Here is a 105,051-nt window from a genome sequence, read left to right on the forward strand (position 1 = left end):
GAACTTTTGTGATATACGACATGACCGTGATTTTCAGCTCCCAGAATTGGGCTCTTTGGGATTGGAGGCCTCACCTGCCGTCTTGTTGTCAAAGCAACTGCTGCTGAGTTCGCCCAGGGACAGGGAGGATCTGCGAGTGGACCGGACATCTTCCGATGATGTGGGCAGGTGCCCTGACAGCGCACACAGACGTGCGTCTCTGGGATTCTACGTGCGGTCTGGAGCAGTGCCTTGGGCAGGCACCCTGCTCTTCCAACACCCCCACGATGGGGGCCGAATCTCCCTCTCTTTGGGACCACAGTCTGCTTATGAAGTTGCTCTGAGAAACCCAGACAGCTCCGCCTTTAATTCTCACGGAGCTCTAAAGCACACCTGCGGGCTAGCCACCTTCGCCGGCTGTCTCACCCCAGCGGGACCACGGGCTACTCTGCCTCCTAATGAGAAGAGCAAGGCTCGGGTGTTCAGACCCCAAAGAACGGGCTCCACTCCATAAAAGCTGAAAAATACAGAAAACCCAGTTCACACAGCGATGGTTGTCATTTTATATTTTTCTAAGAACCCCGTGGAGAAATCCTTTCGAGAAGGGTTGACATAAAATTTTTAAAATGAAATAAAAGAATGGAATAGGAAACATATTGACAAATAGCGATTCGAGTTATCATGGCAATGCTGTCGTATTTTGTATAGATTTTATATTAACATTGAAGTATATGGTTCTGGGAATCGTCTAATAAAACTAAGGAATAAAGAGAAAATGGGGATAATCTTGTGTTCGCTATTCAGATTTTCACCGATGAGCCAGATGGAGGACACTGGTACCTGATAAGTTCATTTTGCTTCTTTTAAGGAATGTTTTGCACTTATCCCATGGGTGGATGTTACGGATCTGAAGCATAAACACTATGAAAATCATTCCCCCCAGCACCACGGCGGTGGCGATGGCAATAAGCGTGTGTCCTGGAAACGGCAGTGGCACTTCGTCGACGTAAATCTGCAACAGAAAAAGCAACATCTTTAAGCTTTCTGAATCCAGTAATTCAAAAACGCTGAACTTGACACAGTTCCCACACGGTGGGGACGCTGCTCATCATTGAGCAAAACTCTGCCCAGACTTACTCAGCACCCACAAAGCTCGGAAACAGTCTCTCGATGATGTGTGAAGTAATAATTTTCACGCAACAGACAGGGAGTAGGGATCCTCCTGACGCCCCTCTCTGCCTTGACTGTGTCTCTCAGTGGCAGAAGGAGGCAGATGGGACAGTCAGGAAGCCGTCCTGCAGTCACTGGCGGAGGGCCGGCCGGGGCAGTGGAAGGGGCCAGAGAACGCCTCGCTCCCTGCCTTGGAGGGAGTCAGGGGAGGCGCTTCCCGAGCAGGATGCTGAAAAGTAAGTGGGTTCACACAAGAGCAGGGGAAGCAGGACGGCCAGGGAGAGGGCGTCAGCGTGTGCTTTCCCAAGCTGCCGACTCTTTAGAAAATCCTCTCATCAAGTGCTGACGTAGGAAAATTTTCCTATATTCAGAATGGACTCTCTGCCTGAATGGGGACTGTGTTTTGCCATGTATAATGTGCTCTTTTTGGCCTACAATGGTGAGGCAAAAATAAGGATGCACATTATACACGGTAGTACTGATTTTGTATCTATAGAAACGTTTTTAATTCTTTTACTTATGCTTATGCATTAAAAGGGTCACTCTAGAAAGCAGTAATGATCATTGGTTTTGTTTCTAAATAGAAATAAAAAAATTGAATTAAAAAATTAAAATGAAAGATTTTCCTGAAAGTTAGGGCCAAAATGTGGGTGCATATTATACACAGCAAAATACCGGTGGATTAGGAGAACAAGTTTCCGTAACAGAGACAGGCCTACTGACCGAGAGGCACAGAGGGGTCTTTTTCTCGGAGAGTTTGGTTCAGGATGGGTGCCGTTCATGCGGAATGTACAAGCAGGGGCATATGGAGATGCAGGTGATTCAAGTGCAGTGGCTGGTGTTTCCTCGGTGAAGTGGGAGGCAAGATCATCTTTTGGGGCAGAAGAAGGTGGAGTTGGATGGAAACAGAATAGTGGGGCATGTGGGCAAATGCCAGCTTGTAAGGAAAAGGACTGATAAGGGTGTAACTCAAATTTAATGTGCCGCCGTCCTCCCTGTGCCCCAAGGAGCTGTCTGTTTTCTCAGAAACGGCCCCCCGTGTGCTATCCATTCCCCCACGACTCCCCGCAGATTCAGGATTTCCATTCCACTTTCAATACTGCCGCTGCGAGCCTCGTTGCCTCACTTGGTATCAGTAAGCTACTTTACACTCTTTTTAAAAAATTATTTAATGATTCTTTGCCTTTATTAACGGTGCAATGACTTCCTTTTTACTTTTATTCATGTTTGTAGTTTTCCCTTCATTCCTGAAAATTCATTTTCCTCTGTTGACACTTGTTTTTAGCCTGAAGAACTTCCTTAAGCATTTTTTTAAAAGAGAAATTTTGTCAACAGTGGCTTTTCTTAGTTCCCTTTATCTGAGAATACCTTTATATTTCTCACCTTCCTGAAGGATATTTTCACTAGATACAGAATCCTGGATTGACAGTCCATTCTCCTCCCTCCCCGCCCCCCAACCCCAGTGCATTAAAGATGTTACACAACTTTCTTTTAGCCTCTTTAGTTTCTGATGAGAAATCAGCCATCACTCAAATTGGTGTTCCTTTATATGTTCTTCCCTTATTTTTCTTTGGATGATTTTGAGATATTTTTCTTTTTTTTAAATAACTCTTTTTTAAGATTTTATTTTTTTTATTATTTTTTTATTTTTTCTTTTTTAAAGATTTTATTTATTTATTTTTTAGAGAGGGAAGGGAGGGAGAAAGAGAGAGACAGAGCAACATCAATGTGCGGTTGCTGGGGGCCGTGGCCTGCAACCCAGGCATGTGCCCTGACTGGGAATTGAACCTGGGACACTTTAGTTCGCAGCCCCCGCTCAATCCACTGAGCTACACCAGCCAGGGCAAGATATTTTCCTTTATCTTTGATTTTTAGTAGTTTGACTATGATGTGTTTAAACATGATTTCTTTGACTTTACCTTGTTTGGGATTCATTAAGCTTCTTGAATATGTAAATATATGTCTTCACCAAATGTTCAGCCTTTATTTCTTCAAATATATATTTTTTTCTGCACCCGTCTCTTTTTCCTCTCCCTCATGGACTCTGGCAACATAAATATTAGAGCTTTTGATATTGTTAAAGAGGTTCCTGAGGCCGTTCTTCTAAAAATCTTTTTCTTCAGGTTAGATTTCTACTGATTTACCTTCAAGCACAATTATTATTTTTGCCATACCCATGCTGCTATTGAGTCCATCCAGTGACTTAAAAATTCTTAAACATTGTATTATCAGTTCTAAATTTTCCATTTGATTATTTTTTATAGACCTTCCATTCTCTGCTTCAAATGCCTCCTTTTCCATTTACTTGAAAATGGCACATGGATGAAATATCTGTCTGAGAAATCCACGTGTTGTCATTTGCTTGTTGTCTTTTCTCTTCAGAATTGAGTCTATTTTCTTAGATCTCGGTATGTTGAGTCATTTTGGATTGCCATCTGGACATTGAAGAATTATGTTATGAGACTCAGGTTTCTGTCAGGAACTCTCTGGCAAATGTTGATGATCTGTTTGTCTCAGCAGCCGCCGACGCTGGCTGATCTGAGGTCACAAGGTAGGCTTCACCATCCGTGGGTGGCGGCTCCAAGGTCGGCTCCAGGTTCAAAGCCTCTGCTATGCTATTGCATCCTCTGGGTTCCTGCGCCACTCAGGGGTGATTCTGCAACTTAGGTGGTGTTGATGTGATAGTTTTATTTTGAAGCCTTTGCTATGCTTCTTTAGGTGTGTTCTGATTGTGTGCTGCTTGGTACCCGTGCTAGCTCATACACAGAGTTAGGGATCTCCTTCTCCAGCTCTCTTCTCTTAGTGATTCCCCCTCCTCCCACTTTCTGCCCCCAGAAGCCCTTTCCCAAGTCCTCTGGAAGAATGCTGAGAGTCCCTGTCCTATTGTGTTGTTCCCTGGAACTGGGCTGTTTGGGCAACACAGAGGTGAGGAAAGGGAGAGGAAAACAATGGGGATTTCCTGTGACGCTCTTCGTATGTCAGGTGCCCCTTTTCCTCATTCCTCTATCTAGCCGGGTGGGTGTTCGCGCAGGGTCTTAGGTGCCTGCTCTGCTGCCACGGCCTCGCAGCCCCACGGTTATGAGATCCATTCTGGGGCTGGCCTTGCGGGCCAGGCCAGGAGAGCAAAAGGAACCGAGGCAGGGGGAGGTTGATTTTGTTATTGATAAGGTAGTATCGGTATGTGACAATGAATGAGTCATCAATCAATTTAAGGAAATCCTCTTTCCTCCCCATTTCCCATAGGTAGCAGATGTCATTATATAAATTTGTAAAGCCGAGTCACTGCACGTCATCGGGTGATTTGTTGAGACTTGTTTTGGTTCCACATTCTTTAGATCTTGTTAGCTTTTGTCGTATTTTAGACTTCACTATTCTAACGCGCCTAACCAAAGTAGGGTACCACCAGAAACAACGATGTTATAGACGCACGTGTCTGGGGGAAGGTGAGAGGGAGAGGAAGGGCAAGTCAGGAAACAGAGCTAAACGTGGAAGGTGGAGAGTGAACAAAAATAAATACAGGTCCTGCCACCGGTCATGCGCCCTAATGCATCACCGCTGACGTCACCACCATTCTTCAGGATCCCCTGCCTCCAGGCCCTGTCCATCATGCAAGGTCGGCCATTTTTAAAGCCTCAGTGTCTTTTGGACTGATGCTCGTCATGTTATCTCGCCAGCCCTCACCCCGGGGGATACCTGTGCATTCACCGTACCTGAAATTCTTCCACTAGCTCACAAAAAGTGACTCCCGGAACAACGGACACTCTGAAGTGAAAGAGCTCAGAGCCCTGTGGAAAAAGACACACCTGGTCCTTAGCAGCACAGACCTGTGCGTTGCTTAGAGTAAAAATGTACACTGGAGCCCCCTTCCCCACAGACGTGGCATTGACATTCCAATCGTCCGGAGGCTCTGGGCATACACTCTATTCTTCAAAGTGAAAATGGAAGGAGAAGGACAAGAGTTTGAAATGCAGGGATTCGACAGCTGATACTGCACTTTGTGTTCAAAATGGAAAAACAGAAATTTGCAACATGGCCTCGATGCTTACATTGGGCTAGTCCTCATACTCATGGTTCTGATATGGCCCCTCACTTGCATCGGCTTTCTCAGTGAGTACCTAGATGATATCAACTCCATGTGTTCTTATGGGCGGCTGGGACCGGAAGGTGTGTCTGTGTACATGCAGGTGAAGAACCCATTGCCCCCAGACTTTTGGAAACACCCTTTATGCTCCATTTTGATGGCTAATGTATTGGTCTTGCCTGTCAGCTCAAAAAATCATTAAGTTAATGCTAAATTCAACTTTCAGATACCTTTAGAAATAACAACATCAAAGGAAATGGATGGGAAAGGAAATAAACATTCTCCATATACAAGGTCTGTCTGGAAATAGTCCAGCCATTATAACGAGAATGGTTTGCACAACATGGATGTAACCTGGCAGCCAAGGAGAGTGGACTGGAATGCACATGTGTGAACAATGACAACCTCACTGTACTAGTTACTGGGGGAGATAGACACTGCCTAATGAACATGTGTACTGTGTGGCTGTTGTATTAAAAATGACTGAGTGAGTAGAGCAATGAATCTGCATCAGAATTTGCATTAACCCTGACCATTCCTCCGTGGAAACTATTAAGATGATTCAGAAGCCCGCAGCTATGGGCAACTGGTGACTGGCAGCTTCATCACAACAGTGTGCCTGCTCATGCATCACATCTCATGCAGAGTTTCTTGGCAAAACATCAAATCATCCAGGTGACTCAGCCCTTCTATAGCCCGGATTTAGTGCCTGGCAACTTCCCGCTTTTCCCAAAACTAAAATCACCTTCAAAAGGAAAGATTTCATACCATTGATGAGATTCAGGAAAATACGATGGGGCAGCTGATGGTGACTGGGAGAACTGTGTGAGGTCCCAAGGTGCCTACTTTGAAGGGGACTGAGGTGTCATTGTCCTACGTATAAATGTTTCTTGCATCTTGTATCTCCTTTAATAAATGTCTCTATTTTTCATATACATGGCTGGACACCTTCTGGACAGACTTTGTACTTTAAGGGTGCTATTTCCACTGCTCATGGATACCTACACTTTAAAACTAAAAGCAATCTTAGTTTAGACATATACATTTTATCTCAGCTCAAACCAGGAATAACAAAAATGCTGCCAACTTACCCTTATGCTTAAGTTGAGGCCTGAAGGATTATACACTGGAACTTTAAGAATAGATTCTAAGTAATTTTTCAGTTTTTTAACATTTTCTGGTACGGTGTGTCCTAAAAGTACATGAAATACAGTTTAAGTACATGTGTGCTTTCTTTCTCATTTGGTATAAAACTTATTACATACATTAAGGTACAGTGACAGATTCCACTCCATGGCATGACTAAGCTAGCCAATGTTTTTAGTTCTGCTTGACTTTGTGGGGGATAAATTTAGGGGAGATTGGGCCTCATCTCTCTCATGGCTGCTTCTCAGAGGCTCTGTCGAGAAGGACGAGACCTTGGCCACCTTCGTTCCTTCCAGCTCGACGCTCATGACCAGTCCTGACCTGTGTACACCCTGTGCGTCTTTGGCAATGAGATACGAATGGACCCCTTTAGAGGTTGTTAAGTGACGGAAGATAAGGTGGCAGAAAAATTTCATGATAGGATCACTAAAACTCTTTCCCAGAAAAGTGATCAGGTATTCCTGCTTTTCTTATCATTCTTTCTAAAACCAGAGGCGTAGTGTGGAGGTTAGAAATTGCAATGGTGTAATGGTATACAGGATCTAAAGGGGGAGAAAAGCTCTGATTGGAGCATTTGCCAATTCGCGTGGTGCAAATACTCTCCCCATGGCTAATTTCAAGCTACCAATCGCTTAACAACCACTGTGCAAAATGCTTGAAGGTTTAATAGTCAACACTCAAAGCTGGTAACAGCAGGCTCTAGCACACCACAGAAAATGGGATGCTCGTTAAAGCAAAATATTTAGCAGTGTTTTTTTTTCTTTTTACTGATTTTTCATTCCAAAAGTGCACGTGTTGGGCAGAGTAAGACCCACTGCACATCAAGTGCCTAGATATTTGGTAATACAAATGACTGATCAAAATTGTATTCAATTCCATCCGTCTGTCTGCCTGTTTGGCTATGTACACCTTAAAGTATTCATACAGAAACAAAACGCAAAATGTGCAATAAAAGACTACATACTTGAGGTAAAATGGAATTGTGAAAAATTGCATTTTTCTTATTGAAAAGGATTTCTGCATCTTTTCAATTATTTTACCATAACATCTTTTTTGAAAAGATTTTATTTATTTATTTTTAGACAGGGAAGGGAGGGAGAAAGAGAGAGAGAAACATCAGTGTGCGGTTGCTGGGGGCCGTGGCCTGCAGCCAGGCATGTACCCTGGCTGGGAATCGAACCTGCAACACTTTGGTTCGCAGCCCGCGCTCAATCCACTGAGCTACGCCAGCCAGGGCTTTACCATAACCTCTTTAAAAAAATTTTTCCTCATGTAAGTAGAAGATAAATCCGATAGGTTGTCTGGCGATACCTCTCGTAGCTTCCTGTGTGACTGCGTATGCAGTGAAAGGAGACACTTAGGCTGACGTGCAGCACAGACCCGGCCAATCGTTTTTGCTACTAATCTACAAAATAGCTTTCAAATGTTTCAGAGTTCAGATTCATCACAAATGCTTTTAAGCCATAGCATCCAGGCCACGGGAAGGGGTGATGAAGTACGAGGGAGATCACAGAAATAGAATGAACAGCAGAGCGCCAACGGACTCAAACCATTTTCCGAAGCGCTCTGGCTGTTTCTCGTGCAGTTCTGATAAGTGACGTATGTAGGTAATAACAACATCGCTTAGGAGGTAAGATAATTATAGAAAAGAGCAAACCCTACTGAGTTCCCAGTTTTCCCTCTCATTCACTTCCGTCACGGTGACCAGATACGGAGTTTCCACTGGGACATGTCCATCCTCACTGCGAATTTCCAAAGAAATTGGGTATTGTGTAACTGGAAACTTAAAACGAGGAACCTAAAAGGCAAATTCCAAGAATGGATGTAAATTTGGGAAATTCAATACTAATCTGATTTCCTGGTAAAGAATGCATAGCTATGTTCCCAAGAGTTTGGCTACTCCAAATGAAATGGGCTACTTAGGGTGTCTGGCAATAAAAATTGTCTTACAGTAGAACCCATGTGAGCTCCAAAAGGAATAGACAAGTTTTGTGGGAACAAAACTAGTAACTTTGTATGGGCCTTTTTCACAGGACGTTACTATGAGGATTTGCAAACTCCTTTAGCTACCCCGTATCCCATGAGTCACTGCGTGACCTGGACCCTGCCCGTCCCGCACGCCTCTCTCCTTGCTGGTCGTGATCTTCTGGCCACACTCTTTAAGCTCAGGCTCTGGAGTCAGAGCTCCACTCTAGCTCCGTCACACAGGACTGACGTGGTTGTTGGCAGATTACCCGGCTTTGCTCGGCCTCAGATGGAATCACGGGGGTTAGAGCAGGGTTTAGTGGGCAGTCCATGCTCAGGAAATATTACTGTAATTCAGCAAGTGGGGAGTTTCAGAGGTGCTTAATAACAACCCTCATAATTTGTCAAGGGTGACTCTATCCTAATATTGTACTCAGTGATCATATCTTTACATGGAATGGTAAAATTACTTAATTTAATGCTATGTATAGTCTTACAAGGCATTTGAATTAGTTCTATTTGAAAGTCCTACCAAGTACGTACCTCACTGGGCTAATGCAAACAAGAACATGATACACCTTCGAATGCTTTGAGACCAACAGAAGGAAATATTTGTACAATCTGTTCTCTTCACCGACACGTTACATTGTCTTGTATGTTGTCACTACTACCAGACTAAACTTCCCGATTACACAGATTTCAACTTCTATTATCCCAGAACCTGGTATACAATCGATACTAAAAATTTTTGAATGAATCAATATTCACCGTAATGTAGTCGAGTGTCAGACAAGTTACAAGTTGTTTGCATATAGACACGAGTGGGTATCTTTATAAGAAACCGTGATGTGGACAGGCAGAGCGGGTATTATTCTATTTTACAGATGATGTTAAGTAACTTATCTGGGCACATTTAACTCCAGGTCTTTTTAGCTCTGTATCATCTTCAGTTCTATCTCATAATAAGACATCATTTCTGTCTTAGTTTTTGTACTTAACCAAAATGTGCATTTCAAAAACTATTTAACATGAAAGTACTCTGTCATCAGGTAATTAAAAATTATCTCACCTTTTCTCTGCAATCTGAGAAAGCAACAGCATGGGAAAACTTCTGATCGAGTGTGCAATTACACTCCTCCCGAGTGGACACATTAGCACACTGTTTGAATTTACCAGAGTTCTGCAAATAGAATTAACAAAGGTTGGCTTCTTGTCCCTGTGGTGGGATCTCTACAAACTGAGTAAATCCTCAGAAAATATCTGTTCCCTGCATAAATAAAATCCCCGAGAAAGGGAAACAAATCCATTAATAATAAAGGAAAAGTCATATATTTCTGAATTGTGTCTCCTTGCTTGGTGATTTGAACCCAAGTATCACTGAGCTGCTCGCCCCTTTGTAAGTTGGCATAGCTATCTTTGTTGTTGTTGTTGTTTCTTTTTGTCCCGTTTTATTGAGATACATTGACATATACCATCGTATTAGTTTAAGGTATACAACATGATGGTTTTGAAATGACCACCACAGTAAGTTTAGTTAGCATCTATCAATACACATACTTACAAATTTTTTTCTTTCAAAATTCTTTTTTTAAAGGATGTCATGATGTAAGATTTTTTTAGAAATATATATATTTTTAAGATTTTATTTATTTATTTTTAGAGAGGGAAGGGAGGGAAAAAGAGAGAGAGAGAGAGAGAAACATCAATGTGCGGTTGCTGGGGGCCATGGCCTGCAACCCATGCATGTGCCCTGACTGGGACTCGAACCTGCGATGCTTTGGTTCGCAGCCCGAACTCAATCCACTGAGCTACACCAGCCAGGGCTGGCATAGCTATCTTAATGTGTGTCAAGTGGTATCTTTGTGATGTGAGACATCACATGCACGTATGTGATGGTGACTTTGATTTGCGTTTCCCTAATAGCAAATAACGGAAGGGCAGAGTTACTGAGCCCTTCCCCATCGCTGCCCTCCGTGTTTCCTCGTCCCAGAGGAATGCCGTTTGTCTCCTATTTACACTAGTCTGTACTCCTCCTGCATTGTCCCCTGTTTGGTTGGCCCCTACCCACCTCTCAGTCTGACTCCCTCGGACTAAGTTGGGCACCCTGATCCACAGTCCCAGTGCGCGTTTTCTGTCTGTCTCTACTACATGTCTATCTTCAATGCTAGGGCAAGTGAGGGCCAACTGGGAGATTTTTAAAAATTCAGACTTCAGACCACACCCCATAGTTTCTGACGCGGTAGCTATGAGGTGAGCATGAGAACACTGTGTTGTAGAAATATTCCCAGGTAGCTCTGCTTTAGGTTGTGCAGGGTCTTGCTGTTTGCAGACACTGCACTGGATAACGCTATTTAGTTTGTACAACTTTCTTGTCTGATGCCTGTTCTCCCCCATTAGAGTGAAGATCCCTGAAGGTGTCATGTTTATCATGCTCATTGCTGTGTCCTCAGAGAATATCTGTAGAGTGCCTGGTAACTCTGGTGATATTGAAGTTAATGTTTGTTGAATTTCAAAAGATGCATTAAAAAACTTTCATCTACTTAGGTATATATTAGATATATTTCCTATTTGAGTCTCCCCAAAAAACCCTGAAACCCACCCCCCCCCCTAAATATTTCCATGTAATGCCCTGAGCTGGAGTGGCTCAGTGGGTTGAGTGCTGGCCTGGGAACCAAAGGGTTGCTGGTTCAATTCCCAGTCAGGGCACATGCCTGTGTTGTGGGCTAGGTCCCCAGTAGGGGGCGAGCGAGAGGCAAGTACACATTGATGTTTCTCTCCCTCTTTCTTCCTCCCTTTCCCTCTCTCTAAAAATAAATAAACAAAATATTTTTAAAAAGATTTCCATATAAATACAGTAAAACCGTATTTTCATACAGGAGGCTTAGTTGTAGTGACACAACCAGATTTATCTTTGTGAGAAAATGGAATTGAAGAACTTAGTATTATAGCTGCTCATTGCCTGGAGCAGAGCTTCTTATCTTGAAATACAAGATTCAACAAGAAGCCAACCTCCTCATGCCGTGTGTGTGTAACAATATGTGTGTAAATGTATATTATTGCTCTGTTCAACCATTTTTAAGCACTCTCCATGCCTGGCACTGTTCTTGGTACTAAGGGTACAGTAGAGAACAAAATAGATTTTAATAAAAACCTGCCTTCTGTAGCTTCCCTTTTTATGAAATACAATAAATAAAATAAATGAGTAAAATATGTAAATTTGTAATAAGTGCAGCGAGGAAAAATAAGACAGGGAAGGTGGATGGGGTGCGTAATATGGAGATGGGAATTACAGTTCTAAACAGAGGGGTTAAGGAAGGCCTCACAATGAACGTAACATTTAAGGAAAAACCTAAGGACAGCGATGAAGGGTGCTGCGTCATATCGGGCAGAAGAGCATTCCAAACAGAGGAGTTTTTGGAAACGACAAAGGCCCCGAAGTGGAAACACGTCTGGCGTATTTGCAGAACAGTAAGGAGGCCCATGGGGCTGGAGCGGGCTGACCTGGGCAGTGCCGGGTCAGATGCAGCACCAAGGCCAAACCACGGAGGACCTTATAAACCACTGGGAGAATCTGGCTTTTACTCTGACTGAGACGGGAGGACAGTGGAGAGTTTTGAGCAAAATAAACAATTTCATGTCATTGTGTGTGTGCGCATGCTCATGAGTAGACACGAATGTCTGTTTGTACACACATGTATGGGCAGGTAAGTGCATTTTTCTGGAGAGAGATTCCATAGGCATCTATGGCTTCCTCAAGAAGCCATCCCATGACACACTGTCCCTCTGTTCCCCACCTAGTTCGCTCCACACTCCAGAGAGGCAGAGTGCTGCTGGGTTCTCCTCTAGGAAGAACCTTGGCAGGGGTCTAGGTGTACCTATGTTGAAGCAAACACTCTTCTTTCCTTTTTGGCACCATTATATTTTCAGGGCTGGAGGCGTGAGATTGGTCTGGGGGCTCTTTTTATTTGAGAAAAGGTGCTTTCAGTCCATTCATCACCTTCAAAATCTAAATGGGAGCCGGGGGAGGTCAGGGGTAAAGGGTCCACTAGACTTCTTGATTCCAAAACAATATCCATGAATAGCGGCGAAATGAGAAGGACTAAAGTGATAGGAGGAGGAATTGGTAGCAATAGTAGTAGTAATCATCATCATCATCATCATCATCACCACCACCATTGCCACCCCTATGTTCACCAACGTCATCACCACCACCAGCATCATCACCATTACCAGCAGCAGCAGCATCACCCTCATCACCATCACCACCATCACCACCACCACCACCAGCATCACCAACATCACCATCATCATCACCAGCAGCAGCAGCATCACCCTCATCACCATCACCACCATCACCACCACCACCACCAGCATCACCAACATCACCATCATCATCACCAGCAGCAGCAGCATCACCAACATCACCCTCATCACCACCACCAGCAGCAGCATCACCAACATCATCCTCATCACCACCAGCAGCAGCAGCATCACCAACATCACCATCACTACCACCAGCAGCAGCATCACCAACATCACCCTCATCATTAGCAGCAGCAGCATCACCAACATCACCCTCATCATCACCAGCAGCAGCAGCATCAACATCACCCTCATCACCACCACCAGCAGCAGCACCACCAACATCACCCTCATCACCATCACCACCACCACCAGCAGCAGCAGCATCACCAAAAAGGGCAGATGGAGCATTTTACTAAGTGCAGCTTCTCATTTAATCCCTGTAGCTACTTTCAACTGTAATTTTACTCAATGATTTTGAATTCCAATAAGCACTAGTTTATTTGTAGAAAAATGACTCACCTTTGACTTGAGAAATAGATTTCTGGGGATGGGCTTGCTAGGATCTGCGTGGTAAAAATTATCTGTGAGCGGAATGGCAATTCCCATGTTAGATGGAGGCCTGTAGTTTATCTGTGGGTGATTCAACAAAATAGGTAATTCATTATTTACTATGTCTTTGATTTAAATATCGTGACTTTCCAGAAAAGCATTCAAAGCAAATATTTAGTTTTTAGTTCTAGGCATCAAAGTAAATTTCTATTCACCCTATGCTCCCAAACCAATATTTTCTGAAATTTCAACAGCTTCCATCCATGGTCATATAAGTTGGACCTTGTAAATAAGTGAAAACCCTTTTATTACCTAAAATAGTGGCCATAAAGTCAATGCAAATAAAGTTTAAACACCTTATAAAAAGTTCTAGTCATATATTTAGTAAATAATTCTTCAAGTTTTGCTATTTGTTTTTGTTTTGTTTTTTTTTTTGCTACAAGGAAAATTGTAAGTAATAAGTTAGTTAGCAGAGTACCAATTTATATTTAAAAAATAGTCAGATTTGGACAAGGCAAAAATTAAAATAGCTACTATATTGAAACAGGGCCAGTAATGTTAAGTCAGGACAGGTCAACATAAGGACAAGTAACTTTATATATTACAAAAGCCCCAGGTTATAATGCCACCATTTATATACATGAGTGACATGAATGACAATGAAACTAAGTTACCAAAAAATCCTTATTTCAGAAACGTTTTACAGTTTAGAAATAAGTCACCATCACATCCTTGATAACACGAGGACTGAAAAATAACTGGAGTGTTTTGAGCATCTCAGGAAAGAAAGGCTAAGACTGCATGGCTAGCCAATCACACACAAGTAGTATATCTCGGGTACCCTTAAAACAATCTGCTTACATAGCTTTTGTTTGCTCGTTTTCGTTTCTTACCGGCAACGTTTTGATCATATTAAAACCCTGGCTGTCTTTGTGAACCCCACTGAGCCAGTCTTCCAACGGGATGACTTCGCTGGGGATGTGGCGCATGGACTTGAGGTAGCTACAGCTGCTCTTCATGATCGGCACGAACGTTGTGACAAAGCAGTCAGTCGACGCTTCCCCGACGATAAATGCTAGTGAAGTGGTTCCCTGGAAATACCCAAATAAAGGAAGGTGATTTCGAGTCACTGTGATAGGAGGCGCCCCACCCACACAAAATTCCTAGGCTGATAGCTTAACCTCCAGTATCTCAGAAGGTGACTGCGTTCGGAGAGAGGACCTTTTAAAGAGGTATCCGACTTAAAAGGAGGTCAACAGGGTAGGCCCTAGTTTCACATGATGGGTGTCCCTGGAGCAAGAGAAGATCTGAACACAGGCACACACGGAGGGAAGATGATGTGAAGACACAGGAAAGAGGGGAGGAAAGCGGCCCAGAAACCAACCCCACTGACACCTTGATCTTGAACTTCTAGCCTCCGGGACTGTGAGAAAATAAATTTCTCTTGTTTAAGCTTCCCAGTCTGTCGTATTTTGTAATGGCAGCCTGAGGTAAATAACACAGTAACCAACTGAAGAATATAGAAAAAGGACAGAGATAGAAAAAGAACATTAATAGAAAACAGAGGGATGAGTTTGACATAAAGATCTGTTTGAGAGTAAACCACGATAGAAGACACATTCTTTTCCAGGAAGAAACACATTCCCATCTCACTGGGTATGGGCAACATTGGGAAATGAGCAAGAATCAGGAAGGACTTATTCAGTAAACAGCACAGTCACATCCAACCCACACAAATAGGGCTTCCCCCACTCGCTGATGAGCACCCAGATGTTTGCATTCAAGATATGAATAAAATAACTTCTATTGGCACACATTTTGAAAAGAAGGTATTCACTTAGCAATCACTGTATATCACAAAGATCTGTCTTTAGCAGGAATTTGTGCACAATAAATGTATTTCAACCTGGAACAATATTAACTATTTAACAACACTTGATAAATTCTGTTTGAAAATTTAAAGTATTTTGGGAATTTTAAGAATGCAGCAATGCTGATAACTCTAGTGGTACAGCAAACTCTGGTAGTGGAAGTTTTACTCCCATTCCCATATTCTATAGCCATTAAAAGATGTATTTTTAATGAATTTTTGCCAAAACACATTGAACCAGAATCCAAGTAGGGTTGTACTTGTAAAGGAAATTTTGGGGTGGAGGGGCAACGCAAGTTAAATAAGAAACTAGGAAGCAAAGAGAAAAAGCTAGAAGGTTGGACACTCTAGAACATAACTGACCCAATTTCTACAATTCAATGGCAGGAGAATAAAATGGAATAGTACCTTTCATCTAAAAGAGACTTAAAAGATAAAATAATCACATACTGTATGAATCTTGTTTGGATCCCAATTCAAACAAACCACCTATAAAACATTTTGAGAAAAGTGGGGAAATTTGATTATAGGCTGAGTTTTACAGGACCTATTGGTTTTAAACTGAAAATTTAGTTTAACAAGTTTTCAGGATGACAGTGGTGTTGTGACTGAGTGAGGGAAAACACACACGTTTTTAGAGATGCAGACTGAAGCACAAGGGAGTGAAATGACAGAATGTTTGCTATTCGCTTTAAAATGTCAGAATATATTGAGGGCGGGCTGTGAACCAAAGCATTGCAGGTTCGATTCCCAGTCAGGGCACATACCTGGGTTGCAGGCCACAGCACCCAGCAACCGCACATTGATGTTTCTCTCTCTCTCTTTCTCCCTCCCTTCCCTCTCTAAAAAAATAAATAAAATCTTTAAAAAATGTCATAATATAAACAAGTTAAACAGGGATGGTAAAACAAAAATAAAATCTTGACTATTGTTTAATACAAGTGTAATAAAGATATGGAAATTCTACTTTTGTCTTTATATTAAAGTCTTTATGATAAAAAAACTTTATGTAGAAAAGATTTTATTGACTATGAAGGGTGGACACATATAGTGAAGTGGAAAGAGCAAATATTTTAAAGTGTATATACAATGTTCTCCCTGTTTTGGGAGGAAAAATAGAAAAATACTGTAAGTTCTCAGTGACTAAGCATTTTCTATGCTTCAGATGCCCTACTTGAATTATCACATTTAATTCTTAAAACAACCTTATGAGGTAAGCATTATTATTATCATCTCTATTTTATAGAAAGGAAACGAACCACAGTAAAGTGACTGTCCCAGGTCCACACTGAAAGCACTTGAGATGAGATCTAACTCAGTCTGTCTTTAACAGAGATCACCCTTTAACCTCTAACCCCAACCTTGACCCTAAAGGCTTTTACTTAGCTTATATTGTAACTTTTCTATAGTTAGTAGATTTTTTTTTCAGTAATTAAAGAAAATCTTACTTGCAGCATATATTGGCTGGCTACGGAAATTTTCATCAAGTAATTATTAGCATCATCAAAAGAGCCTTCAACTTTAACTTCCAACACGGCTGGGTTTCCAACAATTATTTTCACTAGTGGTAGTCCAATTATTTGAGTACCTACAGAAACAAGGCTAACGGTTAATACTGAATCATAAAAATTCTAAACCATTTAATAATGATTGGCTAATCAGGATTCTAGAACATCTACAGAATCTATTATATGTGTAATGCCTGTGAATATAGTTAGGAATTTGCATTTAGTGAACTTTAATAGTTATTAGAAAAGTTTAACTTTGCAATATTTTCTCTAAATTTCTCACAGAAATGTTGCTCCACTCCGCCCCTTACTTCCACAGCCAGGTTCTCAAGTGCTTATAAAGGTCATTTGATTGGTACTGATCACACTGAGTTGGGTAACTCCGGAAAGAAACTGAAGGGTAGGCTCAATTAAAGGGTTGTCAGTCCATTGTTACTGAGAGAATACTTGTAGGCAATTAACACAATATGTCACCAGGGCAATTCCTGCCTGCAGGTCACCTGTGTGCAATCTTTCCACGCTGAGAAACTTAAAGGAAAAAGAGTTTTGAAACACTGTGTGGTCTAACAGCTATCTTTACTAATGGAAAATCAGGAATGGAAGTAATAAGTGATTTGCCTGAAGTCACATCTGAAGTTTCCCTTAAATCAAGATCGTCTGGCCAGCACTTCCTAAACTATAACTGGGGATTTTGTTAAAAGGCACATTCTGATTTAGCAGGTCCAAAGAAGGGTCTGTTATTTCACATTCCACCCCCTAGCTTTATTGAGGTAAATTGACCATCAAATTGTGTATTTTTAAAGTGTATAATGTGATGATTTGTGATATGTATACATTGTGAAATGATTACCACAATTATGTTAACACATGCACCACCTGACATACAGTGATCTTAAAATCTACTTTCTCAGCAAATTTCAAATACATAATACAGTATGGTTAACTACAGTCACCATGCTGTACACAACATCCCCAGAAGTTTCTCCTTTTATAACCAGAAATCTGTACCCTTTGATCAACATCTGCCTGTTTTTCCCCACCCTCCAGCCCCTAGCAACCAGCATCTACTCTCTATTTCCATGCGTTAGACTTCTGTGTTTTTTTTTCACATTCCACATATGAGTGATAACCATGCAGTATTTGTCTTTCCCTGTCCGCCTTATTCCACTTAGCGTAGTGTCCTCCTGGTTTACCCATGTTGTTGCAAACGGCAGGATTTCCTTCTTTTTTTATTGCTGGACTATATTCCATTGTGCACATGTACTACATCTTCTTTGTCCGCTCCTCTGTCAATGTCCACGTGCCGTTTCTGTGTCTCGGCTACTGTGAGTAATGCTGTAATGCCCATGGGAGTGCAGATGTCTCATCGAGATACTGATTTCTGCTCCTTCAGATACATACCCAGCAGAGAGATGACTGGATCATCTGCTGGGCCTACTTCTAAGTTTTTGAGGATCTTCCATAGTGTTTTCCATAGTGGCTGAACCAACTCACATCCCTGCTATCAGTGCACGAGGGTTCCCTTTTCTCCACACTGTCCCCAGCTTTTGCTCTCTCTTGTCTTTTTGATAAACGCCACCTGACAGCTGTGAGGCGCTATCTCATCGTGGTTTTCATTTGCATTTCTCTGATGGTGAGATGTGTTGAACACCTTTTCAGGTACTATTGGCCATTTGTGGCTTCTTTGGGAAAATGTCTATTCAGGTCCTTGGCTGTTTTTAATTGAATTTTTGAGGCTTTTTTCCTCCCCTTGCTATTTGGTTGTATGAATTCCTTGCATCTTTTAGCTATTAACTCCTTATCAGATACATGGGTTGCAAATATTTTCTCCCACTGCCTGATCATTGTGCTGATTGGTATTTATTTGTTTTTGTTGCTGTTGCGCAGAAGCGTTTTGGTTTGCCTTAGTCCCACTTGTTTACTTTTGCTCTTGTCGTCTGTCCTTCGGGTGCCATTTCCATAAACAAACAAAAAATCATTGCCAAGACCAACATCCAGGAACGTTTCCCTTATGTTTTCTACTAAGAACGTCATGCTTTTCAAGTCTTGCAATTAGCCTTTAATCCATTTTTGAGTGAATTTTTGTGAACGATGTAAGATAAGGGTCCGGTTTCACTCAAGTGCTTACCCGGTTTAACCAGCTCTTCAGAAAGAGACTATCCTTCCCCTGCTGTGTGTTCTTGGCTCCCGAGTCAAAGAGCAGCGGACCAGCCCTGGCTGCGTGGTTTAGTCAGTTGGCGCATCATCCTGTACACCAGAGGATCCCTAGTCCGGGCGCATTCCTGGGCTGCAGGTTGGACCCCCGGTCAGGGTGCGTATGCGGGAGGTAACCAATCCACGTTTCTCTCTTACATCGATGTCTCTTCTCTCTTCCTCACTGTCTCTCTCTCAAATCAATTTCTAAAAAGTCCTTGAGTGAGGCTAAAAAGAAACGATTAGCTGACTAGCTATGCCTGAGTTTATTTCTGGGCTCTATTCTGCTCCATTGGTCTGTCTGTCTGTATGTCAGTATGTTTTGATTCACACAGCTTTGGAAGATAGGTCGTTTAAATCAGGAGGTATGATGCCTCTAGCTTTGTTCTTTCTCAAGACTGCTTTGGCTTTTCAGGGCCTTTAATGTGATACATCACGTCAACAAAATAAAAATTACCTATCGTCTCAATGGACACAGAAAAAGCATTTGACAAAATCCAACATCTATTCGTGACAAAAACTCTCAACAGGTTAGGTAGAGAAGGAATGTGCATCAGCATAATAAAGGCGATATAAGACAAGTCCATAGCTAACGTCATACATGTCAGTGTACTGATCATGTATCCAGCATACTGAAAGCTTAAAGCTTTGCCTCTAAGACAGGGAACAAGACACGGATGCCCACTCTTGCTGCTTCTGTCCAACATAGAACAGGAAATTCTGCCCAGAGCAATCAGGCAAGGAAAAGAAATAAAAGGCCTCCTAATGAGAAAGGAAGAAGTAAAATTGCCTCTGATTGCAGATGACAGGATCTTATATACAGGAAACCCTAACGTCTTCACCAAAAACCTGTTAGAACAAAAAAGGTCAGTAACATTGCAGGATACAAAGTCAAAATACAAGATTAGTTGCATTCCTATACACTGACAATGAACTATCTGAAAGAGAAATTAAGAAAGCAATCCTGTTTATAATAACATCAAACAGAATAAAATACCTAGGAATAAGTTTAAACAGGGAGAGAAAGGGCCTGTACACTGAAAACCATAAAACACCAGTGAAAGACACTGAAGAAGACACAATAAGTGTGACGGTATCCCACTGTGACCTTGTGACTTAGTACAGAAAATATGTGTTTGGTCCTCTGTCCCATTTCAGGCACAGAGCTCGAAAACCCTTGGGATTTCCTAAGTAGTGAGAGTGACAATGCTGTCTTTTGTTATGTTAATAAAGTGGCTGTCCGATCACACTCTGGGATGGGAGCCACTTGCCAGGTTGGAATTTTCAGTCCCCACCCCCACCCCACGCCCAGGATGGATCAAACCAATGGCCAAAGATTTATTTAGTTATGCTTATGGAATCAAGCCTCCATAAACTGTATATTAAGATAAAGCTGTGTTTTGAAATCAGTGAAGAAAGAATATACTACTCAATAAGTGATGTTGGAACAACTAGCTAACCACCTATGATACACCAAACAAGTCTAGATAAATTAAGGGGTTAAATGGAAAGTTAAAATCATAAAATGAAAACTCTAAAATTACTTGAAGGAAATATGGGCAATCAGTATTATAACCAATGAGAAGGAATTCTAAGAGTTTCAGAAAGAAGTTTTTCAGGATATTAATATATAATATGAGGAAAATCAAAATAGATGTCTTCCATTGTTTTTCAAAGCTGACAGTTTTCATTTATATGAATTGTATTGGTTCTGTTTTTCAAATAACCCTCTTTTAAAAATAGCGTTTTTTTCCTTTTATTATGTCTTTTTAAAAATCTGTCTAAGAGTTTCAGGTATGCTTAGTTTTAACATCTTTCTAATTTTTCTATCATCTTAAGTTCTTGGAGGTTACAATTTTCTATTTCCGGTGCCTGCCGATTATCCCTCCTGTCAGGCTATTTCCTTGCTTAGTTTCCAAATTGTTTTCCTCAATTCATTTTAATTAAGATTGATTTTTTTTTCCCATGGAAGTCCATGTTACCTGGATTAGAAAAATATTCCACAAAGAGTTTTGTGCTAGCTGTCATTGGTTCTCTGGGGTTATAATTATTTCTCACCTCAAGAGTCCTGTATCTTGTGGGTAGTCTTTGGTATTGCTCAGCCCTGGAGTTTGGGTTTTTTATAGGAGATCCTTTTTCCCCACTTTGAGTGCCATGGAAGTGATCATCTCCCCAGCTCCTTTTGTGGGTTGGTGGTTTGTAGAGTTTTCCTACACTGCTCCCCCCCCTTTATGGTTTAACTCAGTTCCAAAATCCTAACCCAAAGTAGGATGGCCCAAAGCCACATCGCCTCCCAAGGCATGGGCATTAAAATCCTTCCCCCTGCCTGTATAACCCGTATCTCAGCCTCACATCCTTCAGGAAACCACACATGAGTGAATTTGTTGGCTTTGAGTTCTCTCTTCATTCCTGCTGACAGATTTTTCTTCTCTTTCCCTCCCTTTCTCGATCTTTCCCTCCTTTCTTTCTAGTTCAGTTAATTACTACATCAAAATTTGTTTCCAGGATGCCATTTTTTCATCATTGTGAATGTTTCGTTATTACTTTTGTAACAAATAAATGCCTGAAAGAATGGGGGAAAGTACAGAATTTTATTGAAAAGCCATTGTCTGGCTTTAAATAAACATTTGAGACTTCTGGCCAAGATGGAGGCATAGGTAGACATACTGTGCCTCCTCACACAGCCAAAAGAAGGACAACAACAAATTTCAAAACAAAAAACAACCAGAACTGCCAGAAAATCGAATTCTATGGAAGTCTGACAACCAAGGAGTTAAAGAAGAAATATCCATCCAGACCGGTAGGAGGGGTGGTGATGGGCAACTGGGCAGAGAGGGCTTGCAGAAAGGCTGAGGCTGGAGGACCCAGTGAGGCAGCGGATTGAGGACTGGGTGGTCCCACATTCGTGTGCAGATAAATCAGGAGGAACAACTAAGGAGCGAGACAGACCATGCAACGCAGGGTCCCAGCTCAGGGAAATAAAGACTCAAACCTCTAATTGGAAACACCTCTTGGGGGTTGAGGCGACAGATGGAGAAACTCCCAGCCCCACAGGAGAGTTATTGGAGAGACCCACAGGGTCCTAGAACATGCATAAACCCACCCACCTGGGAATCAGCACCAGAAAGGCCTAATTTGCTTGTGGGAAATGGGAGAAGTGACTGAAACCCGGAAGAGAGCTGAGCAAGTGACACTGCTTCCTCTCGGACCCCTTCCCCACAAACAGCACCACATAGGTTGCCCTGCACTGGTGAACACCTAAGGCTCTGCCTCTTACTACATAACAGGTGGGCTGAGACCAAAAAAATGGCACAAATGAAAGAACAGATGAGAACTCCAGAAAAAATACAATTAAGCGATGAAGACATAGCCAACCTATCAGATGCACACTTCAAAACACTGGTGATCGGGATGCTCACAGAATTGGTTGAATAGGGTCTCAAATTAGATGAAAAAAGGAAGGCTATGCTGAGTGAAATAAAGGAAAATGTACAGGGAACCAACAGTGACGGGAAGGAAACTGAGACTCAGATTAAGGTTGTGGACCAGAAGGAAGAAAGAAACATTCAACCAGAACAGAATGAAAAAACAAGAACTCAGAAAAATGAGGAGAGGCTTAGGAACCTCCAGGACATCTTTACATGTTCCAACATCCAAATCCTAGGGGTACCAGAAGGAGAAGAGCAAGAAATTAAAAACATATTTGAACAAATAATAAAAAAGAACTTCCCAAATCTGACAAAGGAACAGACTTCCAGGAAGTCCAGGAAGCTCAGAGAGGCCCAAAGAAGTTGGACCCAAGGAGGAACACACCAAGGCACATCATAATTACATTAGCCAAGATAAGGAGAGAATCTTAAAAGCAACAAGAAGAAAGGAGAGAGTTACCTAGAAAGAAGTTCCCCTAAGACTGTCAGCTGATTTCTCAAAAGAAATCTTGCAGGCAAGAAGGGGCTGGAAAGAAGTATTCCAAGTCATGAAAGGCAAGCACCTACACCCAAGATTACTCTATCCAGCAAAGCTTTCATTTAGAATGGAAGGGAAAATCAAGTGCTTCTCAGATAAGGTCAAATTAAAGGAGTTCATCATCACCAAGCCCTTATTATATGAAATGTTAAAGGGACTTAGCTAAGAAAAAGAAGATCAAAAATATGAACAGTAAAATGACAACAAACTCACAACCATTAACAACTGAACCTAAAAACCAAAACTAAGAAAACAACTAGAACAGGAAGAGAATCACAGAAATGGAGATCACATGGAGGTTTGTCAGCAGGGGAGTGGGAGGGGAAGAGAGGGAGAAAAGGTACAGAAAATAAGTAGCATAAATGGTAGGTAGAAACTAGACAGGGGGAGGCTAAGAATAGTATAGGAAATGTAGAGGCCAAAGAACTTATATGTATGACCCATGGACATGAACTGAGGGGGGGAATGTGGGTGGGAGAGAGTGTGCAGGGCAGAGGGGAATAAAGGCGAGGGGAATGGGACAACTGTCATGGAAAAATCAATAAAATATATTTAAAAAGAAGTGCAATTGGTTGGTACAGAATAGACTGGGGGATGTACAGTACAGTATAGGAAATGGAGTAGCCAAAGAATTTATATGCAGGATCCATGGACATGACCTAAGAAGGGGGAATGCTGGAGGGAATGGGTGGTACTCAGTGGAGGGGGGCAAAGGGGGAAAATTTGGACAACTGTAATAGCATAATTAATAAAATATATTAAAAAGCAAAAAAAAAAACCCACTTGAAATAACTCTAATAATCCAAACCTTATTTTCCTCACTTGTAAAATGAGGATTATAGTCTATCTAGCCCTTTAGGGTTGTTATAAACATTAAATTAAAACATGTATGAAAAATCTTTGACTACAGAGCCTTGCACATAGTGAGTGCTCAATAATTAGAAGCTAATACTTTATAAGTAGAATGCCAGCCACTATGGAAACCAAAGACATGTCAAAGAGTGCATTTCACATTTACGGTAAGCAAAAACATCTCCTTTTGATGTTTCCCAATAAAAATAAACTTACCTTTTCCATGAGGTATGACCTTCACTTGTAAATCGTAAGATTTCCCCAGATCGATGTATTTCAGGACATTGAGGGATAGTGAATCATCATGTTGCTGAAACCAATAATTACATGGTTTTGCATGTATTTCCCATGCCCGTCCATTCTTTTGCCCAAAGTCGTACAGGAACCAGGAGTCTTTTACGAAAGTCATATCGGTGGGTACTAGTCTAGGCATGGTTGCCTTAGCCATTGCGTTCTGATCATCCACGATGCGTATGATAAGGAAGCTGCTGTAGCCAGGAATCACCACCGTCTTCTCTACATCCGAATCTTGAAATGAGGAGGCCACACCTGGAGCTAAAATGGGAATGATTCAATACAAAATCAAACAGCCAACGTTCTCCAAGCAGACTGGTGGACTTCATCCATGAACACACTATTGGAGTTTTTAAGCTACGGTCTTAACCACAAAATACATTTGCCAGACTTCAGGTTATATATCAAATTCATTTACAGAAAGCGTGTCATGAATACGTCAAGTAAAGACCTGTACTTCAGCCTTTCCTATGAAATGGATTCTATAAAACTATTAGCAGAAAAAAAACCATGTAGGGTGAACTTATTATAAGAAATTTCTAATTTCTTTACTATGAAACTGCCAAGAGCCTTAATCGCCTGGAATCTTTACCATGATTCTTCAAGAGAAGGGCAAAGTAGCCAGTGATTCCCCAGTACCTAAAGTCTGCCTACACCATAGAAGGCGCTCCAAAAGTATTTGCTGAAGGCATGAATGATGGGTTGTCTAAGGAGAGCACGAAGATTTAGGAGAAAAGAGGCCCTAGGGCAGGACCATGAGGAAGCCCATCGGAGAAGGAATGGAAAAACTCCACCAGGCAGACAAAGAAGAAGTGAATGGAGAAAAGCCATCAGAGAACATGAGAGAAGTCAAAAGAAGGCTGTCTCAAGGCGAGGAGGGTGGATATCATTAGCAAACATTTCTTTTTTTTTATTACCCAATGTTTTTGATGGGTCATAGAACATAACAACACTTGCCTCATTCTGAAAAAAACAAATAGAAGTAGTTGGGAGAGAACCTCATAACTCCCTTTGTTACGCACCCATGCTTCAATTTCTCCTGTTTTAGATACATCAACAAAATCCTTTCCTACCTGCTCCCGAGAGGGCCACGTAAGTTTGTTCTCCCCTCCCTTTCTAGTGAAATTCCCAGAGTTGCCTGTTTCAGGGTCTTCACCTCCTCTCCTAAATTTCTGAATTTAATCCGATTAGACTTCGGGCTGTACTACTCCACCCAGCAGCAGCTTTTGTCCAAGTTACCAACAACTTTCACAGCCGCACTGGCCAGTTTCCTTTCCTCACCTTCCCTGACCTGCTGGTGAATCTAAACATCTTCCCTCAGTTCTCCTCTGAGCAGAACTCCCAGCCTCCTTCCCAAGGCTTCCCCGTCTCCCGGACCACTGACTGGTAGGCTGCCAGGAGCGGGACCTCAGGCCTTTCCCTTTCTACACCTACAGCCATGTGCCACATGACCTCAGCTGGTCTCACAGTACTGATTGTCCCGTATGTGCTGACTGCTTGGATTTCTCTCTCCAGTCCACAAGTTTTTACTGAACGCCAGACTCGTCTTTCCCACTACGCACCTTGTTTCTCCACTTGGATGAGTAACGGCATCTTAAATGGAATGGGATCCCTCACCTGAGCATTGTAATAGCCTCCCAATTTCTCTGCTTTCCTTCTTGCCCTTTCTGTCTCACTGGCCCAGTCCGTTCTCAACACGGCAGCCAATGTGACCTTGTTAAACATAAGTCCGGTCATGTCACTTTCTGCTCAAACCCTCTAGCGACTTCCTATTCACTCAGAATAAAACCCCTATTCTTACAATAAACTATACTAAGTTTTGAGATATATACCTATCATAGAATCCTTTGAAATAGTCATATCCTACAGAATAGTGATTCAAAATTATTGTATGATGCAGGGCGAAGAGTGCATGGACTTTCTATTGCCTGTGATTTCCCCTGAATATTGTTTAATACAAAAATAACATCCTAGGGATGCATAACAGGTACTACTATTGATATAATATCAATGAAGTTATAGCTAGGTTATATTGTATCAGAAATACAAAATTCCTCCAGAAACCTACATAGATGAATACATCTGTAGCTTGCCAACTGGACTAAATTTTAAAATCCACTGTTGTATACATGAGCATGAACAACCTTCTCAAAAGAGAATTCTTCATTTTTATTGGCTACAAGAGCTACGGGATATCATCACACTTACTTTGTGGTTGAAGAGTAAGTTTGAAGAAACCTTGGTCCAGAGTGATGGAAAGGGTACTGGCCAAACAGGGGCTTTGAGTCGCATCTTCTATTCCAAAAGGTTCTATTACTTCTGCAATAACCGCAGACAAAAATTCTGTCGATTTGCGATTTTGCAATATCTCTCTTATGTAAGCCTTTCCACTATGCCTAAACAAACCAACACACATGAAGGAATTGGGACAAAACTGTGGCTTAAATGAGCAACTTTATGAACAGACAAGTTACAAACAAAATGTACCACACACATGGCTAACGGACATTTGATTAGTAGTTCTTCAACCTCATTAGTTAATTCATAAAAAGATGCCAGTTATAGCAATGGGATAGAATTGTCCACCTATGAAATGAACAGAGATTTTTAAAGGACAGGGTTCAGGAATGGCTGAAGCACTGAGTAGAGAAGGGCATTCATCCGCTCCTGATGAGGGTTATTAACTGGCACAAACGTCCCAGAAAGCAATGTGATATCGCTCAATAAAAGCTAGAGCATTATGTTTCCCGTCTGATCCTGTAAGTCTACGGATAAGGCTCTGTCCTAAGGAAGTAACTTGAAACACGGGGCTGTGGGGGGGGAAGGGCCTCTCTGCAGACATGTGTCCGTCCCAGCATTATGATCCAAGTCAGAAATAAGAATTGCCAACAATAGGAAAATGAAGTAGATATTCATGCATGATCGACTTAGCCAAAACTGCAACTATTAAAATGGCATTGACAGAGGGTTTTTGATTCCATGGAGGAAATGGTCATATTACAACGTCTACGTGAAAAAAAAACGAGGTGGAGAAGCAAAGCCAGCTCAGCCCCAGGGTAGAGAAACATTGCAGCTGGGGGAAGGGCAGGATAACAACGCGCTAGCCCTGAAGGGGGCAGGATGCTGTCCGGACCCTGAACTTCTGAGAGAGCAAAGTAGCATCATTGTCCTGCGAGGAGAAGAGCAAGAAACGCCCAGCGAAGATCTAGTTGCAGACGTGAGGCAGAATTGGGCTACAAGGGGTTATCTCTTTTTTTAAAAATTTCTATTCAGACCTCTGTATCAGCTTTCATGGAGTAGTACATATGCACCCAATTCCATTTTAGAAGTTTCCAAATTATTTTCATAGAAAACAAAGTTTGAAAACGGCATTTCAATACAGCATGGTATTCTACCACAACTGAAACTTTTTTCTTCCTCTTTACAGGACTCCACAAAATCTAAAAGTGAACCATGATGTAGACTTACTTCATGTGAAGACTTTTATGTTATCTCTGAAAATGAAAAAGTTGGCTTTTTAAAGCCCATTGTACTGCTTTATACTATTTTGACAACTTGGGTACTGCAACACAGGTTATTTTGAGGGAAATTTGTGATTTTTTTCCATGTAAAAATCTGCACAAATTAGTCATTTCCATTAACAGTTTCATTTTTTTTTCATTAATGAACCTGATACGCTGAATCTCACCTTTAAATGCAAGAACAAAGGCCAAGAAAAACCAGGAGGGGGCGCTATTAACGTGTTATATCGTTAGAAAAATGCAGTGTGACATAATGGCAGACAAATACCAGCAATGAAATAGAAGAGGGATGAGAAACAGACCACTTCATGTATGGACCTATGATATACCACAGGCTAACCCTGCAGATCAGTGGGGATCCACAGGGCAATTGATTACCTACCAATATAGAGAGAAATACATCATATTCTCACTTCACACTACATACATCAATTCCAGATGAATTAAAAACTGAAAAATAAATAGCAAAAGTTTGAAACTACTACCAGACACCATGGGAGAATAGTTAAATATGTTGTTGTGCATTCACAGGAGTGAATCATAGATGCACATATCAATATCGAGTAATTTGTGAAATATACGAAAAATTTAAGAGCATGACCCATGAAAAAAGGCAAATCACAGGAGAAGGTCAACAAAGCTAAATACTTCATTGAGCAAAGCTAAATACATTTTGATATGTATGTGTGTGTTGAAGCTACAAAGAAAAAAATGTTTTCAATGCTCACACAAAACTCCAGACAGTGCTTGTTTCCAGGGGGACTGGAGTGGCGGTGGGGATGGGGAAAGGCGGGAGGGAGAAGGAAATCTTCCCAGAACGACCCCGAAGGGCAAAGGGACCCAGGAGAGCCCCAGGCTCCCTGCCGGAGGTGTGGTGGCGATGCAGCAGTGTAGTCATGCCAGTTCCAAGAGTGACTTTGTCCTCTTCAAAGGATTCTGGGGGTCTCCATCAGGAGGAGCTCTCGCCCCCTTTTTTCTCCTCCCTTCCTTCGCCAAAGTAGAAGGGCTAGAAACCTAAGCTGTGCCGGAGGAGGGCATGAACCAGAAAACAGTAAGAATGAGAGACCCGCCACCTCCCCACACTCCGGGCTTCCCGGTTTGGGTCAGGTTCCACATAGAGTTTGGGAAGCAAATTTAAATTGGTTAAGAGCGTCAAGTTTTTTAAAACCCTAGACAGAGATGCAGTCATGCGATTATCACTTTTTCAAGTCAAGGAAGTATTTATTTACTTTCTGGGAGAAAAGTTACGGTTCTCGCCTGATACTTCATCTGGAGGTAGAAAGGAAGTCAGTCCACAGAGAGGGTTTTAGAAGACGCAGGAGGAAGGAAAACGAAGTTGGTTTCTCCGGCGTGTTGAGTAGGGGAGTTACACATCGGTCGGCCCAGGTATTCACTTCCTTCGAAGCCTTCTGGGGCTTCCTCCTCTCTTAGACTAACATCCAAATTCCGTGCTGGGGCTCCGAGGGCCCCGCCTGGCCCTGCTCCACTCTCCCGAATGACGTTCCCCCTTTGTGGATGACACCGAGGTCCCCCCAGTTGGTTTTTGTTGTTGGATTTCACAAACACATACCCAGCTCCTTTCGGCCGGGGGGGGGCCTGTAACACGCTGTGCTCTAGGGTCTGGGAGCTTCCCCCACCCCCACTGCTCGTTCTTCCACCTCGTTATGAGCACCCCTGTCCGGGCAGCCTTCCCAGAGCCTCCAGCAGGGCCCAACCCCCAGGAAAATGCTCTTTCTGGGCTCCATGCTCTTCTGTTGGAGACTTTTTTTTTTTACCTTTCCCCGTCTAGTTGATTCCTACCAATGATGCTTCTTCTTCCCTGTACCCTTTCCCTCCTATTCCTCCCTTCCCCCTCCCCATGGAAACCCTCCGTGTGATGTTCATTTCTCTGGTTCTGTTCCCGTTCTAGTTGTTTGCTTAGTATTTGTTTTCGTTGTTTTTCTTTATTTTTTTAGGTTCAGTTGTTGATAGTTGAGTCTGTTGTCATTTTACTGTTCATATTTTTTATCTTTCTTTTCTTAGATAAGTCTCTTTAACATTTCATGTATAATAATGGCTTGGTGATGATGAACTCCTTTAATTTGACCTTATCTGAGAAGCACTTGATCTTCCCTTCCATTCTAAATGAAAGCTTTGCTGGATAGAGTATTCTTGGATGTAGGTCCTTGCCTTTCATGACTTCAGATATTTCTTTCAACCCCTTCTTTCCTGCAAGATTTCTTTTGGGAAATCAGCTAATAGCGTTATGGGCACTCCTTTGTAGGTAACTGTGTCCTTCCCTGCTTTTAAGATTCTCTCCTCTTTAATTTTGGATAATTTAATGATGATGTGCCTTGGTGTGTTTCTCTTTGGGTCCAACTTCTTTGGGACTCTCTGGGCTTCCTGGACTTCCTGGAAGTCTGTTTCCTTTGCCAGATTGGGGAAGTTTTCTTTCATTATTTGTTCATGTAAGTTTTCAATTTCTTGCTGTTGTTCTCCTCCTTCTGGCACCCCTATGATTCGGATGTTGGAATGTTTCAAGTTGTCTGAGAGGTTCAAAAGTCTCTCTCCATTTTTTTGAATTCTTATTTCTTCATTGTGTTCCAGTTGGATGTTATTTCTTCCTTTTGTTCCAAATTGTCAATTTGAGTCCTGGTTTCCTTTCTGTCACTGTTGGTTCCCTGAATATTTTGCTTTATTTCACTTTGGGTATCTTTCACTTGCTCTTTCATTTTTCAACCAGGCTCAATTAGTTCTGTGAGCATTTTGATTACCAGGGCTTAAAATTCTCCATCAGAGAGGCTGGCTATCTCCTCATCATTTAGCTCTCTTTCTGAAGTTTTGCTCTGTTCTTTCATTTTGGCCCTATTTCTTTGTTCAGGCTGCTGTTAAGTTGTAAGGGGGCAGGGCCTTAAGTATTTACCCGGGTGGGGTAACCCTCCATGCTGCACTGCGGGGCACCTGCTGCAGTCCACAGCCAGCTCTGAGTCTCAGTTTCCCCTCAAGTCAGCCCTGCCCGTGCAGCCTGCCGCCTCCCCGCAGCCAGCCCCGCTGTTGTAGACTTATGTCAACTGTAATGACCTTCTTGCCTACTTCCTGTACAAGTTCAAGGGATATCTTCCTCACGGCTCTATCACAGCACCAACACAGTGCCTTCACGCATGAGTGCTCAATAATTATTCACAAAAGAGGTGAATGAATGACTCACTGTGCTTTACCCCCCAACTATCTGGCTCTCTGCCTTTGGCCTAGTGCTGACCTCATCACTTCGGGCTCCTGGGTCCTTCAGGGCCCGGCTGACGTGCTGCTCGCCCTGGTTCTTCCATCGTGGCTCTTTCATTTCCTGCCTTGGAACTGCCTGCCCCCTAGTTTCTCTGCCAGCAAAGTGACTCCATCTGATCACAGAATGTGCTGGCCAGGTTTTCTAATATTCTGATCCTTAAGGGAATTTTCGTAGATCAGGTTATAAGAAACCCACATGAACATTGAGATCATATGAGCACGTTAACTTTTTAAAAAGTGATTCTACGTTCTCTGCAAGGACCTACCTACAGTATAAACATGAATGAACTGACCTGGAATGCCACACAGACAAAAGCCACTGAAAACAAAGGAGTTCTAGAGATTGTGGGTACTTTTCTGAGAGACAAAAAGTTCTACAAGCCTCGTGGAAAAAACTACCACCAGGGTTTGTTCCCTTATGCCCGATCCCAATCTTCATCCCCTCCTCCGAGGGGGCGGCTGCACGGGGCGTGAGGTGCTGGCTACGGTATGTCTGTGTGCTGGCAAACCAGTGCGTGTGTGGAATAAACAGATTTCCACCTGGTGGAAGAGCACCCACCACATTTGGGACAGGGTGAGTTTCTGGTAATCTGAAATTGTTCCTTTTCTGGTTGTTAGTTTTGGGGGGTTATAGAATTCATGATACTCTTCAAAGACAGTATTTAGGCCTTAGAGAGAACTTTAAAGGTCACTGGCTCTTGCCAGCATCTTAGAAGTAAGTGCGCCTGAGATTCCTGAGTACCTGCTCATGCAGCATTTCATGCAAGATGGCCTTTGCCACATTAGCTGCATTTGTTTTTAGGAGGTACGAGAACCTTGTGCATGAGCAGTATCCAGCATGGCCTTGAACCGTTTACACTCAGGGTGGCAAACGCACATTTCGATAGCTTGGCCTCATGGTGCTGAGGCAACTGGCTCCCAGTATCTGAAATTATGGTATCATGCAAGGTACCTTGGAATCTACAGATATATTTGGCCTTGTGAGGTGTCATAGAAAAAAAAAAAAAAGACTCACTCTATTTGACCAAGTAAATTAGTCAACCAAGTAGGCCCAAAATTGAGAATCCAGAAACCAGTGTGCAATCTAAATAAATGTGACACAGTAGCTACCTGGAGTGTATCACTTTTCCAGAGTGAATGTTGCTGAATTTCTTGGTATATATAGTCTCCCGCGGCTCATTCGGGGGCACGTAGGCATAGAAGATCATTTCGTTTGTGGAGATGTACTGTGGGGCCAGGGCAGTCTCGAAGCCCATATCAGGAGCCTAGAGTGGGGAAAAAATACTGCATTTAAACTATCTTATACTTCGATTATGACAAAGTGTACATTACAGATCTGTTTCCAGTCCTTACCCATTGGAATACTATTTCAGCACGTGCTGTTTGAATATGCATGTGTGTGTGCAAGGAACACGTCTGAGGAGTAAGGTTTCCTGTCAGCTTCCTGTGCCCTGCCCTGACCCGCGTAGCTCTGCTGCTTTGGCATTGTTCTGCCGGGGCACATGCCCAGGTTGCTGGTTCGGTCCCTGGTCAGACCACATACCAGTGGCGACCAATCGATGTTTCTCTCTCACATCGACGTTTCTCTCCCTCTCTTTTTCCTTCCCTTCCCCTCTAAAAATAAATTTAAAATCTACAACAACAAAAAAGGAAAGAAAGAAAAAGAAGAAGGGTTCCTGTGCAGCTCGTAGAAGGCTGGAGCCGGCGGGTGGATGGAGACTGGGGCGTTCCCTGCTGTGTGCCTGGGGTGAGTGGGGAGGGGCAGACTTTCACCTCGGTTCTCAGAGTTTCATTTCGGACGGGGCTAGGCAGTGCCGCTCTTCCCTTGCAGGCTGCTGCCCCCGGTCCCATGCCGGTGTCTGAGTGCCCAACCCGGGGGGCACTCAGGTGCCCACGGCAGGTGCCGTTGTCACGTCCGCCGGTTCACGAGCCTTTCCCTCGCGGTCAGCGTGGGCACCCTTGGCCCAGCTCTCTGGCCCAGAGGGCCTTCTATTGGACACACCCCTCCCCATCCCAGTCCTGTCGCCCTGGGAACTTCTAGGGGGTGAGAGGAGAGGTGGAGACCGGCCCCCAGGAGGCTGCCGCAGCCGACCTTGTTCCCAGACGTGAGGAGTGGCACCCAGCACGGGCTGGGTGGGGGCCCAGCCATCAGAGACTACCTCGGCTTCCCGCTTTCTGTTACGCCTTTCGCGACTTAAATTTGGGAACCCGCTGGGAAGGGGAGAGAGTGGGAAACAGATGCCAGGGGAATCCGTGTGGGACTGAACAGGTGGCTTATGGACTCTGGAAAGGCGGAACGGGCCTTAGAATTCCGTACGACATTCTAGCCCGGGAGTGCCAAGAATGTCCCACAAAAAGTGTGTGCAGGCCGGTGAAAGGCGGCGCGGCGACGGCTAGAAAGCTCGGGCCCTGGCCCCAGCAGCCTGGATCCACGCCCAGTTCTGATCGCTGACCAGTGGGAGACATAACGGGGTAACCGGTGTAGTCCAGCTGCGCCTCCCCTCCTCCTCAGTAAAACAAGGGTCCACTGGCGTCACTAACGTTAGGAGCTCACAGCAGTGCCTGGCATGCAACAAGGCCGAGCAAACAAGTGATTGTTTTTGGCCCAGGTGGGACACCTGCCGAGTTTGTTTGCAGGGAGGGAGGTGACAGCATTGAGGGTGAGTTCCTTGAACTCATCCTGAGTACAGAAACCTCTCTTGGCGTTTGGTTTTTAGGCTGTAAACTTCCACAGAAGAGAAGTAGGACATTTTCATACGACCTGGGAAGGCAGTGGAGGAAACTGCTGGTTTGGTTCGTTCCACCCCCGTTCACGTCATCTGAGCGGTGTCAACGCACAGCAGGGACGCCCCCCCCCCCAAGACTGCCAGATGCGCGGGGGTCACAGCAGCACTCACTGTCACTCCCTCCCAACACCTTGGACAGGAAACTAAAACACCATCCTTTTTTTTCCGCTATAAGTTTTTATTTTTCAGTCACAGTTGACATACAGTATTATATTAGTTTCTAGTGTACAACCCAGTGATTAGACAATATAATTTGCAAAGTGGTCGTCCCGATAAATCCAGGACCCGCCTGACACTGTACAGAGTTATCACAATACTGTGGACTGTGTTCCCTGTGCCGTCCTTCACATCCCCAGGACTGCTGCGTGACCCCCAGTCTGCACTTCTTCACCCCTTGACCTTTTCACCCAGCCCCCAGCCCCCAGCCCCTCTCCCATCCTGCAACCGTCAAAATGTTCTCTGTGTCTGTGAGTCTGTTTCTGTTCCGCTTGTTTGTTTATTTTGTTTTGAGATTCCACCTAGAAGTGAAACCGCAAAGCATCCGTCTTCCTCCCTCTGACTTATTTCCCTCGGTACCCCACCCTCTGGGCCCATCCCCAGTGATGCAGATTGACACGCCCTCTTTTCAACTGCCCTCTGGGCCTGGAGATTTGAAACGCTCTACCACAGGCAGAGTCCTCCTTTAGTATCTCCTCCCTTTGGGCAGCTTTTATCAAACCCCAGTCGGAACATCTGTTTGGTGCTTCTCCCTTGTGTTGATGAGAGCTCGTGTTCACGGCCGTGTGCCCCGTGGTGCGGCCTTAGGCACACGGACCTTCGTGAGTGGCACACTGAACACGGAGATGGTTAGAACAATCTGTATGTGGTTTCAGCCGTGAAAGAGACAACAAACCCTCCCTGTGTTCGCACCAGAGAAGGAAGAAAGGAGGGGGCAGGGCTACTGTAAACAAGGGCAGACCAACAGGAGAACAGAACTGGTGTTTGCTCAAGGTCAGTCTTGAGAGGCAGAGAGTCCACCCCGTGGTGAACCTGGGTGGGCAGTGACGGATTTAGCTTAGACTGTTTGGCGGCGTTCTGCGGTGAAGATATTTGCGTGAAGGTACCCAGGGCGGAGTTAAATCTGTACGACCCTGAATGGGACCGGCAAGATTTGGGAGATGTTCTCTGGAACATGAAGCTTTTTCCTTTAGTTACACAGAGCAAAGTGCAGTCCTAAGAGTTTGTCCCAAAGACTATACTTTCCCATTTTCCCGTTCCGTGTATAGAATGTGGCATTTCCCTTTAACGCAAGGCAAACTGCTGACACGGATTCCATCACTGACCTGGCCAAAAATAAGCTGAGAATTTCCAAGGGCAGCGTGTGGCCCACCGGCTACAAAATGATCTGGAGTCAGTTTATGTATGAATCCCATGTGGTCATAGTACAGCGTGAAAATGTTGTCAGTAATAGATCCAATGTCACTGTATGTTTCTAGTCCTGTTAGGAAAGAAACAGAAGGCTCTTGGTATCGATCTCATACAACTAGAGAACTGTTAATAGCACACTTGGTAAAAACTCCTCATTTAAAGTAAGGGGTGGGCGTAGAGCCCCGGGACCCTGGAATTAGTAAAGTACACGCTCGTCTTTGCTAAGGCCCTAGGAAGTCATTCCCAGGCTCTGTGCCATGACAGAACCAACGTGCTGAAGTAGGTGAAGGACAGACGGAGTGAGCAGGTGTTAAAAACGGCTAGAAGAGGTCAGCTCCTCCAGGTGTGGAGTCTCTTCCTAATACCAGGCTGTCAGATTCCTAAATGGGCAGGAGGCAATGAGAAAATAACCCTCTAGAAGGCAAAGGGAATTCTTTTCGAGACCCCTGGAGCATAAACCGTATTAGACGTTGTTCCAAATCTGGTACCCTGGGTTCCTCCCCTGCCCTGGGACGACGCATTGAGAGGCCCTGGGAGGAGCCTGGTAGGACCTCAGCGTCCCCTTAACCAGACACAGATCCAGGGGAGGCGAGAGCCACCTGTGTAGAAGGACGGAGCCGGAGCGAAAGCTCAGGTCTCAGGATGGACCAGGCTGATTTCCACAGCCCGCCCCCAGCCCTTGTAAGCTGGACTGGGCTCTCTCCTGAGAGGTCCGCCCTCGGGTCCTGGACCCCTGAACACTGGAGGGCCCCAGTTCTCAGAGCTTCTCTCTCTTCTCTCGCTGCTTCTGCAGGGCTCATCCAGGCTCAGGGTTTAAAATCCATTTTTAGGAGGGTGGGTCCCAAATGTAAACCTCCCATCTGGTTCTCTTCTATGAATTCCCAAACCTGCATCTAACCGCTCAGGGACAGCCCCAGATCCCCGGCAGGCAGGCATCCCATGCTGGATTCCCCCCAAACCGAGCTCCTAACCCTCATCCAAACCTGATGCACCCCAGGGCCCCTCATTTCCATGGTCAGCATTGCCCCTGCTGCTCAGTCTGGAAACCTCGGGCTTGTCTTTGATCCCTCTCACACCCTGCATCCAATCCATCAGCCAACCCTGTCAACTTCAGCCTCGAAGTATCCGTGGAACCCAGCCATGTCTCACCTCTTTCAGCACTGTCACCCGTACAGGCCAACGCGACATAAAAAAGGAAGCGGTATACTACGAGGGATTGGCCCAGGCGACTGGGGAGGCTGAGAAGTCCCATGGCCTGCCATCGCAAGCTGGAGAGCCACAGGTCTGAGCACCGGGGGAGCCTGAGAAGTGTGGGGTGGGGGGCACTAAGGCAAGTCCTTCTTCAAGGGCAGGAGACCAACGCCCCACCCAGGTCAAGCCGACAGGCAGAAAGCAAAGGGGGTGAATTCCTCTATCCTCCGCCTTTTGGTCCTACTCAGGCCCCCAAAGGCCTAGATGATGCCCACCCCCATCCCGCAGGCTCTGTGTTCTCCCGAGTCCACCCATGCGAATGCTCCTGTCCTCCGGAAACCCCCTCTCAGACACACCCAGAAGTCTTGTTTGAGCTGGGAACGTCTTGGCCCGGTCAAGTTGACACATAAAATTAACCATGAAAATTGCTAAGGTTCAATATGCCATATGCCATCTATAAACGTAAGTTATACTTTTCCCCCCGCATGTTAATGTCTTGTATTTTGTAATCGATGTCTTACAGTCACTGTCCAGAAGGTGGGGCTCACGCCATGGCGGTCAAGTGCCTGCACGTGCCTTAGCGCCTTTACATTGTCAATTTCAGTTTCCAGAATCACCAGCATAATGCACGTGGCTGCTTAAGATGCCTTAAAAAATATTACATTGTAATTTGACATTCAGATCAGTTACTGTGGGTGCAGCACAAGGGGAAAACAAAGCAAGGCCTATATTTACCAATAAAGCAAAATGGGACCAGGAGAAAATACCACAATTCTATGTTTTCTTGTACAACCACCACCCAGTCCTTTACAGGACCTATGAAAGGTGGAAACTCATGAGTGGATGGAATTGTATTATGTCTTACTACGGAGACGACATGCAAAATCGCCTGATCCCACACCCAGCAACGCAACTCCAGGTGGTGGAGATAATGTACAGTTACCTGTGCATCTCCCAGCATCACCGCTAAAACTCTGCGGCAAAGCTTAACTGGCAGAGTTTTTCATTCTCTGTGTTAACAAGGTGCATCTCACAGTGAATGAGCCTCAGGTGTGACAAACTAATGTTTACAACACTCTTGTGTTGGCTTTGCACATGAGTGACCAGTCGACGTGGCCCCAGGGTCTCAGGTAACACTGTTTTTCCCTGAAGGTCCTTTAGGTAAATATGTGCTTGTCGTCGTTGCGGCAGAAAAACCCAAGGCTGGCTTGATCGTTTGTTTTTTTTTTAAGATTTTATTTATTTTTAGAGAGGGAAGGGAGGGAGAAAGAGAGGGAGAGAGAAACATCAATGTGCGGTTGCTGGGGGTCATGACCTGCAACCCAGGCATGTGCCCTGACTGGGAATCGAACCTGTGACACTTTGGTTCGCAGCCGGCGCTCAATCCACTGAGCTACGCCAGCCAGGGCTTTGTTGCGTGCTTTTAACTTTGACTTACATGTTTGATTTTAAATCACTCAGAAGTGTTTTGGCTTTTAGTTTTAAAAAAGCAATTTTTATGATCAGTTTTGGTTTTCTTTACTTCTATTTCCAATATTTATTCACGTTTTGTGCAGATAAAACAGAAACACAGAGCCGCCTCCTCCATGCAGCACTGGAAATTCCTACAACTTGCAGTTTCTCCATCTTGAGTGTCTGTATCTGTCATTTTAGAATCTTTCTACCTGCTGGGTTTTCATTCTGCGCATGGACATGTTTCCACAGTTTGTATCTAAAACTTTTTAAAGCTTAGAATTTATAGTGCCAATTTCATTTCATTTTCTGAGCTGTTCATTGTTTTGACTGCTTCCAAAGTCATCTTGCTTAGTCTGTTTTGACTTTTGCTTCACAAGAAGTGCCGGCCCATTCTCAGGCTCTCCCTCCCCCGTCCAGGGCACTGGAAGGCTGGCCCCCAGGGATCACAACACTGGTGTCTGTTTCCAGCAGGCTTCTGATTGGGTTTGACCCGTGCAAGGCCCTAACAGGACACAGGAACAAGGGGAGGAGACAGAAGTCTGTCTGTCTGTATATCTACCTGCCTGCCTCCTATCCACTGATCTGCAGTACCCCTTTAACCAAAGGGACTGCAGTGACTTTCCTCCATTGCACGTCTTTGGATACTTTACTGTTATTGCTGGTTCCTTTAACTCCGTCCACCGCTCTTCAGGGGAAACACTTGGGTGGAATTCTGTTTCCAACCAGAACCACAACTGATATAGTGCTTTTTATCAGAAATGTCCCTGGAAAGCAGAATATCAAGGCAGGATTCTGGGGCTGGGTGGCTCAGACATTTAAGGGATACACAGGTGACCTCTGCCCGGTGGGTTTTGTGACACCCACAGCCCCTGCGAGCAGGTGTGCCACAATGCCTCAGATTATTACCACGAGTAGCATGGGTGGGGGCTGCCTGTGGGAGGCCAGACTTAGGGGAAATGGGGTGGTGTGCTTGAATACAATGACAATTACGATTTTTACAAAGATTGTGGGGTGGTATGGCTTTTATTTATATAGTAGAGAGCTTGCAAAAATAAATTTAAAAAACCTTATGACCTTGAATGTTTAACTCAATGGCAGAGTAGAGAACCTGACCGCTTTATGGGGGAAAAAATAAACCTTACCTCAAACCACATACACAAAATTAGAAATTTTATATAGGCCTATATAAGAAATCTAAAACAATCTGCTAGAAGAAAGTGAGAAAATGTCTTGCTAACTTTGGAACAGGCAAACATTTCTTAACAGGATATGAGAAGCAAGGAGTACTAATCATAAAAGATGAATAAGTTTAACTTTTGCAAATCGATAATTTGGTTCACCAAAAAATACCATGAAGGGAATAAAAAAGACAAGCAAGTTGTTGGGACAAGAGTTTTGCAAGTTATATATCTTCAACAGGACTCATATCCATAATACATTAAAAAGCTCGTAGAAATCAATACAAAAAGGTCAATTCAATCAAAACTTGATTTCAAAAAAGACCTGAAGATGTAATTTACAAAAAAAAGATATAAAAATTGGCCAATGAACATATGAAAATGTGCTCAACATGATTCATTACTCATGCAGAGGAAATGAGATGCCGCCGCATCCTTAGCACAGCCGCTCAGTGTTGAAAGCACTAACAGCCAAGTGCTGGTGAGGAGGGGGCGACCAGAATCCCTTCCCACTGCTGACGGGACAGGAAACTGATGACACTCACTCTGGGAAAGGGTTGGCAGCACTTAATTTTTTTTCCAATTTTTTCCTGTATACTAGACGGTGCAGCAATTCTATTCCTAACTATATACCAAAAAAACGAAAGTTCTGTCCAGCAAAAAAAAAAAAAAAAAAAACTTATGCAAAAAGTTTATAGCTACTTTTTAAATACGAGGCCTCAAATGGGAATGATTCAACTATCCATCAGCAGTGGCATGGATGAACACTTTACAGAATATTCATCCAGTGGAAGACTACTCCACAGAGAGAAAGAATGAAGTTCTCATACACGCAACAATCTGAAGGACTCTCAGTGTCATAAGGTGGACTGAGAAAAGTCGGACACAAAAGAATACACACTGCACAATTCTGTGTCTATGAAGTCCAACACCAGGCAAAACTACGGGATTAGGGGCTGGAATGCTGGCTTGCGTTAGAGGCACGCCGACCGGAAAGTGGCTGTGGGGGGGGAGCCTTCTGGAGCACCGAACACGGCCCAGGCCTCGCTCGACTTCCCCTGAAACTCAGAGTCATTTTTGTTTATTTCATAGTCACATGTTGGCTGAACATCAGATTCTCAAACACTACCACACAGATGCTATCTCAACAAATGATCCAGAAAAACAGACCGCAAAAGGTAACCTTGATACCAGCATGAACTGAGCAAAAGCTGTGTTGACATAACCAAGAGTAAATAAACACAGTGGTGAAAACGTGGAGAAACAGGATCAGAATTTTGTGGTCTCTCCTTATCCTGGAATCAGGAAGGGCAAAGAGGCTTTACGGCGACAAAGCTGACGGTGCCACTGAGTGCCAAGGGCACAGTCCTGGGGGCCAAGAAACCAGGCTTCCTGCAGTCACGTCAGAAACCTGCAGAAAGCTTGTTTAAAATTGTATCGGAGACTCACGAGACCAGAAAAAAACTGGCTTTAAGCTAGACAGTCAAGAATGCTGACAATGTTAGAAACAAACCAGAAGAAAACCGCTCTCATGCTTGTCTTGGAGATAATCTGTTTTCCCCACTCTGGCTGGACCTTATCGGAGGTCCCCAAGTTTACCCCGGTCCCCACATGTACTCAGTAGTCTGTGGAAGTACTACTTGAGTGTGGTTGGGGACTGTATTCCTGAAGGTGGTCTCTCCTGCCCCTGAGGTTACTGAATTTCAGCATCGCCTTTACACAGTTGGTAGAGTCCTCACTGTGTGAACGCTAACAGAATGAACCAAATACATATATTATATATATATATATATGTTTTTACATGTCCACATCTATATATTTTACATACATTATATATATTTTTATGCATTACATATAGATTTTCAAAAGTTATGTTTATGAATCTTTTCTTTTATGATGAGTGTTTCCTGCTTCTTATATCCTGTTAAGAATTTTTGCCTTTCCCAAAGTTAAGAAGACATTCTCCTGCCTTCTTCTGGCAGATTGTTCTTGATTTCTTACATAGCCCACGCAAAAATGTGTGCACAAATGTTCATAATGGCATTAGTCAGAAGACCCGAAAGGGGAAAAAACAATCAAATGTCTATCAGCTCAAATATCCTGATGAATGGGCCCACAAAATGTGCTCTATCCATACGATGAAATATTATGCAGCCATAAAAGGAAAGGAGTGCTGATGTACGCTACCACATGGATGAAACTTGAAGACGGCATGTCCGTGAAATAAGCCAATCACAAACAGGCAGATACTGCAAGCGTCTGCTGATCCAAGGTACAGAGGGCGGTCAAGTTGGTGGGGATGGAAAGTCACTGGCAGGAGCTGGCGGGAGGGAGAGTGAGGAAGCTGTTGTGTCATGGGCGTGGCGTTTTAGTCTGGGAAGATGAGGAAGTTCTGGCGGGGGGGGGGGCGACGGATGGTGATGATGGTCGTGAAGCAATTTGAATGTGCTTCATGTCAGTGAACTGTACACTTCGAAATGGTTAAAATGCTAAAGTTTGTGTTATGCATATTTTACCATAAAAAAAAGATAAATAAATAAGTAAATGGAGAGCAAAAAGCAAAAAGAAAGCTGTCAGCAGAAATCAAAAAAGGAAAAGGAAGAACATGCCAAAATAGAAAAACAGTAAGAGCTAAGGAAAGACAGAAAATTTGGGGTACCCGGCCACGTACTCCACACCCAGCCCTTTGGGCCAATGTTGAGAGAAGGAAAATAAAGTAAAGGTTCCTGAGGACCCTCAGTAATCCCCTTCTAACAAGCGAGAAGTGGACAGTGGGAAAGAGGGTGTCCTCAGCGAAAGTAAAGGCAGAAGTCAAGTCCTCCGGACTGAAGCAGATCACAGCCTTCCCAGGCACTGCCCCGGGCCGAGCAAACAAGTCCATGTTCTACTTGATGCGGAGAAGCAAACGGGTCTCAAGGATAATTCACCTACGTTATAGCAGGGCAAACAGCATCCAAACCAAGAAAACACTCAGAGATTATCTGAACCCAGGAGATTAAAGGTAACCCACAAAATGGGAGAAAATATTTGCAAATCATATACCTGAGACGGGATTAATACCTAGAATATGTAGAGAACTCCTAAAACTCAACAGTAGGAAAAGTACATGCAATCGAATTAACAAACGGGCGAAGGACTTGAACAGACGTTCCTCTGAAGAAGATTTACAAACGGACAGTAAGCACCAGGGGCTCGACATCACTCACCACCTGGGAAAACGAAAAGAAAATCTGTCACGAGACACCACCGCACGCCCACCAGGAGGGCTGCTGTGGAGAAGCCAGCAAGCAGCTCGCGCTGGCCGGGTGCGGAGAAACGGGAACCTCTGCACTGCCGGTGGGACGGTAAGATGGCGCAGCCGCTGGAAAAGGTCTGCAGGTTTCTCCAAAAAAAAAAGTTAAAAATAGCATTACTACACGATCCAGCAATTCCACTCCTGGGTATACTCCCCGGAGAACTGAAAGGAGGGTCTCAAAGAGAGATTTGTGTGCCTGCCTTTCTAACAGTGCTGTTTGTATCAGCTAAACCACGGAGGAAACCCGAGCGACCATCAACGGGGTGAACAAATAAGCAACATGTGGTGTATACGTAACGGGAAATATTACTCAGCCTCAAAAACGAAGAAAAGTCTGCAGTATGAAACTGCACGCACGGACCCCGAGTGAAATAACCCCGTCACAAAGGAGCACACGCCACACGACTCCACTGACACGGGAGACCCGGCGGGGTCCGAACCACAGTGATGGAAAGTAGCGGTTTCTGGGGACCGTGGGGAGAGGAGCCCAGGGCATGAAGAGTGTAAAGGGCAGAGTTTCGGTTTTACAGGATAGAAAGGGTGCTGGGGGTGGACGGCAGCGGTGGGTACTGAACACTCCGAACGTATGTAATGTGACTGAGCTACACACTTAAAGACGGCGAAGGTGGTAAGTTGTATGTTATATGTACTTTACCACAATTAAAACCATATTTAAACCTGCCAGTCACTCCCAGTAGGTTGTAGACTTTAAGGTCAGTTGATTGACAAAGCTGGGTTCTCATGCCTTGGAAGCCCTGGCTCACGTGGTGCCCACACCAACAAACGTGCCTGCCTCACCTGCCTTCGTGAAGTGAGCCTTCCCACTTTGGGAAATGAAAATGATATCGGAAGTGTAGAAGCTGTGATAGGTGCTCTTTATGACATCGTCGTGAAAGTCAGCCAGTAATTCAAAAGTGTTGCCGCCGTCGATGGACAGCCATACCTAGAGGGAATAAAAAGGAAGCCCCCAATGAGAGACCTGCCCTGATTGACAGCCACACTGAAGGGAATAAAAAGGAAGCCCCCAATGAGAGACCTGCCCTGACTGACAGCCACACCTAAAAGAATAAAAAGGAAGCCCCCCAGGAGAGAGGTTACACGCCCCGTTGGCCTTTCCCTATCAGCCTAACCTTCCTGCACAGGAAAACCCATGCAGCATGGTCTCTCCCACATGCCCTCATTCTTCCACCCCCTCCCCCACCTCAGGCACACACGAGCACACACACACGTGTACAGACTCCTTCCTTCCTCGGCCCACCCTGCACTTCCTTCCCAGAGTTTGCATGACAGGGTGGGTGGCGGGCTCAGGGCTACACAGCACTGTGTGCTGAATGTGCCAGAGACTGAAGAGATGCCCGGCATCTCCCACACTCGGTCCCTTGGTCACAAGAGGATGCAGGGCTGGGTGTCTCTGAGTGAGGGTGAGAGCGTTTTCCCCGTGCTGATGTGAGACTCCCCATTCTTGGCAGCGGCAGCCGCATCTATGAACACGTGCGGTGGGAGAGAGCCCCCCGGCCTTGGCGAGTGGTGTCTCGGGACCGTGGTAAGTCCTGCAGGGGCTGTGCTCCAGCACACACAGAGCATGTCAGGTTCTCGGCTTCCCCGTCTTTGGGTGAGAATTGTTTGAAGATGAATCCTGCTTGCTGCTGCTCTTAATGGCCTCAGTCTTATCCAAATGAAGATTTCTGGTTTGTAAATGTTCTTGAATTTTGCTGACCCAGTTTACATTCTTGTAGGTAATGACGAAAGCATCCATTTCTCCAAACCTCACCAATACTTGACATTATCAAAAACTTGTTTTTAATTTTTACTGACTACTTGAATGAAAGCTATTGGCATCTCATTGCATTTTTCTAAATATTTTAAATTGTTACTCTATTATGGCTCAGTTTTTCTTTTTTTTTTTTTTAAGATTTTATTTATTTATTTTTTTAGAGAGGGAATGGAGGGAGAAAGAGAGAGAGAGAGAGAGAGAAACAGCAATGTGCGGTTGCTGGGGGTCATGGCCTGCAACCCAGGCATGTGCCCTGACTGGGAATCGAACCTGTGACACTTTGGTTCGCAGCCCACACTCAATCCACTGAGCTATGCCAGCCAGGTGGCTCAGTTTTTCTTATGCTATTTATTCAATAATATAATGAACATGTGTCAACTGAAGCCTGACCCAAGAATTAGCATATTGCTACTTTACCTTCTCCTATCAATCTCCCAAATCGACCACCTGCCTCTTTCCTCAGAGATATCCAATGTCCTGAAATTTGTGTTTTTCATTCCCTTGCTACATTTTTTTTTAGTTTTAGCATATATATAAATATGTTTAATACATTGCTTGATTTTATTTTTTCTTTAAACTCTTTTAAAGAAAAGAGTGTTCCCAATACCATTTACTTATATCCATACATTTTGCATATGGTCCAGTTCATTTGCTTTTCTACTGCTGTATCATAAATAGTTCATTATGTGAATAAAATGTAATTTATTCATTCTGTTGGTCGTGGGCATCTGAGTTATTTTCCATTACACAGTGCTATGATGAAAATTTTTAAATGTTTCCTCGTATGTATGTTTCCTTCATCAAAAAGGTGACATTGGCAGTCACAGAACGCAAGAACATTAAAATTTACAGGGTAACAGTAAGGCCAAGTTGCCAACCTAAAAAGCTGCAGGAACCTCCCCTCCCATCAGCACTGTCGAAGGGATCCACGTCCTCTCCCACGCGTGCCTTGGCAGGATTAATTTTGCCAATGAAATAGCTGAAAATACTGCATTGCATTTTTGAGTTGGAGTTCCCTGATGACTTGTGAATTACATCATGTCCTCACATGTTTAGTCCCTTTGTATTTCCTTCTCTGTGAAATGCCCATTTGTATTTTTAAAATCAATTTAGCCTTTTCTGTAGTGCTTTGTAGAAATTCTCATTCATTCTTACATGTAACTCTTTCTCAGTTAAGTGGGTTGCAAGCATTACTTCCAGCTTGTATTTTCACTTTCCACCATGTCTTTAATGAACAGAATCCTCCTGCCCTTCCTCCTTCTCCTCTTCCTTCTCCTTTTTTGTTTGTTTTAATAATGTGCGTGTATCTTTTAGATTTTCTACATAGACAATCATTTCTTTCGGTCACAGCTTTTAGAGTTTGCTACTTTTTCATTTGCACGCCTTTAATTTCTTAATTTTGTCCTTTGTCTTATTGCATTCCCTCCTGTGCAGTCTTTTATTGATGAGAAGTTTCTTGGTAGAACTCCAGCTGCGGTTAACTACAACCCTCTGTCTTCTGTGTGAGGTGTGGGCTCCCACAATGGAACATGGAGAAGAACGAGCAGTAATGCTGAACCGGTCACGCTCGGAATCACGAACACAAAGCTCAAGCGATCACACGGCATTTCCTCGGTTCATCCCTCCATCCTCCTAGGCTGCTATTTTACTCTGTTCTCTCTTTCCTCAAACCTCCAACCCTCTTCCTCCATCCTCACTCTCAAACAATGACTTTGATTTGTTATTGCAAAAATAGAAGATAAATCCCCGCACACTTCCATGACCACATCTGTCCACCGACCAGCTTTAAACCCATCGACTCTCCCCCCTTCCTCCCTGTCACTGGAGAATAATCTTCCTCCCGAGGCCACCTGCTCCACGGGAGCACAAATATCCTCTCCTCCCACCTAGCTAGAAACAGCCATTGCTCCAGAAGTCGCCCTCTTTCCTGCCACACCAATTTCCCCTCCCACCGAATAATTCCCATCGGCACACAGCATCATTTCTCCCGTCTTAAGGACGACAAACACCTTTTGAACACCCTTCCTTCCTTCCTTCCTTCCTTCCTTCCTTCCTTCCTTCCCTCCCTCCCTCCCTCCCTCCCTCCCTCCCTCCCTCCTTCCTTCCTTCCTTCCTTCCTTCCTTCCTTCCTTCCTTCCTTCCTTCCTTCCTTCCTTCCTTCCTTCCTTCCTTCCTTCCTTCCTTCCTTCCTTCCTTCCAATGTTGCCTCATTTCACAGCTCCACATTTCAGCAAAACTTTGCAAAAAATTTGTATTCATTGTCTAATTGCTCACCTCTCGTTCTCTCACCGGGCTTCCCACCTCGCTCGTCACCAGCGACAGTTCTTTACGTGAAGTCTAACCACTCGGCACAGATGAGGCAAAGGACTCACACCTACGCTAGAGAGTGACGTTCCGTGGGTACGCACCTGATTCCCATAGGCATAGAGAAAATGGCTTCGTGGGTGGAATACTATTCCAACAGGTGAAGAGAACGATGAAGGAAACGTGAAAAGTGGAAATTTTTGTTTCGGTTTTGGTTTGTTCTGTTTTAGGTGGTGGACGGAGACTGTGGTTGCTTTCTAGAAACAGATAAAAGCATTGAGCAATCATAAGAGTTTTTCCATGAATGCTACTAGCCCACGTTACAATCTTCGGAGTTTCCTATTACTCAGATCTGGATTAAGATAGGGGCCCATTAACACAGCACAGAACTGGAAAGATTCGCGACATCAATATCTCGTTACCCTGCGCCCATATACATCCATTTAATAGCTACGAAACGTGAAGTTTAGAAGATTGAATACTTTGTCCAAGGTTCTATAATAAATGGAAGAGCAACTGAACTCAGCAGAAAGACTCCTCCCATGCCCCAGCTCATTGTTATCGCTTCGAACTGCTTTGGGAGAGTGTGCGCCCCGGGGCCACACTCCAGTTCTACTGGGTCACAGTCTGGAAGGGGATCAGAGTTTGCACCCTAAGATGCGCCACTCTGTTATGAAGATCATTTTCAGCTGAAGACGTTTGAGATTCTACAGATGAAGAGAAGAAAGCCTCCCCTCATCTGACTGAAAGCAGCAACTTCTGGGAAAATAAGACGGCCATAAATTCCCTCTTCAGGGCGAATCTACTCCCTCCAGGGAGAATGTGAATGGAACCGACCCAACCCCGTCTTCATGGAAGATTTCCCGCCCCAAAGGAGGCAGACAGACCACTCATGCCTGTGTAAGCAAACATCACCACGAACTATCTTACCCCCTGTAAGGCCATGTTCTTTCCCTTGTATTTTCCTTCAGTGCCGCTCTCACCCCCTTAACCCATGAAGGAGGCACGTGACACCTAAATTTGAACCCTCTTTTTGAGCTCCTCATCACCGACTTGCACCTGTCTGCACAGATGCTGCACACGTAAGTCGGTTGTTTCCTTTCCTCCGGCTATTCTGTCTTTTGTCAGTGTAATGTACAGGACCCTGGTCACTGAACCCAAGAGGGAAGGGAAAAATTATTTTTTTTCTCCCCTAAAATCATAAGGGCAGGGCTGAAATACATACAGTGGCTCTAAGAAAACTTCTAATTCTCAGTTGGGGCTCAGACCCTTTGGAGCAGAATATACAGATCTGTGGCAATTTATTTCCATTATTTGTTCATCTAAACCACAGGTGGCAGACACAAGGCCCGTGGGCCGAATCCGGCCCTCCACCTTGTTTTGTCCGGCCCGGCACCTTGTTTCTGCCCGGCGGTGGCGCTGAGCTCCTTGCCCCTAGTTAAGGCGTAGTTACATTTACACAGTCCTGAAATTCCATCCGGCCCTCTGAAGGCAGCCGCGAGGCTGATGTGGTCCCCAGTGACAACGAATTTGACACCCCTGCTCTACACCAACCACTTTTATGAAACATGGTATTTATACAGACCTAACTCAGCTTATATTCTCAGGGAGAATAAGCAAAGGAGAATCACTATGCAAATGGCATCCTCTTTTCCATTTTCATCCAACTCAATGACAATCGGAGGCAAGAAATCCCTCCAGTGTCTTAATCTCTATCCGTAGCCATGAACAACTGTGCTGTCTCTGGTGGATCGGGCTCTAGCGCCAGAGCTGACAAGAAAGTGGCAACAGCTCTGCTCGGTTCAACTTCCCTTATCGCAGCGTCAGGAGCAACGGTGCGCCACCTGCGAGAGTTACCTGGCTGTTGTGTAAGAGGTAGACTCCAGTATCGTGCTCTTGGTCCACAAGAAACGCTATTACGGTTGAAACCATCGATTTTGTTTGTTTTGAAAGAGGTAAGCAAGGTAACCAATCAAAAAATGGCTCTCGGCTATAAAAACAAGAGCTTTCCTGCAAAAAGAGAAAGGTGAAGGTGATGCTGTTTTTGACATAGAAGCTCTAATTAGTTCTCTTAAGCAAATACACTAATGACTGACTACAAATAAAAGTGTTAATTTTTTTTTAAGTGTTAAATCTTTAATGCCTGTGCTCTCTTGCAGGGGTTGTGAGTTCAGAAAGCATCCTTTCTGGCCTGGGTTGTTTTTCCGGAATCCCGGCATGGGTCTCGAAGTGACATAATTAGTTAATCATCATTAAACGTCAGGACAAGCACCACTGGGAGCAAGAAGTAATTGTGAAACCTTTCAGTCCGTAGAATTGAGGGTTTTTTTTAGATGAAAAACAATCCATAAAATTGTGCACAATAACATGTCTTACCTTTTCATCTATTCAATGCCATACCTCACTCAAGGTCCTGTTCCTCTCAAATGTGACAGTCACGTAGTCAACTATAAAACAGGAAGGCACGGGAATCACAAACAGCGCCTAAATTTCTGAGCGGGCTATTAAACATGCTCGGATCAAGTGCTTGCGCTTCTATCAGGGCATGCCCGTTGTCTCGGATTTAAATGAATTCCCCCCCTTAGTTTTAAGCCTTCGTTTTAAAGCTTGCACCGAACAAACCTATGTTTACATGTTAGTCTATCTCTATTTTGTCACTTTACTGGATCCATATATGCTATGTTGAAAAAAAGCCTGTCGACACGTCTTCAACTAAAATTTACCTTCGTATTGTTCTGTGTTAGCAAAACATCGTTCGTTATACCACAATTTTCCTTTGACGTAGTCTATCTGCATACAAAAAGAAAAATATCACTTAGGCAATGTGTAGACTTAAGCTATAAAAAAGGAGAAACATTTTAAAAAGGTAAAAGGTCAATAGTTCAGGACCGTGGGGCAAATAAAAGGAAGAACATTATATGCGAATAAAAGGTTGTAGAATGAGGACAAGAAACAAGAAGAATGCTTTTTGAACAACACACACACACACACAGAAAAGGAATACACAGCAATTCCACACGAACGAGCACGTGTTCACGGCAGATGCCCTGCCTTGCTGGCCTCGTCTTTTTGATGCTCCCAGAAGCTGTTAGCCCGTTGTCACCGCCACAGTGGGCCACGTGCCTGTCTTTTATCTGCATTAGGGGCAGCTAGGCTTAAGGACCCTTTGCAGAAGCCTGACAGCAGAAAGAAGCAATAAGAAACAAGCCACAAAAACATAGGATTTGAAAAACTGGTCATTAAGGGAGAAGCTTTCGAGAAAGTGGGATTGTACATGCTATGTTGGGTATGAATTATGCAAGAGTGTGAGATGTTTCTTTGTTATAAGAGGATTCTGACTTTCAAATTATTGTTGAAGCAACAGGGAGATTTTCTCACAGTTTTATAGACCAGTAATGAAATCTGTATAATCTGTGCATTATCCTTTTAAATGCTCTAAAATCAATAGTGGTAGTGGTTGCACAACTCTGTGAAGATGCTAAAGCCCAATGAATGGCATACTCTAAAAGGGTGAATTTTATGTGCATTACATGAAACTGCTAAACAAACAAACAAACAAACAAAACAGACTTTTAACACAGAATACACACCAGTTTAGTTGAATGGTAGGGTACCTTCAAGCTAAGGTGTTATATCGAATGAACTTTTTGAGTTCTCATATAAATCTTCAGGTTTGCAGGACACCATAATTATCGGTATAATATCTGAGCAAGTAACATAGAATCTTTATAGAGCCCTGGCTTACTCCTTCTCTTTAGATTCCTTCTTGCTTACTTCCCCCCTGGAATCAGAATTGACAACAGCCTAGTCAATATCTCCGGAGCTAATCTCACCTGAACAGGCTGATCTCATTCCAAGGGATGAGCTCAGGACCCAGGTCTGACTTAGAGACACAAAGATTGGTCAAGCAGGGACACGTGATCCCATCAGGTGAATGAGTTGGCCCTGAGACTCTCGGGAACTCCAGGGAAAGAGACACTGTCCTCCCGCTGGGATGGCTAACCTGATTGCTTATGAAGCTGGTAGCTATTCTTACTAACAACCGGAGAAAATGTACTGAAAATGAAGCTAATGACTGGCAAGGGTGGCTTGAGGTGAGGGGCGGACATGACAGGAATGAAGGATCTTGTGTGTCTTCTACAAGAGAGAATTTCCTCCTTGAAGAAGCAACCCCAAGTCCCTGCTATTTCTACTAAACAGATTTTGGTGGCTAACAGCTTTTTCCTCATGCTTCCTTTCCACTTTAGGATCTCTGTGCTTGCTATTACCTCTGTCTGAATGTACTTTTTCACTGACTCATTCAAGACTCTGCTTGAACTTCACCTCCTTGGAGAGACCTGCTACAGTGACCCTACTTCAAGTAGAATCTTCTCTTCCCTTTGCCCTCTATTTCCGTTACCTGCTTTAATTTCAATAAGCCCTGATTCCTAGCTACATGGCAGTAGGGATGGTATCTTATTCACTGTGGAATTATTCTTGTCTAAACAAGCATGGGCTAGAAAAAGTACTCAAATATTTGCCCAGCAAATAAAGAAGTAAATGAATAAGTCATCAAGTATGAACTCCTTCAAACCTTCTCAAACAGCCACACACATCCCATTCTTCCCGCCCTTCCTTCAGTCATTATTTAAAAGGCCCCACCCAAAGATTAATCCTTATACTTTTCAAAACAACTTCACTTTTGGCTGTGCATGCGTGTATGAGGTGGGGAGAGGGAGGGGACGTGGCAAAAGGCAAGGAATGCTCACAATTTTTGTCGTGGCTTCCAAACGGAAACATGCTTGTGTGTGTTGATTAAAATGACCTACTGAATCATGAAACTTGACCTTGTAACAGAGAGAGGAGATAACCAATGGAATAAAATCTCCCCAAAAGGGAGACGCGGAGGCGTGGCTAGTTTAGGTGCAAACTAGAAAGCGACTTTCTCCTGCATAGGGGTGGATGGACTGGGGAGTAAACTCTTAGCCAGATTTCAGCCCTGACTCTCTTTTTGCCTGGGCGCCCTCGTGCGGAAAACACCTGAACACCCACAACGATCCTGGACGGGACAGAAAGTAGGGGTTGCGTGGCCTCCGAAAAAAGGCAGGACGCTGTGTCCTATGACTTGATAGGTGGTAGAAATACAACTTTTTAGGCTTAAATGGTGAATAACATTATAGTAACAGGAATAATCTATAGTTCGATTTCTCGTCTTGCGCCACATCTCTTAAGAACACCGAGGAAACCTATCTTTTAACCAACCCTTGGATATTAAAGCATCTTACCCTTTCGAAACCACAAAAGTCTGCCCTTGAAAACTGGAAGGAAGAAAAAAAGGAACTTTAATTTTAGCTTGCCTCTGAGAAGGCTGAACAAAACATGGCATTTAAGTGATACTGGAGGCAACATCTCTCTTTAGCCCCGCAGTTAGGAGTGCCACACTGAAACCAGCCCCTTGAGTCGTGGACACCACCTCCTGGAGATCTCCCCGTCAGTTTTTGCCTTGTGTCACCATTGGGTCAACCTGTTCATACCTTCACTTAATGCCAGCCGGGATTTGGGGTCCACACCCCATCTGTTAATGACCGAAGTGGAGGAGTGAGGAATTGTGCTGCCCAGGCCCGCACCAAATCTGCCACTCTCTTGGGATTGGGAAGGCACACCCTTAACCCCCCAATTTCCCCTCGAACTCCTGCTGCTCAGCCTAGTGCAGGCCTTAGATTGGGCCCTCTGGACTTTGAACTTGAGTCACTGTTCCTGGCATCTATAACTTGGCTTCTGCAATTATATGATAAGCACATAGAAGGCCAGATCAATTAGCTGTCTGAGCAACAAATGGTCGTTTCTCAGAGATAGTGAGGAAGGAGGGAATGTTTGTGCACCCGAAGAAAGGTCATAATGACTGTGCAGAAGACATACCTGCTTCTCCACCAGGACAACTGCCCCTTCTGGACTCACCCTTATCTCTTCTTCCACTGTTCCTAAGTCTTTAGGACTACTCTGATTTCTGTTGTAATTTTTAAGAGGTGTTTATTAACATGCTTAAGAATTTCATTCTCTGCATGTTGTGCATCTTCACCAAAATGTACCATACTTCTCATGTATAATGCACAATCTTTTGCCCAAACTTTTCAGGGAAAAATAAGGATGTGTATTATACATGGGTAGTACTAATGCCATTGCTATATACATGTCTTAATTCCTTTATTTATGCTAATGTGTTAAAAGTATAACTCTAGAAAGCAATAACAATACCTGTATGTTCAAAAATAAAGGCTAAAATTCCTTTACAGTACAAAAAACAAGTAGCTAGGTATATGTCATTGAATTAAGACATTGAAATGAAAGATTTTTTTCCTGAAAGTCTGGGCCAAAAATGTGGGTATGCATTATACACAGCAAAGTATGGTATATTTCCCTTCTCTCCACACCAAAAGTCACTTTAATTTAGGTTCCTTTGCAATATTATATTTAGCTTTATCCATTATCCTAAAGTATTTTGGGAACATATATAGCTATAGATATATAGACAGATAGAGTGTTTTCTACTTGTAAGTATGTACAACTTACTATAAACCTGTATAGCAATAACACTAGCACCATTTCCAAATGATATTGTCAACACTGTGAGGCAAAGGAAGAAGTCACTGTATTATGCTTTTACATTTTTTAAAAGGAAGAAGCATTTCAACTCCAAGGGAGACCGCACATAACTCAAGTATTCAATGTTTCTACTTTATGTCATGACAGATATTCCAGGCTAACTATTTGTTACAAAGCAGTTCACGTACCTCCAGGATGGGGCTGTCTGGAGAACGAAGATCTTTACTTACAAAAAGTCCCAAAGATGTGAGGATAACAAAGAAATGATTTGTTAAAACCATATCCACCACTGAGAGCTCCATGTGTCCTAAAGGAAGAAATCATACCATGGATCAAAACATAAGGAAAAGGCGAAATACGGATCAAAGGTTGATGTAAATGAAATGCCGAAGACGAAGGCACTCTTAAAGGAATTACCTTCTCCAACCTGGGAATAGATCATATCAGTCAGGTTGTACCACACGGTATCATCATACTTCCAAAATCCGGAAAAGCTGAGGCCTACATAAACACCTGCCATGAGAGGAAAGGACGATTGAGGCTAGACGACTTTGCAAAGGGAGTAACTGGCTTCTGTGGTGCCAGGTCCTCCAGCCCTGGCCGCATCTGCGCTGCCTTCCACCCCACTCTGCGCCTGCGCCTCAACTCCACCCCATCAGCTCGAATCTCACCGCCCCAAGCACTGGAAAGGCGAAGTGACTTCAGGTTACGCTGCAGGATTTTAACTGGCCATCCGATTTAATTACTAAGTATTTTGCTTTCTTTTTGAAGGGGGTCAGAATACACCACCTCCAGATATGCCACTTTGCCGTGAGGAGTGTTTTGAGCTGCAGGTAACTGCGCGTCCACAGATGCAAGGCGAGCTCCCTGTCTTCCCCTCCTCTGCCTGAAAGCGGGGCATGCCTCTCCCCCTGAGAAAGGTGCCGCGTCGTACCAGCGAGAGGACGACAGTCTTATCACCAGAGATGGGAGTTGACAGAGACAGGCACGCTTCTACAGACCTTAGTCCCCCCACTTGTTTCCCGTCACTTCCCACAATGCATCACCCTCTGAAGCCCAGGTCCCCTCCCTTTGTTAAAATGGTATGCAAACTCCCGAGTGGAACGACTTCTTTGAACTCCCACGGAAATGTAAGGACTAGTAAAAACTGCATGCCTTTTCTCCTGGGAATCTTGGACAGTTTAATTCGCAGACGCCCCCGACACTGAACTGAAGAGGGTAGGTGAAGAGTTTTTCCTCCCTAATACGCTTCTGAGCACAAATACGGTCCTATGGCATCAGTACAATTTCAGTAAACAATAAAAAACCGCCAAAGAAAACATTAACATGTAAACTCCAAGACAGGAGAAACTTTAATATGTGTGATTTTAAAAACAGAAAAAAAATATTTGCTAATGCCTCCTGAGAACCTGTTTGAAAAAATGACCAAACATTTTTGCAAATGCCGAAAGTACTTTGCTCCCTGATCCTACCTTTCCCTGGCCACAGCTAGGAATGTCGGGAGCCTTGTGCTTTACATGTGGAATGTCAACCTGAAGGCTAGTCACGAGGCCTGGGGTTCAGGGGTGTGGAGTGTGGGGGGCCGAAGACAGCTGATACACTTTGTTTCCAAAGGATGAGTGTAGGATCGGTCCTGTTGTAAAGAATGTATTTTAATTCCTGGCTCTTTTCTGTGTAGGGAAAAATGCAGAGAGAAGCATTACCATCATCTTCTTCCAGGAAGAGGAAAAGCTAAAGCTAAACTTCGCCTTTCTCAGCACCAAGTCTGGTCCTACAGGTAACAGTATACTATATTCTAAGGGCGGATGATGGTAAGTGTCTAGCATGATATTACGTGACCAGACTCCAGCCAAGTTCAGAAATACTTAATGCTTCACTCTGGCTAATAGTTTGGACCGCAATTCAGGCCATTCTCTATGGCACGCTGGCCACCAAGGGATCCCAGGGTTACAGAAGCTGGGGCAGGCCACAGTGACAAGTTTGGATTTTACTGGGATGGGCAAAGGGAAGCCCTGGAGTACTTGAAGTTTGTAAGTGGTGTGATTTGATTTACACGTGAGAAGATCACTCTGGTAGCTGGACGGAGGGTGAGTGACACGGGGAGAGCACTAGACCCAGCGAGACCACTGCAGAGGCTGTCCATTGGTCTGGGGAGAAACGGCGTTGACTTCAGATTTGAGCAGTGGTAAGAGTGGTCGCCACGGGGACGGACGCGGGGCACAGCACCAGCCTGGAGTGTCACGAGAGTAAGAGCAGTTGGGAATGTGTCCCGGAATTGAGTTTCCAGTAACTGGATGTGAATTAGGAAGAGGAACTCGGGCGAGGCACAGATTTCAGAGGGAGACGAATCAAGAGTTCTGGATTACACTTGTGATACTTGAGATGCTCATTGGGCATCAAGAGGAAATGTCAAATCCCATGTGAGGCTGTGGGCACCGACAAGGGCCTCGCAAGGGAACTGCTGGTGCAGGCTGTGGCCGCTTGACACTGTGGGGACCTTGGTTCTGCTTGAGTGCAGGGGCAGGCTGCTGGGGAAAGGGTAGCTGAAGTAATTTCTTCTCGCGAGATGTTGAAGTGGTCTGGTGAGTGAGACCCCAATAGGCAGAGACTGTCCCTTCGCCCTGTGACTCGCACGTGTGTGGCAGGATCGAACACGATGGATGAAGAATGGCTGTTCCCCCGCGGCTCACAGAAGTAGGGCCTGTTCATGTCGGTGTTTGGAGAAAGAGAAGGCAGAGGGGCCCTATCTAGCCTGGCATCCATGGGACAAAGGAGCTTCTGTGAGTTGATGCAGAGAGAAAAGAGGCACATTTCTAGCTGAACTAATTCAGCACAGGCGGGCACTCAGACCTAGAGGTAACTAAAAGATTGGAACCTTTGCAACAGCATGGATGCAACTGGAAAGCATTATGCTAAGCGAAATAAGCCAGGCAGTGAAAGACAAATACCATATGATCTCAACTTTAACAGGAACCTAAACAACAAAACAAAGAAACAAGCAAAATATAACCAAAGACACTGAAATAAAGAACAGACTGACAGAGTTCAGAGGAGAGAGAAGAGGGAATTTCAGGGGAATTTCAGGGGAAAAGGGGAAGGGTTTACAGGAACAAGTATAAAGGACACATGGATAAAAACTAGGGGCGGGTGGAAATGGAAGGGAGGAGGGGAGGGCCAGGTGGGTGGGTTGGGATGGGAGTAAAAGATAGAAAATTGTACTGCAACAACAATTAAAATAAAATTAAAAGTAAAAATAAATAAATAAATAAATAAATAAATAAATAAAAACAACACTTCAAAAAAAAAGGATTGGAAGCCACTAGGAATGCAAAGAAACTGGGGTCGTCTGTCTTTCCTTACACCAACCCACGGTCTGACTCTATTACTTTATAATAAGTCACAGCAGGGCAAGTTTTTGTTTTTCCTTTTATTCCTTTTTAAAATTATGTTTGCTATTTATTATTCATAGTGCTTCATTCTCCCGTATGAATTCGGGGATTGGCTTGTCAATTGTCGCACACACACAAATACCGCTGTAACTTTTCTTGGAATTGTATCGCATCGATGCACAGATTTAGAGAGAATTAATATCTTACAATATTAGAAGTTCCTGTTCATGAGCATAAGTATTTTACTTATCTTAGTCTTTTTTTATAACTTCTGTACAACAGGCCTTGCAATTCTTTTCATTTGTTTGTTTTGTTTCTTTCTGGGTGGCATCAGAGGTTCGTTCCTTCCTGAATAAAAACTTGAAGATTAGAGTCTTGAGTGGTCTCTGGTGGGGCGGTTTTCAAAAATCGTTATTACATTCCTCAATTCTGTAGCACTCTCATATTTGCTCTGATAGTTTTTTTCTGTTGATTCTTCGGATTTTTATGTGGATATACATATTGTCTATAAGTAATACAATTTTGTTTCTTATTTTTTTAAGTTCTCTTATCTATGTACTTATTCCTCTCTGTTCACTGGCCTTGGGGGACCAGCGGTCATCAATGACCTGGAAAAACAACTAGAATTATACAGCTAGTAGCTGAACTGTGGAAGGACCCTATGAAGTATTATAGCAGTAACATAAAAACACATCCATAATAAATTACAAAATATAACACCTTGGAACTGCAGTACCTATTTCCACGTGGCAAGGATAGCCACGCACAAACAGATGGGTTAGAATCACGGCGAATAGTCTCTGGGAAGAAGTAAGGTAAGGTGGAGGGTGGAGGATAAAGGAAATGAGGAAAGACTCTGAAGTCACTGCTGACACGGCAAAAAGCCGGAGGGAAAAACAGCAAGTTGAACTCTCAAATAGACAAGGCACAGTGATGAAAGTAAATTCTTGGGTATTTTTAGGAAATGTTTTTACTCCACTGTGTCTGTGCCTTTGGCATGCACTGCCGGTTAAACATTGCTGTCATAAGATACACAATACCATTTCCAGCATCCAGCAAAGCCGTTCACTTACCGTTACCTGCCGAGTTCAGAATGAAGCCGAGCAAGGCTACGTCGTTGGCGCAAGGGCACTTGGTTACCTTCAGGCCCACCACGTGTGGGTACAGCTTAGTGATGTTCGTTTTGGTTAGCCTAGTCCCAAGTTTCCACTGAAGAATAGGTTCTGTAACAATCAAGCGAAGGTGTTTACATTGAGGCAGAGCTCTTGAAAACAGGAGCATTCTTGCTTTCCTTTAAGGGTTTTAGAGGAACTGTGTGAAGGAACTGTTCCTTTGTTCCCCAAACGGGGGTATCGCCTTACTCTCCTTACTCAGTGAAAATAGGTCAATTCTCCCTGGCTGGCATAGCTCAGTGGATTGAGCGCAGGCTGCAAATCAAAGTGTTGCAGGTTCGATTCCCAGTCAGGGCACATGTCTGGGTTGTAGGCCACGGCCTCCAGCAACTGCACATTGATGTTTCTCTCTCTCTCTCTCTTTCTCCCTCCCTTCCCTCTCTAAAAATAAATAAATAAAATCTTAAAAAAAAGAAAATAGGTCAATTCTTATCTTCCAGAGTGGGAAGAAGGAGGTCTCATGGCCCTTGCCCTTACACCGCAGAAGAGCATGTGGGGTGGAGTCTATCTGCTTTGACCATCTTTGGAAAATATAACTGGCCACAGATCTGTACCTAGAAACTACATTTCTGGATCCCATGATGTGCACATGTTTAACTTAGAGCGCAACTTCGGCTTCCAGAGCCCATACGTTTACTTTTTGTTCTCTCCCCGCCCCGCCCCATTTAAACAGCGGTGGAAATGTAGAAAATGAGAATAAATCTGAATAGCAGTGGCACACAGGGAAAGTTATCATTTAGGGACCAGGACACTTAGAGGGATTTCTGGAAGATATAAAGAAGTTGGGGTAGAACCAACAGGAAAAAAAAAAACAATCAGAGGTGAAACATCTTCAACTCATCAGTCTATTCTTAGATATGCAGGCGGCTGGAGCTGGATAAAGTCAAACGGTTATGTGTAAGAAACGGGGAGGATTTCCTTTCTTCTGAAGAAATGGGAGAAGTGCCTATGAAAAGGAAGCCAGGGAAATGTGACAGAATCCTGCTGTCCCCATGTAAGTCTCCGGCAGCTCCCCAAACGTTTAATAAAATCCACTACAAAACCAAAGACTGTGTGTGATATGTTTTTCACATACGGTCTTTTTTTTTTTTTTTTTTTTTTTTCACTGTGCAAAGCCAGGGAAGGAGCTAGATTTCCATTTGGGTTGACGTAGTGTAGGGATGGCCAAGAAGGGAAAGAGACACGATTTATAACCAACCCGATCCACTCCAAAAGTCAAAGAAATCTGGGGCAAGGCAGCTGACTTTCCAGGGCGTTACACGTGTGTGCAGGCAATTAATGGCCAGATCTTGGAGGGCAGGAGATGAGGGCTGCAGCTGGGCACGACTGCACTGACTTGAAAACGTCCCTTATGTACAATCTCCTTCAACTCAGCTATTGGATTTTAAGCCCTTTAAGAATGAGGGAGTGATTACAAAAGTCTTGACTGCTACCGAGAAGCTAAAGAGAGGCAGAAAGGTGACCAATATGAAGGTGACTAATACCAAGTGACTAACATCACTAATGGTGGTGATTAAGAACTATTTTAGTGGGTTGGTCTGGGGTGTGGAAGGGAGAGTAGGAAGTGAGGACAACATTTGCAAACATCTCTCTGAGATAGTAGTGAGTAAATATTTCCAACTGTTAACCTGACCTGAACCTTGATTGCCATTTCCCAATGTTCTTTCCCCATCTCCTCAGCATTTCGGTGAGCGAGATCAGCACACACTCGATGGCTCCGGTAAGAAACCTAGGATCTGTCCCCCATACCTCTGTGTCCCTTGCCCCCGGTTCACGCAGAGCTGATAGGAAGTCGTCATATCAGCTCTGCCTCCAAAACGGACTCTGAAGCCGCCTCCTTCTCACCACCACCACTGTCCGTCCCACAGCCCCAGGGCTCCCAGGCCATCTCCTGAGTGGACCACGGCTACAGCCGCCAACCAATTTCCTGTATTCTAGTCTTTCCATCCTTCCCCCAAGAGTCAGGTCTCTACACAGCAGCCAACGTGATCTTTTTATAAGGCATAAATCAGAATTTACCGCTCTCCTGCTTAAACACTCCAAAAGCTTTTCACTGTAACTAGAATAAAATGCACACTTTTTACCGTGATAGCTGCCAGCTTCCCCAGATTCACTCTGCTCCACTCTGTCTACCATTTGCTGTGCTTCCACGACACAGGGCATCTTTCGGTCCCTCTAACAGAGGGACTCTCCTTTCTGCATCTGGAACTTTTAAGAACTTCTAACTTGTGGTCCTCTGTACATTCTAAATAATGTACATTAAAATCGCAATGCCGTCTGTAATGCTCTTGGTACATTTCAATATGTAAGTGATTCAGGTGACAGATTATTGTTAAAATTGAAATAATTTTATATTGTTATTTTAGTATTCACAAGTATTCAAGTTCAGTTGACTCTGTTCATTAGATTCCACATATGAGCGAAGTCAGCAAAACAGAGATAGGCTCATGGATAAGAGAGCAGGCTGGCGGCTCTGGACTGGGGTCTGGGGGTGAACGGATGGAGTGAGAAGGAGAAAGAGCTCACGGACACAGACAACGGTGCAGTGACCGCGGGGTGGGGGATGGGGTGGGTGGAGGTGGAAGAGGGTGTAAGGGGGGCAAATGGTAATGGAAAAAAAGTACAACAAAATAAACTATTTAAAAAAAACACATACTAAACTTAAAAAATAATCAAAATATCAGAGCCTCAAAAACCGTAATGATTGAATAACTGAGTATTTTTAAAAATTTTGGACACTATGAACACGGGAGAGCAGAACATTTGGTCGTTTTTGTTTCAGATATGTTACTTCTGGTTGAAGCAATAAAACGATACAGAATTGATTTGAAGTTCCACTCCCGAATGCCACCGCTGGCATGAAATCGCTGTGTATATTTCTCGCTCATGCTTTTTTATTTTTACTACAATGTAGATGTACCCATGAACAACAAACAGCATTGCCATATGCGTTTTCTGAATTTTATTTTATTTATTTTTAAAGATTTTATTTATTTATTTTTAGGGAGGGGAAGGGAGGGAGAAAGAGAGGAAGAGAAACATCACTGTGTGGTCGCCTCTCGCACTCCCCTTGCCAGGAACCTGGCCTGCAACCCAGGCATGTGCCTTGACTGGGAATCAAACTGGCGACCCTTTGGTTCGAAGGCTGGTGCCCAAACAACTGACCACACCAGCCAGGGCCGTTTTCTGACTTTTAGATAAATGCTTTCCTACTCTATTCTGACACTTGATTTTTCACTCAATGTTTTTGAGTTCTGTTCTTGATATGTGGATCTATTTACTTCATTTTAACAAAATACACCACATGTATTTGCCTTTCCCCCTACTGCTATACATTTATGTTATTTTCCACTTTTCTTATTACAAATAACGCTGCATCACATAGATTTGTATGTGTCTCTCAGTACATATGCAAACTTTCTCTAGAGCAGTTCTGCCTATCAGAATCACCTGGGAAATTCGTTTTTGACTAAAGATGTCTGGCCTCACTTAAAGAGATCGGCTTTTGATTGGTGTGTGGTGGGGTCCAGACATCACTGCTTTTCTTAAAGCTACCCTGGTGGTCCTTTTCATAAAAGGTAGTCTTTATTTGTATTCTGTACTCTACATAATGGTACCGTATTAAAGTAGGAGTAAAAGAACGAAGTAAAGCCCTGGCTGGGAGGCTCAGTTGGTTGGAGCATCATCCCATACACCAAAAGGTTGTGGGTTCGATCTCCAGTCAGGGCATATACCTAGGTTGCAGGTCTGATCCCCCATTGGGGTATGTGTGGGAGGCAACCAATGGATGTTTCTTTCTTACATTGAAGTTTCCGTCTCTCCCCTCAATCCTTTTTCTCTCTCTAAAATCAGTAAGTATATATCCTCAGGTGAGGAATTAAAAAAAAAAAGAATAAGGGTCAAAAGGAAAGTGAAAAAAGTGAGGATAAATACCAGATATAGGATCGAGTATTTTAAAAAAATGCCGCATAGTGCTACAGATGACCCGGAAATCGGGCTGTGAGTTAGACAACTGGAAAAAAGAAACCTAGTCAGTCGCATCACTCAATGTTCATAACCCTTAAAATAAAACAACCATTTTTTTCATGAAAAAATAGAAATGTTCTAAGACGGAACAAGACATTTTGCTGATGGCCCTCACACAGAAGACTGCCATGCAATGAACACCATCTTCTGTGACATCTTTATAAAATATGCAAAAACTACTCGGGGAAGCCATTGTTTAGTACGACCTGCAGTGTGGCTACAGAGAAGGCGGATTTCCCCATTTCTACAGCGCGCGCTGCAGACCCCGCTGAACAATCACCCGCGTGTATTTAATTCTTTGTCTGTCGCATTAGGATAGGGAGTCCCTCAAGGGACATGGTCATCTCTTATTTATCTCTAGTACTTAGCACAGAGTTGGGCATTAGTAGGTTATAAGATTTGTCGAAAGATTATCCCAAATTCCATTTCACCCTTATCCGCTGCCATTTACCTCGGACAGTATCCAACAGTGTCCCTTCGGTAGTGTAAATGTTTAGTCCGTGCTGTAAACTGATTCTCACTAACCACTCCTCTATGGCTGCGACATCTGTTTGAAAACAAAAGGCAGATAATTAATTGCTCATGGCAGAACCATGCCATGTTGGTAAAATTTAAGACTATATGAACACCACCAACAATGACTACTTTTAATTTCCCAATCATTTTGATTACATTTACATATGTTTTCCGATGCTCTTCCGACAAACATTTTGATGACACGATGAGGAAAAGGAATGGTGAATTGATCTACCACTGTAGCAATAAATCCGGGTAATATTTTAGATCAGAATTTTTCTCTGAGGGTAGTTGGTGATTAGTAAAAAGCAAATTATGCACTTCAGATGAAATGGTATACTATTTTTTTTAAAGATTTTATTTATTTATTTTTAGAGAGGGAAGGGAGGGAGAGACAGAGAGAGAGAGAGAGAGAAAGAGAGATCAATGTGCGGTTGCTGGGGGTCATAACCTGCAACCCAGGCATGTACCCTGACTGGGAATCAAACCTGCGACACTTTGGTTCGCAGCTTGCCCTCAATCCACTGAGCTACGCTAGCCAGGGCTGGTATACTATTTTCTGAAACTAGACTGTGATTAATTAAAATATATAGTGTAAACCCTAGGTCTGACAATAAGAACATTTAAAAGCATACATAATATGCCGATAGTGCAGATAAAATGGAATCACAAAAAAATACATAATATGAATGAAGACAGAAAAGGAAGAGAAAAGTGAAATGGAAAAACTGGAACAAATAGAGAATGCCTGATGGTAGGTTTTATTACAACCATCCCAACAATTATATTACATGTACCGTATTTTTAGGACTATAAGATGCACCAGACCATAAGACGCACCTAGGTTTTAGAGGAAAATAGGAAAAAAAAATTTGAAGCAAAAATGTGGTAAAATATTTAATAACCTGTGACCCTGCTTCATCACTGCCTGAACCCCCCACCCTGCCACTGCGAGTCAGGTAAGCTACTTTCGTACTATAAGACGCTCCCCCTTTTCCTTCTAAATTTGGGTGGGGGGGGCGTCTTATAGTCCAAAAATATGGGTAAATGGTCTAAAAATACCAATCAGGAGTCAGATTTAGATGTAAAACTCAAGGCTGAACTATATGCTAACTCCAAGAGACCCACTTCAAATAAAAAATGTCGATGAGCTGAAAGTGTGAGTGGGATCTGGGGAAGCCGCGGGCAGGGAGCATGGCCTGGGAGCTGCTGCGGCGGTTGTGCCTGCGGGCCAGGACTGGGGCCGAAGTTGAAACCTGGGTGCGCCCATGAAGAAGATGCCCAACCCAAACAGCCTGACTGCACAAACTCGTGTCCGCCCAGGCCTCTAGGTGGACCTGTGCCCCACCCCAGCTAGAATATGGCACTTCCTGCGACTGCTGGAGGAGCACCTGGTACCCAAGCAGATCAACCGCTATTGGTACTCTTGCTGTCACTGCTCTCTATCGAGCAGTTCCTGGACTTTGTGGAAGATAACGATGTGAGAAACACCATCTGTGCTTCTGCAAAAGGAACTTCCGGCACAACCGGCTAACACAATGGGAGAAGTGGATCTTCTGATGGAGAACCTAACCGGCCTGCACTGGGACTGGATCAAAGTCGGCATACGTGTCATTTCCATGAACTTGTAAAACAGAAATATGTGAGCCCTGAAGATCCACAGGTCTTGCATAACTTTTACAAGTCTTAATTAAAATTAGAAACAGAAATAATGAGGTGGTTCTTATAACGGTACACGAAATGACTGAACATAAGGAAAGAATGGGTTTGATATTTTCATTGGGAGTAACATTCAATATTTTCTGGATTGGATTTATACCAACAGCATCTCTTTCCACATGCTTGTTAACCAGCACATACTTCTGTTTGGTGGTGATACTAAGCCTGCTCACCCTAAATGCAAAGGAAACATTAATCCCACCTGTAATACGGCTAAGGTAGTGAAAGATGCATATGAAACAGCCAAGAGGCTGTGTGTACAGTGTTAGCTGGTCGATCCAGGGCTGGAAGTTGAGGAGTTCAATGCCAAACTCCAGACAAACATATTCAGGTAGTTCATGAGCTCTTCTCACATGCTATTCAAGAACTCAGAACAACAGTAGGACTACATGAAGAGTTACAGAAAAGAGGGTTCTGGGGTTGTTAAAACCCATGCTACTTTGGGTAAAGATGACTTATTCCTTAGAGAAGTGACCCAGATGATGGTGCAAATTAGCACCACAGTTATTCCAGGGTTTGAATGGTTATTTTCTTTATACTAGTTGAACATTTTATGAAGCTAAGGTAATCAAGACAGTGTGATATTGGTAAAAGACAGTCCAGAAGTAGTAATTTAATGGAGATGAACTATTTGTACCATTGTTATGGTGCTAGAATAATTGCATGTTCATAATTCCCCCACATTAACCTCAGTCCACACAATGCACAAAAATTAACTCAAACTGAGTCATCTACCTAAATACAAACTGTGGAACCATACACTTGGGCTGGGCAAAGATTTTTCAGCTGTGACACCAAAAGTACAATGCATAAAACTAAAACCCGATAAATTAGACTTCATCAAAATAAAAACCCCTGATATTTAAGAGGCATTCTTAAGAAATGAAAAAATACAAGTCATAGACTGGCAGAAGGTATTTGCAGATTGTATATCTGACAAGGATTTGTATCTAGAATATACAGCAAACTTGAAGAAGATTTGAATAAGTAATTCACCAAGTGGCAAGTAGGCACACAAGCCAGGCTACCACGTAGCAAACACTTAACAGCAGATGCCACAGTAAAATAACACATTACACATTATAGCCTGTAACATTTTAAGATTAATGATTCAGTTCCAATAAAACTAATTGGTACAGGAATTTCTCAATACTCTAGTTTTTCAAGCTTTAGAAAATAAGTTTACTTTAAATAAATAGTAATATAAATGTTATAATATGTGTCAGAATGATCTATAAAATAATTTTCAGATATGGAAATTAAATTCATTTTCAATTAAATTTGAATTTCAGATTAAGCAAAAGTAATTTTTCGTATGACCCAAATACTATAGTATATGAGATATTTACATGGGATAGCAAATACTTTTGTAATATAATAAATGTTTTTATTTGTTAAATTTGGGGATTCAGACCCATGACTAAAATAACCAATTCAGATCACTCTTACCTGTATTTTTTGTAATGTTTTCTCTGGGAATAATAATCAGCCAGTTAGCTTGGTCACTGTACTTAAGTAAAAAAAATCAGAAAACAATGTTTACAATGTTAATAACACTTATTTCTGCCTATTACACTCTATCTCTTAAAAACAAATGTAAGACAAAACATCCAATGCACAAACCCTTTACCCAGTACCTTTATTCTTAGGAATTCATCCTACATGATACTCACATATGTGTGAAATGTATTCAAGAATATCCTTCATCATTATTTTAATAGTAGTAAATTGGAAATAACTAAGATGCTCATCAGTTATGTGTAAGTATAATATTACAGCCACAAAGAGGAATATCATACAGCCAAGCTCAAAAGCAGACAAAGCTAAAGCAGAGCTGGCTTGATGTGTCAAGAGGGCAGACCTTGGTGTTTACAGAGCATTTGGGAATTTAAGAGAGAAATCTCAGGAGCAAATGAACGGCAAGTATGATCTAAGTGTTAAATATAAGCTCTTCCCAAATCCTTGGGCAACACAAGTACAGAGAAGACCCATAGAAGGCCACATTAAAAAAACAAAACAAAAACAAAAACCGAAAAAACCCAGCAGTGGAAGCTAAAAGAACTGAGCAAATATATCAGCTGCTGAAACCATAGGTAAGACAATTTGCAGTTTGTGCCAAGGGAAATAATAGCCTTTTAAACCACCACCAACAAAAACAACATCAAAGTTTCATGGGAACATAACAGAATCCAGAGTTGCTACAGTTATTATCACCAATATCCAGTTTTCAACCAAAAATGACAAGACATGAAAAGAAACAGGAAGGCATAGCTGATATGCAGGGGGGAAAGGTAGACTCAGAGTGAGTCCAGGTAACAGATGAAGGCCTCAAAGCAGCTGTTACAAGTATGTACATAGATTTAAGGAAAATATACTAATGAAGTAATGGATAGGAAAATACAGCACATAAATTTTTAAAAATACAGAAATAAAACCAAGTGGAAAATATCAGGCTGGAAAGTAAAATAACCGGAAAAAAGTTTTTACTAGATGAGTTCAAAAGCAGATTAGAGTTAGCAAGAGAAAGAATAGATGAACTTAGAAATACAGCAATTGAAATGATCCAATCTGAAAAAGAGGGAAATGATTATAGAAAAGTGAACAGAGACTTAGGTATCTGTGGGGCACCATCACAAGTTCCAAAATGTGCATAATTAGGATCCAAGGCAGGGAAAGAGACATAGAAAATGGCAGACCATTTTGGGAGAGCAATAGTGACTGGAGACTTTACAAATTTGGTATACTTACAATCCAAGCAGCCCAGAGAGACTCAGTTAAGGTAAACACAAAGAGACAATTAAAAAATATATTTATGTATTTATTTTTAGAGAGAGAGGAAAGGAGGGAGAAAGAGAGGGAGAAAACATTAATGTGAGGGAGAAACGCTGATCAGTTGCCTCTCTTACACACTCTGGCCCGGGACAGAACCTGCAACCCAGGCGTGTGCCCTGTCTGGGAATTGAACCGGTGACCTTTTGCTTTGTGGCCAATGCCCAATCAATGAGCCACACCCACCAGGGCCACAATGAAACAATCTTAAAAGTAGTCAGAAAAAAATGACACATATAAGAGAAAATGATAAAATGAACAGCTGACTTCTCATTCAGAAACAATAGTGTCAGGTGACATACTTAAAATTCAGAGTGCCATATTCAAAATGCCGAAAGGAAAGGAAGTAAACCAGAAATTCTATATCTGACAATATTGTTATTCCAAAATTGTGACCACTAAAAACTATTAAAATTCATAAGTGAATTCAGCAAATTTTCAGTATACAAGATCAATATATAAGAATTAATTGTATTTCTACATACTTGCAAAGAATAATCTGAAAATGGGATTAAGTAAGCAATTTCCTTTACAATAGCACCAAAACAATAAAATATTATACTATGAATATACTTAACAAAAGAAGTATACCACTTAGACTCTGAAAAATACAAAATGTTGTAACAAATTAAGAAAATCTAACAGAAAAATATCCCATATTCATGTTGGGAAAACTTAATGTTATTAAAATAGCAATACCCCCCAGTTTGATCTATAGGTTCAATACACTCTCTAGCAGAATTTCAGCTGGCTTCTTTGCAAAATTTGACAAACTTATCTTAAAATTCATATAAAAACTAGCAAAATTCACACAGAGACTAGCAAAAACAATCTCGAAAAAGAACAAAGTTGCAGGACTCATTCTTCTGATTTCAAAACGCACTACGAGGCAACAGGACCAAGGCAGGATGGTGCTGGCTTAAAAGCGAGGTATAGAGCAATGAAATAAGAATCCAGAAATAAGCCCTCCTATTTGTAGTCAACCGATTTTCAACAAAGTCGCCTCAACAATTCAGTAGAAAAAATAATAGTATTTTCAACAGATGGTGCTTGGGCAGTTGGATAGCCCCACGCAAAAGGACGATGCGGACCCCCGCAGCCTCACACCACACAGAGAAATGAACTGAAATGGGTCAGTAACCTAAATGTAAAAGGTAAAACTAGGAACATTTTAGAAGAAAACATGGGGGCTGTACAGTCTATGAACATGCTAAGATCACTTACTTGTACACTTTAAGTAGGTGAATTGTATGTATGTGAATTATGTCTTAATAAAGTCGTTACCAAAAAAAAAAAAATGAAGGTGAAACAAGACATTTTCCAGGGAAAAAGATCCCAGAAAACTGTTGCCAGTAGACCTGCACTGTAAGAAATGCTACAGGAAGTTCTTCAAGCTAAAAGGATAAGACACCAGATGGCAACTTATATCTACAGAAAAGAATGAAGAGCAGTGGACATAGTAAATATGTAGGTAAGTAGTAAGCAATCATATGTAGTTTTTTCTTTTCTTCTCTTAACTTCTTTACAAAACATATGATTTATAAAAAGCTTTTATTTATTTATTTTTAGCGAGAGGGGAAGAGAAGGAGAAAGAGAAGGAGAGAAATATCAATGTGTGGTTGCCTCTCGCACGCCCCCTACTGGGGACCTGGCCCACAACCCAGGCATATTCCCTGACTGGGAATCAAACCAGCGATTCTTTGGTTCACAACCCACGCTCAATCCACTGAGCTACACCAGCCAGGGCTAAAAAACATGACTGTTTACAGCAAAAAGGATAACCTGCATTATATATATATATATGTAATATTACTGGACTAGCTATTTTTTAAAAACACATTCTATAAAAAAGAGTATGCTACTAACTAATAACATATTGCAGAATAAAATAAAATGTAATTACCAAAGTTAAATTAAAGTAGAAGGTGCCAGTATATGTACTATTTATGATTTCCAGGCTGGGAGCAAGTCCTCCTGATGTGAACACGCTTAGAAATTCCTGTGAAGAACGCTTGGTTTTTGAGTGGAAAAAACAATGGATTTTCTTTAGGAAAGAGGGCAGAAAAACAAACAAGTGATGACAATTCAATGGAGAGAAGCACATTACATTAATTTAAAAGTGAGAACAAATCTATGACAAGTATATGCTGCTAAAGACCAATATCCTTAGTCACCCTAGTCTCTGGGGAAAGAGTCAATTTTGAAAAACACACTTTCAGAACTCGGTAACCTATGATGCTAGTGTCACAATAGGTTTTGTTATCCTTATAATAATCCTCCTGTCACAGAAGTGGTCATAAAATTGTGACGCTTAATAAACATAGAATCAAAGCCATATGCTACCATGTGTAGAAAGCCTTATTTTGTGTCCAAATAAAAAGAAGCAACATAGAAAGCAAAACTCATTTTACTGCATTTTGCTGGATACTCCCCATTTTAAGAAAGCCTATGAAAATGTAGTGATCACAAATGGTGATAGATACGAAGAGATGTAACTTGTTTATTTCCCCTAGTAGTTTGGATAAGTTACCTAAGTTTCGGAGTCCCTAGTTATAAAGTGGCGAAACAGACTCATTCCAAAAATACTTACTGAGCCCTTTCTACAAATTAGGCAGTGACAGAACACTGGGGGAACAGAAGTGAATGGAACAAAAATCCCTACTCTCATGGAACTTCCGTTTTAATGGGGCCTGAAAGGAAGATAAACCTAAAACCCTTTTCCTGTGTCTTGTCACTCTCCACAATGTATTGCTCTTTGCTAGGACGGTATGTAAGCCTTACATTATAACCATCCCTTTGAGCTCCTTATCATCTGTGAATGGAATTTTCTTCTCCTGTCAATCTGTCTTTTCTCAGTTTTCCTCAGAGGCCCCAAGTCAGTGAACCTGAGAGGGTAGGGTTAGTATTTCTCTACAATTCTTAGCTTCAAGTTTAAACGCCACCATCAACCCACTTTGAACGCACTTTTCAAAGCACTTTGAAAAATGTCTGACACACATAAGCCGTTTATACATTTGGTGATTATGTTTACTAATACCACTTCCAGGCTGCTACAACACAACTCTCCACAAAGTAGGTGATAATTCCCCTTTCAAAGGGACAAAACTGAGGAACAGAGAGGTTAAGCAACCTGTGCCCGGGCACACAGACTGCCTACGGAAGGACCGAGATTTGACCGGCACTCTGCAAGTGTCTCTTTCTCTAAAGCCGTTCCTTTCCTGTAATATACAAACACAAATAGGAAAGTCATTTTTTGACTCAGAGGCATGCACTTCACGATAGTTGTAAATTTTAAAAAAGTACATATATGTTTGACACGTCGAGAAGGAACTGAGAGTAAGTCAAAGCAGAGTGTGGGCTAAATGCATTTGTCCTTGTATGGTGTTTTTGTTTGTTTGTATTATATTTATCACAGATTTTTCAACAATCTGTTCGTTTCTTATTAATCTGTGTGTTGGTTAGCCTTTGCCGCATGGCCATGCTAACAGCGTGTTTTATTTTATTTTGTTGTGTGCGTGTATGTTTGGAATCTGCCATTATTTGAATCAACGGAATTCGGTCATCCCTTACCCAAATGACGATTGCAATGTGGTACTTGTCATAAAAGGGAAAGATTATTTCTAAAGGTCAGTGAGATGCCTTTGTCTGCTAGGCTGCATCTGTCCACCTTCAAAAAGTACAAATCACATCCCTAACTGAGGAAAAGTATTACAGCCCATCTTCTAAAAAGGGGAAGGATGTGGCATCTAACAATAAAAAAGCAAAACCACCTAGGGCATTCAATGGCTAAATGAGATATTTTACGTAATCCCAGTGGGATGGAATACAGAGGATTGTTACTTATATAGCATTTTACCTCCCCAAGTCTGAACACAGCAGGAGGAGCTACTTGAAAAGCATGTAGTGCTGCTGGGTTTACAGATGGAGTTAAAAACGAATGTAAAAGATTGCAACAAGCTGTTAGTGGGCCTCACCAAGTCATCCGAGGACAGATACAACTGGATGATTTCTTCCTTTTGGTGAAGCTCTTGGCTACTACAAGAAAACTGTTCCTCTGTATCACCTAAACAATACAAATATATAAACATATCTTAAGTTATGGATAGAATTTCCATTGAAATCATATTGTTAAACTGATAAAATATTTTAAAAGAATAATTACAATGGTATGCTTTACAGTCATACATGTCTATATGAAATTCTAATCTTTGACCATTTTTAATAGTGAGGATACAGAATCAGGACACCAAAAAGGAAGGTTTGACCAGACACTAAAATAAAATATACCACATACAAGGCTACAGTGCAAAATTTTCAGAGATGGTCTAAAAACAATTCTTAACTCTTAGCTCCTCAACCTTGGTGAGCCTGTGAAAGGGCCAGGAGTTGGAGACTGGAAAGAAAATTTGTTTTGATAGACAGCTAGTAATGGGAAGGCGACTCCTCCCACACAAAGGCGGGTGGGAGGGAGGGAGAGCCCTTCTCCTTATCTGGATCTAAAGCAAATCTCTTGTACAAAGCCTAGAGCTGCATGTGTGTGTTTCTATCCATCCTGCCCATCTCTGGCTTTTGATGGAAGAGTTTAATCCACCTACATGTGAAGTAAATGCTGATAAAGAGAGACTTCTGTCATTTTGCTATTAATTTTCTATATGCCTTCTACCTTTTCTCCCCTCATTTCTGGCATTACCGTCTTCTTTTGTAGTGAACTGATTTTTTTTTTGCAGCAAAACTTACAGCTATTTTCTTTGCGGTTTCCATGGGGATCCCACTTAACATCCTCAAGGTAAACACTCCAATTTGAATGCACAGCAGCTTAGCTTCAACGACACGCAAAAACGACACCTTTACAGTTCCATCCCCACCGCTTTCAGTTGCTGATGTCACAGAATTGCATCTCTACACATTGTGTGCCCCAAAACGTAAACTGATATTTTTAAATGTATTAATCTCCTAAATTATGTAGAAAATAGGATCTAGAGTTCTAACCAAAGTTAACCAAAGTTATGACAATACTAACTTGTAGAAGACTAATATATATTTTTAAATGTTTATTTCTTAAATCATCTAACAAAGTTGAGTTACCATCCACCATCACAAGAATACCAGCTTTTATAGTCGCCCAAGTACTTACCTTTATTGACCCCTTCGTTTCCCTGCACGGCTTCAAGTTGCTATCTAGTGCCCTTACATTCCAGCCTGCGGGACGCCCTTGAGAATTTCTCACCAGGCAGACCTCGTGGTAACAAACTCCCTCGGCTTGGGTATCAGAAAATGGCTTACTTTTCCCCTCATTCTTGCAGGGAAGTTTTCCCAGATATAAAACTCTCCATTGACAGGTTTTCTCGTTTAGAATTTTGAATATATTGGTCAACTGTCCTCTGGTCTTCAAAGTTTCTCATGAGAAATCTGCTGTTATCTTATGGAGACTTCTTTGAACTTAACGATTTGTTCTCTCTTGCTGTTTTCAAGATTCTTTACTTGGGTTTCTGACCGTGTGATTACAATGTGTCTCAGGGCAGGTCTGTGTGAGTTTGTCTTACTTGGAGTTTGTTGAGCTTCCTGAATGGTTACGTTGATGCCTTTCATCACATTTGGGGCGTTTTCAGCCATTATTTCCTCACATACTCTCTCTGCCCCCCACCCTCCCCTTTCTTCAGTTATTCCCAAATGTGTATGTTGGTCCATCTGACAACACTGCACAGGTCCCTTATTCTATTTGCTTTTCTTCAATCTTTCTTTTTTTGTCTCTTAGCCTGAATAATTTCCTTCGTCCTATCCTCAGATTCACCGATTCCTTAATCCACATGCTCAAATCTGCCCCTGCATGTCTTTAGTGAATTTTTTATTTCAGTTATTATACTTTTTAGTTCCTGCATTTCTTTTTGGTTTCTTCTTACATTTTCTACCTCTATTGATATTTCTATTTTGTTCATACATTGTTTTGTTGACCTTCTTCCCATGTGTCATTTGTTCTTTGAACATCTTTAAGATGGTTGTTTTAAAGTAATTGTTTCGTAGATCTGCCATCAGATCTTTTCCAAGGAAAGTTTCAGTTGATTTACTTTTTCCCTTTGAATGGGCCATGCTTTCCTGATCATTTGTATATCTTGTGCTTTTTTTCATTGCTGTTGAAGACTAAACATTTGAATCTAATAATGTGGTAACTCTAGAAACCAGATTCTCCCCGTTCCCCAGGGTTTTGTTTTTTGTTACTGTGTTTACTGTGAGCTTTTGCCTTGCTGTTGTAGGCTGTCTCTGTGAACAGGCTCAGCCCGGGGGGTACACGCTAGGTTTTCCCAGGTCTTTTCTGCGCCGCTGTGTTTCCCGGGGCATGTGCAGTCACTTTCTCATTTGCCCCATATATGCTGTTTTTTGAATGTCCTAGTCCTAGTCCTTAATGTCTGATTCTGAGAAGGAGAAATAAGTGAAAAATGAAGGAGGTGGGAAAGAACATTGGCCCTTTAAATCCCCTGAAAATCATCTCAGCCAGAGGGAGAGGTTCTGGCAACGACAGAGGTGGAGATGGTAACAACAATGGCTGCTTGCCTCCTTGTCTGCACCTCTGTGATCAGAAGCAGCAATCAGCAAGAGGGCACATAGCCCCAAATATTCAAAAGGCAGGGCCCCTTTTGCCCACCCTGGCTTCTACAAGCTGTGTACAACTGCTGCAGACACATGAGCACAGCTGTCTGCCCTGGGGGTGAGGAGAGGGTGTGGGTAGCTTCTACTGCGATAAGTCGATAATGACTAAAATGAACTACGATTTACTATCCAAGCCTTCCCCTGGAAGTAACAAGTCTTCAGTAGATTTCAGGGTTACAAAGGGGTTACATCAGATTCCTCCAGTGCAATTATTGTCTAGGTGGAGAGACACATTCCTGGTGCTTCCCACTCTGCTATCTTTCCAGAATCCTCTCTCCCTTCTCCTTATCTTGAGTCTGAGAAAAGAGGCTTTGATGGGACCACTCAACAATGTAACAAAGTGCTTTAATGTGGGTATAAACTCAGACTCCTGCTTGGGAAAAGATAAGAGAGGATTTGGTAGAGAGGATAGGACGAAGTTTTATGGGAAGGAGGTGACTTTGGTGACAGTCCTGCACCACCCAGACTTTCTGGGGCAAAAGATGCACGAATGCTTCCCATTGGCCACTGGTGAGAAATCAGTAGCATTGGGTCATCTGGAGTCCTATCCTCAGGTGTCTCTCTGAGTGACGAGTGGGTCATAGCAGAAGGAATTTGAAGGGACAAATCAAAGAATTTGATTTTCACCTTGTTGTGAAATCAAATCACCGCATTAGAACCAAAAAAAAACCTCATGGGGCTTGACCAAGTGCTCATCCAAGGACAGAAGAGGAACTAGCCTCAAGGAGTGGGAGGTGAAAATAAGTTTTCTTTATGATAGATTGCATGTTATTCATTGTGAAACTTAACAGTTGCTATTGTCAAAATCCTATAAGAAAATACATTAATGCAAGTATCACAAATACGGCTTAAAGTACATTGTGAGATTATAACGTTAAACAGTTTTTAAAGTCATGCCATACATTTACTTTGCCCACACCTCTCAAGGCTGCCAGATCTATTTTGTAAAGCTATAACTTGATTCTAAAGTCCAAATCACTTCTCTGCTTAAAAAATTTGTACTGATACCCTGTCACCTAATGAATAACTCCATAAAGGAAGAGAAGCTAAACAGAAGGAAATGAATTCCTTTGAGCTAATTTGGGCCAGACTCTGGGGTTACATGTGCCATAGGTATTACTGTCTCCTCTTTAAAGAAGACCTAACCACAGCTCAGGAAGATGAAGGTACTGCTCACACGGCTCACCCAGCTCACAGCGGGAAGTCAGAGTGGGACCAAGATGTTCCTGTGTCTGAGGGCCATCCTCCCTTTACCCTGCGAGACAGTGTTGAATGGCCAAGCCCCTCCTTCAAGCTCCCCTGCACACAACCTGCACTCCAGCGCTCCAGGAGTCCTTGTGGGGTTCTATATCCATTCTCTGGATCCTCAGATTTTAACACGTTTTATGATCTGGTTAATTGTTTTTGATCCACCATTGGAAATATGGAGATATGGGAGGTGGGGCCGACTGTATGCATTCTTCCACACCATGTCATATAACTGACTTGAGCACCTTCGGATCTGGGTATCTGTGGGGGGCTTTGGAACCAGTCTGCTGCAGATACCAAGGGGCCACTATAGTTAAATTCTGTCTTTCAGAAAATGTCCTCAGTTTCAATCTACTAGCCTTGTAATTCAGCTTATAATCCATACTACAAACAACTACTCATGGAGAAAAAAGGTTCAAATAAAGTTTTGCAAATATGAAATACTCCTTAAATTTTAAAGATTCTATGATTTCTAAGTAATGAAATATCATAACAAAAAGAGAAGTCTCTATGTATTGATTTTCAACTTAACAAAAGATTCACATTATTAGAAACTTTTGAACCAGAGTACAATAAATAACACCTCAGAAAACTGGAAGATACGGTAATGAAGAGATACTACAAGAAAAATATTTTAACTGTTAGCGAGGAAGGGACATAAAAGAGAACTCCTGAGAAGAAAATGGAGAGTTAGAGAGTCTGAAACTTACCTTTATTATTATATATGATTCCTGATGAAAAACCAAACATGTTCAAAAGTAAAATTATAACATATAAAAATAGCAATTCCATCTGTTGAGAGAAATAAGAATTATTTCTATTTGATAACGTCAAACATACTTTTGAGTTCCTTTGCTGTAAGCTATGACAGAGGTAAGAAACATCCCTTAAGTTAAAAATATTTCTCATTGTGTGACAAGAGCAGATAACATAATAGTTGACTCCAGTAGGCTCTACATGTACTCCCTAACTGGCATGAAAGATATTTAGAAATCCAGTTATTGCAAACTAGAGAGGGTGGCACAGGCTTTTCTTCGGCGGAGATGACTTCTGCAGAGCGGCGGTCAGTTCCGTAGCTGTGTAAAGACAGAACCCGACGTCACGAACACTCTGAGGACGGTACCGCTGCACCTTCACCTGAGATTCCGGCTGCGGCGTTGTGGGGAAAGGCCGTCCACGTGGATCCGGGGCCTCCCTGCACATCCCTGCTGCATGTCGCTTTTCGAGTTGTGTTTGCTGTGGGAGACCTTGAGGGATGAAGTGGTCTCCCTTGGACAAGCGCAGGCTGGTTTCCATGGTGAACCTCCCACGCTCAGGGCTCCTCTCCTGTGGTGCAACCCCCGGTGAGTGTAAGCATCGATGATGGGCTGAATCGTGCCCCTTCAAAAATTCGTATGGAAATCCTAAACCCCAGTACCTGAAAATGTGGTTGTATTTGGAGAAGGTCTTTAGAGACAAGATTAAGTTAAAATGAGGTCACTAGGGTGGGCCCTAATCCAATATGACTGGTGTCCTCACAAGAAGGGGACATTTGGACACACACTTGGACACTGGGAGGACGGTGTAAAGACACAGGGAGAAGGTGGCCGTCCACAAGCCACGGAGAGAGGCCTGGACGGATCCCTGCCTCCTTTCCCTCGGAAGGAATCAGCATTGCCCACACTTTGATCTCAGACGCGGAGCCTCCAGCACTGCCAGACAATACATTTCTGTGGTTGAAGCTTACCTGCTATGTGGTATCTTGCTTAGTGACCCTAGTAAATTAATGCAGCACCCACAATACGTATCTCAGGGGCATGGGGAACTGGACTGAGTGTCATACTGCTTTGAAAATAGTGCCCTTTCCAGAAAAATCTTGTATTATTTTGCTAAACAGTGAAATTCAGAGACACAGCACCATTAGAACCCATCAGGGGTCCTGACCCCGGAAACAAATGACTGAGATGGATGATGGGGTGCCCCCAGAGCCCCAGCGCGGTGGCCTATATTAAGTTATCCTCAAAGTTGTTCCTACTTGGTTCTCTCGAACAAATACAGAAAGATCTCTAATTTTATTTGCATGGATTTGGCTATGTCTATCCTTGACCAAAGAACAAAAAGCTTATTTTGAAAGTTTTTTTTTTTTTTTTTTATGTTTTCATTAGGAGAGGACATAATTCGAGGGAGAGACCACTAAGGAGCAACGTTTGGGTTCTTTATGGCTTTGCCCCTGGCTTCACATCCTCTTATTGTAGCAATTCAGCCTATATGTGCATTTCAATTTAGAGATGGAGTGTCCTTTAGAGTAGATATATGAGGCATCAGGTAACACGTTCAAAGGCCGGTGCTAGCCAGTGACAAAGTTGGCTTAGAACCAAGTGCCCCCGATTCAATAGATCTAGTCAGCACACAGAGATGCTTCAAAATGAAAAATTTAAAAAGCGAAGATATAACCTACATAATTAGAGGTGAATGCTCACCAAGACCGCCAAGGCTGCCCACCACGACTCCGTTCCATGCCTCCCTTGGTCTCCCTCTTCAGGACGACGGTGTTTCTCACCTCGGTACTGCCTTCTTTCAGTAACCATCCCACGGTAACGGGAAGGGGCCGGCTTTGGCCGAACATCAGTTCTGCCCACTGAGATGTTTGATCTTTGGAAAGCTACTTAACTTCTACAAGCTCATTTTCTATTCAGTAAAACAGCAGTAACACTTCCCGTGGTTACTGTGACAATTGAGTGAATAATATATTTAAAACACCTAATCGCTACTTTTCACCGAATAAACCCTTAATAAACAATAGCTTGCAATCCATATGCTTATACACTGAAGCAGCTTCTTCATCCCCCTCACACCCTCTACTCGCCCTCTTAGCAGTTAAATTTACCCCTGTTATCATTCCCATTTAATTATCATTAGTTTTACATAATTGTCAGATATGAGTCACCTCTATGGGCATTTCTTCTTCTTTGGCACCAAGTAAATGCAGGGAATTGACCCCAAAGACGGAACCTACCTCCTCCACAGCTGGTTCATTTGAAGTTACCCCATTACCATGCAAAATTTATGTGGTATAATTTTATACCACAGTAGGGTCCTTATGTCCTACTGTAATTCACTCTTAACGGGATGCCGGACTGGCCGCACTTTTGGTTTTGTGCTTTCCCAAGCTTTCCTCCACGTAGGCTGAGAAAGAAGACCCAAAGTCGGGAGCTGAGCTTTCCGTTTCCTGGTTGAGAGGTAAGTCCTCTTAACTTTGGTATCAGCCAGGCAGCTGCCACCCCATGGAGAACCCTGCTTAGAAAATCTAAAGGACAGGCAGTTGGAATGTCCAGCTAACTGCCTCTTGCAGAGGACCAAAGGTCATTTTTCTTTAAAAATCCACAAGAGGGGGAGTTTCTCAAAACCTACCATCTTTAATACAACATCCAGGGAGGAAGGTTCAGAAACTGCCTGGAGACTATCCGTAAGATATTTCGATCATCATGGGATTACTGAGCACCTGAGGAAAACGTAAAGGTCACAAGATCCAGCCAATCGCACACGATGAGGTTTGAGAGGAGACGGTCTACCAGAGAGAGCTTTGTAACTGTGGCCCGTAGGAAGAGTGGGACTTGAGCAGAGAAGACCTCACTGACGGAGTAAACCACCTAAGTAAACACAGACGGCGCGAAGATGCAACTGAGCTGTGTGTGCGTTGGGATCAGGAAGACCGAACCCAATGCCAGTCTGTTCTCCAGATTTGTGTGTGAATGTCCTTCATGGGGCTGGCTACACCCACTCAGACTGCCTTTGCCTAGTGGGCCGAGACTAACCCATTCTAACTCACTCAGTACCTGACCAGTCAGTCACGAGTGGTCACAGAGGCTAACAAATAATTCTTTAGATGATGACAATAAAACCTGCTTCATACTCACGTTCTTCAGAAGTCCCTTCACGTGGCCACGCAGACCCTGCCTCACCCTCGTGTCATGAAAGATGGCTGGGGTCTGGGTTTAATCTATTCCTGGAAGGGCCTGGGGCAGAAACAGCTTTCTCTGACCCTTTCTGGTGACCTTGATCTAAAGAAGAAAGTTACCCCTCAATCTGAAATAATGTGCCAAACTCAACAAAATCTCTCTCCTAATAAGGGTTCGTTTCCCAGAACCTTGGGGCTGTCTCTTTTGTAGCTGGTTTCCCGCTAGAGAAGGCAAGCAAGCTTATTAGTAACAGAAGCAAGTTATAGTTTTCAGTCTCTGCAGCAACACTGCAATGAGCTGTTTCCCCAAACTGCATCGGAACAGAAATGCCTGCGCAGTCTCGGAGGTACACGTTGATGCTGTGATGTCACGGCACACAGGAGCTGATACAACTAGGAACTGAAAATTTATATCCCATGCACCATTCTTAGGAAGTTCCTTGAAGATGTATGCAAGCAAAAGGGAAGACATGAGATCCAGAAAGAGTCCATCTGGGGGACCGGGGGAGGGTGAGTCCTGGGAAGACAAGTGGAGAGCAAGCAGTCCAGACGGGACAGGTGACAGAGGGCTCCCCTGCTGGGAAACCAAAAATAAGAAATGCACGCAGTGTGAAGCATGATTGAGAAGACAGAAAAAACTCAGAGAGGCACGTGTTCTCTTGTCAACAAGAAAAAAAAATGGAAGGGGATAGGAAGAACAGAATGATCTATAAGGAAGTAACGTTCCAAATCGTGACACAAGATGGCCCTTTTAAAAGAAAGTGTGCTTTTACTTCTCCGGTTTACTTTTTAAATCAAAGCTGTGTGTGGACACAGTGAAAAGAGCCTTGTTGCCCCAAACGGCAGCCTTGCACGCTTCACCCCACTCTCCCTTCCCAGACCCAATCCCTCTCGATCTTTGCTCCTCTGCGCTGTTTTCTGTGTTAGGCGTTACCGGTTGACTTCCCACGCCGCAGGAGGAGGTGTTGGCGCCCTCTCCCCACACACTCCCCACACACGCACACTCCATCCGTTCCTCCATCACTCAGCTGTCGTCCGGTCTGATTTTGGTCTAATTGTCTGTGCATGCCAATTTTCCAGCCCTTTGTCGTTGTGTTTGATTTTCTCAGGGTTTTCTGAATGTTGTCTCCCCAACCCCCTATACTAATTTTTATAATTTCCATAATACTTTTCTTTTGTACTAATTGTTTCATTCTCAGAATTTTTGACAGGTTCTATTCTTGTTTCATTTATGTAATATTCTCTTTTTTTCTGAGACTAACAATAGGGTGATGGTTTGTTTGTTTGTTTTTTAAACTTCCCTGCGTAGTTTGATTTGCCCAAGTTATTTTTCCTTTTTCCTTTTTCTGGTCTCAGTGTTTTGATTTTGAGACTTTCCCAACGTTTTTTTCATGATCCTTGCTCGTTTTCTCAGATTTAGAAGCTTATGTGAAGCTCTGGACCCAAGAGAATGGCCTGTCTGCTGTGGAAAGGGACGAGAAACAGCAGCACACTCTGGAGACGTGGTTTCACGGAGGAATCATCTCCACGTGTTTAGGTCTCTCCCTCTCCAGCTTCTCCAGTTCCCTGGGGTCTTCCCATCTCCTTCCAAAAGAGCGAAGGCCTGCCTGCTGGCGTTCTGGGGTGCCCGTACTTAGGATATAAATAAGCACTCGTCTGCCGCTGCTTTCAGGATGGATCCCGTTTCTCAGAAATTTCCACCAGCCTGGAGATTCTCAGCTCTCTGCTCTCAGCTCTCCTGAGAGTAAACCCGCAGCCTCTGCCTGGCTGGCGGGACAGTTGCCAGACGTAGTGTTGGGGAGAGAGAGGGTCTATGGGTGTTCAAACAGTCCTATTTTTAGCCCTGTTTCTTTGTCCCCAACAAGAGTGCTGCCTGGCCCTGAGCCCTTGGCGGTTCGGCAGCACGAATCCCATCACTTCCAATTCCAATCCCACCCCCACCCCCACCCCCCACCCCCATGCCAGGGGAAGATTCAGCTTTGCACTAGGTCTGCCAGTGTGGTTACCACTTATCCCTCTCCTCTCCAGCTTTCTAAATTTCATTCCACTTCTCCAGGTTTCTCTGTCCTTAGGGGTTTATGCCGCTTTAGAGAGCCCTTTCGTGTTCAGTTCTGTAGGAGTGAGAGTAAATGTGTGTGTTCAACATCAATAAATAGAAATCCCAAGTGCACCATGAATTTAACCATCATGAAATTGATGGAGGACCATGAAAAAGAAATCCGTTTGATTTCAATGCTAGGAACATTCTTTTTAAAATTGTGATGTAACTGACATATAACATTATATTAGTTTCAGGTATTCGATGTGATGACTCAGTATTTGTTTATATTATGATCACCACAGTAAGTCTAGCTAATATCTCTCTAGGGATATTCCCTTTCTGATGGCCTGGTGGTTATGACATTAAAACCATAAAAGAGAAACACAATATAATCCTGGCACGCTATTTGGCTTGGAAACAAACAACATTTACACAGTCATTGTGGCGACACGACCTAAGGGGACCTGCAATGATCTGAGTTCTATCAAATCCCCTCCCCCCTCCCCAGGGTAGGTGGGGCCTGTGACTGCTTCTAGCCAATAGGACACAGCAAAGATGATGAGATGTCACTCCTTTGTTTAGGTTACATTTTATGACCAAGCTGATGGGATGCCACGCCTATGATTTTGTTTCATTACGTAAGAAGACTGAAATATTAAATAAGAAGACAGATCCTTCTGTTGGCTTAGAAGAAGCAAACAGCTGTGCTGGGGACGGCCTGTGGAGAGGGTCACGTGGCAGGGAAACCCAGGCGGGGTCGTTAGGAACTAAAGGTGGCCTCCAGCTGGTAAGCAGCAAGGGCCTCCTCTCATGACCCATTACCTCGTGACCAGGAAGTACATTCTTTCCCAGTTGAGCCTCCAGATGAAAAATCAGCCCGGCCAGCACCTTGGTTGCAGCCCCGTGGGATTCTGAACAGAGAGCCAGGAGTCAGTCGGTCCGGGCTCCTGTCCCACAGAAACAGCACGGCAGTCACTGAGCGATGCAGGCCCCGAGGCTGGGGGTATGCGTTAGGCAGCAGTGGAGAAGGAGGGAAGGTCGCACAATGATCTCACTGAACTGCAAGCTGAGGCTGCTGCCTGCCCACGCTGGCCTCTCGTGACTCTGAATCAATGGGTGAACACGGGGGTACCTCTAGTGGCTGGGGAGACCGAGCCTGACTCCCAAGAGGAAACTTGGTCGGCATTACACAAGACAGGCCAGCAAGAGTAGGTACGGCTTGCGGGAGACTCCCCAGGGCATCTTTGAGTGTTCCCACGCCCTGCGACTGAAGTGCAGAAAACCACCTAATAGGCCAGACCTTCAGGGATGAAAGTAAGGTACCCCACACAATAAAAAAAAAGATGCAGTCAGCTGAGGTGCTTGCTGAGGGTAGAGAAAATGAGAAATGGGTAGAGGAAAGTGGTTAAAAATAATGACCGTGTGACCAGTGGTAGAAATGAGGGCTATTTAATAGTCAGGAGTATTTCCTCCATATTTTAATGTGAATATTTGTGTGTGTGTGTGTGTGTGTATGTATATCTCAAATATTTGGGGGGCTCTCTCTCTGTCATCCTCTTATCCTCTAACATGCGTTTATCAGAAAACTATGTGTCACTCAAGGACTTGGTGTTCTTCTTTGGGGAAGGGTTAGCCTATTCTGTTGTACATGGGGCAGCTGTGTCATGTCAGGCAGAAGTGTGACTTGGTTACTGGCCTTTCATGGACATCAAGGACAAGATGGGCGGATGTTCACAGCTGCCAAGTTGACAAGGGGCGGACCGTGATAGTTCTGTGATGTGTCAGCGTGGCTGCCCTCCCCAGAATTCCTGTTCTAGCGCGCTCCTCACGTTGCTGGGCTGGCTAGAGATAGCCCCTCTCGAGCTGGAGGGCCAAGGGGAGGCAGGTGCCCTTCTGTGGAATCCACATACCTTTTCCCAGGCATTCAACCACAAATCCAGGTGCTGCTGTGAAGGGATTTTGAGGTGTCATCAAAGACCTTAAGCAGGTGACCCTGAATTAATGAATGAGAGATTGTCTTGGGTGGACATAACTTAGTCCAGAGGCTTCAAGCTTTGGCTCATGCTCCTGGGCCCCAGCCTGCTGGGATCTCCCCTTTCTGATCGTCTGCCCCACAGACTCCGGCCTCGCTCAGGCAGCCCGACTGCGTGAGCAACCTCCAAACAAGCAAACTAGGGAGTACACGCATGTGCACATACATATACTTGTACGTCTATATACACACATAGGTAGGTAGATGATTGATTGGTAGATGGTAGAGATGTAGACATAAGTGTGATGTCCTACTGGTTCTGCTTCTCTTGAGCTCTGATACATTCATAACATTTGGGCAGCTTTAAAAGAAAGAAACATTCTTTTCCCCACCGGAGACAACATAGATTAGTAAGAGGTAGGGACTCTGTAGTTGGATTTCCTGGATTCTTATTCTCATGGTCTTTGTTAGCTTTGAAAAAGTTACTTAGCCTCTCTAATGTCGTTCCCTTATCTGAAAACTTGGGATAACAATAGTACCTACCCCATACAGTGTGACGAGTGTGTGTATTTACACACATACACTTTCCCTCATTTAAAGTAGCTTACTATACACCATGTTGTCTCTATGCTTTTGAACCTAACAATGCATCTTGGAGCCTTTTCCTTACATCTGCCCCTTTCTTTGTTAGTGGCTGCCTCGCATTCCACTGGGTGGACGTACATAATTTGTATGACCAGCCACCCATGCTGACACACATTTCAGTCACTCCCAATCTCTTTCTATCACAAAGACTATTCTCATCCACATGTCATTCCACACATGGGTAAGCGCGGCAAGATACATTCCCGGGAAAGACATTGCTAGGTGGAAGGAAAAGTGTTTTTGCAGTGTTGGTGTTCTCAAACCGTTGGTCACAGCTGTCATAGAAACCACGCTCTCGCCACAGCCTGGGAGCGCCAGTGCCCCGCACCGTCCCCAGCCGGAGCACAGTACTGTCACTGCATTTGCAGTCCTCCTGTCACACACTTCCTTTTCCCTTACGTGTTCATTCACAGGGTTTGCTCACTTCTTCTGGATTGTTGGTGTTTTCTTACTGATTTGTAAGCACTTTTTCCATTTTACTGATTTTTAGAGAGAGGAAAGGAGAGAGGAATGGAGAGAAAAAGAGAGACTGATTTGTTCATTTACTGATGTATGCATTCATTGGTTGATTCTTATATGTGCCCATGTTACAGAACAACAAGGGGGAGCCTGGGATGATATACTATTACCCGAAAGGAACCCCCAGGTTTGTTATGTCCACCGCCAGAGGAAAGAGGTCTCTCAATGCCAGAGTCGTGAAAAGGAAAGGAAATGTTTATTTAATGCTATAGAAACTTAAAGTAGTGACCTAATGTTTTCATCAAAATCCCAAAGTCCCTTAAAACACCCACAAACACAAATAGCCCTTCCTTCCCCCCTTTGCCCAGTGTGGGATACCGTATCTCAGGAAAAGAAATAGAAGTCCGTGGCTCAGGCAGCCCCCAGTTCTTCCCAGTAATCCGTCTCAGCTGGGAGGCCTCCCTCAGTTCCCGGCACCATCAGCTGTGTCACCGGAACCTCTGCTAAAGCTGGGTGGTGGTTCCCCCTTCTAAAGCTGTGGGGGTCCCCACTCCAGCAAAGCTATGTGGTCCTCTCTGCACAATGGCTGCGAGAGCCCCCACTCAGCCAAAACTGTGTGGTTCTCCTCCCAGGGCCAAGGGAGTCCCCACTCTGGCAAAGCCTTGTGGTTCTCTCTCTCAGGGCCACGGGAGTCCCCACTCAGCCAAATCTGCATGGTTCTCCCCTCAATGGCTGCCATGTCTGTGTTTAAATCCCTGTGCCAATCTTCCTCTACAGCCCCATTTCTGACTCCTCCCACAATCGGCTACACTTGCCAGCACTCTCATATCCTTCCAGCTTCACTGGGCTGCCATTGCGGGTCTGGGCAGGCATGGCCCCTTGTCATGGAGCCAATTTTCTCTAAGCTCCCATGCAGGCACTGTAACTTGAGGGACCTGCCCCCCCAGTTATGTCTTGGTGGGTAAGTTACTTCCATCCCCCTGGCTCAGAGCATGGCCACAGCCATTTAACATATCTATGCAACCAGTTAAAGGTTATAGATATGTTAAATGACCACACCAGAGGTTAGCTGCAAAGCTGCTGCTGTGTGAAACAGCTCTCAATGGCCCTGCTCCAGGTGTCCCTTCCCCCAGCTCACACCTGTGTGGGGGAAGGGGTGAGGACATCCTAATATTTCCTGAATACCTTGAGTTCTGGACCCTATTCCAAATCCCTATTTGGGGTCCCCCCTCTTGGCATCACCCTGTTACACCCAGACCAGGGATCGAACCCTCAACCTTGGTGCACTGGGGATGACACCCTGGCTGACTGAGCTACCCGGGGAGGGCAGGCATTTTTCTATGTTAGGGAAAGCAGCCCTTTGTCTCTGAGGTGAATTGCAAAAAAAAAAAAATTTCCTCCATCTGTCCTTTGTCATTTGACTTTTTTATGGTGATGTGCTTTTTTTTATAGTTAAATAAATGTCATTTTCTCTTTTATCTTTGGTAATTTATGGTTTCACTTTTAATGTGACTTCTTCGATTCATCTGGAAATCATTTGGGTATGATCTGTATAAAGTAGAGATCCAATTTTTTTTTTCAGGGGGCTGCCCAGTTGTCCAACACCATTTACTAAGAAATCCTTTCTTTCTCCACTCTTATTTACTGAGATGAGACCTTTATTTAATTGCTGTGCATACTTGGGTCTATCTCTGGGTTTTCTATGTTGTGCCTTTGAATTTTTCATCCATTCCTGTGCCAGGATCTCACAATTTCCGTTCCTGCAGAGAAAGATTTCATATTTAGTATAAAGTTAGTACCCTTTCATATAGTACATTTAATATAGGTAGCACCCTCTTTTCAGGCTTTTCCTGGTAAATCTTTCTTTGTCCACGTGGTTTTTAGAAGCAGCGTGTCCAATTCCAAACAAAAACCAAAAATGCCCTGTTGCGGGTTGGGGTCAGCTAGATTAACTTAAGGAGAATGGATATTATGATGTTGAATTTTCCAATCCAAATATGACGATGCCCTTACATGTCTTAAATCTTTCTCCACGGTGTTTTACAATGCTCTTTGTATAGATTTGGCACGTTGCATGCTAGGTGAAAGCCTTTCCTTTCGTCTTTTCAAAGCTATGCAATAGGGCTTCTCCTGTCTCTACTTCTCACCGGCTGTTGTTTGAATGCACGAAGGTTTATTTCTGTGCTTTCTGTCTCAGTGACCTCCCTCACTTATCCCACCGCTGAGCCTTTCTCCATTGATTCCAGGGGTCTGCAAGTATTGGTTTAATCTTCCTCCTTTTAAAATTTCGTTCACTGTTTATTTCTTACTTCAGTCTAATTGCCACGGCCAGCGCCTCCAGAACGAAGATGATGATGAGGAACTCGCCCTCATCTCCCACCTGCCTGTAACGGGGGTGCCTCCAGGGTTTCCTCGTTAAACACGGTGCCTCTCGGCTCTTGTGCAGCCTGCCCATTCATGTTACAGTGGCTGATCTGCTAACAGGGTTGCGTTTGAATGGGCTCAGTTCCTCTCGGCTCATCACACCCCAGGATACCGATTTTGGATCTAGACTCTCTGAGAGGGAAGGGCTTGGCGGAGAGGCAGCAGCCCAGGGGACTGGTGTGGTAGTGTAAGACACCCGAGAGTAGGCACAAATGCAGTAAACTTTGAAAAACGGAATACAAAAACGGTGTCAGGGTGAGGCAGTGATAGAATCATAGTCAAATAAAAACAAAAATAAAAATAAAGTTTTACACCTGGGGCAGAATTCCTTGTTATTTAGACTAAAACAAGAAGACTATTAGGAAAGTTACTGGCCAATGTATTTCTAGTAATTTCTAGAGCTTCTCAATCAGTTTAATGTCAGTTCTTACAAAGGAACTTAGAAGTAACTGGAAAAACAAGATTACCTACAAAGAAATACTGAATTTTGCCATATATAATGCATTCTATTTTGCCAAAATTTTTGAGGGAAAAATAAGGATGCACATTATACATGGGTAGTACTAATTCTGTATCTATATAAATATTTTTTAAATTATTTGATTTATATAAATGTTTTTAATTCTTTTATTTATGCTTATACATTAAAAGCATAACTCTAAGAAAGCAATAATGATATCCATAGGCAAAATAATACCCTGGAAGAATATGATAATCAGTTTTGTCTCTAAATATAAAATTAAAAAATTGAATTAAAAAATTAAAATGAAAGATTCTTCTCCTGAAAGCTTGGGCCAAAAACATCAGTGCACATTGTACACGGGAGTTCCTTAATAATGGCAAAATAAAGTAGCTAGAAAGACAATTGACACTAAGGATAATTAAAGCTAGGAGGCAAAGGGGAAAGACCTTCAAAGTGTTGAGAAGAGTAACTGTCAACTTATAATTATGTACCCAGCATAATTATCTTTCAAGAATGAGGGCGAAATAGTCTTTAGTAGACAGAAATAGAGTATGTTTACTATCAATAGTTCCACACTAATAGAACTTCTATAGTACGGACTTCAAGAAAGAAAAGAACCCCAAGAAGATGATTATAAGTCCAAGACAGAATGGTGTGTTAGGAGGAAAGAGGGGGAAAGAAGTCAAGTGAAAGCCTCCTGTTTGACTCACAGAACTGCTGGCAGGGCTGAGGGGCGCCGAGGCCACGGCCAACTCTCACGCCACAGAAGACACTAGCAGCACGTTGTTGCAGCTGCCATGGAAACCACTGAACACCCACCACTTACCGCACACCCTCCACTGGCACTGAGCGCAGGCTGCGGCCTCTGGAGACTGGGTGTTGCTGAGATGCCCTGCCCTTTGCACTTGTTGAATGAATGAATAATGGGTAGGAGGAAGGACAGAAAGAAAATAGGTCCAAGATGAGAAAAATACAGCGAACGCAGCAACTTTCTGTGATACAGCAAAACAAAAGTCAGAAACTCTGGTCTTGCAGGTTCCAAACCATTATACGCTCTCTCCGACCAGATTCCGGATCGCACCGCTCCTGCAGAGATGAAAACAGGCCCCAGTGAAGAAGTCGCTGGGTGTTGGGGGCAAGGACTGGGGGATTCGGGCACACTGCAGCGGGGCTGGCTGTAGGACAGGTCACGCTCGGATGTCAATCCAGGACCAGCCCTTAAAGGGAAACTGGCCCTTCACATCAGATCACTCTCCTGCTCACACAGCCGGAGGGTAGAAATGTAACACGTTCACATACGTGGAGCAGATGATGTCGGCACTGTGCCCGAACCCACTGGGATTCCCGGACCTTTCCTGCATGCCGCTCCTGGGTGCTCCCTGTGTCTCTGCTGGTTGACTGCTCAGGCTGCCAAAGGCCACTGTGCCCAATGGCCTGAAGTTCCCGGGGATTCGTGCCTCCCCAGGGGCCATCCTGAAGCTCAGGGCTCTCAACTGGGGGCAATTCTGACCTCCAGGGGTCACAATGTCTAGAGGCATTTTTGGCTGTCCCCACTGGCTTCTAGTGAGTAGAAGGCAAGGACGCTGCTACATCCTACAATGATCGGACAAGACCCTCAGTCCCACAACCCCGAACAAAGAATCAGCCAGCCAAAATGTCAACAGTGCTGAGGCTGAGAAACGCTATCTCCCGAGATAGATTGGATAGGAACTACAGGAATCCCTGGTGGTTCGAACTGACGTGCCATCGAAGGGACTGAAGCATGCTCTCCCAGTGCACCCGGACAAGCAGCACAGACTACAGCGCTCTTCTGAGTAAGATTCGGAAGGGCATGTTCCAACAGATCTCGAAGTGCTCGGAGGCAGAGCTAAGCGCTCATCCAAGTAGCTAGACACGGAGGAGAGCAGGGGCCTGAATCTTAGCAAGTTGGACATTACTCTGAAGAATCAGCTCTCAGCCCGTATTGGGGTCTAAACACACTATGAGTTCACATCCCGGAACCTGGCAGTTGCCGGAGAAACCCCTCTCACGTGTTCATGAACCTGTGGACACAACTTTGGGGGCCAAGTTTCCTGCTTGAAACATCTTCCTGGAGCAAAAAGGAAAAGGGTCCCCCAAATCACATACAAGAAGGAGAGAATACTATTTATAGTTGGCTTCTCTGAGTTGATAAAAATTTAAATACAACCTATTTGCTTCTGAATCCGGGTTTGTTCACGTGACAGGTAGAAAGATGACACCACACTTAAGTTTGACTTCACTTTCCTGTGTGGCGCAAACCTCTCGCACCCTCTTTAAACAAAGGGCTAGCGGAGAAATCCCACGTGTTACGTAATTAGCCAATGTTGCATCTTGCTGGGAAAAATTTACACTCCCAACAAGAAATTCCAGGAATGAAAGCGTGCTCAGTTTTATTATTAGAAAGGTTCCCTCTTCCAGGAACCATAGTGAGTATGCTAAAATGACAACATTCATTCCTGGATTGTTGATTTCTCTCAAAGGGATTTAAGAAAAAACTTACGATTCTTGCAGAAGGGCCTCTGACATAATTCTCTCTCATCTTTGATAATGCTATATTGAAATGTGCATCAGAAAATCTTCTAAGGTGCCTAACATTTTGACAGACTAGTGGCGGTCAGTAAAGGTAGGGTGACAGCTGAGATGGAGTCAGAAGTTTTCAGCTGGTTCCTGAGATAGGGGGCCCTCACCCTGCACCCCACCCAAGTCTTGCTCCCCAGGAATCAGGCAACGAGGGGTGTACTCTCCTCTCCGTGGTGTCTTTGGGAGACCCCCTCAGTAAGAGAAGGGCCTAGAAACCATCTTCCACGACCAACCCCACAAGGCTCTGTGACTACCTGTTATCAATTGACAGACAAATACATGTTTAACATGTTTTCAGATCCAAGATCTCAAAGTTCATTATTTGCTCCCAAGAGTATAATTGCCCATATTTTAGTCAGTAGCAAATCAATCCTTTTAAGCTGTGATTCACACTGCTTATAGTGACTAGATGGAAAAATTTGAAACTAAATAGCAATGACTTTTTTAACCCATAGATGACCACGCCTTGGGAACACAGTATACCACCCAAGAGGATGGAATGAACATTGTTTGAGACTCAACTCCAATTTTCTACTATGTTTAAGAAAAATGCACTTATTCTTAACAGGGCGGGGCAACTGAGCATACTGATTCAATGAAGGCTATCTTGTGGCCACTTGTGGCATTTAAGAAATAATAATAAATGTAAAAAACAAGGTCTCCTTTATTTCTTCCCAGTCTGACATGTCCATCTTTACTTGGATTTAGAAAGAACGGAAACTCGAAGCACGTCCTCATAGCGAGATATTTTTCCTTTCCAATCACGTCCAAGTAAACATAACTGAACTAGGTAGAACTCTAATGGTTAAATAATGCTAAATAAACTATATCTTAAGATTCTATGATTCTAAGATCAGACAGGCTAAATAACTAATAATATTTTAAAACAGGAATTCTAGTGTGCAAATCTACACTTATGTTAGATATCATCAATTACTGAAAAACAGGATTGGGAGAGGACAAAGAAAATTGGCCTAATAATAATAACAGCTTATGAAGAGTCGAAGACTCCGTGGTCTAATTGCAAATTGAAAGAGTGACATAATGTGGTGGAATGAATGGAACCCTGGGTCACGTTAATAGAAGGATTCCAGCTAGACCACAGAAGAGAATAATCTTGTTGCAAGTGCTATGCAAACCAGAAATGCTGTAATTTCTTAATAAGTAATTTCTAATGCTTTTTTCAAAAGCAAAAATGGCATAGCACTGCCAGTATTAACTCACGCGTCCGGGGCCCTAAACCCAAACTTGGGTAAGGCTGAGAAAAGGGATGGTGTGATTATGAATTTATACGTCAACTGGGACGTTGTTTTTAGATAAGAGTGACATTTACATCGGTGGACTTTGAGTCCAGAAGACTGCCCTCCATAATGTGGATGGATTTCACCCAATCCCTTAAAGGCCTAAATAGGAAAAAAAAAAAAAAAAAAAGGCAGCCTCCCTGAGCCGGGGATGAGAACCGCACCACCTGCCCTCCTGGGTCTCGGGCCTGCCAGCCCACACTGCAGCTGTGGGACTTCCCAGGCGCTGTCAGGGGGAGCCCATCCTCATAACGTACACATCTGTAATACATTATTTTAACTATGAATGAAGATAATTCATTTTAATTAGATATTTTAATTGTATTAAATACATAATTAAAATATTTTTCTTTTTTTCTTCACCCCCCCAGCTCAGAGAGAAGATGAAGTGATCATACCCTAGTCGAAGGCAACACCAAAGAATGGCAATGGCAGGCCAGACTCTACTTCATTCATCTTGGCATTAAAATATTTTAATATGCCCTGGCTGGCATAGCTCAGTGGATTGAGCGCGGGCTGCGAACCAAAGCGTCGCAGGTTCGATTCCCAGTCAGGGTACATGCCTGGGTTGCAGGCCAGCTCCCCAGTGGGGGCCATGTGAGAGGCAACCACACATTGATCCTCTATCTTTTTCTCCCTCCCTTCCCCACTCTAAAAAAATAAATAAAATCTTTAAAAAATAATAAAATAAAATATTTTAATATACGTTTTATAAATAATGTTGGCTCTGTTTCTCTGGAGAACTGTAATGCAGAAGGCTTCCTGGAGAAAGTGATCCTAAGCTGAGACTGTCATGCTGCGTGGAAATCACGGAGGTGAAGTGGGGCAGAAAAAGGAAGGCACCGACCGGAGGGCTCAGACAGTGGAAAAAACAACGCAAGCGGAGCCAAAAAGGGCGACCCTGTCTACGAGACACAGAAAAGCCCAGACCCAAGTTAACGATACCGGGGGCTGGGATTTTATCACAGTCTGAGTTTCACTCCGTGTCCTGAGAAAAGCATTCCCGAGGGACGTGGATTTACATATCATCAAATTACTTTTCTTTTTCTCAGGGCAGACTAGGATTTCAAGAGACTTCTGGCATGTAATTAATCTCTTAGTATTAACTGTTGCTGTTTAACTGGAGTCAGATCAGATGGGGAGCTCTCCAACTGTGCACGGCCTATCGTTACAGCACAGGCCGGCTGAACGCTTCTTCCCACCGCTTTCTCACGGACACGCATGGGAGGCAGTCTATAAATATACACCGAGTGAATTTAAAACATGAAAAGTTTTAAAGAACTGTATATAGATTTATATAGATTTAATTATAAAATGGAAAAAAAGAATACAGAAATGAAATCTTCTCTGGATCCCTCATAGATACCCAGTACACATCAGTGAACTTAACCTGATTTACCTGGACCTTACATTTACCTGATCAATTTCAGGTTATTTACCTTTACCTGATCAATTTTAGGTCATTTACCTAAGATAAACCATGTCTCAGGAGCTTATAGTTTTCCTTGGGTGAGGACATTAATTAATCTCTTCAAATGGACACGGGGATACTTACGACCAAATTGGCTTGGTGATGGTAAGTGATGTATTACTTCTGTTTTATCTCCATGCCTACGACTTTGTATGTATTTTTCCCTCATTATTATTACGCCATGACACAATTATTTGAAGTCTTAAACATAGCCTTCTCCATAAGTAAGCTTTCAGCTGTTTTTTCTAGGTACACTATAGTAACCCTTCCCCTGCACCGAAAAAAATTATTAACAGTCTCTGTTATTGTGAGCACATCCCACAGACAGGAGGCAGGAAGGCTAACCTCGGATTAAGTAAATTCCTCAGTAGCTTTAGCGCTAGAACTTGTAACTCTCTAGCAGACACTGCTGTGATATGCTAAACTGATAATAATGACTACCCCATTGTGTTGGTTAACAATGAGGATGACAAAGGACTTTCAGGTAACTTGGCGCCACCACCCTACCAAAGGGGTCAAGACGTCACTGCGTGAAGGAATCTCTTCTCTCAATATTTGGTAACATCATCAACTAATGTTCCATAATGAAGTACTCCCGACACTTGCAGAAAATACTGTGGCAGTACAGGGACTATGGGGAAATCTTTAAAACACAAACCGTAATATAAGACCACAGTTTTTTTCCAAAATAGCCGTACACCATACCTGGAATGGTAAAGCTGTCTCTCATTATTTTCTTCCTAAGGCAGAAAAAGAGAACACTGTCACTTTCAGAGAAGCACGCGGAGGTGCTGGGTAGTATCAGCAGGACACTTCTGACCCTCTCCAATCTGACCCTGTGATAAAGACGAAAATCCTGCAGGAGCGGCGCGGCGCACGCAGAGACAGAGGCAGGTGTTTTCCACCAACCACTCCCCCACATCTTCGGAAGACAGATCGCCACTGGGAAGCTCTGGACTCCAGCCGTCCAAATCCCCAATGGTTACAGATTCACAGGACAGAGCCCGAGAGGAATGCTGCGCTGATAACCTTCCCTTCCCTCCCTGGCGCTGGGAAGCCTCCCAGCCCAGCACAGCATCCGCCCTGTCTGGCTCCCTAACCCTTGGAACGCTGGCGCCGTATCTCCCGGCACGGCTCCTACAGTGTTAAAGCTATTGCAGCTAATGCAGCGAAAATGAGTCCAAAAGTTTCTAAAAAAGGAAGAAAAACGCTTTGTAATCAACCATGTCAAGTACTTCAAATGCTATCGATGGAACCGAAACTATAAACCTAAAGACTTCATTTATACACCACGAAACACACATCTGCGTGTTACCAGGGCGGTGGGAACGCCTACTCCTGCACTACAGATGCCCCGGACACGTCTGGGAGACGCCATAAAGTGGGATTAGAACTTAACAAACTGAGACTTCATTGATTAAACAAACGATAACCTGCCTGGCCAAAGAGTCTGTAAATAGGTGGAGACACTTAGCATGAAATATAGCAAAAGCGAAACTCGAAGAGGCGGAGTCGGCTGTGTGAGTCCTGTACTGGCCAGGAGAAAGACTAAACGTGGGCATCAGACAGTGAGGGTCTTCAGCAGTCTCCTGTTCGGGGCGGGATGGTAAACCGTCCACGCCAGAGCCTGGCTAACTGTCTACAGTCCACTTCCCTTCGCTCTGATTTAATGCTCCAGACACTGATCTGGCTTCTACGATTCAATTTCGTAGGTGCCTTGACACAAACCAGAGATTGGTCATGAAGGCAGACATAAATATTTCTGTCGTTGGAAGGGACTACCCTCTCTTTGTAAATTAGGAAACCAGTATTGTAGTTTGAACATCAGACTTTGGAAAGTTTTGTTAGCTGAGCCAAGTCCCCTCATTTATTAGCGTTCTTCTGAGCAAATGAAAATTCAAGCCTTGCAGAACTGTGGGCCCAGCCGCTGTGCTCCCAGACGCCATCTGGGGGGAGCTGTCCTGAGCTGTCTTGGTCACCCCGAGTTATTTGTACCTCGCCTCTCAAACAACATCCAAGTTCTTCTCGGGTCTCATGGCAAGCAGCAACCAGCACACAAGGTCCAGAAAACAGTCATTTCTACAGAGGAATAATCTGACTGAATCAATGTTTTACAAATGTGGCCCAAAGACCAAAAGATTAACATAACACCTTCCAACATCCTATTTTAAAAACAAAATATATGTGTACTTAGTTTACTTTTTTCACTCCTAGGACATGAAAAAAATATCTAGGCAACAACATTAATAAGAAGTAAGCACTCTGGGAACCCAAAGGGAAAAATTACATTTTAATGTGTGAACTGCCTGGAGATAAAGCTTCAAGGCCTCAGCGTTACAATATTTCTTGGCTGTAACACCAAAGACGCAGGCAGGAAGAGTAATAGTAGTCAAACTGAACTTCATAAAAATTTTAAAATGTTGTGCATCAGAAGATAATATCAATAGAATAAAAAGGCAGCCCACAGAATGAGAATATATTGGAAATGATAAATATGATAGTGGAAGAACATCCGTAACATATAGAGAACCCCCAAAACTCAGAAACAACAACAAAAAAACTTCAATTCATAAAAGAACAAAGAACTTGAATAGACATTTCTGTAAAGAAGACATACAAATGGCTAATAAGCACATGAAAAGGTGTTCAGCATCACTAATCATGAGGAAAATGTAAATCAGAACCATAAGGTAGTACCACCTCACACCAGTTACGATGGCTGTTATTAAAATAAAAAAACAAAACAAAACAAAAAAACAGCCAGCTAGAGTGGAGCTGTAGGTGGACACACTGTGCCTCCTCACACAACCAAAAGGAGGACAACAACAAATTTAAAACCAAAAACCAACCAGAACTGACAGAAAATCTAACTCTATGGAAATCCAACGACCAAGGAGTTAAAGGAGAAACATTCATCCAGACCGGTAGGAGGGGCGGAGCCAGGCAGCCGGGCAGAGAGGACTCTCCGCAAGGTGGCAGCTTGCAGACCAGGCGGTCCCCACATTCCTGCGCAGATAAACCGGAGGAACCACCGGGGAGCAGGACAGACCTGGCGAGTGCAGGGTCCCAGCATGGGGAAATAAAGCCTCAAACCTCTGACTGAAAACACCTGTGGGGGTTGAGGTGCTGGGAGAAATTTCCAGCCCTACAGGAGAGTTCGTTGGAGAGAACCACGGGGTCCTAGAACCTACACAAACCCACCCACCTGGGAATCAGCACCAGAAGGGCCTAATTTGCTTGTAGACAGCAAGGGAAGTGACTAAAAGTGGGGAGAGGGCTGAGCAAGTGGTATTGTTCCCTCTTGGACCCCTCCCCCACATACAGCATCACAACAAAGCCAGGTGGGTTGCCCCACCCTGGTCAACAACTAAGGCTCTGCCCCTTACTATGTAACAGGTGGGCTGAGACAAAAAAAAAAAATTTGGCCCAGATGAAAGAACAGATCAAAGCTGACCTTTTCCAGAAAAATACAACTAAGTGACAAAGAGATAGTCAACCTATCAGATGCACAGTTCAAAACACTGGTAATCAGGATGCTCACAGAAATGGTTGAGTATGGCTGCAAAATAGAAGAAGAAGTGAAAGCTATGCAAAGTAAAATGACGAAAAATGTTCAGGGAACCAACTGTGATGGGAAGGAAACTGGGACTCAAATAAATGGTTTGGACCAGAAGAAAGAAATAAACCTTCACTCAGAATATAATGAAGAAACAAGAATTTAAAAAAATGAGGAGAGGCTTAGGAACATCCAGGATAACTTCAAACATTCAATCATATGAATCATAGGGGTACCAGAAGGAGAAAAGGAAGAGCAAGAAATTGAGAACTTATTTGAAAACATAATAAAGAAGAACTTCCCCCATGTGGCAAAGCATATAGACTTCCAGGAAGTCCAGGAAGCTCAGAGAGTCTCAAAGAATTTGGACCCAAGGAGGTACACAGCAAGGCACATAATAATTACATTAGCCAAGATTAAAGATAAGGCAAGAGTCTTAAAAGCAGCAAGAGAAAAGGACACAGTTACCTACAAAGGAGTTGCCATAATACTATCACCTGATTTTTCAAAAGAAATCTTTCAGGTAAGAAAGGGCTGGAAAGAAATATTCCAAGTCATGAAAGGCAAGAACCTATATCCGAGATTACTCTATCCAGCAAAGCTTTCATTTAGAATGGAAGGGCAGATAAAGTGCTTCTCAGATAAGGTCAAGTTAAAGGAGTTCATCATCATTAAGCCCTTATTATATGAAATGTTAAAGGGACTTAAGAAAAAGACAAAAAAATATAAAGAGTAAAATGACAACAAACTCACAACTATCAAAAACCAAACCTGAAAAAAAACAAAAACAAACTAAGCAAACAACTAGAATAGGGACAGAATCCCAGAAATGGAGATCACATGGAGGGTTATCAGCAGGGAGGAGGAGGGGGGAGAATGGGGGAAAAAGTAGAGAATAAGAAGCATAAATGGTAGGTAGAAAATAGACAGGGGGAGGTTAAGAATAGTATAGAAAATGGAAAAGCCAAAGAACTTATATGAACGACCCATGGACATGATCTAAGGTGGGGGAATGCAGGTGGGAGTGGGGTGCAGGGTGAAGGGGAATAAAGGGGGGGGGAATGGGACAACTATAATAGCATAATCAATAAAATATATTTTTAAAAAAACAAGTGTTGGTGATGATGTGAAGCAACTGGAACCTCTGTTGTTCCTACTCTGTGGGAATGTAAAATGGAATGGCAATTATGTCAAAAAATTAAAATGGAATTACCACAGGATCCAGAAATTCCACTTCTGTGTTTATACACAGAAGAATTGAAAGCAGGATCTTGAAGAGATATTTGCATGCTCATAGCAGCATTATTCTCAATCTCTAAAATAGGGAAGCGACCTAAGTGTCCATTGTCAGAAGAATGGACAAGCAAAATGTGGTATCTACAATATGTACAATGGAACCGCACGCAGCCTGAAAAAGTAAGAACATTCTGACACCTTTAGGACATCGTGCTAAGTGAAACAAACCAGTCACAGAAGGACAAACACTGTAGGATTCCACTTGCGTGAGAGACCCAGGGTAGTCCAAACCACAGAGACAGCAAGTCGAATGGTGGTGGCTGGGGGCTGGAGGGGGGAGGAATGAGAGTTATTTCTGATGGGTATAGAGTTTGGGTTTTACAAGGTGGGAAGAGTTATGGAGATGGATGGTGGCGTCTGCTGAACTTGATGAATATATTTAATACCACCAAGCCATACACTTAAAAGGGATTAAGATGATAAATTTTAAAAAATATATTTTATTGATTATGCTATTACAGTTGGCCCATTTTCCCCCTTCACGCCCCTCCACCCTGCATACCCCCTCCCACCCACATATCCCCCCTTTAGTTCATGTCCATGTTTCATACATATAAGTTCTTTGGATTCTACATTTCCCAGACTATTCTTACCCTCCCCCTATTTTCTACCTACCATCTATGCTACTTATTCTCTGTACCTTTTCCCCTCTCTCTCCCCCTCCCACTTCCCTGTTGATAACCCTCCATGTGATCTCCATTTCTGTGATTCTGTTTCTGTTCTAGTTGTTTGCTTAGTTTGGTTTTGGTTTTGTTTCAGGTGGGGTTGTTAATAATTGTGAGTTTGCTGTCATTTTACTGTAAATGTTTTTTATCTACTTTTTCTTAAATAAATCCCTTTAACATTTCATATAACAAGGGCTTGGTGATGATGAACTCCTTTAACTTGACCTTATCTGAGAAGCACTTTATCTGCCCTTCCATTCTAAATGAAAGCTTTGCTGGATAGAGCAATCTTGGATGTAGGTCCTTGCCTTTCATGACTTGGAATACTTCTTTCCAGCCTCTTCTTGCCTGTAAGATCTCTTTTGTGAAATCAGCTGACAGTCTTATGAAACTCCTTTGTAGGCAGCTGCCTCCTTTTCTCTTGCTGGTTCTAGGATTCTTTCCTTAATTTCAATCTTGGCTAATGTAATTATGATGTGCTTTGGTGTGTTCCTCCTTGGGTCCAACTTTTTTGGGACTCTCTGAGCTTCCTGGATTTCCTGGAAGTCTATTTCCTTTGCCAGATTGGGGAAGTTCTCCTTTATTATTTGTTCAAATAACTTTTCTACTTGTTACTCTTCCTCTACTCCTTCTGGTACCCCTGTGATTTGGATGTTGGAACATTTAAAGATGTCCTGGAGGTTCCTAAGCCTCTCCCCAATTTCTTGAATTCTTGTTTCTTCATTCTTTTCCGATTGGATGTTTCTTTCTTCCTTCTGGTCCACTCCATTGATTTGAGTCCCAGTTTCCTTCCCATCACTATTGGTTCCCTGTATGTCTTCCTTTATTTCACTTAGTGTAGCCTTCATTTTTCAATCTAATTTGCAATCAAATTCAACCAATTCTGTGAGCATCCTGATCACCAGTATTTTGAACTGTGCATCTGATAGGTTGGCAACCTCTTCGTTGCTTAGTTGTATTTTTTCTGGAGCTTTGACCTGTTCTTTCATTTGGGCCATTTTTTTTTTTGTCTTGAGATGCCTGGTATGTAGCTTGGGGCAGAGTCTTAGGTGTCCACCAGGGCGTGGCAACCCACCTGGCTTCGTTGTGAAACCCACCTGTATGTGGGGGCGGGGCCCGAGAGGGAACAATACCGCTTGCTCCACTCTCTGCCGGATTTTAGTCACTTCCCCCACTTCCCACAAGCAAACTGGGCCCTTCTGGTGCTGATTCCCAGGTGGGTGGGTTTGTGTATGTTCCAGCACACTGTGGGTCTCACCAATGAACCCTCCTGTGAGGCTGGGAGTTTCTCCTGCTACTGCTGCTATCCCCACAGGTGTTTTCAATCAGTGATCTGAGGCTTTATTTCCCTGCCCTGGGGCCCTGGGTTGCCCAGTCCATCCCGATCTCCAGTTTTGCCTGGTTTCTCTGCACACTAATGCAGGACCACCCAGTCTGCAATCCACCTCCTCACAGGGTCCGCCAGCTGCCCCTTTGCATGAGTCCTCTTTGCCCGGCTGCCTGTCTCTGCCCCTCCTGCCGGTCTGGTTGAATATGTCTTCTTTAACTCCTTGGCTGTTGGACTTCTATAGAGTTCAATTTTCTGTCATTTCTGGTTGTTTTTTGTTTTTTAAATTGGTGCTGTCCTTCTTTTGGTTGTGCGAGGAGGCACAGTGTGTCTACCTACGCCTCCATCTTGGCCGGAAGTCATTAAGATGGTAAATTTTATGTCATGTATTTTTTACCATAAACATTGATCCCCCCTCCTTCAGGAAACTACATAACCTAGGCATGTGCATGAATTTCACTATGGTCTACGTAGTTCATTCATTCCATAAGGAGTATTAACAAAATCACCCAGGGGGCTTTTTTCAAGATTCACAACCTGGTTGCAAATCGTCACCACTGTGACTCACGGTTAGTGATGAACGTGTGTCAGAACCCTCAGGTATGTTGGCGAAGAAAAAGCAAGTCAAAATTATCTTGTTTTTTATATTCAGGTAATGCCATTAGGGAAAAAATGAGAGGTTTTTTTTTTTTTTTAACACTCTCAGCCTCCAAGAAGGAACAAGGGAAAGGAATCCCTAGAGAACTTCTTATCCACACAGCAAAGAGAGAACGAACTCGAGACCCAGGGAGTGAGTCTTGCCCACAGAGAACCGTGTATTCTAGGCCAGAAGAACAAAGCTGTCATTCCTAACATTTTTCTGTTGCTTTGTTACTTTTTCTGTAACACTTTTTCTTTTGGACTGGGAAAGGGAAAGTTTTCCCCTTTGTTATTTCTCAAGGTTAGTTTTTTCTAGACTGGGAAAAGAAACAAACTTGACTGCAATCAAATCTGTCATAGTGTTTCCAGCCCTCTTCCAACCCGTCCGCATCATTTATTGCCCTCACTTTCAAGAAAACAGATGTTATTTTTCTGCAAGATACAGGACATGTGTGTTACGTGATAGGCGCATATGCATGTGGGCACACGCGGGCACACGTATACACCATAAGCCCAATCCTACCACTGAATGTGACACTCTCGATCCCTGATGTCACCATTTCCCTGCAGAAGCCCACTACCTGTAGCCCACCCCTTCTTCTGCCTTGCCCATGTGTTTCGAAAACAATAAAAATATCTTTGAGGAGGAATAAATGAAATGTTTATAGAAAAGACTCAAGTACTCTTCAGTCTCCCAGAGAAGAACTCTACTTAGTTCAGAAACAACCTAGTGTGAACACTTTAAGAAAACGTCCCTGATGCCTTTTATCTTCTGTTTTCTTTCCTTCCAGCCCTAAAAGATAGAAAAGATTTAACCCATGTGACTACACTGAGGAGTGGAACTATGAGTACATTCAGGAAGAAAGGAAATGCAGAGAATGGGACATATTTTGTCTTTGGCCTTCCCAGATACTCTAAAAATAACTCACTACAGTGTAAAAATGTCCACGGTCTTTTTTGTCTAAAGTCAATAAAAATAAATCACATTTTGAAAATCAACTTTATTATCATTTAAAGCCAAATAAAAATTGATTTACAAGTGGGTTGGCCTTAAAAATTACTTTAGCTTAGAGTAGCTCAAGGAAAATAATGTCTTTAAATATACATTAAAAAAATAAATATACTTGTGAAAAAAACCTGGATAATAATTCATCAATATATTATGAACATGAGCATTTGAAATAAATTAAGATAGAAGGAAATTAAATGATGATGATTAGTACACAAAACAGTCACCTGAAAGACCAAAATCAGATTTTCTGAGTTCCTATTTGCTAATTCACTTCATGAAACCCAGTGTTCTGATATATCCACTATAACATAAGCTCTATGAGGGCAGAGTTGTTGCTTATTAGGCGTATTCCCAGCACCTAAAACAAGAAGCACATGGTAGCTATGGGGTAAATATTTCTTGATAAATATTCCTATATTCTAGGTAGATGGGCATTTACACTGGAGGACTCTTCTAGTGTTTTCCAGACACAACAAAGATTTGATTATAGTAGACCAAACTAGTTTTCAGATTTTCTATGAAGAAAGCAGAAATTGAACGTGCATTTTGATCAACAGCAGGGAGGGGGAGGGAACGAGGAAGGAGAGGCGGGAAGGAGGATGCAGGGAAGGGGGGGAAGGGAGTAGTATAAGAATTCTGTACACATTCCTCAGAAGGAAAGCTGGGTTATGACCGGGTGACTTGTGTGAAAAGTATACAGCATTAGGACACACAGAGGCCACACACGGAGAGTTCGCTATACAGCGGCACCCTTACCTTGCTGCTTTGCCACCCTTTACTGTTCTCTGTAAGCTTTTCTTCCTCGGATAGGCCTCTCTCCTTTGTGGCTGCCAATCTGTTCTTCTTCCCAGGGATCCTTTTCACTGTGAGTAAGATAGCATGACCCAGCAGTCCTCCCTACCTTCCCTATCTCCAGGCGCATGGCCTGCGAGCACAAGTCTGCAGTACTGAGACGTGCACGGAGTTCGACTGGCGTTTCTACATCCTCTTCCCCAAGTCCCTCTCTTAAATTCTCTCAAGAAAGGCCTCCAAAATTCTCCTTCTGTCCTTCCAGATAGAACTGTCACCCAAACCACCTTCTACTTACCCATCTTCCTGTCTACAGAAGTCTTATGGATCCTGTTTAAGATGCTGAATACAATTAACTTAAATATAAGGCTATTTACATCTGACAGGAACTTTTTTTAATAAAGGAATCAAACTTACCTGGCTCCCTGCAAAAAACCCACAAATGTTTAAAGTAAATTGACAAATTTTTTGTGCTTAGTTATACACATATTAAGTTGTTAACATGCAACAATAAGGTAAAACCAGATGACTATCTCAATAGCAATCTACAAAATTCAGCACTAATTACGTTATGGACACTGCCCAGAATTTCAGAAAAAAATTTGTTTCTAGGTCTGTTTTTCCTAGGCCATACTTCATAGTGTGAAGCTACCATATTTCTCTTTTCTATCATTAAGAAATACATCAATGAATTTTTAAAGCAAATGTACCAAATGCATACAATCCAGCATTCTCTCTCAATCAGAAGATACGGTACTGGCCTTTACCTCTGTACGGAGCAATCAACCATGACTCACTGTGTTCATTCATTTGTTTGTTCAGTGCTGTAACCCTAACACCCCAAATACTGCCTATCGGGTAAGCGAGTGAAGAAACAAATGTTTGCTATGTACCTCTAATGTGCCAGGTACTGTGCTACCCTCAGGAACGTAACGATATAACTTCAGGCAAATTGCAGTATCAGAGAGACATTACACAAAAAATTACGTAATGATTTAATCACAGTTATGATAAATGCTATAAAGGAAAATCATATATGACCGTAGAACTTAATATTGACTAAGATGTAAAAAAAAAAAAAAAAAAGACTCTTCTCTTGGGAAACAGATACTTAAGCTAACATCTAAAAAACGACCAGGACTTAGCAAAGGACAGAATAAAGAGGATGACTACTCCCGTGTAAAGGTCCCAAGGACACTGGGGGTGCGCTTCCCTCCGAGACCTGAAGGCAGGTCGGCGGGACTAGTCCAGGATGAGGCTGGAATGGGACGCGGAGCTTGGGCCATGCTGCACCTGGGAGACCAGTTGAGGATGCTGGGTTTCCCACCAAGAGCAGTGGGAACTAAGGAATGGTAACCGCAGTTGTGTTTCAAGGGTACCACTCTGGCTGCTGGGTGGGGAGCGGGTGAGCAAGAACTAACAGGGAGGCAGGGAGACCAGTTCCGGGGTGGGTGCAGTACTGGAGGTGGGAGACCACGTCGTCACTGACGAGCGAAGTTCCGGTCAAGTCCACTTAGGACGTGCGTTTCTGAATAGGGTAACGGGTAGAGTGATGAGAGGTGAGGGGAAGAGGACTTCCAAAGTGGCTGCTAGGATGCTGGGATGGCGAAACAGCTGGGGGATCGTCCCTTGTACTTAGACGGGGACCAGTGAGGGCCGGGTGTGTGGAAGGAATGCAACACCAAAAGTTTGGCCTGGGATATGTTCGAGAAATAATGTCCGCATGATCCAAGCGACAGTGGAGCTCATTAGCAACGTTGGGGTGAGGACCTAAACTCGACAGCCGTCTGCTGGCAGACAGCAGGTGAAGTCAGGAGAAAAGCTGAGATTGCCCAGAGAGGTGATGTAGAGTGAGAAGAAATGTGTATTTTTGAAATATCCATAATGGCCACAATATAAAAAATTGAAATTCTTGGCAAATTTCTGAAATCCTTCACAAATAAGCAATTATCTCATTAAACAAACAATGGAAACTGTTGCTGGGAAATACAGTTTCAGCACATTAGTATCAGAGAAATTCATATAATTGAATTCAACCAACAGTTCAGCTGAGGTTATTTTCAGACCACAATTACATAACATATGTTTAAAATCCTACTGGTTCCTTTCTTAATAGTCTGATAAGAGTTGGAACTGATACACTTTGGTGGTAATTTCTCTAGGAGTTACACTTAAAAAATCATGCACAACTAAATGAAAGCCAAATGGCAATGTTATGTTTTGACACGGGCTGCAGATATCTAACTGTATTCATCTGAAAGCTTCTAAGTAAATACACTGTCAGGAAAGAGTACTGTGCAAACCATCAGCTAGCAAAACGAACCTTCCAGGACTTTGTCTGGCTGCTCTGTGTTATTTTGGTTCCCTTCTCATTACAAGTGAGCAAAGGTCAAGAAATGCCCAAGCAAATACACAGGGAAGTGATTTTTGCACAGTATCTCATATTTTTATTACAGGCTTCTAATGTTTTCCTCATGACTCGCTGTGAACAGAACAGTGTGTTTCTTTTTATATGTCCATGTAAATCTTCGGAGAAACCACCACAATATCTTTATTCAGTACCTCTTCACCTGAGGAAGGCTCAAGTCAACACTAATGAACGTGTCTGGGATCTTAGCTGTGCCAGTACCTCTACCTGAAAGGACTCTTTTTATCTTCATTGTTGTTCAAGTACAGTTGTCTCCATTTTGCAAATTAAATAATTAAAAATTGAGTTACGTACATAACTACAAATAATAAACTTAAAAATTGACAGCAATGATAGAACACAGAAAAAACTGCTCAAAGTTCTAGATTTCTTAAAACAATAAAATCCATTATTTATTATCTAAAAGCCAATACACTTACTTTTCCAGTAGCTATTAAAATAGCTGCATTTGCAGAGGACTTTTAAAGTAGTAAAACATGTCACTAGGCATTTATCAAAACTCACAGAAAACCAGAGTGAACCCTAATGTAAGCTATGGATGTCAGGTGACAAGGGTACATCGATGTAGGTCCATGGACTGTAACACGGGCACCACTCCGGGGCGAGCTGCTGGTAGCGGGGGAGGCTGTGCATGTCTGGGGGCCGGGGATATAAGGGGATTCTCTGCACCCTCCTCTCAACTTTGGTATGAACCTAAAACAAAGTCTATTTAAAAAATATATTGTATTTATTTTTTAGAAAATATATTTTATTGATTATGCTATTACAGTTGTCCCATTTTCCCCCTTCACGCCCCTCCACCCTGCACACCCCCTCCCATCCACATTCCCCCCCTTTAGTTCATGCCCATGTGTCATACTTAGAAGTTCCTTAGCTTCTACATTTCCCACACTATTCTTACCCTCCCCCTATTTTCTACCTACCATCTGTGCTACTTATTCTCTGTACCTTTCCCCCCTCTTTCCTCCTCCCACTCCCCTGTTGCTAACCCTCCATGTGATCTCCATTTCTGTGGTTCTGTTCCTGTTCTAGTTGTTTGCTTAGTTTCTTTTTGGTTTTGTTTCAGGTGGGGTTGTTAATAATTGTGAGTTTGCTGTCATTTTACTGTACATGTTTTTATATTCTTTTTCTTAGATAAATCCCTTTAACATTTTATATAATAAGGGCTTGGTGATGATGAACTCCTTTAACTTGACCTTATCTGAGAAGCACTTTATCTGCCCTTCCATTTTAAATGAAAGCTTTGCTGGATAGAGCAATCTTGGATGTAGGTCCTTGTCTTTCATGACTTGGAATACTTTCCAGCCCCTTCTTGCCTGTAAGGTCTCTTTTGAAAAATCAGCTGACAGTCTTCTGGGAACTCCTTTGTAGGCAGCTGCCTCCTTTTCTTTTGCTGATTCTAGGATTTTCTCCTTAATTTTAATCTTGAGTAATGTAATGATGATATGCCTTGGTGTGTTCCTCCTTGGGTCTAACTCTTTTGGGACTCTCTGAGCTTCCTGGACTTCCTGGAAGTCTATTTCCCTTGCCAGATTGGGGAAGTTCTCCTTTATTATTTGTTCAAATAACTTTTCCACTTGTTGCTCCTCCTCTTCTCCCTCTGGTACCCCTGTAATTGGGATGTTGGAACATTTAAAGATGTCCTGGAGGTTCCTAAGCCTCTCCCCATTTTTTTGAATTCTTGTTTCTTCATTCTTTTCTGGTACACTCGTGATTTGAGTCCCAGTTTCCTTCCCATCACTATTGGTTCCCTGTACATTTTCCTTTACTTCACTTAGCGTAGCCTTTATTTATTCATCTAATTTGCAACCAAATTCAACCAATTCTGTAAGCATCCTGATTACCAGTG

The 105,051-nt window shown here is 43.1% G+C and overlaps 1 protein-coding gene, 1 long non-coding RNA gene and 1 other non-coding gene across 3 annotated transcripts; all 3 read right to left on the reverse strand.

Moving 5' to 3' along the window:
* Positions 1-573: 573 nt before the first annotated feature.
* On the reverse strand, positions 574-74,968 carry CATSPERB (cation channel sperm associated auxiliary subunit beta). Its single transcript, XM_045823769.1, has 26 exons — positions 74,887-74,968; positions 70,258-70,346; positions 68,187-68,327; positions 64,904-64,964; positions 61,671-61,766; positions 57,095-57,244; positions 53,050-53,145; positions 52,821-52,939; positions 51,315-51,347; positions 48,774-48,840; positions 48,451-48,497; positions 47,908-48,060; positions 46,155-46,307; positions 42,771-42,915; positions 34,769-34,923; positions 31,771-31,925; positions 26,087-26,274; positions 23,801-24,133; positions 16,514-16,653; positions 14,089-14,286; positions 13,166-13,276; positions 9,411-9,521; positions 8,039-8,174; positions 6,322-6,422; positions 4,860-4,934; positions 574-991 (listed from the first exon to the last, which is right to left on the reverse strand). The coding sequence occupies exons 1-26, from the start codon at positions 74,966-74,968 to the stop codon at positions 788-790; spliced, it is 3,339 nt and encodes a 1,112-aa protein (XP_045679725.1). The 3' UTR covers positions 574-787.
* Positions 74,969-84,835: 9,867 nt separating this feature from the next.
* LOC123807968 lies at positions 84,836-92,417 on the reverse strand. The gene is made up of 4 exons (XR_006783736.1): positions 92,326-92,417; positions 92,196-92,230; positions 86,944-87,203; positions 84,836-84,990 (listed from the first exon to the last, which is right to left on the reverse strand). It is a non-coding gene; the product is annotated as an uncharacterized LOC123807968 (long non-coding RNA).
* Positions 90,388-90,483, reverse strand: LOC123809023. The gene has a single exon (XR_006783899.1). It is a non-coding gene; the product is annotated as a Z30 small nucleolar RNA (small nucleolar RNA).
* Positions 92,418-105,051: the final 12,634 nt, after the last annotated feature.

Source organism: Phyllostomus hastatus, unplaced genomic scaffold, assembly GCF_019186645.2.
Source record: "Phyllostomus hastatus isolate PE091 unplaced genomic scaffold, TTU_PhHast_1.1 phas_scaffold_501, whole genome shotgun sequence".
Taxonomy (NCBI): Eukaryota; Metazoa; Chordata; class Mammalia; order Chiroptera; family Phyllostomidae; genus Phyllostomus; species Phyllostomus hastatus.

Excerpts from the sequence above, each read along its gene's own strand:
- CATSPERB (XM_045823769.1), bottom strand. The coding sequence starts at position 74,968 with ATGGAATTGCTATTTTTATATGTTATAATTTTACTTTTGAACATGTTT. Across the intron at positions 57,245-61,670 it reads ACTGTTGGATACTGTCCGAG|AACCTATTCTTCAGTGGAAA; the intron begins GTAAATGGCAGC and ends TGATTGTTACAG. Across the intron at positions 4,935-6,321 it reads GCCTCAACTTAAGCATAAGG|GGCTCTGAGCTCTTTCACTT; the intron begins GTAAGTTGGCAG and ends CTTTTTCCACAG.